Consider the following 136,610-nt stretch of genomic DNA (forward strand, 5'->3'; position numbering starts at 1 on the left):
GCATTTCAACATCCCCAACAGTAATTTTCTGGTCTGGGAAGTAAGTCCCTTCTTGCAACTACTCGAACAGCCCCGAGTTCCTAAAGATGCGAGCATCATGCACCTTTCATGGCCATCCCACATTGATGTCGGTGAAATGTCCCTTGTGATCCACCATTGAGAAGTACCCGTTGCAGTTTATGTACTGGGTGGCAAGGTGGTCCGGTACCAAGATAGGGATATGCGTTCCATCTGTTGCCCCACCACAGTTAGGGAACCCCCTTGCAGCAAAGCCATCCAGTATGATCTGCACATTTCCCAGAGTCACTACCTTTGATAACAGAACGTCAGTGACTGCATTGGCTACTTGGATCATAGCAGTCCCCGCAGTAGACTTGCCCACTCCAAATTGATTCCCGACTGACCGGTAGCAGTCAGCTGTTGCAAGCTTCCACAGGGCTATCGCCACTCGCTTCTCAACTGTCAGGGCAGCTCTCATCTTGCTATTCCTGCACTTCAGGGCGGGGGAAAGCAACTCACAAAGTTCAAGGAAAGTGGCCTTGCATATATGAAAGTTTCGCAGCCACTGTGAATCATCCCATACCTGCAACACTATGCGGTCCCACCAGTCTGTGCTTGTTTGCCAGGCCCAGAATCAGTGTTCCACCGTATCAGCCAGCCCCACTGCCGTCATGATGTCCCACTTGCAACAGCCCATGCTTTCAAGAACGTCTGTGTCCATGTCCTCATCACAATCATCCTCGTGCTGGCATTGCTTAACCCGGTTCTGCACATACTCCAGGATAATGCACGAGGTGTTTACAATGTTCACAACAGCAGCGGTGAGCTGAGCGGGCTCCATGCTTGCCATGGTATGGCGTCTGCATGGATAACCCAGGAAAAAAGGCATGAAACGATTGTCTGCCGTTGCTTTCACAGAGAGAGGGAGGGGCGACTGACTACATGTTCCCAAAGCCACCGGCAACAATGTTTTTGCTCCATCTGGCATTGGGAGCTTAACCCAGAATTCCAATGGGCAGCGGAGACTGCGGGAACTGTGGGATAGCTACCCACAGTGCACCGCTCCGTAAGTCAATGCTAGCCACAGTATTGAGGACGCACTCCCCCAACTTAATGCACTTAGTGGGGACATACACAATAGACTGTATAAAGTCAATTTCTAAAAATCAACTTCTATAAAATTGACCTGATTTCATAGTGTAGACATACCCTTAGAGAGACAAGGTGGGCGAGGTAATATCTTTTATTGGACCAACTGCTGTTGGTGGAAGAGACAAACTTTTGAGCTTCCACAGAGCTCTTGAATAAAAAATAGTCTCAAGGAACTCAATCTATTTTGTTTAACAAAGAGAAGGTTAAGGGGTGACTTGATCACAGTCTATAAGAACGTACATGGGGAACAAATTTTTAATGATGGACTCTTCAGTCTAGCAGAGAAAGATCTAAACACAATCCAATGGCTGGAAGTTGAAGCTAGAAAAATTCAGACTGGAAATTTAACAGTGAGGGTAATTAATCAATTGAACAATTTACCAAGGGTCATGGTGTTTTCTTCATCACTGACAAATTTTAAAGTAAGGCTGGATGTTTTTCTACAAGCTGCTCTCGGAATTATTTTGGGGAAGGTCTCTGGCCTGTGTTAGACAGGAGGTCAGACTAGATGATCACAAAAGTCCCTTCCAACCTTGGAATCTATGAATTTATGAAACGGCAAGATTTTTAGACAGAGCCTGAATATGTGGGGGTACTCTAGAGAGGCCAAGCCACAGATGCAGCCCAGACTATGGCCTGAGTGGGAGGATGGCGGTGCTGTGTCCACAGTGAAAGGAGGGGTTGACTTGGGGGGAAAGATCAAGAGCTCAGTTTGGGCCATGCTGATGACTGGATGTCCACGTGAAGATGTTGGAAAGATGGGCTGAGGTGCTGGATTGGACAAAGGGGGTGTGATAAATGAAGTGGGAGGGTAGCTCCCTTTTATGGACACCCAGCCAGCCAATTAGCTATAAAATTCCTCTTAGTAGCTGTTCTCTACTTGCTTTACCTTTGAAGGGTTAAAAGTCTCACTGCTATGCATAGGTAAAAGGAATTGAGTGGGCACCTGACCAAAAGAGCCAGTGGGAAGGCTTGAACTTTTTAAAATTGAGGAAAAAACTTCCCCTTTGTCTGTCTGTTGTTCTCCGGGGGAGAAGGGGACAGGACAGCAGTTATGTTGTAAGAAGTTTGGGCCAGGTATGAAAACCCATCAGTATCATACCTAGAAACTACTAATTTGAAACCCCAGATATGCAAGTAGATCAGGAAATGTCTAGGAAGATGCGATTAGGTTTATCTCTTATTTTTTTAATGACTTGTGGATTTCTCTGTGCTAAGCCCCAGGTGCTGTTGTTTTGCTAGTAACCTTTAAGCTGGACCTCAAGTAAGCTATTCTTGATGCTTAATTCTTGTAATTGGTTTTTTTAATCTGGCAAAAGCCTGAATTCCCAGATGTATTTTCTTTCTCTTTTCTTTTAATAAAATTTACCTTTAAGAACAGAATTGGATTTTTGTGTTTTAAGAGGCTTGTGCACACTTTTTTCATTAACTGGTGGCAACAGCTGGTTTCTTTTTTTCCCCTTTCTCAGCTCTTCACCGTGGGGGCAGGGGTGAAAGGGCTTGAGGGTATGGCACAGGAAGGAATTCCCAAGTTTGCCTTCCAGGTCTCTCAAAGGGGTTTTGCAGTTGGGTGGTGGCAGCATCTACCAGTCCAAGGTCAGAGAAAAGCTGGCACTTTGGGAGTTTAATTCAAGCCTGGAGTGTACAGTATTAATTTTTAGAATCCTTGCAGATTCTGCTGTCTGAACTTACAAGACAGCATGCTGACACACTCTCGACCGCCCAAAACACACTGTCTCTCCCCCCACATACACACAACACACTCCCTGTCATATTCCACCACTGCCCCCCCCTTTGAAAAGCACGTGGCAGCCACTTGCACACTGGGATAGCTACCACAATGCACTGCTCTTTGTGGCTTTGCAAGAGCTGCTAATGTGCCCACGCCAGTGTACTTGCAGCTAACAGTGTAAACACATGACAGCGTTTTCCCTGCTGCGGTCTCCAAAGGGTGGTTTAACTCCCAGCGCTCTACATCTGCAAGTGTAGCCAAGCCCTTAGTCTGACTCCAATTATTGATCCGTGGTTCTGCTCTCAAGTTTGCCTCCTGCCTCTGATCTCCTGGTAACCTGACCCTGCCTGCCTCCTGATGCTTGACTCTCAGTTTGCCCCCTGCTTTGACCACTAGGGCAGGCTGCCCACATCTTGGTCATGAAACTGCCATACTCAACTACACTGGAACCTGCCACCACCTGCCAGGGAATTTTCTGCGTCGCTCCTACTGTCACAGACCCTTCTGTGCCATTCCAACACGCCAGAACCTTCTGCATCACTCCTAGAATGGAGAGAGGTAAATAGTGGTGTCCCCCACGGGTCTGTTCTGGGACCAGTCCTATTCAACATATTCATAAATGATCTGGAAAAAGGGGTAAACAGTGGGGTGGCAAAATTTTCAGATGATACAAAATTACTAAAGATAGTTAAGACCCAGGCAGATTGCGAAGAGCTACAAAAGGATCTCTCAAAGCTGGGTGACTGGGCAACAAAATGGCAGATAAAATGTAATGGTGATAAATGCAAAGTAATGCACATTGGAAAGCATAATCCCAACTATACATATAAATTATTGGGGTCTAAATTAGCTGTTACCACTCAAGAGATATCAGAGTCATTGTGGATAGTTCTCTGAAAACATCCACTCAATGTATAGTGGCCGTCAAAAAAGCAAACAGAATGCTGGGAATAATTAAGAAAGGGATAGATAATAGGTTAGAAAATATCATGTTGCCTCTATATAAATCCATGGTATGCCCACATCTTGAATACTGTGTGCAGATGTGGTCGCCCCATCTCAGAAAAGATATATTGGAATTGGAAAAGGTTCAGAAAAGGGCAACAAAAATTATTAGGGGTATGGAACGGTTCCCGTATGAGAAGAGATTAATAAGACAGGGACTTTTCAGCTTGGAAAAGAGATGGCTAAGGGGAGATATGATTGAGGTCTATAAAATCATGACTGGTGTAGAGAAAGTAGATAAGGAAGTGTTTTTTACTACTTCTCATAACACAAGAACTAGGCGTCACCAAATGAAATTAATAGGCAGCAGGTTTAAAATAAATAAAAAGAAGTATTTCTTCACCCAACACACAGTCAACCTGTGGAACTCCTTGCCAGGGGATGTTGTGAAGGCCAAGACTATAACAGAGTTCAAAAAAGAACTAGATAAATTAATGGAGGATAGGTACATCAATGGTTATTAGCCAGGATGGGCAGGGATGGTGTCCCTATCCTCTGTTTGCCAGAAGCGGGGAATGGGCGACAGGGGATGGATCACTTGATGATGACCTGTTCTGTTCATTCCCTCTAGGGCACCTGGCACTGGCCCCTGTCGGAGGACAGGATACTGGGCTAGATGGACCTTTGGTCTGACCCAGTAGGGCCAGTCTTATGTTATGTTCCTACTGCCACATACCCTTCTGTGCCAATCCAACTGCCATCCTCAACCACACCAGAACCTTCTGCGTCACTCCAACTGTTGTCTCCCCCAAATGTTCTGGAGCCTTCCATATCACTCCAATTGCCACATAAACTTCCACATTGCTCTGGCTGCCATTTCCCCAACTGCTCCGGAACCTTCCATGTCACACCGTCTACTGTCCCCCCCAGCTGCTCCGGAACCTTCCATGTCACCCCAACTGCTGCGCTATCCCCAACCACTCCAGAACCTTTTGCATCACTCCAGCTGCTGCTTCCTCCCCCAGCTGCTCCAGAACTTTCCATGAAACTACAGCTGCCATGGAACCTTCCACGTCGCTCCAGCTGCTGCCCCCCCAACCACTCCAGAACCTTCTGTGTTGATCCAACGGACAGCTTCCCACTCCACTGCTCCAGAACCTTCCGCGTCACTCCAGCTGACACAGAACCTTCCACATCCCTCCACCTGCTGCCCCGCCCACTCCAGAACCTTTCAACGGTCACCACCCACCTCAGCTCTCTCCCTGCATTCCAGCTGTCGCCCCCAACTACAGCTGGGTGAATACGCTTTTTTTTTCCAGTTTGACGGCTGTTCTGAAAAACAAATAAATATAAAATTGGTTCATGTCGAACCAAATGCGAAAACTGCAAAAAGTGTCACCAAAATTTTAAAAAAAAAAATCCATTTTTTAGTCTAACGAAACATGTCATTCAACCCGGTCCACTTTGTTTTTGGCATTTGTAAAGGGTTTGAGTCACAAAACAGCTGGAGGAGGCGATGGTGGTGAACTGCCTTGTGAGTTTCAGCACAGTCAGAGCACTCACCTGGGACGTGGGAGACCCAGGTCCAGTCCCCCCATCTATTCAAGAGAGTGCCCCTAATCTCTGGGCTATGGGCACTCCCCGAGGGGCAGTGTATCAGACACTTCCCAAGGGCGGAGCTGAGATTTGGGGGATTGGACACATCTCTAGGCAGGATGTGACGGGACAGTGCTCTGGGTGCTCCTTGGGGTGGAGGGAGCTGAGGGCCGGGGCAACAGGCACTCCCCAAGTGTGTTGGGGAGGAGCTGAGGGTCGGGGTGTCAGGCACTTCCCAAGGGGGGTAGCCGGGGGTAGGCTGTTGGATCCTCTTGTGAGTCTGTGCCCCGTGCAGTGAGGGGCTGTGGAGAGCCCAGCTTGGCAAGCATTATCCTGCCCCATTGCTGATAGGGGCACATCCAAGGGGCTCTGCCAAGAGAGATGGGGAGGCAGACCGGGGGAAGCTGCAGCCTAGTGCCCATAGCCTGGCCTCCAGCCGTGGCAGTGGGGGAGCAAGCCCAGGGCAGCAGCGAGAGGGTGAGTGTGCAGAGAGGCAGCTTCCCTCCCCTCCGCAGCATCTGGCACTCACCTCTGTTGCTCTGCCCCCGCCATGCGGTTAACTCCAGGCAAGCCGCCTCCTCTGCCCCATCCCCACGTGTCCATGCCTCCACTTGGCCCACACTGTACCCACAGGGCCTGCCTCCCGGCTGGGGCTGCACTTGGGCCCAGTGGGTGTGGAAAGTTGCTTGTCTGGCCTATCGGGGGTCAGCCCGCCCTCTGAGCAGCCTGGGGGCACAGCTGCCCGGGCTGCAGGGCAGGGGGCCTTGGGCATGGGGGCTGTTTCATAGATACTAAGGTCAGAAGGGACCATTATGATCATCTAGTCTGACCTCCTGCACAACGCAGGCCACAGAATTTCACCACCCACCCCTGCAAAAAACCTCTCACCTATGTCTGAGCTATTTAAGTCCTCAAATCGTGGTTTAAAGACTTCAAGGAGCAGAGAATCCTCCAGCAAGTGACCCGTGCCTCATGCTACAGAGGGAGGTGAAAAATCTCCAGGGCCTCTTCCAATCTGCCCTGAAGAAAAATTCCTTCCCGATCCCAAATATGGCGATCAGATAAACCCTGAGCATATGGGCAAGATTCACCAGCCAGATACTACAGAAAATTCTTTCCTGGGTAACTCAGATCCCACCCCATCTAATATCCCATCACAGGCCATTGGGCCTATTTTACCAAAACCATGTTATCCCATCATACCATCTCCTCCATAAACTTATCAAGTTTAATCTTAAAGCCAGATAGATCTTTTGCCCCCACTGCTTCCCTTGGAAGGCTATTCCAAAACTTCACTCCTCTGATGGTTAGAAACTTTCGTCTAATTTCAAGTCTAAACTTCCTGGTGGCCAGTTTATATCCATTTGTTCTTGTGTCCACATTGGTACTGAGCTTAAATAATTCCTCTCCCTCACTGGTATTTTTCCCTCCGATATATTTATAGAGAGCAATCATATCTCCCCTCAACCTTCTTTTGGTTAGGCTAAGCAAGCCAAGCTCCTTGAGTCTCCTTTCATAAGGCAAGTTTTCCATTCCTTGGGTCATCCTAGTAGCCCTTCTCTGTACCTGTTCCAGTTTGAGTTCATCCTTCTTAAACATGGGAGACCAGAACTGCACACAGTATTCCAGGTGAGGTCTCACCAGTGCCTTGTATAACGGTACTAAAACCTCCTTATCCCTACTGGAAATACCTCGCCTGATGCATCCCAAGACCGCATTAGCTTTTTTCACAGCCATATCACATAGGATGACTATGAGCCGCCAATGATCAACCAATACTCCAAGGTCCTTTTCCTCCTCCATTACTTCTAATTGATGCATCCCCAGCTTATAACTAAAATTCTTGTTATTAATCCCTAAATGCATGACCTTACACTTCTCACTATTAAATTTCATCCTATTACTATTACTCCAGTTTACAAGGTCATCCAGATCCTCCTGTAGGATATCCCTGTCCTTCTCTAAATTGGCAATACCTCCCAGCTTTGTATCATCCGCAAACTTTATTAGCACACTCCCACTTTTTGTGCTGAGGTCAGTAATAAAAAGATTATAAGATTGGTCCCAAAACCGATCCTTGAGGAACTCCACTGGTAACCTCCCTCCAGCCTGACAGTTCACCTTTCAGTAGGACCCGTTGTAGTCTCCCCTTTAACAAATTCCTTATCCACCTTTCAATTTTCATATTGAACCCCATCTTTTCCAATTTAACTAATAATTCTCCATGTGGCATGGTATCAAATGCCTTACTGAAATCTAGGTAAATTAGATCCACTGCATTTCCTTTGTCTAAAAAAATCTGTTACTTTCCTCAAAGAAGATCAGGTTGGTTTGGCACGATCTACCCTTTGTAAAACCATGTTGTATTTTGTCCCATTTACCATTGACCTCAATGTCCTTAACTACCTTCTCCTTCAAAATTTTTTCCAAAACCTTGCATACTACAGACGTCAAACTAACAGGCCTATAGTTACCGGATCACTTTTTTCCCCTTTCTTAAAAATAGGAACTATGTTAGCAATTCTCCAATCATACGGTACAACCCCTGAGTTTACAGATTCATTAAAAATTCTTGCTAATAGGCTTGCAATTTCATGTGCCAATTCCTTTAATATTCTTGGATGAAGATTATCTGGGCCCCCCGATTTAGTCCCATTAAGCTGTTTGAGTTTCGCTTCTACCTCAGATATGGTAATATCTACCTCCATATCCTCATTCCCATTTGTCATACCATTATCCCTAAGATCCTCTTTAGCCTTATTAAAGACTGAGGCAAAGTATTTGTTTAGATATTGGGCCATGCCTAGGTTATCCTTGACCTCCACTCCATCCTGTGTTTAGCGGTCCCACTTCTTCTTTCTTTGTTTTCTTCTTATTTATATGGTTATAGAACCTTTTACTATTGGTTTTAATTCCCTTTGCAAGGTCCAACTCTACTTCACTTTCAGCCTGTCTCACTTTATCCCTCCCTGTTCTGACCTCAATAAGGTAGCTTTCCTTGCTGATCCCTCTCATCTTCCACTCCCTGTATGCTTTCTGCTTTTTCTTAATCACCTCTCTGAGATGCTTGCTCATCCAGCTTGGTCTACAACTCCTGCCTATGAATTTTTTCCCCTTTCTTGGGATGCAGGCTTCTGATAGCTTCTGCAGATTTGATTTAAAATAATCCCAATGACATTAGGGGGTGGCTGGGTCTGGAAAACCACCTAAAGCGTATTCTGTAATTGATGGGCAGCCCCATGGCTGGGGGAGGGCGCTCTGTTCCTGGCCTGCTGTTTTGGGCGCCTGTCTGGATGGCTGGAGCAGGGGCAGTTCCAGGTTGGCAAGAGGGATTGAAAATAGCTTATAGGGGCCAGTGACACCTAGCTCCTCCACGGTAGGTGCTGAACAGCTGCTCTGGGGAGCGCATGCTGTAGGAGCCACTCCCACAGCCCCGTGAGCACATGGCCCACCCACTCCATGCCAAGCCAGGTCCGTGGGCAGCGGCTGTCCCCCGAAGGCCCGGCCCTGCCACAGCACCTCCCCCCGCCATCATGATGCGTTTCACCCTCCTCTTGAGGAAGATCAGAGTTGAGTGCCCCCTTCTGCTGCCTCCTTCCCTTCACAGAGTGCCCCACTCCTCTCTGGGTTCCTCACTGAGATGCCAGGGAGCCAGCCTGGCAAGGCAAGTATGAGCCCCAGGTGGCAATAGCTGGTCTGGGCCAGGGTGCCAGAGTGCATGGGCATCTGGCCCGTGAATGACCTCCCCACCCAGAACACAACCCAGCAGCCCCCTCAGCCCAGATACACACAGTCCCGGCAGCTCAGAGAGAGGATCTTTATTGGGAAAGGGCCTTTACAAAGCACAGTAGGACACGGGAGGTGTGGGGGGCAGTGTCCAGTATCCAGAACTCAGCCTGCAGACATGGTATGCTCTGCTTCTTGCGGGGGCTGGTGGGGCAGGGACAGGGAAAAGCAGCTCGAGCAGCAGGAATCACAGCTCCTCTACTGCAGGACAGGGCTTTACAGCACCAGTGCCCAGGCTGGCCTGGCCTCATGGGCTTCCCCGCTCACACAGGTGCCAGGCCTCAGTAGGCTGCTGAGTATGGGGCTGGGCCCTCCCCTCCTGGAAGGGGGCGCTGGCAGAAAGCTCTCCATGCCCCTCCCTTGCTTTGCCAGGAAAAGGCAGCTGTGGGGGCTGGCATCGTCCCCTTATGTGGGCACCATGTGTGCTGGGAAAAACAACTGCTGCCCTTTTCAGATGGGCACAGCAGTGGTGCCCATGCACAAAGGGCAACGATCAGTGCCAGCCACTCCACGTTTGGAAGAGGGCAGATCCCAAGCCCGAGTATCAGGCATGGTAACACAGTACTACTCCACAATGCACCAGCCTCTCTACGCACTACCCAGGGCTGGGCTGGGCCCGGCCCATTACAGACAGCACCATGCACAGTCCAGAGCTGACACGAGCCGGTGCCTGCCCTGGGAGACCGGGCCTGATTCCCGACCAGCTCCAACAGCACCAAGGCCCCTGGAGACCCCAACCAGTGCAGGGGGCGCTCTGGGGGCAGCCCGGAGGGACGGATGCTAAACAGCCCCATAGCAAACCTGCTTTGTGAAGTGGACTGGGAGTCCCAGCGGAACAGGGCTCCAATGCCCTCTGGAATAGTCACCGGGTCACCTTGATGTGCGGGGTCCTCTCTCTGCCTCCAGGCCCCTCCCACCAGGCCTGGAAGAGGGTGGGAGATGCTGCCAGGCCCGGCTGGCACAGTTCGGTGGGGACAATCCAGCACCACAGCCAATGGGCAAGATGGGGGGAAAGCTGCAGTGAGTTGGTGATGGTGGCGGGCATGGGGGGCTCCCTAGCCCACGTTCTCCCCATCCTCCTCCCCCAGTGCTTGCTCGTAAGCACACTTCTGCTGGTGCCGCTGCCCACCGGGCCCTGCCTGCTCTTGCTGGGAGCTGTCACTGTCCTGCTCAGACTCCCCCTCCGAGCCCGTCTCGTCTGAGTTCTCGGCCTCCAGGTAGCGGTAGCCCCGCACCTTGTGCCGCGGCTTGGGGATCTTGGGCACGCGGTAGAGCACGTGCCGCCCCAGCTTGTGCTCCATCCACAGGTAGGAGAGCACCGAGGCCACCAGGGTCAGCAGCATGATGGACAGCTTGGCCTGGGGGAAGGGAGAGCGCAGGCTGAGCAGGGGTAGGGCTGGACTCTCCCCCACCCCTGCCCCCCACCAGCTGGGCCCAGGAGAGGGGACAGGCTAGGGTCACCCCTCCCGCCCAACCATCTGGGCCAGGCTGCCTACCTCACCCAGAGGGGGAAATGATGGGAGAGGCAGTTCCAGGAAGGGGCTTGTCCTGACTGAGGCCAGGGCCAGGCCCATGACTAAACAGTTTGATCTAGAACCAAAGGAAAGTCTCTCACGGCCCCGCTGGGGAGCAGGGCAATTGCCCCTACGGCTGGTGAAAATGGCTCCTGTCCCACATCAGTCCTGCGCCCTTTGGGGATCGTGGCCTTAGGCCTGCACCTCCCATGACCCAGCCCCCTGTGCCCTGCCCCACTGGAGAGCAGGCTGGGAGCAGCTCCCGCTTACCTTCATGGGCAGCCCCGACCATAGGTACACCACAAAGATGGCCAGCGCCTGCCACCAGTGGTAGATGGTGAAGACGAAGTCCTGGCGCTCCTTGTCTTGGTACAGCATCCCCAGGAGCGCTGCGGGGGGACGGACAGACAGACAGACAGACAGACAGACATACAGACAGCAGCTCCTCCCCCACACTGGACAAGGTCACAGCTCCCGGGTCCACTGGGGCCAGGGGAGGGGTGGGGGGACCTTCCAACTGCACAGACAGGCCCAAAGCCCCATTCCAGAGCCACTGGGCTGCCTCCCCCATGGGGGTGGAGGTATCACTGGGAGCGACGGGCAGGGTCCGGCTGATATTGGGCCCGGGGCTACACTCCACCCCACCACCCCTGACCCCACTACTCACTGCTGAGGCTGGTCTTGTTCAGGGCGCTACCCAGCCCCCAAAGCGCTGCCACCAGGTAGAGCAGGGGGGCCTGGTCCAGGACACGCGGGTGGGGTGCCCAGCAGAACAGGCCGATGAGCAAGATGGCATGGGCGGCAGCTCCAGCCAGCAGTGGGGCCTGGCGGGGCAGGCACAGCATGGACAGCGCCAGGCTGGAGCAAGCTGCAGCCGAGAAGCCATAGGCCATGATGATGTAGGCCAGCTTCTCCAGGCCAATGGCGCAGACGCCGTAATTCTGGGGGGGGGCAGATGCTGGTTAGCATGGCATGGCTGGCCCCCAACCAGAGTGCAGCCCCCCTTCCCACTCCTGCTCCCCCAGCAGAGGGCAGTCCCCCTGCTCCCCCAGCCCCTGGCAGAGGGCACCCGCATCCAAATCCCCACCCCTTCTGCTACACGCAGCCCCACCCCAATAGTGCAGACCCCCACCCCTTTGCCTGTGCCCAGCCCCCCACCAGAGCACTGTACTCCACTCCTTCTGCTGTGGCCTCCCCCACCCCCACGGAAATGGGCGCAGCTGTACCAGGGAGAAGCCGGTGCAGACGAAGAGCACCTCGAAGCCGCTGTAGATGAAGAAGGGGAAGAGGTGGCGCAGGCGATAGTCCCGCATGTGCTTGAAGGGCAGCTGGAAGATGTTGCCCCAGCCGATGCTGCGCAGGTCAATTTCCTCCGTGGGGCGATAAGCCGAGCCGCACAGGATCAGCACCTGGGGGCGGGGGGTGAGTATGGGAGACCCTGAAACCCAGAGGGGTAGGGACCCCACTCCAAGGGGGGGCACTGCCACCGCTTGCATAGGGTGAGCTAGGGAGTGATGGGAAGAGCTGGCCAAGGCTGTGGGTCAGGTTGGGTGTGGAAGCTGTAGACCCCTCTCCAGCAACTGCCCCATTCCACAGCTCCCACCATGGGCTCCTTGACCCCATCACACCCACCTTGGGGAGCTCTGCGTGATGAGCATGGAGGAGGGTGGCACAGCATGGAGAGGAAAGCCCTGCCCCCATTCCCGCCCACCAGTCCATACCATGAGCATGGAGAGAAAGGCCCCCCACTGCCCTACTGAGCAGGAGTTGGACTAGATGACCTCCTGAGGTCCCTTCCAACCCTGATATTCTATGATTCTATGCCCCACCCCACCAGTCCCTACCATGAGCATGGAGAGGAAGGCCCCCTACACACTCCCCTGCTGGCCCATGCCATGAGCATGGAGAGGAAGGCCCCCTACACACTCCCCTGCTGGCCCATGCCATGAGCATGGAGAGGAAGGCCCCCTACACACTCCCCTGCTGGCCCATGCCATGAGCATGGAGAGGAAGGCCCCCTACACACTCCCCTGCTGGCCCATGCCATGAGCATGGAGAGGAAGGCCCCCTACACACTCCCCTGCTGGTCCATGCCATGAGCATGGAGAGGAAGGCCCCCTACACACTCCCCTGCTGGTCCATGCCATGAGCATGGAGAGGAAGGCCCCCTACACACTCCCCTGCTGGTCCATGCCATGAGCATGGAGAGGAAGGCCCCCTACACACTCCCCTGCTGGTCCATGCCATGAGCATGGAGAGGAAGGCCCCCTACACACTCCCCTGCTGGTCCATACCATGAGCATGGAGAGGAAGGCTACGCCCATGAGCACACTCTCGACGATGATGAGGTTAATGCTGCGTGGCAGGCTCTGCAGCACGGTGGCGTTGAAGCCGGGGAGCATGCCTTTGCTCAGTGTGCCTGAGGAGCAAACATGGTGTCACAGCCCAACCGGCCTGCAGGGGGCGCCCAGAGCCCCACCTACAGGATGGCGTGGGACTCAGGGCAGGTGCTCCGACAGCGAGGAGGGGGCAGGGGCAGCAGGCAGGGGACGGGGCAGGGAGCAACAGGCGGGAGCACTGGGGTGAGGGGAGTGTAAGTGGCAAGGATAAGGATGGGGCAGGAGGAGCCAGTCTGCACTGGCTGGGTAACGCTGCCCCTCTGCCAGCAGGAAGCGCCCCCTCCGCAGATGCTCACCGCAGTTCTTCACATTGCAGAGCGTGTGGTTCAGGTCGTACAGGTACGAATTCAGGAAGAAAAGCATGGGCATCTGGGCGCAGACGAAGCTCAGCTGGAACCCAGGAATGGGGAGGAGGTGAGGCCGGGCCTGTCCCGTGCGTGTGTGGGGGGGGTCTCCTACCCCAGCCCGGCCACACTAGCACACTCCACTCCACCCGCAGCTCTGTCCTGGGACACGAGGCCCAGCACTGCCCAGGCCAGCCCCTGGGCCAGCACAGCCAGCTGCATTTCCTGGACTTGGCACATGAGAACCAAGCTGCAGCCAGAGTGCCCGCCGCGCCCAGCCCACCTCCCTGTTCCCCCCCCGCGTCTCCCGCCGCGCCCAGCCCACCTCCCTGTTCCCCCCCGCGTCTCCCGCCGCGCCCAGCCCACCTCCCTGTTCCCCCCCGCGTCTCCCGCCGCGCCCAGCCCACCTCCCTGTTCCCCCCAGTGTCCCCCGCCGCGCCCAGCCCACCTCCCTGTTCCCCCCGCCCCTCCCCCTGCGCCCAGCCCACCTCCCTGTTCCCCCCAGTGTCTCCCGCCGCGCCCAGCCCACCTCCCTGTTCCCCCCAGTGTCCCCCGCCGCGCCCAGCCCACCTCCCTGTTCCCCCCCGCGTCTCCCGCCGCGCCCAGCCCACCTCCCTGTTCCCCCCCGCGTCTCCCGCCGCGCCCAGCCCACCTCCCTGTTCCCCCCCGCGTCTCCCGCCGCGCCCAGCCCACCTCCCTGTTCCCCCCCGCGTCTCCCGCCGCGCCCAGCCCACCTCCCTGTTCCCCCGCGTCCCCCCCACGCCCAGCCTCCCCCAGTTCTCCTCCCGCGTCCAGCCTAGCTCCATGCCCCCCCAATACAGCCCCAGTGCCTAGTCCACAATGGGCCACCTCCCTGCCTCCTCCCCCAGTACCCCCAGCCCCCAAGGCCCAGCCCTCCTCCCTGGCCAGCCAACACCTAGCCCCTGCCCCCTCCCCCGTACCCCCAGGCCCTGCCTCACGTGGAAGCAGCCGTAGAAGAGGCTCTGGAAGGCGATGATGTAGGCGTTGTAGGCACCACGTGGGGCACGCTGCTGCTCCTGCACATGCTCCTCCTTGTAGTTCATGTATTCGTAGTACTTCTGCGCCATCCTGCAGGGGGCAACTGTGAGCACGAAATGGGGGAGGGAGGGAGGGTGTGGAGCAGCAGCCCCATGAGCCACACAGTGCCCACCAGGGGTCACAACCCCTCCTTCGCCAACACCTGAGCGCCCCCCCCCCAGCAGGCAGGGCCTTGCTCCATGGCAGCTCACCGGGTGACGTAGTTGCCCATGGAGGCCCAGAGGGGCACAATGGCCACGCCGATGGCCACGGCCGAGGGCACCAGCGTGTAGTAGCGCTCCCAGTAGTTGGTGGAGACGAAGAGGGCGTAGATCCCCACGGCCAGAAACATGGTCCACTTGGTGCCGAAGAACCTGGGCAGTCACATGGGGAGCTGGGTCAGCAGTAGGACCTCCATGTCCCCGTCCCTCCCCTCCCCCCCATGAGGAGACATGGGGCTCTGCCTGCCTCGGGGATAGGACGTGGGTCTGTTCACCACAGGGGGCGCTAGCTCAGTGGGCAGGGGCACCAGCTCTGATCAGCCCCAGGGCAGGGACTGGCTCAAGGGGGCAGGGAATGGGACATGGAGCCTTTCCCCTCTAAGGGGCACCAGAGCGGGGGCTGGCTCGGGAGGGAGGGATCTCTCGGGTTCCGGAGGGTGTGGTGGGCTGGCGGGCAGGGCAGGTACCTGATGAGGATGGGCGTGTAGAGCAGAGCCACAATGGGGGTGACATTGATGCCCATCAGCATCTTGCTGTCGATGTCCTGCAGCCCCATGTTGCTGTATTTCACCTCCCGGTACGTCTCGTCATAGTGCAGGATCAGCTGCATCTGCAGCAGGCCTGGCGGGGCCGGATGCACCAGCGTGAATCCTGCCCTGCACCCCATGAGCCCAGCCCAGCACATGGGGGAACTGAACCCAGAGGGACAGGGCCTCTTCCCCAGCCCCTGCAGGATGGGGCAGCTGGGAAAGGATGGGGGAAGTTACCAGGGCCGAGGTGCTGCCATGCAAGGGCCCTGGATGCTTGGAATCAGGCTGAGATCTGACCCACCTCCATTCCTCCCCGCACTCTCCTGGGATTGGAGGGGCAGCGACACAGGACCCAGGGAGTGAGTTGAGAGGCAGGGAGGGACAGCTCAGTGGTTTGAGCATTGGCCTGCTAAACCCAGGGTTGTGAGCTCAATCCTTGAGGGGGGCCATTTGGGATCTGGGGCAAAAATTGGGGATTGGTCCTGCTTTGAGCAGGAGGTTGGACTAGATGACCTCCTGAGGTCCCCACAGCAGCTATCTGCAAGGGAAGGGGGACAGAGGAAAAGTTGTGGGGGCACCAGGAAAAACCCTGCACACAGTTAGCAGGAGGGGGCCCCCAGAACAGTGGTCTGTAACATAGATAGATGCCGTATTCCAACATCACACCCAGGTAGGGGGCAGTGGGTCGGCCATACTTAGGGAGACACCCAGGCTGAGGGTGGGGGCGGCCAGGAGGCAGGGACACTGGTGGAGCATACCCCGGTAGATCCTGTAAGTCAACACCCCATCCAGGCTGCGGGCCAATGGGTGGGGCCAGGAGACAGAGGTGAGGCAGTGGGCGGGCCATACCTAGCTAGATGCCTGGGGGGGCAGTGGGTGGGCCATACCCAGCTAGACGCCTGGGGGGGCAGTGGGCGGGCCATACCCAGCTAGACACCTGGGGGGGCAGTGGGCGGGGCGGTGGGCGGGCCATACCCAGGTAGATGCCTGGGGGGCAGTGGGCGGGCCATACCCAGGTAGACGCCATAGGTCAGCATCCCGCCCAGGCTGGCTGCAAGCACATTTTTGACGATGGCGAGGCGCTTGCGGCGGAAGTACTTGCGCTCCTCCTCCTCCTCGTTATAGTCGGGGTTGGCGCCCACAAAGTCATCCAGCTGAGGAGAACCAGGGAGCCATGAGGGAGGCGGGGCCAGAATCGGAACCCTTTTTCCCAGGGGCCAGCCCCTCACTTTGCTACCCACACTGCTCCATGGAGGGGCCCTGCCGGGCACTTCTGGAACTGCCAGCATAGCGGCTGCCCTCCTTACCCACCAATCCCCATCCCCACTCCCACCAGACAGCGACACCCCTTGGGCTGGGAGCCATGTGACTGCTGGAAGCACTGAGGGGCCCGGCTGGCCCTCGCCCAGCCCAGCCCTGACCTTCCTCAGCCCACAGCCGCCAGGACACAGCGCACAGCCAGACAGGCTCAGCAGGGAATAGGGGGCTCACCCCCACATCCAGGCCAGGCACGTCACCAGCTCCCGCCACCAGTCTGTCAGCTGCCACCCCATTGCCCACGGCCTCCTGGTAGTGATTGGGGTCCTTCTCCATCGCTGGGTTCACAATGCCACCTGCAGGGACACAGACACAGGAAAGAGAGACAGGAATGGGGAAAAGTGCCACGACCTGGCCACAGCACCGCCAGCGCCCCTCACTCCCGACAGGCCCCTGCTATCCCAGCCCTGGGCTCCCCCTACAGCACTGCCAGCGCCCCTCGCTCCCGACAGCCCCCTAGTATCCCAGCCCTGGGCTCCCCCCACAGCACCGCAAACGCCCCTCACTCCCGACAGCCCCCTGCTATCCCAGCCCTGGATCCCCCACAGCACCGCCAGGGCCCCTCACTCCCAACAGCCCCCTGCTATCCCGCCCTGGGCTCCCCCTACAGCACCGCCAGGGCCCCTCACTCCCGACAGCCCCCTAGTATCCCAGCCCTGGGCTCCCCACACAGCACCGCCAGGGCCCCTCACTCCCGACAGCCCCCTGCTATCCCGCCCTGGGCTCCCCCCACAGCACCGCCAGGGCCCCTCACTCCCGACAGCCCCCTGCTATCCCGCCCTGGGCTCCCCCCACAGCACCGCCAGGGCCCCTCACTCCTGACAGCCCCCTGCTATCCCGCCCTGGGCTCCCCCCACAGCACCGCAAACGCCCCTCACTCCCGACAGCCCCCTGCTATCCCAGCCCTGGATCCCAACCACAGCACCGCCAGTGCCCCTCACTCCCGACAGCCCCCTAGTATCCCAGCCCTGGGCTCCCCCCACAGCACCGCAAACGCCCCTCACTCCCGACAGCCCCCTGCTATCCCAGCCCTGGATCCCCCACAGCACCGCCAGGGCCCCTCACTCCCGACAGCCCCCTGCTATCCCGCCCTGGGCTCCCCCTACAGCACCGCCGGGGCCCCTCACTCCCGACAGCCCCCTAGTATCCCAGCCCTGGGCTCCCCCCACAGCACCGCCAGGGCCCCTCACTCCCGACAGCCCCCTGCTATCCCGCCCTGGGCTCCCCCCACAGCACCGCCAGGGCCCCTCACTCCCGACAGCCCCCTGCTATCCCGCCCTGGGCTCCCCCCACAGCACCGCCAGGGCCCCTCACTCCCGACAGCCCCCTGCTATCCCGCCCTGGGCTCCCCCCACAGCACCGCCAGGGCCCCTCACTCCCGACAGCCCCCTGCTATCCCGCCCTGGGCTCCCCCCACAGCACCGCCAGGGCCCCTCACTCCTGACAGCCCCCTGCTATCCCGCCCTGGGCTCCCCCCACAGCACCGCAAACGCCCCTCACTCCCGACAGCCCCCTGCTATCCCAGCCCTGGATCCCAACCACAGCACCGCCAGTGCCCCTCACTCCCGACAGCCCCCTAGTATCCCAGCCCTGGGCTCCCCCCACAGCACCGCAAACGCCCCTCACTCCCGACAGCCCCCTGCTATCCCAGCCCTGGATCCCCCACAGCACCGCCAGGGCCCCTCACTCCCGACAGCCCCCTGCTATCCCGCCCTGGGCTCCCCCTACAGCACCGCCGGGGCCCCTCACTCCCGACAGCCCCCTAGTATCCCAGCCCTGGGCTCCCCCCACAGCACCGCCAGGGCCCCTCACTCCCGACAGCCCCCTGCTATCCCGCCCTGGGCTCCCCCCACAGCACCGCCAGGGCCCCTCACTCCCGACAGCCCCCTGCTATCCCGCCCTGGGCTCCCCCCACAGCACCGCCAGGGCCCCTCACTCCCGACAGCCCCCTGCTATCCCGCCCTGGGCTCCCCCCACAGCACCGCCAGGGCCCCTCACTCCCAACAGCCCCCTAGTATCCCAGCCCTGGATCCCCCACAGCACCGCCAGGGCCCCTCACTCCCGACAGCCCCCTGCTATCCCGCCCTGGGCTCCCCCCACAGCACCGCCAGGGCCCCTCACTCCCGACAGCCCCCTAGTATCCCAGCCCTGGATCCCCCACAGCACCGCCAGGGCCCCTCACTCCCGACAGCCCCCTGCTATCCCGCCCTGGGCTCCCCCCACAGCACCGCCAGGGCCCCTCACTCCCGACAGCCCCCTGCTATCCCGCCCTGGGCTCCCCCCACAGCACCGCCAGGGCCCCTCACTCCCGACAGCCCCCTGCTATCCCAGCCCTGGGCTCCCCCCACAGCACCGCCAGGGCCCCTCACTCCCGACAGCCCCCTGCTATCCCGCCCTGGGCTCCCCCCACAGCACCGCCAGGGCCCCTCACTCCTGACAGCCCCCTGCTATCCCGCCCTGGGCTCCCCCCACAGCACCGCCAGGGCCCCTCACTCCCGACAGCCCCCTGCTATCCCAGCCCTGGATCCCCCACAGCACCGCCAGGGCCCCTCACTCCCGACCCGCAGCCCCCTGGTTTGGGGACGGGGGACGGGGGGGGTTTCAGGAAGTTCCGTCTGACACAGAAAGACTCAAGAATGAGCAGATTCCTCCCCAACAAGAGGCACCGGGGCGGGGGAGGAGCACGCGGGGCAGGTGCAGGGGTTCTTGGGCTGGGAAGCGGGGAGGAGAATGGGGCGGGCAGGAGGGAGGGAAGGGGGGGCAGGAGGAAAGCAGGGCAGGGGTGCAGGCGGGACGGGGATCAAGCGCAGGAGCCGCCCCGGCCCCGGTACCTGACTCCATAGCGCTGGCGAATTCTGCAAGCTCCGGTCCGGGCTGGGCTGGGACCCGCGGCGGGGGAGGGAGCGGGCAGCACTTCCCCTTTCGGCCAGGGGGAAGGGTGGGGAGCATCTCTTAAAGTGGCAGGACCCGCCCGGCCAGCCTCGGCGCTCTTGCCTCCATCAAGGCTGTCCCTTGGGATGGAGATAGAGGGGTACGATCCCTTGCCCCTCCCACGTTCCCCTGTCCCCCAGGATCTGATTTTTGAGGGACGCCCAGTTACAGCCTCTACCCTGGAATATTGTGATGACACAAGGGCACTTGCTACTGTGCGGGGACTCAGCTCCAGCGCTGCCCCTCCATCACCTTAATTCTGCCTGCACCTCCTTAACTTTGCCCCCTGCAGGGGCAGCAGTGGAGACTCGCCCAGAAAATACCCCATGGCCCCCGAGGTGAGCACCCAGCAGGGCAGAGTTAAAGGGACATTATTGCCCCAGCAGGAAGTGGCACCCTCACTACGTGCTGCCGGTTCCCAAGGGTGTTGGGGTCAATTTGGGGTCAGTGCTAGGAGCAAATTGGCTCTGATTCCCTGGCAGCAAGATGGGGCTGACCCTCCCCCTGCACACACACATACTTGCTGGAGGGCCCGTATAAAGGGAGGGGACCAGTCCCAGTCACTAGCTGCAACAGGGGGCAAAGACGGGCTTAGATCTTGGCCTGTTGGTGCACCGGGATGGGAGGGGATCACACTGCCCCCACACCTCCCCAGGGTCACATGGCAGGGAGAGTCCTGGCCTTTGCCAGGCAGGAGGCCCTGATCTCCTTGGCGGTCTCTAGGCGCTGGGGAAATCTCAGAGGGAAAGAGCTAGAGCAGCCTGCATTTGGGGATGGGGCAGCATGGCCTCCTGCTCCCCTTTCTTGCAAGCACGGACGCAGCAAGTGCCAATCTTATTGCCAGCTCTTGATAATTGGAGCTTTTCGTCAAGGCCCAGCTCCTGGAGTTCCCAAAGGATCTCAACACAGCGCCCCCTAGTGCTGACCTGAGGCATTGAGCCAGCACTGACTGCCAGGGGAGAGTGCCCCGTATATACTTGCATCCCTATTGGCTGCAGTGCTGCTGTTCAGCCTGGCCCTGATCTCCAGCCAGCACCCATCAGAGGGATCCTTACTATATCCTGAAGAAGATGACCAGGCCAGACAGCACAAGAGCAAGTCCACAGGAGAGCAAGCCAAGCGGGGTCTCTGCAGTGAGCTCTGCCAGCTCAGCAGGCCCTGGGGCAATGGACTCAGAAATCCACAGCTGACAGAGTGCCCCAGGCCCTACACAGCTCCCCCAAACCCAGTCGCCTGGTGAGTGGTGGTGGGAGTCCCATCACCGGGGAAGGTGCCTGTCAGGACAGGCGTCTGATACAGGTTCCTTCTCTGCTTGGTACGTTCACCATCTGCCCTAGTGCGGCCATCTCTGCCCATCGGGCCCATGGTGGGTTACTAGTCCTAGCGCTGCCTCACTTATGTGCTGAATCTCCCCTTTTACTGGCTGCTCAATGTCTTTTCCCCCAATCTCCCACCCTCTCTGCCCATCCAGATACCCTAGCTCCTGCCTCTTCTGGATTTGCCCTCCCCTAGCCCGGCCCCAGGAGCAGCCTCTTCAAAGCTAAAACTAGGGGCAGGGCCTTAACGCCTCCCCAGAAAAAGCCCAGCTGCTCCAACCAGCCATGGGCTGCCCTTGTTGGCCACTTGAAGGGTCTGTGCTGCTTCACAGCATGCTAGGATGGGAGCAGCTCTAGAGGATTGTGGGAAATTCCTGCCATGCTGCCTCAAGCAGCAGCAGGTGTATTCAGCGGTGCCTGGATGCACTGTGCCACGGAGGGGTTTGCCCCAGGGGTGTCACATGCAGTGAACGTGAGCCCCTGCTCAGGAAGTGAGCTTGCAGTGCAAAGGCCAGCCGCTCGCAGCAGACGGGAGCAGCTCATCCAGCTGACACCACACAGCTTCGAGCAGGTTTCACTTGCCCCAACTTCCCTTTCTGCAGCGAGTCGCATGCTCACCAAATTCCCTTTCCGGGGCTGCATCTGGTGGAACAGCCACCAGCTTTCATTCTCAGTTCCCCATCGAGGGTAGGCTAGTCTGTCTGGAGCAGGGAAAGAGGCAAGGGCTGTGGACTGAAGGGATGTTGAACAGATTCACAGATGTTCAGGCCCGGAGGGACAATTAGATCAGCTAGGCAGACCTCCTGCATCACACAGGCCAGAGAACCCACCCAGTGGTCCATGCCTCCAGCCCACAATGCCCGGCTGAGCCTGCTTGTTATACCAGCAACCCTGTTCCCATCCGTCCTTGGCACTGAATGGAGGTGGGAGTCTGGGCAGTTAGGCTTGTGATCACAAACCAACATGGTGCAATTGTGCAAGGGGAAGGTGGCGCAGGCGGCTGGCCTGCGGCCATCTCCTAGCACCCGAGTGCAGTCCTTGGCCACCTCTGCCACATCCTGGTCCTGTGGAATTTCCTAAAAGAAAAACTCAGGTGAGAAATTCCACCAGGTGCAGCTGCACAAACCCCCCCACAGCTCCATAGCTGGACGTGAGCCCAGAGCCTGCAGCAACTCCCCTGCCCCCCTACTGCATGGCCCCGCAGCCAGCCGGGGGTGAGCCCAGCTCCTTCATCCTGCAGCACTGAACCCTGGCACCTGCAGTCAAGGAGGAGCTGCACTAATTGACTGCAGTAGTTGGTTGTTATCCTCTCTGACCCAGCCACTAGCAGGGAGCCATGCAACATACTGGAAGATTCATATATTCCAAGGCCAGGAAGGACCACTGTGATCATCTAGTCTGACTTCCTACAACACAGGCCAGAGACCTGCCCCAAAATAATTCCTAGAGCAGAGCTTTGAGAAAAACATCCAATCTTGATTTAAACATTGTCAGTGATGGAAAATTCACGGCAACCCTTGGTAAATTAGTCCAATGGTTAATTACTCTCACTGGTAAACATTTACACCTTATTTCCAGTCTGAATTTGTCTAGTTTCAGCTTCCAGCCATGGGATCATGTTAGGCCTTTCTCTGCTAGACTGATAAGACCATTATTACAAATTTGTTCCCCACGTAGGTACTTAGAGACTGTGATCAAGTCAACCCTTAACCTGCTCTTTGTTAAGCTAAATAAATTGAGCTCATGGAGTCTATCACTCCAAGGCAGGTTTTCCAATCCCTTAATCATTCTCTGACCGCTCTCCAATGTATCAACACCCTTCTGGAAGTAAAAAGAAAAGGAGTACTTGTGGCACCTTAGGGACTAACCAATTTATTTGAGCATGAGCTTTCATGAGCTACAGCTCACTTCACCGGATGCATTCCTATACAGACTAACATGGCTGCTACTCTGAAACCTTCTGGAAGTGTGTGCTCCAGATCTGGGCTCCAGATTCCAGCAGTGGGTGCGCGAGGGCCAACTACAGAGGGTGGGTTACACCTGCATTTCTGCCTCCACAGCTGAGCACATACTCCACACTGCCCCACTGTGGCCGGGGGAACCATGGGGCGCACACCGCTCCACTCTGGCTGACTGTTGCTCCGCAATGCTCTGTGCTCTCCGAGCTACCAGCGCGGGGCTCCCATTGACACTCACATACCAGCTCACAGAGGGGGATTTACTAGGGCAACCAGAAGCTGAGTGGTGCCAACTACCCGGGGCCCCAGGCACCCAGCAGCTCTGCAGTCCCATTGGGGCAGCTCAGTTCAAGGGGGCAGGGCCATCCCAGTGCAATGCCTTCCCCGCCCCCGCTCTGCAGGCCATTGCCCAGAATCTTCCTGCCTGCTGCCAGCCAGCTCCCTGCTCCTAGCAGCCCCAGTTGACAGGCTGCTGCCCGCAACCCTCTCCCCAGCCTGCTTCCCTTCCCCAACCTCCAGACATTGCGTTCTGGGGGCATGGAGCCCTCCACAATCTGGCTAACATGGCAGCCTCCAGGGCTGGATCCTTCCCCACCAGTGCAGGCGTGTATGTGGGGCAAGATGGCCCCCAAGAGTGGCCAGCCTTCAGCTCCTGGTCTCCTGAATCCCAGCCCAGTGCACTTTCCTCGAGGCCAAAGGGGAAAGCCAGAGGGGGAGCATCCGTTTGCTGCGGTTCAGTTATGTGTGGCTGCTTCTGGGTGACAAGGGCAGCTCAGCATGGCGGGGGGAATGCGCCCTGCATGGTGCCAGAGGTGAAGAGGCAGCACGCTCAGTGTGCCACTGGCAAGTGGGCGTGATGGGGGGGTGCTCTCAGTGTGCCCCTGACAAGTGGGCGTGACGGGGGGTGCTCTCAGTGTGCCCCTGGCAAGTGGGCATGACGGGGGGGGTGCTCTCAGTGTGCCACTGGCAAGTGGGCATGGCCAGGGGTTCTTGGTGTGGCGGTGAGAAGTGGGGATGGTTGGGGGCACTCTTGGTGTCAGGTGGGCATGGCTGGGGAGAACTCTCAGTGTGACACTGGCCAGTGGGCATGGCTGGGGAGCACTTTTGGTGTGACACCATGGGCGGGCATGGCTGGGGCGTGCACTTGGGGTGACACTAGCGGGTGGGTGTGGCGGGGGAGCACTAGAGGACAAGAATGGGGTCTGTTTAGATAACTTCAGTGTCAAGGGGCATTCAAAGTTGAAGCAGGAAATTCAGTGTTATTTTACATGGACCTCTGGAACTTCCTTCTACTAGATGGCACCGAGAACAGGAACTTAGCCAGGGTGGGGGCAACTGTCCCACAACTGCAGGCATCCTGGTGCTGTCCTGAAGCAGCTGGCTGGAGCTGGGACACCGGGCTAGACGGGCCCCGGGCTGACTCTGTGGGATAACCCCGGTGAGATTTGAGGGCCGCTTCCCACCCCCTGCCCTGGCACGGCCAATCAGCTCCTTGGATTTCGGGCAGCCATCCAAGCAGTAGCGAGGCTGGCAGGTGAAGCTGGAGGCTGGGTCCTGTGCCAGCTCAGCAAGGCCTTCCCTGTGGGCTCAGCGGTGAGGAGACAAGGGGCAGGGGGCGCTGAGGCAAGGGGACCTGCACTCCAGCACGGAGACTGGCATGGCGCGGGAGCTACTGGCGGAGTCGCCACTCCCCCGGGCAGGAGCTCGCTGCCAGGGATGGTGCCGAGGAGGAGGTGGGCGGATGCCACGATGGGGGGACCCGGCCAGAAAGACAGGGAGAGCCTTCGCAGGGGGGGCCTCAGCTGGGCCGGGTAGATTGGCTGGGGCAGTGCTAAGGTTGCAGTGCAGCCGGGTTGGGCATCGTGCCCAGGGAATGAGCGGCAGGGGGACACGTTGCCCAGAGGCCCCTTGGTAACTCGATCGCCCGCCTTTGTTCCTGCTTTCGGGGATGCACCTGCATCCTGCCAAGCAGCAGTACAGGTGGGCACTGGCTGGGCCCTTGCTCTGGAGGGGAGCTGCCTGGGGCCTTGCCCTGGCTTCCAAAGCCCAGGCCTGGGATGGCACTGTTGGTGTGGGCAGCCTGTGGGCAGAATGGCCAGCCAGCTGAGCAGAGGGGCGGGGGCATAGGGACTTGTGGCAGGGCCCTGCTACCCAGCCTGACAAGCCCTGGCTGGGGGGCTGGCTGGACAGCCCCAGACAGACAGTGAGAGTACATGGATTCCCTGGCTGTCTGGCTTCCCCCATGTAAGGGGGTGTGTGCAGCCAGCACCTTCCATCCTCTTAGAGAGCTACAAGGGGCAAGGTGCCCCTGGTATTGGGAGAACTTGTGCGCATGAGGGTGCAAGTGTGCCTGAGGGTGTGTGGGTGCAGGTGTCCCTAGGGATGTGTGCGTGTGGGTGCAAGTGTGCCTGAGGGTGTGTGCGTGTGGGTGCAGGTGTGGGGGGGTGTGCATTTGTAGACACAAGTGTGCACATGTCTGTGTGAACTCATCTGCCAGGTGCCTGGGGGAGCAACAAGCTCCAGGCTCAGTACATAAAAGAAATCAGAGCTCCCCCCTGCTGCCCTGCTCCTATTTCTGACATCGGGACATTAACGTGCCCCCTGCTGCCCCTTGGCCCTTTGTCCTCCCCCCTCGCAGGTGTTGAGCACCACAGGAAACACGGACCCCCAAGGATCCCTCTATTGCGGGAGATGGAAAAACCCAGAGCCCCTCTCTGTATATTTCCAAACAAGAAAACCAGCAACACCCAGCTCCGTGCTTCCGGAGCCTGCTCCCCACCCGTCCCCTTCCCCTGGATTCAGGGAGCCTCTGTCTGCCGTAGCCAAGTCCAGATCTCTTAGCCCTTCTGCAGACGTGCTGCACCAAGAGCTCTGCCTCTGCCCAGCCTGCAGAAGATCCCATAGGTCAGGGCGAACTCTGCTTTGTGCCATTGCTGCTCCAGCCAGGCTTCACGCTGAGGCCAGCTCAGCACCTCTACTGGGGCGTCCCCTGGCCAGGCTGCCGCAGCCACACCCCCTGGCGCAAAACGGGCCTGCTCCAGGACCCGCTCACCGCCTCCTGAGCATCAGTCTCTCTGCTGAGTTCGGAGCGTGTTTCTTGACCAAAGCTCGCTGCTTCTCCAGGCGGGGCAACCCTCCTGCAGGGCTTATCCTGTCAATCCCGCTGCCCTTTCGCAACGACGTCCGGTGACCCTTCACTGACCCTCGAAGGTGCCTGGCTCGCCCTGTTCATTGCACAGGGGGCTGAGGCGACTGAGTCAGCATCGTGAATCGCAGCTTGGCGTTCCTGGGATCTCCTAGTGCAGCGACACTTCATGGGTCCCCCTCGAAATCCAAGGATGGGCTTGAGCTCTCTGTTATTACCTGGGCCTGACCATGGGATCAGAGGGTCTGGACTCCCCCTTCTTGGGGTGCAAGGTGCCCCACCTACAGAAGTGCCAGTTGTGAGAACAGCTGCAATCATTGCTAGCTTCACTACCCGACCTGACACTCACAGGAGCCTTGCTTCACTTTGTGCTCCTCTGAGCGCACAATCAGCTCATCAGATTACACCCGTGCTTGTGGTAAATTCACCCCCGCACACCTGCTTTCTCCACAGGCTGTTGGAATAAGGTGGTGCTCCAGCTGTGCATCCTCAAATTGAGTCACAGTCAGCTGTGGGCTCTGCCCTGCTCCCATGGGTTCTCAGGCCTTGCTGCAAAGGACAACCCCTCATTCTACACAGAGGGCAAAACCCCTCTACTCTCTGCAATACAACTTTCCTCTCGCACGAGCTAGGATTTCCTTACCCAACCAAAGTCCACTAACAACAGGCTTGGAGTGACCCCTCTCCCCGGGCCCAGCGCAATGCCACTGTCCTGGTCCCAAGTACAGGGCACAATCCTTGAGACAATTGACACAGAAACCAATTCTGAGCAAACTCTGCAACACACGGAATTGGGGCTAAGCCAGCTTAAAGTGTGATGCAAACAAAGCTGACCAGAGCTGATTTCCCCTTCTCCCCGATAGCAGAGAGCCCCATCCCTAGAGAAGTGGTTCTCAAACTTTTTGTATTGGTAATGCTGACCCCTTTCACACAGCATGCCTCTGAGTGTGACCCCCCCTTTATAAATTAAACACATTTTTTATATTTCACACTATTTCAAACGTGAAATGTATAACCCTGTTGTTTAAAATGAATTGATGTTTTCTCACCGCTTTTAAATGAAGACTAAAACACATTTGTGTCAAAATTATTGTTATAAGCAGAAAAGTTATTTTTTAAAACTAGTTACTGTTTAATACACAGGGCGTCTGCAGAGGGGCGGCCTTCTGCCTCCCCCACCTCTGGGAGGGACAGAGGCTGCTGGATCCCAAGGCGCCCTGGCTGGAGGGGCCCTGTGTTGCAGATGCAGCATTGCGTGAGGAGGAAGCGCTGAGCCGGCCTTACAGCACCTGCACAATGCTGCCGATCCGTTTGGCTGGCGTCCTGTCCGGCCCTGCGCCTCCAGCCTTGGAGTCTAGGACCTGCCAGCCCTGCGCCTCCCATGCCTCTCCCCACAGCTCAGGCTGGGCCGGCAGCTGGCTCTACCCCCTGCCGAAGCAGTTGCCGGGGGGAGGGGGGGGGTTCCCCTCTCCATTCAGCGCTAGGTCAGCTCTGCCCTCCCCCCAGGGACCTGCTTTCCCTCTCGTTTCTGCACCCCCTCCCCACAAGCAGGGTCTGTCGGGCCCCCTGGCAGCAGGCAGGGGCCATTGGCAGGTCTCCCAAGGGCAGCCCCACAGGGGCCAATGGCCCGGGGCCATTTACAACCATTAAGAGCAAATGAAGGAAATTCCAAGGCAAAGAACTTGGGTCCAGCTCCTCAAAGGGACAGTGGAGTTTGATTTCAGCGGATGTTGGGAGCTGAAAGACCTTTGAAGAGCTGGGCACTTAGTCCTGGGGGGGCCAGGGGATTGGGGCCTTAGGGGGGAAGCAGAAACAGGACCCCATCCACACTGAAAAGGCAGAGGACTCAGGTTAAACTCAATCAACAACCAGTGGGAAAGGCTAGGAATGACCAGGCCAGGGTGCCTTAAGTGGACCCCCAGATTGGGCATGTAGTGTGCATCCTGGCCCACAGCAGGCTGCAGGAGATGTGCTGGGCAAGTCACACAGCCACGGACCCTGCAGAGCCCCCCACCTTTGCGGGCAGGGCTGGCAGCCTTGCCTTAGTGATGGCAGGGGGAGGATTCATAGGCAGCACAGAGTCTCCCCATGCAGAACACTGAGGTGGAGCAAGGTAAGGCCAACTGGGCCTCACCCCTGTGCGGGGCCTGGAGCTCTCTTTCCCTGACATTAGCTCCTGGAGGTGACTTTGGCCTGGCTGTTTCCTGTCTTGGTGCCTCAGTTTCCCTTCTGCAGCTGGGGCACTACTGCCACTACCCCTTGCTTACAGGAACGGTAATTAGCAGGGCAAGGAGCCGGCCGGCATGTGGATCCCTGCGGGAGGTGAGTTACTGCCGGGCATGCCAGTGGCAGGGGCAGATGTGCTGGCACAGGGGCCCAGCTGTGTCACCTCCCACACATGATTCTGTGGGATTATTAGGGTGTGGGGTTTTCAGAATCAGATCATGACTAATCCCAGCCAAGCTGATGGGTGGGAATCTGCCTGAGCCCCAGAGAGTCAACCTCTGGGGCAGGGTCCCATGGGGAGCAGTGTGGGGGAGGAGAGTTCCTGGGGGGGCAGTGTGAGGGGAGGGGGATTCCCAGGGCAGTGTCTGGGTGTGGGTGTGTGAGGGGAGGGGGGTTCCCAGGGCAGGGTCCGGGGGTCAGTGTGAGGGGAGGGGGGTTCACAGGGGGGCAGTGTGAGGGAACGGGGGTTCCTGGGGCAGGGTCCAGGGGGTCAGTATAAGGGGAGGGGGGTTCCTGGGGCAGGGTCCCAGGGGGGCAGTGTGAATGGAAGGGGGTTCCCAGGGGGTGGTGGTGTGAGGGGAGGAGGGCTCCCAGGGCAGGGTCCCAGGGGGGCAGTGTGAAGGGCAGGGGGTTCCCAGGGCAGGGTCCAGGGGGGCAGTTTGAGGGGAGGGGGGTTTGCAGGGTCCCAGGGCGGTGGTGTGAGCGTGGTTCCCAGGGCAAGGTCCAGGGGGTCAGTGTGAGGGGAGGGAGGTTTCCAGGGGGGCAGCGTGAGGGAAGGGGGGTACCGAGGGCAGGGTCCAGGGGGGCACTGTGAGTGGAGGGGGTTCCTAGGACAGGGTCCTGGGGGTGGGCAGTGTGAGGGGAGTGGGGTTCGCAGGGTCCCAGGGGTGGTGGTGTGAGGGTGGTTCCCAGGGAGTACTGGTCCCCAGGTTCCTGCGTGTCAGTGAGGCGGCATGGTCCAGCTGTGCCCAGCTCTCTGGGGTGCTCACAGTGCCCCCTGGCAATCACCCCCATCTCCGAGGCACTGCCCTGCTCTACACTTTGCACCCCGCTTTGTGTTTCCACAGAGGTGGGGAGCCGTCCCGCCCTCTCTGCTGTGCCCCAATTGGCTGCCACCCACCCACGAGCACTGCTGGAGTGAAGCACTGAGCAAACAACACTGCCAAGAGGGCTGAGTCGGAGGAAATCCCTGCGAGAAGCCAGCAAGGTGCTGAGCTCCCACCTCAACAGCACCCAACTCCGGAGTGCATGGGCAGTGCCTCAGGTACAGGTCCCTCGCTGAGCCACTCCAATGGGGTGTCCAGCCTGGAACAGGGCCTTTCCCTTCTAGGGGGTGCCTGCTCCAATCCAGTCCTAGGGAGGGCAGGCTTGCTCAGGTGTGTGTGGTGGGGATGGGACATGGGGTCTTTCCCCTCTAGGAGGTGCCAGCTCCTATTTGGTCCCAGGGTTGAGGGCAGGCTGGCTCAGGGGGTCAGAGAATAGGCAGGGGGCCTTTCCCCCCTAGGGAGTGCTGGCTCTGATCCAGGCCCAGGGCAGGAATGAGTTGGAGTCAGTGCTGTCCGATATCTCCTGGTGGCCCCGTGTGGACAGCGTTGGGGTCTGTAGGCTGGATCCAGCTCACTAGGTGGCTAATGCAGTAAGTGCAAATAGCACCTTGTGGGGAAGTGTCAGCATGGCTGGGCCCTGGGCAGCTTCCTGCCCCCTTGCCCCAGGAGGTTCCAGCCCTTCTGCTGTCTGGTGAGTGAGAGGAGCCTGGAGAGGCTTGTGGTAAGGCACTGGGCACTGTGCCCAGCCCTGGGCTGGCGGCCTGAGGACCAGCTAAAGCCCTGTACCTGGGCTGGGCTGTGCCTCTTCACCACGGCAGCAGGTACACATGTGGGCCAGGGCTATTATCCCTGATGTACTGATGGGAAGCAGTGCCCTGAGAGATCCAGGGCTGGCAGGGATCCCAGAAGGGAGCCCAGTTCTCCTGAGTCTCACCCCGTGCCTGAACAACAGGGCCAGCCCCTTCCTGGCTCTGTGCCTCAGTTTTGTCCATGGAAGGGGACAAAATTTCACTGCTCCTCCTACCAGGGTGGCAGAAAGGCTGGATCCACCAGGGATGCAAGGGCCAGAGCCCAGTGCAGGGATGCCCAAGGCACGGGGGGCAGAAATGGGCTCTGGGTGGGCCCTGTACAGACCCCTGGGGGACACCACTATTTACCTCTGTCCATTCTGAAAACTGACCATTTATTCCTACCCTTCGTTTCCAATCTTTTAACCAGTTACCAATCCATGAGAGGACCTTCCCTCTTATCCCATGACTGCTTGTTTTGCTTAAGAGCCTTTGATGAGGGACCTTGTCAAAGGCTTTCTGAAAGTCCAAGTACACTATATCCACTGGATCCCCCTTGTCCACCTGCTTGTTGACCCCCTCAGAGAATTCTAGTAGATTGGTGAGGCATGATTTCCATTTACTAAAACCATGTTGACTCTTCCCCAACACATCATGTTCATCCAGGAGTCTGATGATTCTGTTCTTCACTACAGTTTCAACCAATTTGCCTGGTACTGAAGTCAGGCTTACCTGCCTGTAATTGCCAGGATCACCTCTGAATCCCTTTTTAAAAATTGGCATCACATTAGCTATCCTCTGATCATCTGGTACAGCAGCTAAGTTAAACGATAGGTTACACACTGCAATTAGGTTACATATTGCAGGGTGGGGGAAGCTTACCCCACTGCAAATCCCCTCAGACTCAGGACTGGGTCCCATGAGGACCAGCCCTGGGACAGGGGAGAGGAGCTGGCAGTCAGATGGCTGAGTCCCATGGGTCCCAGCTGCTCTCCTTGGGCCTGTTCTTCCTGCTGCCCGAGCTGTATGCAGAGATCTGAGCCAGTTGCCCAGGGGCTCCTAGACCCACACGTCTCCTCTCACTGCTCAGACCTGCCTGGGGTGGGTCGCACCCATTCCTTGGAGAAGCTGTTGGGCTCATCCCTTCCCTGGGCTGCCCCCAGGCAGAGAGGCTGCCCCCAGGCAGAGAGGCTGCCTGGCGGCTCTGACAGGTTTGGCCAGTTACAAGTGCCTGGGAACGTGAGTGGGCGTGGGGCTGGGTGACAGACTCCTGCTCCCAGCCCTGGCATGTACCCAGGAAGGGGCTGGCGTTCACTGTGCATCCCAGACTAAGCTTTGGGGTCTCCACTCCCCTCTGCTGGCCACACCATGTTCACAGGCTTAGGGCTCTGCTCCTGCGCCCTCCAGCCAGGGGCGTCGGCCCTGGCACTTGGGTAGTGGTGCCTCCCACTTTCAGAGCCAGAGGCCATGGGTTCAAGCCTCTATTTACAATAGTTCCAATATGCTAATCCTGAGACCGAATCCCATCTCCCCGGGCTGCCACTGCCCTGTACCCCATAGGTACCCCTAAACACCCTACTGAACCTGGTGAGGGCCACAGGCCGAGCGGTGCTCTGTGCTCCTCCGTGCCCACCCCTGCCCTCTGCTGGGATAGGCTGCATCCCCCTTGGAGCTGGGCACTGCTGAGTGCTGTGCCAGTGACCTCCTTCCTCACTGGCTGCAGGACTTCCAAGGCCCCGTACACCGCGCCCCTGAAGCCTAAATAACCCCATACTCCTCATCGATGTTGGAGCGACTGACAGAGTCACTGCAGAAGCCAGGCGTCTGAAGGCAGCTGTTCTCCTGCTGGATGGCAAACACAGGAGAGAAGTTGTGGGGTACAGGGGGTGCCGGGTGGGGTGTGGCCTATCTTGGCTGCAGCCTGGGGCACCCTTCTCCCTGGGGTGGGATAGGAAGTGACCCCTTGAACAGCAGTTGGGGAAATCAGGATAGGCCTGACTCCCTGCAAAGCTTCTCGTAACCCAGTAGTCGCTCCAGGCTCCCAGGAGCCGGTGAGGCAGGGAAGCAGGGTTCCCAGCATTGGTAGGCCCACTCCAGGGCTGCGTCGTCACCCCTGAGCTGTGTACATGCAAGGAACCCATTTCTCCTCCTGGAGATAACCCCATTGCTCCAGCCCCTGGGACAGAGAGAGTCCCCACCTGTCCAGGTGGGCTGCATCAGGGTCTCTTGGTTAAGGGAACTCACAGCACGCATGGCCACCCTTAGCTCTGCCTGGTTGCTGTACCCATCGCGGGGGCTTTCCTCAGTCCATCCACAGTAAATCCTTCACATCCTCAGCTCCAGCAGGGCACCCACCCCGCCCCACCCCACACACACACACGCCAGGTGCAGCATTTGTGGGGCATTTCCCTTTGCAGCTGAAAACATTATCGTCCCTTTGGCCCCAGCTAGGGTAACCAGATAGCAACTGTGAAAAACTGGGACGGGGGGTGGGGGGTAATAGGCACCTATATAAAAAAAAGTCTCCAGAATGGGACTGTCCCTTTAAAAACGGGACATCTGGTCACCCTAGCCCCAGCGGTTCATTCAGGCCTTGCCAGGCTGTTTCCATTAGAAGCAGAAATGGGGGCTACGTGTCAGGGCTGTTCTTTGGTGCAATCCCATTTCTGCCCAAAGAATGCAGCCAGAGTCCGGTCCCCTGTGCCCAGCAAAGAAACAGGAGGCAGGTCCCTTGCTCAGAAATCCAAGGCTGCCCCTCCAGAGAGCTCCCTGCCCAAAGGCAGCCCAGTCTCTGCTTCCTCCAGGGCCCCACTCTCTGCTGCATCTCTTGCAGCCTGGCTGCTTTTTCACACACAACAAATCAGTATCCCCCCTTTGCCCACCCCCCACATTTGCAATCAATCCCAGGAAAGCTCCTTAGCTTGTGATTAGCTTTGCCATGAGGTTCATTGCCTTGGACAGTGGCTTCCTGGTGTTTCCAGCTACCACTACACAAAGGGACATTTAATGGCTCCATTCCTTTGGCCTGAATGACAGGTGCTTAGCACAGCCATTGACTTTAACCAGTTCTTTGACTTTCTATAGATCAAAGACACGTTTGTTGAAAGCCACCAACACCTTCCAGGGTCACAACATGGACACAAACAGAGACACCCCAGGGAAGGCGCCCACAGGCAAGACGGACTCCAAAGCTGCTGGGTGAGGGGCTGAGTGCCGAGAGACACCAAGCTCTGTGGGTCACCTCAGCTGTGGGGTGCAGAGCCCAGTGGGTGGGCTAGCAGGTTTAAGACTTGGGGCAGCCAGACCCCCCCACCACCACACAAAGGGGGCCCAGGCCAAGCCCTGCTGACTGAAGCAGGGTTAGGGCCTAGGAGGGCAGTGGCAGCGCTGGGCTCTTGCGCTAAGCCACCAGTCCCTGCCCCTCCGAGCATCTTACTGGGGAGAGCACCCAATAGCAGAGTCTCCTCCCAACCAAACCAACACCCAGCACAGGCCAGGCAAGCCCATCCTCACACTGACAGCAGGGAGCCACAGGCCAGTAGGGTCACACCTGTGCGGGACACTGATGGGAGGATAAATCTGTGCTCTGAACAACTGCAGGACAGAGCTGGGATAGAACCCAGGAGTCCTGGCTCTCAGCTGCCCCCAGCCTCTAACCACTAGACCCCACTGCCCTCCCCAAGCCAGGAAAGGACACCAGAGCCCTAGCCCCCAGTCCCTGTCACCAGTCTAACCACTAGACCCCACTCCCCAAGTGAGGCTACAACCCAGGAGTCCTGGCTCCCAGGCCCCCGCTCTAACCCAGCAGACCTGCCTATCCCCTGCTCTTACCCCCACCCCCCTCCCAGAGCAGGGATGGAACCCAGGAGTCCTGGCTCCCAGCCCCCCGCTCTAACCCAGCAGACCTGCCTGTCCCCTGCTCTGACCCCCACTCCCCTCCCAGAGCAGGGAAAGAACCCAGGAGTCCTGGCTCCCAGCCCCCCGCTCTAACCCAGCAGACCTGCCTGTCCCCTGCTCTTACCCCCACCCCCCTCCCAGAGCAGGGAAAGAACCCAGGAGTCCTGGCTCCCAGCCCCCGCCAGCGCTCACGGCTCTAGGTCTCTGCCCTGCCCCAGGAGGCGGGGGGCGGAGCCGTGGCCGCGTCAGCCGGCAGGAAATCACAGCGCGTGAAGGGCCACAAGATCCCACCCCTGGTTCAGCCCCGCCCCAGCCCAGCCAATCACCTTCCTCCGCCGGAGGGCCGGTGCCCAATCGTCATCAGCATGGCGGGAAGGGGGCGGGGCTGTGCCAATCCCAACAGCCGCGATAGGTACGTGGTACGGGGGGGATCCGGAACCGGGGGCGGGGCCTGTTGCAGGGGCGAGGTGAACAGGTGCTGGGGGCGGGGCCTGCTGCGGGGGTGAGATGAACAGGTGCTGGGGGCGGGGCCTGCTGCGGGGGCAGGGTGATCAGGCGGTGAGGCCGGGGCTTGCTTCATGGGGCGGTAGGGGGCAGAAGAGGGTTGTGGGATTGTGTCCAAGTTGTGGCTGCCACCCCCCACCCCCCGCGTCCCTGATTTCACTAAAATTCCCAGCCTTTGGGCCCCTCTGGGGCTGGACCACTCCACTCCCCATTTGCACCCCCCCGAAGGGGGCAGACCCCCCCCACTGCCTGTGCCCCCCCCCACAGGGGTCAGGGTTGGGGACTGTGGGGATGGGCATGGTCAGAGGCTCAGAGGCCGTGGGGATGGGCAGGGACTGCAGGGGGAGCGGGGCTAGGGGCTCAGAGGCTGTGGGGATGGACAGGGGATGCAGAGGGAGGGGGTTAGGGGCTCAGAGGCTGTGGGGATGCGCAGGGGCAGCGGGGGGAGAGGGGTTAGGGGATCAGAGGCCTTGGGGATGGACAGGGAGTGGGGATTAGGGGATCAGAGAGTATGGGGATATGTAGCGGGTGCAGAGGGAGGGGAGTTAGAGGCTCAGATGCCGTGGGAATGGGCAGAGGGAAGGATCAGTGGCCGTGAAGGTGGGTGGGGGTCAGCGGCTGTGTGGATGAGAGTTGGGGATGGGGGGGGGACTCTGGGTCTTCCCAGGACAGGCTGACCTACCCCCTCCCAACCAGCATGAACCCCTATGTGGGTTTGGTGAGCAGCCTGCGCGCTGCGTGGCTCACGGGGAAGACGCGCACCGCTGAGCACCGGGTCTCCCAGCTGGAGGCGCTGGGCCGCTTCCTGGATGACAAGAAGCAGCCTATCCTGGATGCCATGGCCTCGGACATGCGCAAGGTGAGCCGGGTGGGGCTAAGCCCAGCGCAGGGCAAGTGGGGGGCAGGTCTCCCTGTAGGGAAGGGTTGGAGGGGGAATGGGGATCTCCCTGGGGATCCCCCACAGCGCAGTTAGCAGGGGGTGCACTGGGGACTCATCTGCCCAGGTTTCTGGCCCACCCTCCTACCCGCAGGAGCCGAGGGCTGTGGGTTGTGCATTACGCGAGGTGACTGCAGCATGTGGTCCCCTCTCTTCTCCCCTGGGGGCAGGACTGTGTGTGTGCAGGTGGGGGTGTTTTGGTAGGGTCTAGTTAAATGTCCTTGCTGCTCTGGGTTCTGTCAGTGAAGGCCACTGGGAGCAGCACCTGGCCCTTGGAGGGGAAGGCTGGGATGAACCGTAGTTCCCAGGACAGTTCGTTCCCTGGGCTGTGACTGGCCCCGGAGGAGGCTCTGTCTCCTGCACAGACCAGCTTTGCCTGGTGGCAGAGAGTCCCCCTGGCCCAAGGAGTGGAGCTGTCAACGCCGGTCCCCCTCCCTGGGCTTTAGGCTCTGTTAGATACGCCGGGCCCAGGCCATGGAGTGCTGAGACGCGCCTGACCCAGCCCTGGTCTCTCTTGTCCATGGGGCGCCAGTGCAGGGCGAGATTATGGGGTGAGGGCTCCTGTGGTGCTGAGGAGATGTGCTACGGTGACTTGCCCCAGCTGGCATTTCCTGCGGGCGGGACGGCTCTGTGCCGAGGCCTGTCGCGTTGCTTGGGGCCAGCTGGGAGGTGACAAAGGCAAGAAGATCTGAGGCCAGGGATCGCCTACCGGCATGGGTCAGCATCTCCTGGCTGCCCGGAGCTGGCAGAAGGCCTCATGCGCCCAGGTGGCTGTGTGAGAGTCTGGTGTTGGCGCAGAGTCCAGGCACCACTGGCCCAGGGACCGCACTGACCCATGAGGGGTCCTTTTGCCAGGGGAGATGGCACTGCATCTGCCCCCAACCCCGTGAGCTTCCCCCAGCTGGTCCTATCCCTGCCCCACACCGCCCCCAGGGTCAGTAGTGGTGGATGGGCAGAGCTGTGTATCTGGTGGGGGGGTCCCTGATGGGTAGGGGTTGAAGATAACGCTGCTGTATGCCCCCAGCCCCGCTTGGAAGCGGAGCTCTCTGAGGTCATGCTGGTCAAGAACGAGGTCAACTACGCGCTCAACAACCTGTCCAGCTGGATGAAGGACGAGTTTGTGGTGAAGAATCTGGTAATGGGGAGATGCGCCCCCGGGGCTGAGCTGCGGGGATAGGGGAGGAAACACACCCACAGGTCGAGGCCTGCAGCGGGTGGGAACAAGCATCCAGGGCTGAACTGGGACGTGCCCCCATGACCGTGCTAGGACTCCTATCCCCATGGGCGAGTTCAGTCCCCCCCTGGACCTGGGACCTGTTCTGCCCAGGTCCTGATGCCGAGGCCTCCCCTGCAGGTTACTCAGCTCGACACGGCCTTCATCCGGAAGGAGCCCCACGGCGTGGTGCTGATCATCGGGCCCTGGAACTACCCCTTGCACCTCATCCTGGTGCCCCTGGTTGGGGCCATCGCTGCTGGTGAGTCAGGGACCTAAAACTCCAAAGCCTGGAACCTGCCCCAGGCAAAGAGGGCCCACCCCCAGCATGGTGCCCAAGTGCTCCAAGGCAGGGCTCCTGACCCAGAGCCTTGCCCCAGCACCAAATGAGGCTCCTGGTGTTTTCTTGGGGGGCATATCCTTGCAGTGCTCCCCAGTGGTGGGTCGGGGTGCTGCGGCAAGGCCCTGGGGAGGGGAGGTGTCTGTGCTGCTTAGTGACGTCCCCCCTGCCCCACCAGGGAACTGTGTCATCATCAAACCCTCCGAAATCAGCAGCAGCGCTGAGAAGCTCGTGGCTGAGGTGCTGCCCAGTTACCTGGACAAGGTAAGGAGCTGCCCCCTCCCCTGGCACCATGCCCATTTGTTCCCCAGGCGCTGAGCCACTTCTTCATGCCTAGCACCGTGCCCAGTCCCCTGCCCCAGCCTCCCACACCCAGCTATCCTCTGTGCTCCCCAATACCTCGACCACTGCATCCCCGCACCCACTGAGCTGCTCCCCAGTGCCCCCCTTCCCCCCCAATGCCCCATCAGTGCTGGTAGCCAGAGTGACGGGGACAGGGCCACAGGGAGCAGAGAGGGGAAACAGTACAGTAATGGGCAGGAGTGGGGCAGAGTAAAGGAGGCAGGATGAGGATCACCCCAAATACCCTCCCCTCTCCGATTGCAGGACTGCTTTGCTGTGGTGACTGGGGGCCCCGTGGAGACCACCCAGCTGCTGGAGAACAAGTTTGACTACATCTTCTTCACTGGTATGTCCTGAGTGGCCCAGCCCTTCCCATGGTTCCCTCCCCTTCCACACCAGAGGGCACTGTCCAGCCCCCCCTACACACGTCCTCTGCCTACCCTCTCCCAGGGAGCTCCCCCCAGAGCCCATTGCCAGGGCCCACACTTGGGGCCTGGCCAGTGGCTCTGGGCCCCTCGGGGTTCTCCTGACTGGGCCAAGAGGAGGCTCTCCAGGGCTGGGATCCCAGCTGAGTGACTCTGCGAGCCCTGAGGCCCCTGAAGACTGGGCCTGGGAGTGACTGGAGCTCCCAGCCAGATGCAGGGTCCTTCCTCCTCCTGGGAGAGGCCGAGGCTGCCTGCATCCTCGGGTGGAAGAGTGGCAGGTCTGTGCCCTGACGCGTCTCCCCAACCCCCACAGGCAACCCCCAAGTGGGCAAGATCGTGATGGCAGCTGCGGCCACGCACCTGACGCCGTTGACGCTGGAGCTGGGGGGCAAGAACCCCTGCTACGTGGCTGACGAGAGCGACATGCAGAATGTGGCCAACCGGCTGGTCTGGGGGCGCTGCTTCAACGCGGGGCAGACCTGCGTCGCGCCCGACTACGTGCTGTGCAGTGCGGAGACGCAGGAGAAGCTGCTGCCCGCCCTGCGCCACGCCATCACCCAGTTCTTCGGCCCCGACCCCCGGGAGTCGCCCGACTTCGCCCGCATCATCAGTGACAAGCAGTTCCAGCGCATCCGGGCCCTGCTGGGCAGCGGGCGCGTGGCCATCGGGGGGCAGACGGACGAGAAGGAGCGCTACATCGGTGAGGGCCCTGGCCAGGGTACGGGGCTCTGGGGGACCTATTGCCAGGGAGCTGGGTTCTGGCCTGCGGATCCAGGGGAGCCCTGATGGTGGAGAAATGAGTGCTGGGAGCTCTGGTGGCAGGGCAGGGCCTGTGGGGAGCTCCGGTGCCAGGGCAGGGCTGGATGAGGGCAGACCCATGGCAGATGAGGGCTGCCATGTGCCCCTGTGCAGTGAGTGATGCCCCCTCCCCACAGCCCCCACGGTGCTGGTGGACGTGCAGCCATCAGAGCCTGCCATGCAGGAGGAGATCTTCGGGCCTGTCCTGCCCATCGTCACTGTGCCCAACGTGGACGAAGCCATCGCCTTCATCAACAGCCGGGAGCGGCCGCTGGTCGTGTACGTCTTCGCCGCTGACAGCAAGGTGCGGGGCAGGGATCTAGGGTTAGTTCTGCCTGAGGACTCATGCTGGAACCGGCCTTTCACCCATTTACTGCTGGGCCAGTGCAACCCCCCGCCCCGACCCTGGGGCCAGTCTCCACAGGAAAATGGCTCTGCTTTGCACCCCAGGTCAGCCGCCCCCCATGTGGACACTCTTGGCTGGGTTCAGGAGCAGATGCACTGGACTTAGCTCCAGTAGATTGGGAATAGGCCAAAGCTGAATCGCTGTGAAGCGGAGTGAAAGCGTCCAGATGGGGGTGGTACTGTGAGACTGTACGACTGACATGAAACCAGCCCAGGTCTCTGTCAGCCGTGAGGACACAACTGGGGCCCTTCAGGGGTCCGCACAAGGCCCCAGCCGCAGAGTCACCCTCTGGGCATCATGAGCACAGTGCGTGGCACTGGCTGGTGGGTGGCAGAGGCTGCCCTGGTACCTGTAGCCCCCTTGCTTCTGTGTCGGACGGTCTGACTGTCCTGGGAGAACACGTGGGGCACCACCCTGGTGGGAGAAGTGGGGAGGAGTGTGGCTGTTACAAGGCGAGGGCTGAACTGCACCTGCCTGGGCAGTGATGTAACCGCATGGCGAGGGCAAGGGGGCAGGAGAGGACGGGCTGGAGAACATGGCTGGGCTGGGTAGGAATTGGAGAGACGGCCCCAGTGTCCCAGACCCTGCCCCGGGCCTGGTCGCCCTTCCCAGAGGGAAGCAGCTGTGTGGGAGGGGCTCCTGGCCAGCTGATGGGGTGGCACCCACCCCCAGCTGCCCCAGTATCAGGCAGGAATGGGGCTCCCTCACTCCCCATCTCTGCTTCCCCCCAGCTGGTGCACCGGGTGCTGGAGCGGACGAGCAGCGGTGGTTTTGGTGCCAACGACCCCATAATGCAAATGACGCTGCTCTCACTGCCCTTTGGTGGGATTGGTACGTCTGGGCCCCCAGCCTGCCCCTGTTCCCTGCCCCCCAGCCTGGGGCCGAGCCTCTGGGGGGCTGCTAGATGCACAGCCTGGGGAAGGGGCCTGTCTGCCATGGGGCTCCTGGAACAGGCTGTGGCACGTCGGGGCCTGGCTCTAATCAGCTCCAGCCATCACAGCCCGGAGCCGTGCAGCCTCCCACTGCTGACCCAGCTGCCTCCAGATATCCGGGCTGGGAGCAGGGCCCAGCGTCTCTGCCCAGGGCATGGTGCATACACTGGGCCTTGGCTGGGGCACTGGGACTGCACAGAGCGGCCCACGGACACGCTGCTTGGCTGCATCTCCTCCGATGTGACCAGGGCCTGCAGCTATGCCATGGCTGAGCTGCGCTGTATGGGCAGGGCCTTGTGGGCTGGGATCATACTGTGTGTGTGGTGGGGGCTCAGCCCCGTGACTGAGCCACGCTGTGTGGGCAGGGCTCCGTGGTCAGGGATCATACCGTGGGGGTGTGTGTGTGTGTGTGGCTGGGCCCCGTGACCGTACCGTGGGGGGGGGGATGTGTGTGGCTGGGCCCCATGACTGAGCCACGCTGCGTAGGCAGGGCCCAGTGGGCAGGGATCATACTGTGGGCAGGGCCCAGTGGGCTGGGATCGTACTGTGAGGGTGAGCGCGGCTGGGCCCTGGCATGTGCCCATGTCCGAGCTCTGCTCTATTTCTAGGGAACAGTGGGCTGGGCTCGTACCACGGCAAGTTCAGCTTTGACACCTTCTCTCACCACCGCGCCTGCCTCCTGCGCAGCATGGGCCTGGAGACCATGAACTCCCTGCGCTACCCACCCTACAGCGAGCGCAAAATGGGGCTGCTATCTTCTGCCTCCGAGATCAAGCGCAAGGGTACCTGCGCCCTGCTGTGACGGGAGTGTCGGGCCCACCCAGCCCAGCCGCCCAACACCGTACAACCCACAGGCTGCCTGACTGCCATGGGGGGAGAAGGCCTGGCTGACCTTAGGAGGGCCCCTCCAAAGGGGCTAAATAGTCTTCGTCTGACTCCTTCATCTTCCTGGGGAGAGGGGCACAGCTTCCTCCATCCCATCTCTGGGAGCTCCTGCCCCTCCTAGCCCAGCCTCTTGCTTCCCCATCTCCAGCTGCTTGGGTAGTAGGGAGAGAGCTTCCCCTGTGTCTCCGAGCTGCCCCTACCCCACTGCCCCCATGGAGACAGATGCTGGGAGGGGGGAAATGCCAAGGGGGCTGCCTAGGAATGACCCCTCCAGGCCAGGTGTCTGCCCCACCATGTAGGCCCTGTAATCCAAGTGGTGCCCTCCCACACTGGTGCCCCCCCAGGCTGCTGCTGTGTTGCCCAGGAAGGGCAGTGCCATCCTCTCAGTGCATGTTTGGGGAGGGTAGGTGTCCCGGAGCCGAAGGACCCTGCTCCAAGGGGGACGAGGGCCACAGGGGCAGCAAGGGCAGCTAGCAACCCAGCCTGCTCTCAGGGAATCACTCCTGCCTCAGACATGCCCGCTGTGCTGGCCTATCCTCGTTCTCCCATCATGCTCTGTGCTCTCTGCCCATCGCTGCCTTTGCCCCCTGCTCTGTGCTTCGCCCTGTGTAGATTTTGGTTTAGTAAAGACTCAGCGTTGAACTCGCCTGCCTGGTCCTGCAGGTCCTTCGCCCTCCCTGGCTCTGGCTTGGCGGGCAGCATAGGCGGGGCTGGGGTGAGGGCACCAGAGAGGGGACTAGGCACAGCAGCCAGCAGGGCCAGCGTCACCCCCTGGTCTTCTCCCTGCTGCCAAGGAGCAGCTTGTGGGAGAAAGAAAGACAGGGAGCAACAGCTAGCATGGGGGAGCGGGGGGAGCCTTGCGAGTTGGGATTGAGGGGCACTAGCAGGCAGGGCTGGTGCAGCAGAGGTCTGTGGGTCAGCATTGAGGGCACTGGCATAGCTGGGGGTAGGAGGAGCCTAGGGATGGGCCAGCAGGGAGCTGAGGGTCAGGATTGAGGGCTATTGGAAGAGCTGTAGGGGGAGCCCAAGGCTGGGATAAGAGGGGGCTATGGGTGGCCCCAGTGGGCTAAATTTAAAGTGTGCATTAATTTTCAAGTGGCCCAAGGCAGCTCTTCTGTTCTTCCCCATGGCCACAGCTCAGTGCCTCTGGGGCCAGGCACTCGAGGGCGAAGCCCCTGAGAGCTGGCTGTGGGCTCTCTGGGCAGTGGGAGTGTGAAATTCCTTAGCAGGGCCAGCTGCAAACCAAGGTTCCTCATGGCAGAGCTGGGAGTAGCCCCCGGGTGCCCAGGGGGACAGACTGGGTGGCTGAGCCCTGCAGCGCAGACTGACTGTGCCACATCGCTGTCTGCGTACGCGCAGACGTAGCCCCTCGGCCACACATACCTCCTTGGGCCCGAAACAAAACCCACGCCCATGAGCCCTGGCAAACAGCGAATCCCACGGGCCAAGGCTGGGTCCCCTCTGCTGTGGTTGACCCGCACAGCCTTTGTTCTCATAGCTGGGGCTGAGGGGCCCAGGTTCAAAGGCTGCTTAGGAGACCCCCTCCCGTTTTAGTGCACATGAAGGAGTTTGTGTTGTTCCAGTTTCCTTTTCAGCTCACCTGTGGAATTGGCCCAGCGAGAAGAAGAGGGACTGACCCGCCAGGAACTGCTCCTACAGCCGCTGGGCCAGGGTATTCCACTTCAGATGGGCACGTGTCCTCATGCACAGTGGTAGTGTCCAGTGGGGCCATGACCGTGCTCCATAGATGAGGACACAAAGTGCCTCACCCATCCCGCTGCCTAGCTAAAAAAAGCTCCCATCACCTCACCCATCCATAGGTGCCAATTCCTGCTCGCACCAGTGGGTGCTCGACGCCCCTCTGCCCCCAGCCCTGCCCTGCCGCCCCTGCCTCGACCCCATTCCAACCCCTTCCCCAAAATCCTCGCCCCCTCCCTGCCCCTATTCCGACTCCTTCCTGAAATCCCCGGCTCAGTCCCACCTCCTCCCCTGAGCATGCCACGTTCCTGCTCCTCTCTGCTCCCTCCCGGAGCTTGCTATGCTGCCAAACAACTGTTTGGTGGCAGCAAGCGCTGGGAAATAGGCGGAGGAGCAGGGATGCGGCACACTCGGAGGATGGGGGGGGGCGGGGAGGGGCTCTTGGCTGCCAGTGCCTGCAGAGCACCCACTAATTTTTCCCTGTGGGTGCTCCAGCCCTGGAGCACCCACAGAGTCCGTGCCTATGCACCCATCCCCCTCCACCCAGGCTGACAACCCCCATTGCCTCACCCATCCTGCCTTGTCTAGCCACAACCACATCCCAGTCCTTGTCCCCCCTTAAAAACCATTCTGAATGAGATTTAGGAATTGTTTAAAAACATTTCATTAGATATCCAAAGAAGTCACAATCCAGAAGAAAGACCACACTGGCAAAAAAAACCAACCTAACTTAGAGGGAAGTGAAGTCAGTAATAGAAAATATATATATAAGAAATGGAAGACAAGGCAGTTTGATAGTAATGGATAGAAATCAGAAGCTAGGAATAGTAGAAAAATGATAAGGGAAGCAAGAGGACTCAAGGAAAAATCCATTGCCAGCAGAGTTAAGGACAATACATTTTAAAAATGTACTAGAAAACAAAAGAATCATAACATGGTATCAGTCTATTGCTAGTTAGAAATAGAATTGTCAATAATAATGCCAGAAAAAACAAAAGTGTTATATAAATATTTCAGTTCTGTATTTGGGAAAAAGCTGTATGATGTAGTTGTATCATATGATGACTCTTTTCATTACACTAGTATCTCAGCAGGATTTTAAACAGCAGCTACCAAACTTAGACATTTTTAAATCAGCAGGCCTGGATAACTTCCATCCAAGAGTTTTACAAGAGCTGGCCAAGAGAACTGCTGGACCATTAATGATATTCAATACATCTCAGAAAATTGGGGATGTCCCAGAAGACTGGAAGAAAGTTAATGTTGTGCCAATAATTAAACTGGATAACCTGGGTAATTATAGGCCTGTCAGCCTTACATTAATCCTGGACAAGATAATGAAGCAGCTGATATAGTAACCCATTAATAAAGAATAAAAAGAGGACAATGTAATAACTGCCCATCAACATGGGATTATGGAAAATAGATCCTGTCAAACCGCCTCATATCTCTTATGGGATTACAAGTTTAGCTGATAAAGGTAATAGTATTGATGTAATAGACTTCTGTAAGGCATTTCACTTGGTATCACATTTTGATTAAAAACTAGCATAATACAAAATTAACTTGTCACACACTAAATGGATTAAAAACTGGCTAAATGCCATATCTCAAAATGTAATTATAAATGGGAAACTGTCATTGAACAAGTGTGTTTCGGGGGAGGGGGAGGGTGTCACCCAGGGTTCAGTTTTTGGCCCTATGCTATTTAACATTTTAATCAACAACCTGGAAGAAAACAAAATAATTGCTGATAAAGTTTGCAGATGATGCAAAGATTAGGGAAGTGGTAAATACTGGAGATTACAGGTCACTGATACAGGGTTCAAGCAAACCATATTCATTTGAATATGGCTAAACATAAATGTATACATCTAGGAACCAAGAATATTGGCCACACCTACAGGATGGGGAACTCTATCCTGGGAAGCAGTGACTCTGTGAAAGACTTGGGGGTTGTGATGGATAATCAGCTGAACATGAGCTCCCAGTGCAAGACTGCAGCCAAAAGGGCTAATGCGATCCTGGGATGCATAAACAGGGGAATCTGGAGTAGGGGAGAGGTGATTTTACCTGTATATTTGGCACTGGTGCAACTACTGCTGGAATGCTGTGTCCAGTTCTGCTGCCGTTATGGGGTTTGCCAGTCACCACTAGGGGCACCTCCTGCTGGCTGCTCTGGGGCTCAGCTCTTTCAGCCTGGTGCCCTCTTCTTGCTGTTCCTTGGCCTGCTGTCTTGCTCTGGGGCCCCTCTCTTGCTCCTCAGAAGCTGCAGCGCCTCGTCTCCATGGCTTAGCCCTCCAGCCAAGTCACAATGGTCCTCCTCTTCCGAGGTTCTACAAAGTCCTCCACAGCCTCCCAGGCATGCTGTAGCCAGACAGCCAGCCCCCCCCCTCAGACCAGCATTGCTGGAAACAAGGAGGAAGCAGGAACAGGGCACTTAACATATATTCCAGCACAGCCTTTGAAGCTGTGAAAGCACAGGTGTGCTGCTACAATGTGCCTCTGGGAACAGATACAACGATTAAGCTCACAGCAGGCAGAGGCCCTGTGACAGACATGGCTCTTAGCCCCAACTAAATAGCGTGATGCACACACACCAACATCCTAGGTGGGAAAATATTTACCCTGATAAAAGAAATGTCCAGTAGTCGAAACTTATTGTTTCTCTCCCTTGCAAGTGTAAACTTCTCTTGTGAAAGCTGGCGTCACCCCGACAGACCAGCCTCAATTTGGCATAAGAAAGGAGAAAGAGAATAAAGGAGTACAGAGGTATAAGTAGGGGACCTACAGCACCATGATTTTTGAGTGCTTTTCACTATCTATCTGCTGGTCAGATAAGTGACAGCCTCCCAAGGCTTCTGCAGCTAAGAGGGTCCCTACGCCTTGTCCCTTATTCGTCTTTCCACGGAATTAAGTGACCGATCCTGGCTTGGCACCGCTGGAATCGAGAGATGCAAGGAGGGTAAGAAGCACCCACACCTGATCTCCTATCTTTAGTGTACACATATTTTGAAATAGAGCTCTATACTTTGTTTTCTTTCTTTGGGATTGTGGCTTCAGTTTTGTAACTTGTTTGTGTGTGTAACATCTCTACATTTAAATAAGTAGGCACTAGCAATTTTGTAACCACATGATTAGAATCTAGCTTAATAAATTTTGGTAACCATTTATGCATAAGCCTGACTTGTTTTCTCTGGTTTACTGTAAAGCAGCCAACACAATTAAAGAACCTCAGCCGTTTTGGCTCTAAAGCCTGGCCATTAGGTGAGAGTACTAAGAGCCTAGCGTTGAGTTGTGCTGCCTCCACGGGGCAAACTCTTGGGGCACCTGTCAGTCAATCCTGGCTGCCCGCTGCGAAGGAGCTCTGAGCTCTAGCAGTTAAAGTCACGGGTGTGGAGAGGCTCTTAGTGCTGCCATTGGGGCACCTGTCAGTCAGTATTGACTGCCCGCTGCGAAGGAGCTCTGAGCTCTAGCAGTTAAAGTCACGGGTGGTTAGGACCTTGGGGCATCCGTCAGCCTAGCCCGGGCTGCCCGCTGCAAAGGGACAGTGCGTCCTAGCAGTTAAAGTCACGGATGGTATAAACGGGCATAGCTGGCACCTCACCAAACATCCTTGGCCGTCGGCTAACACATGCGCCCTCAGTGACTGGGATGAACAGTCCCAGACGGTCTTCACGATCACTGCCTGGATCGTGCCAGTCCTTCAGGGACTGTAGGGGAACCCAGGCCCACCCTCTATGCTGGGTTCTGGTCCAGGGGTCCTGTCTCCAGCAGCCAAGCTCTGTACTACCCCAAACCTTCCTGCCTCACCCCTAGAGTACTCCCTACCGTGCATGTCCCAGGCTTGCATTGTCCACCCTAGCTAGACCCCTATGTCCTCCTGGTCTACTAGCCAAACCTTCCTCTTGGGGCCAATACCCCTTTCTCTCCTTATCCCAGGGACAGCGACTGCAGTTCTCCTCCCTGCAGCCTCTTTCTGCCACCAGCCGCCTGGTTTTATAGACGCCTCTCCTGTTCCACCACAGGTGAGCTTCCCTTACTTAGGGCTCTCCTCTCAGCCTAAATGGTACGGTAAGGAGGGTCAGCTCCCAAGGCTCACACTCCCCCACTCTTCTCGCAGAGGTAATTGCTACCCCAAACACCCCTTTCGTGGAAAGACGAAGGAAAGAGCAGGCAGCCATTGGTTCCAAGCGTGGACCCCTCGACCCTGATAATAGTAGATTTAAATTCCAAGGAAGGATTGAATCCGCCACCTAGGGAGATAGTCTGTCCAGACCCTTTAAGTACCCAACGGACATGCAATTGGAGAATCCTGAGTGACCTGCACTTGGTGGCTGGAAAACAGAAATAGCTGCTAGTGAGCTCTGACAGAACTAACAGCCAGGCCGTGTTATTTCCAGCAGAACAAACAGTCCAGAACATGTTTTTATTCTGAGATCACGAGGAGAACTGCGTCCAATTTCACAGGTAAATTATCTAGGCAGAAGGCTTTCTGCTATTTAGGAGAATGTTTTGCATGTTCTCTGAACAGTCGGCCTCCTGCGGAGTCAACCATGGAGTGTCCATAGCGTGTGATGAAGAGCTGCTGGGTTGGGATGCAGCAGGCGACCATGCTCTTGTGAGGTCAGGTCTAGTTCTGGAGGCAGTGTCAAGGGAGGTCTGGCGGACAGGGTCAGCAGAGTAGAGAACTGAGGCCAAGCCAGTGCTATAAGGGATCATCCAAGCACGATCCTTCTTGATTTTTGAGCAGCACCATAGGATAAACATACATCTGTTTGTCCTTCCAGGGTAAGAGGAAGGTGTCTGTGAGAGATCCTTGTTACCTGCTCTTGAACAGAAATGAGTCTTACACAATCCAGCCTGAGAGATCCTTTTAAAGCAGCAGGTATGATATATTACTGGTCCAGATTTTATTCTGTTTGCACATCACAGATGTGATCAAGTCATGATCACTTACATCTAAGCCCCATTCATTTTCAGTTCTGTTATCAGTTCCTCTTTATCTGTCAGGACAAGAGCTAATAAAGAATTTCCCCCATGTTGGCAGCAATGCTTTCTGAGTGAGGAACTTGTCATCTATAACGTTTTGCAATTCAAGTGTGTTTCAGTGCTGATAGCAGGACACCTCCAGCATATGGCACTCAAATTAAAGTCCCGCATGAACACGCAGTGTTTTCCCAACACATTAAGATGTGTAAGGATCTGGTCACCCTACTCCCTAGTGCATGGGCAGTGCGTAATAGAGGCTAAGCCTCCTCAAACCTTGTGCAGCCGGGGCCACAGGGGGAGGGAGGGAGTTCTCTGGCTCCCCTCCAGCCCGGCTAGGCCATAGCGGGGCTGCAGCCTCAGCCAAAAGAGGCGGGGCAGGAGGGCTAGCCCTAGTGTGATTTGGTGGTTGTAGCAGACACCAACTAACACCCTGTGCTTTATCTGTTAGGACAGCAGGTCTCAAACATTAGCAACCTGAGGACCCCCATTTAGATTTAATTTTTTTTGCAGACTCCCAAGTCCCCTGCTCAGCCCTAGCCTCCACCCCCCACTACACCCCTTCCCCCAAGGCCCCACCTCTTCCCGCCCCTGCCCCTCATCTTCCCTGCCTCTTTCCACCCCCTCCCCCAAGTGCACCCCATCCCCACTCCTCCCTGCTCCCTCCCAGCATTTCCTGCACCCCACTAAACAGCTGTGTCACGGCAATGCTCTGGAACTACTCCCCATGAAGCCAATCAGGACTCTGGGGAAGTCTCCTTTCTGTGAGCAGCCTGTCTGCAGGACACACAGCTCACACAGCTTCCACCTTCCTGGGTCCAACCTCGGAGCATTTAGCATCCTCTGCCCCTCCGTGCGCTTCCCACAGCGAGTCCGCCCAGGCAGGCTCCTGGAGAAGTCAGAGGGTCCTGCACCCCAACTTCGCAGTCAGACATGACTCTCAGCTAGCCAGTAAAACAGAGGTTTATCAGACGACCGGAACATGGTGTAAAACAGAGCTTGTAGGTGCAGAGAACAGGACCCCTCAGCTGGGTCCATTTTGGGGGGCAGTGAGCCAGACAACCACTTCTGCACTTCACTCCATGTCCCACCAAGCCCCAAACTGAAACTCCCTCCAGCCCCCCCTCCTCTGGGCTTTGTTCCTTTCCCAGGCCAGGAGGTCACCTGATTCCTTTGTTCTCCAACCCTTTAGCTCTCACCTTGCAGGGGGGAAGGGCCAGGCCATCAGTTGCCAGGAAACAGGGTGTCGGCCATTGTCTGTGTCCAGACCCCTGCACACACCTGCCCTCTAGGGCTCTGCAATGATCATATACCCTTACCCCACCACCTAGATACTTAAGAACTGCATAGAGGAAACTGAGGCACCCCCACACTATTCAGAGGAAACATTAAGAACAGTCCCACTTCGTCACAAGCTGTTCCCCACTGTGCTGGAGGCACTGGGAGGGAGGGAGAGGAGTTGAGGGAGGAACAGGGAAGAGTTGATCAGCAGGGCCGGTGGACCCCCTGGGGTATCCTCACAGACCCCAGTTTGAAAAATGCTGTGTTAGGACATTGAGCCTTAAACATTCCAGATCATTTTCTTCCCTCGTCAGTAGGGGAAAGAGGAAGGCTGGAGAGTGTCTTTAACCCATGGAAGGTGGGGGTCAGATTTCCTAGGTCAGCTTGGGAGCTCAAGCCAGCTGCTCCTCCCCGGCATGGCAGTCAGGCAATACAGGAGTCATGTGGTGCTGGGTGGCTGGGCTGGGCCACCCATCACAGCAGGGTGCAGGTGCCCGTATGCTTGATCCTGAAGGTGGAGAGGACCAGCCCCCTTTTGCGCTCGCTGTAGGGTGGGTAGCGCAGGGAGTTCATGGTCTCCAGGCCCATGCTGCGCAGGAGGCAGGCGCGGTGGTGAGAGAAGGTGTCAAAGCTGAACTTGCCGTGGTACGAGCCCAGCCCACTGTTCCCTAGAAACAGAGCAGAGCTTGGATACGGGCACAGGCCAGGGCCCAGACGCATCCACCCCCACGGTATGATCCCTGCCCACACACGCACACACCCAACGGTACGATCCCTGCCCACCCCCACCCCCCCGCCCCACGGTACGAGCCCAGCCCACTGAGCTCTGCCCACACAGCGTGGCTCAGTTACGGGGCCCAGCCCCCCCCCACCCCCAGCGTACGATCCCTGCCCATAGAGCGCGGTTCAGTCACGGGGCCCAGCCCCAGGCTGGAGGGCAGGGAACAGGGGCAGGCTGGGGGCCCAGACGTACCAATCCCACCAAAGGGCAGCGAGATTAGCGTCATTTGCATCACGGAGTCATTGGCACCAAAACCTCCGCTGCTCGTCCGCTCCAGCACCCGGCGCACCAGCTAGGGGGAAGCAAAGATGGGAAGTGAGGAAGCCCTCATTTGTGACGGATACCCACCCACAGCTACCCCAGTGATGCCACATCAGATGGCCCGGAGCCCCTCCCACACAGCTGCTTCCCTCTGGGAGGAGTGACCAGGCCCGGGCGGAATGTGGGGAGCCAAGCAGAGCCATCCTCCTGTGGAGAGTGGCCCCCAAGGTGGTGGGGTCGTACTGCCCCAGCAGCGAATGGATGAAAGGCCAGTTCCAGCATGGAGCTGTGGGCCCAGACATGAGTCCTCAGCCAGAACTAGCCCTAGATCCCTGCCCCGCACCTTGCTGTTGGCGGCGAAGACGTACACGACCAGCGGCCGCTCCCGGCTGTTGATGAAGGCGATGGCTTCGTCCACGTTGGGCACGGTGACGATGGGCAGGACAGGCCCGAAGATCTCCTCCTGCATGGCAGGCTCCGACGGCTGCACGTCCACCAGCACCGTGGGGGCTGTGGGGAGGGGGCATCACTCACTGCACAGGGGCACATGGCAGCCCTCATCCGCCATGGGTCTGCCCTCATCCAGCCCTGCCCTGCCACCAGAGCTCCCAGCGCTCATTTCTCCACCATCAGGGCTCCCCTGGATCCGCAGGCCAGAACCCAGCTCCCTGGCCATGGGTCCCCCAGAGCCCCGTACCCTGGCCAGGGCCCTCACCGATGTAGCGCTCCTTCTCGTCCGTCTGCCCCCCGATGGCCACGCGCCCGCTGCCCAGCAGGGCCTGGATGCGCTGGAACTGCTTGTCACTGATGATGCGGGCGAAGTCGGGCGACTCCCGGGGGTCGGGGCCGAAGAACTGGGTGATGGCGTGGCGCAGGGCGGGCAGCAGCTTCTCCTGCGTCTCCGCACTGCACAGCACGTAGTCGGGTGCGACGCAGGTCTGCCCCGCGTTGAAGCAGCGCCCCCAGACAAGCCGGTTGGCCACATTCTGCATGTCGCTCTCGTCAGCCACGTAGCAGGGGTTCTTGCCCCCCAGCTCCAGCGTCAGCGGCGTCAGGTGCGTGGCCGCAGCTGCCATCACGATCTTGCCCACTTGGGGGTTGCCTGTGGGGGTTGGGGAGACGCGTCAGGGCACAGACCTGCCACTCTTCCACCCGAGGATGCAGGCAGCCTCGGCCTCGCCCAGGAGGGGGAAGGATCCTGCATCCGGCTGGGAGCTCCAGTCACTCCCAGGCCCAGTCTTCAGGGGCCTCAGGGCTCGCAGAGTCACTCAGCTGGGATCCCAGCCCTGGAGAGCCTCCTCTTGGCCCAGTCAGGACAACCGCGAGGGGCCCAGAGCCACTGGCCGGGCCCCAAGTGTGTGTCCTGGCAATGGACTCTGGGGGGAGCTCCCTGGGAGAGAGAAGGCAGAGGACATGTGGGGGGGGGGGGCTGGACGGTGCCCTCTGGTGTGGAAGGGCAGGGAACCATGGGGAGGACTGAGTCACTCGGGACATACCAGTGAAGAAGATGTAGTCAAACTTGTTCTCCAGCAGCTGGGTGGTCTCTGCGGGGCCCCCAGTCACCACAGCAAAGCAGTCCTGCAATCGGAGAGGGGAGGGTGTGTGGGGTCATCTTCATCTTGCCCCCTTTACTCTGCCCCACTCCTGCCCATTGCTGTACTGTTCCCCTCTCTGCTCCCTGTGGCCCTGTCCCCATCACTCTGACTACCGGCACTGACGGGGCATTGGGGGAAGGGGGCACTGGGGAGCAGCTCAGTGGGTGCGGGGATGCAGTGGTCAAGGTATTGGGGAGCACAGAGGATAGCAGGGTGTGGGAGGCTGGGGCATGGGGGCCAGCTTGGCATGGGGCAGGGGGCTGGGCATGGTGCTAGGTGTGCAGAAGTGGCTCAGCATCTGGGGAACAGGAGATGGGTGTGGAGCCAGGGGAGGGGGCAGCTCCTTACCTTGTCCAGGTAGCTGGGCAGCACCTCAGCCACGAGCTTCTCAGTGCTGCTGCTGATCTCGGAGGGTTTGATGATGACACAGTTTCCTGGTGGGGCAGGCGGGACGTCACTGAGCAGCACAGACACCTCCCCTCCCAAGGGCCTCGCCTCAGCACCCCGACCCGGCACCAGGGGCCACTGCAGGGAGGTGTCCCTAGGGAACACACCAGGAGCCTCATTTGCGGCTGGGGCAGGTTGTGGGTTAAGAGCTCTGGCCCAGAGGATGTGGGTGTGATACTTCACCCCGTATTCTTCACAGTGATATTATTATGATATGATTATGGCATAATTATGATGCACTTTATGCAAGACGGGTCATGTAAGGTGTCATTGGGAAGGTTATGATTTGCTGAATATCATTATCCTAGTTGTATGCATGTATCATTTTTGTATCTGAAGTTATAAATACGGACACTGTATCTATACTCAAATGTAGTTACACCTGGATAATGCCCACTAGACAAGATGCTTTTAGTGTAGATAGATGGCTGCGAAGAGCCTATTGAGGGCAATGGGCCATTAGGAAAAACAACAGGCCTTAGGAGAAGTTTATCCCCCACCTGGTGAGCCTTCCTGAGAACGCTACAAACAGCCTGTAGGTAATGGCTACTATTACTCCACAAGGACATGTGACCAGGCTACTCCATCTTGGGATGTCAGTATTTTCCCCACAAACTGGTTTGGGAAGCAACTGTGGAAACAAAGGCTTCCCGCCATATGCTAAAGCCATATAAGGCAGGGAGTGACATCATCTGGGGTTCTTCACTCCCCACACAAGAAGACTCCTGGAAACACCAGGAACAAAGACTGAACCGGGAGAAGTGCTGGACCTAGGCTAAAGGGATTTCTAGCCTGTGTATGAAAGACCTGGGGATTCCACGCTGTAAAGCAAGTGCAGCTTGCCCCTTAAGTATCTACAGCCTGCTTGCATCATTTCTCAGGGTGAGAATCTGCTAATTCATATCCAATCTATTTAGTATATTAAGCTTAGTTTGTGTTTTTTATTTACTAGGTAATCTGCTTTGATCTGTTTGCCATCACTTATAATCACATAAAATATATCTTTTGTAGTTAATAAACTTGTTTTTGTTTTAATCTAAACCCATGAACTTTGACTGGAGCGCTTGGGGAAAATCTCTACTTGGTTACCACAAGTATGCATTGCTCTCTTCATATTGAGGGTGAGGCGGACCTGGTATTAAACCCATATACTGGCGAGATTTGACCAGGGCAGGACAGTACTGCTCTGCAGTCCCAGGCTGGGAAGCTGGTGGTTAGAGAATCTGCGTGTAATTGCAGCTGGGTGTGTCCCTACCTGTGTGAATGCTGGTGAAAATGCAGGCTGGAGGGCTTTGTGGTTTGTCACAGCAGCACAGTGTGAGAGGGAGCCCAGGCTGGTGGGTCAGGGGACTCAGTGATATTCCAGTTCCAGGTGGCACCTCGGGGAGAACCCATCACAGTAGGGACCATGCTGGGGGTGGGAGCTCTGCCTGGAGCAGGTTTCAGGCTGGGGGGGTAGGGACCATGTGGAGGGGGAAAGTGTCCCTACTCCCTGACTCACCAGCAGCGATGGCCCCGACCAGGGGCACCAGAATGAGCTGCAAGGGGTAGTTCCAGGGCCCGATGATCAGCACCACCCCATAGGGCTCCTTCCGGATGAAGGCCGTGTCCAGCTGAGTCACCTGAAGGCAAAGCCTTGGCATCAGGATCTAGGGGAGCAGGTCCCAGGTCCTGAGGGGCGGGGGAGTGAACTGGGCCATGGGGACAGGAGCCCTGGCTCAGCCGTGGGGGCAGGTCCCGGTTCAGCCTTGGGTGCTTGTTCCCGGCCGCCACAGGCCTAGGCCTGGGAGTGTGTTTCTCCCCCAGGGCACGTCCCCTCTCTCTCCCCACTCAGCCCAGAGGATGCGTCTCCTCCTTACCAGGTTCTTGTCCACGCCCTCGTCCTTCATCCAGGTGGACAGGTTGTTGAGTGCGTAGTTGACCTCATTCTTGACCAGGATAATCTCAGAGAGCTCCACCTCAAAGGGGGGCTGGGGATACAGAACAGCGGTAGCCTCATCCCCCATCCTGGTCATGCCCATTCTGCCACTACTTCGAGCTGGATGCTGCGTGCCTCAGTACATCCTACTGCCAGGCACTGGAGGTGCCTGAATCCCATAGCCAGCTGGCTGGAGAGCAGAATTGCTCCGGTGAACTGAATGGAGCCTGCCCCTGGGAACGGAGGCCCCGGAGGAGATTACGGATGCCCAGCCAGTGGGCCCTTCACCCTGACTGGCAGGGAGGCCAATGCAGACTGGGCTCCTGAGGGTGACAGCAGGTCTAGAGCCAGGGAGGACAGTGTTAACAGACTGGGCTTGCGGCTGCTACTGGGAAACAGAAGCACAGATGAGGGGAGAGCGAGTGCAGCTGGAGCGCAGAGGATCAGCGCATGGCACAGGGGCTACAGGGTGAGGGGCTGGCTCTCTGGCTTCCACCAGTGTGAGCTCTGCCCTACACTCCACTCCCCGTTTATGCTTTGCTGCCTTGCCGACCCTGGATTCCAGGTGACACAGGCTACCTGGTTTGGAAAGGGCTGTCTGGCATGGCTGCAGATCCTGACAGACAGGCATTGATCCCCGAGGGGTAAAAGGCTCTGAGCAGGAGTCTGGCTCAGTGGGACATGCTGGGCAGAGCTCTCAGGGTAAAGCAGGAGGGCTGGAGCCCAGAGGCTCCGGAGGCAGTGAGGCTGCGTGACCGGCCCTGGAGGAGGAATGGGACCTCTTGGGGGCCTGGTGCACAGAAGGGCTCCTCCGAGCAACTGTTTAAAGACTGGGGCATAGACCAGACCCTGTGAATCCATGACACCACCAAGGCCTGGGACACAAAGCTCTGCCTATCCACCACTACAGACCCTGAGGGCGGCGTGGGGCAGGGGTGGGACCAGCTGGGGGAAGCTCACTGGGGTGGGGGCAGATGCATAGAATCATAGAATATCAGGGTTGGAAGGGACCCCTGAAGGTCATCTAGTCCAACCCCCTGCTCAAAGCAGGACCAATTCCCAGTTAAATCATCCCAGCCAGGGCTTTGTCAAGCCTGACCTTAAAAACCTCTAAGGAAGGAGATTCTACCACCTCCCTAGGTAACGCATTCCAGTGTTTCACCACCCTCTTAGTGAAAAAGTTTTTCCTAATATCCAATCTAAACCTCCCCCACTGCAACTTGAGACCATTACTCCTCGTTCTGTCATCTGCTACCATTGAGAACAGTCTAGAGCCATTCTCTTTGGAACCCCCTTTCAGGTAGTTGAAAGCAGCTATCAAATCCCCCCTCATTCTTCTCTTCTGCAGACTAAACAATCACAGTTCCCTCAGCCTCTCCTCATAAGTCATGTGTTCCAGTCCCCTAATCATTTTTGTTGCCCTTCGCTGGACTCTCTCCAATTTATCCACATCCTTCTTGTAGTGTGGGGCCCAGAACTGGACACAGTACTCCAGATGAGGCCTCACCAATGTCGAATAGAGGGGAACGATCACGTCCCTCGATCTGCTCGCTATGCCCCTACTTACACAACCCAAAATGCCATTGGCCTTCTTGGCAACAAGAAGTAGTGCCATCTCCCCTGGCAAACAGTCCCTCCATGGGTCTGTGCGGTCCCCGGGCCAGAGGCACTTGGACTCCTCACCAACACCAGACTCTCACACAGCCGCCTAGGTGCATGCCAGCTCTGGACGGCCGAGAGATCAGACCCATCACGTTGAGCGATCTCTGGCCTCGGATCTCCTCACCTTTCTCACCTCCCAGCTGGCCCCAAGCAACGCAACAGGCCTGGGCACAGAGCCGTCCCGCCCGTAGGAAATGCCAGCTGGGGCAAGTCACCGTAGCACATCTCCTCAGCACCACAGGAGCCCTCACCCCATAATCTCGCCCTGCACTGGCGCCCCATGGACGAGAGAGACCAGGGCTGGGTCGGGCGCGTCTCAGCGCTCCATGGCCCGGGCCCGGCGTATCTAACAGAGCCTAAAGCCCAGGGAGGGGGACCGGCGTTGACAGCTCCACTCCTTGGGCCAGGGGGACTCTCTGCCACCAGGCAAAGCTGGTCTGTGCAGGAGACAGAGCCTCCTCCGGGGCCGGTCACAGCCCAGGGAATGAACTGTCCTGGGAATTAAGGTTCGTCCCAGCCTTCCCCTCCAAGGGCCAGGTGCTGCTCCCAGTGGCCTTCACTGACAGAACCCAGAGCAACAAGGACATTTAACTAGACCCTACCAAAACACCCCCACCTGCACACACACAGTCCTGCCCCCAGGGGAGAAGAGAGGGGACCACATGCTGCAGTCACCTCGCGTAATGCACAACCCACAGCCCTCGGCTCCTGCGGGTAGGAGGGTGGGCCAGAAACTTGGGCAGATGAGACCCCAGTGCACCCCCTGCTCTCTGTGCTGTGGGGATCCCCAGGGAGACCCCCATTCCCCCTCCAACCCTTCCCTACAGGGAGACCTGCCCCCCACTTGCCCTGCGCTGGGCTTAGCCCCACCCGGCTCACCTTGCGCATGTCCGAGGCCATGGCATCCAGGATAGGCTGCTTCTTGTCATCCAGGAAGCGGCCCAGCGCCTCCAGCTGGGAGACCCGGTGCTCAGCGGTGCGCGTCTTCCCCGTGAGCCACGCAGCGCGCAGGCTGCTCACCAAACCCACATAGGGGTTCATGCTGGTTGGGAGGGGGTAGGTCAGCCTGTCCTGGGAGGACCCAGAGTCCCCCCCCCCATCCCCAACTCTCATCCACACAGCCGCTGACCCCCACCCACCTTCACGGCCACTGATCCTTCCCCCTGCCCATCCCCACAGCCTCTGAGCCCCTAGCCCCGCTCCCCCTGCAGTCCCTGCCCATCCCCACGGCCTCTGAGCCTCTGACCATGCCCATCCCCACAGTCCCCAACCCTGACCCCTGTCGGGGGGGCACAGGCAGTGGGGGGGGTCTGCCCCCTTGGAGGGGGTGCAGATGGGGAGTGGAGTGGTCCAGCCCCAGAGGGGCCCAAAGGCTGGGAATTTCAGTGAAATCAGGGATGTGGGGGCAGCCCCGACTTGGACACAATCCCACAACCCTCTTCTGCCCCCTACCGCCCCACGAAGCAAGCCCCGGCCTCACCGCCTGATCACCTCGCCCCCGCAACAGGCCCCGCCCCCAGCACCTGTTCATCTCGCCCCCGCAGCAGCCCCCCCGTTCCGGATCCCCCCCGTACCACGTACCTATCGCGGCTGTTGGGATTGGCACAGCCCCGCCCCCTTCCCGCCATGCTAATGACGATTGGGCACCGGCCCTCCGGCGGAGGAAGGTGATTGGCTGGGCTGGGGCGGGGCTGAACCAGGGGTGGGATCTTGTGGCCCTTCACGCGCTGTGATTTCCTGCCGGGTAACGCGGCCACGGCTCCGCCCCCCGCCTCCTGGGGCAGGGCAGAGACCTAGAGCCGTGAGCGCTGGCGGGGGCTGGGAGCCAGGACTCCTGGGTTCTATCCCTGCTCTGGGAGGGGAGTGGGGGTCAGAGCAGGGGACGGGCAGGTCTGCTGGGTTAGTGCGGGGGGCTGGGAGCCAGGACTCCTGGGTTCTTTCCCTGCTCTGGGAGGGGAGTGGGGGTCAGAGCAGGGGACCGGCAGGTCTGCTGGGTTAGTGCGGGGGGCTGGGAGCCAGGACTCCTGGGTTCTTTCCCTGCTCTGGGAGGGGAGTGGGGGTCAGAGCAGGGGACAGGCAGGTCTGCTGGGTTAGAGCGGGGGGCTGGGAGCCAGGACTCCTGGGTTCCATCCCTGCTCTGGGAGGGGGGTGGGGGTAAGAGCAGGGGATAGGCAGGTCTGCTGGGTTAGAGCGGGGGGCTGGGAGCCAGGACTCCTGGGTTGTAGCCTCACTTGGGGAGTGGGGTCTAGTGGTTAGACTGGTGACAGGGACTGGGGGCTAGGGCTCTGGTGTCCTTTCCTGGCTTGGGGAGGGCAGTGGGGTCTAGTGGTTAGCGGCTGGGGGCAGCTGAGAGCCAGGACTCCTGGGTTCTATCCCAGCTCTGTCCTGCAGTTGTTCAGAGCACAGATTTATCCTCCCATCAGTGTCCCGCACAGGTGTGACCCTACTGGCCTGTGGCCTGTGGCTCCCTGCTGTCAGTGTGAGGATGGGCTTGCCTGGCCTGTGCTGGGTGTTGGTTTGGTTGGGAGGAGACTCTGCTATTGGGTGCTCTCCCCAGTAAAATGCTCGGAGGGGCAGGGACTGGTGGCTTAGCGCAAGAGCCCAGCGCTGCCACTGCCCTCCTAGGCCCTAACCCTGCTTCAGTCAGCAGGGCTTGGCCTGGGCCCCCTTTGTGTGGTGGTGGTGGTGGTGGTGGTGGGGGGGGGGGGGGGGGGTCTGGCTGCCCCAAGTCTTAAACCTGCTAGCCCACCCACTGGGCTCTGCACCCCACAGCTGAGGTGACCCACAGAGCTTGGTGTCTCTCGGCACTCGGCCCCTCACCCAGCAGCTTTGGAGTCCGTCTTGCCTGTGTCGCTACCTGTGGGCGCCTTCCCTGGGGTGTCTCTGTTTGTGTCCATGTTGTTACCCTGGAAGGTGTTGGTGGCTTTCAACAAACGTGTCTTTGATCTATAGAAAGTCATAGAACTGGTTAAAGTCAATGGCTGTGCTAAGCACCTGTCATTCAGGCCAAGGGAATAGAGCAATTAAATGTCCCTTTGTGTAGTGGTAGCTGGAAACAGCAGGAAATCACTGTCCAAGGGAATGAACCTCACTGCATTGAACCCTTTGTGGGGTGATAAGCTGGAAACAATAGGAAGGCAATGAGGCTCACAGCAAAGCTAATCACAAGCCAAGGGGTTTCCATTGGATTGATTGCAAATGGTGGGGAGCAAGAGGAAGAATGGATTTGTGTGTGTGTGTGTGTGTGTGAGAGAGAGAGAGAGAGCGCAGCCAGGCTGCAAGAGATGCAGCAGAGAGTGGGGCCCTAGAGGAAGCAGAGACCGGGCTGCCTTTGGGCAGGGAGCTCACTGGAGGGGCAGACTTGGATTTCTGAGCAGGGACTTGCCTCCTGTTTGTCTCTGCTGGGCACAGGGGACCGGACACTGCCTGCGTTCTTTGGGCAGAAACAGGATTGCACCAAAGAACAGCCCTGATGCGTAGCCTCCATTTCTGCTTCTAATAGAAACAGCCTGGCAAGGCCTGAATGAACCGCTGGGGCCAAAGGGGGGACAGTGTTTTCAGCTATAAAGGGAAGAGGAAATACCCCACAAATGTTACACCTGGCATGGTGTGTGTGTGGGGGCACCCTGCTGGGGCTGAGGGGGTGAAGGGTTAATGCATCCTGTGAACCTTTCATTTTCTCCAGCCTGCTGGATTGGGCCTAGGAGTTCGGTCCCGTTCATTCAGAGCAGAGGTGCTGTCCCAACACCATGTCTGTACTGCAATAAAACACCCACAGCTGACTCAGGCTCACAGGGCTCAGGCTATGGAGTTAAAAATAGCAGGGCAGATACCCAGGCTGGGGATGGAGCCTGGGCTCCAGGACCACCCCCACCCCCATGCCCCAGCCCAAATGGCTACACCCCAATTGTACAGCCCCACGAACCTGAGTCAGCTGAGCAGGGTGGTGCTGGCTAATAGATGGGGTGGCACTGAGCAGGACCAGGCTTGCTGGGGGCCACTGAGCGGGGCTGGGCTGGCCAGGGGATGGGAGGACACTGAGCAAGGCCAGGCTGGTCAGAGGATGGGGAGGAGGGCACTGAGGGGGCCTGGCTGGCCAGCAGATGCGGAGGCACTGAGGGGACTGGGCTTGCCAAGGTAGGGGCACTGAGGGTCCAGGCTGGACAGAATTGGGGGGCACTGAGGGGGCTGGACTGACCAGAGGAGGGCGGGGGGGTACTGAGCAGGTACGGGCTGGCTGCAGGGGGCACTGAGCAGGGCTGGACTCGTCAGGGGATGTGGTGGAGGGGCACTGAGGGGGCCTGGGGTGCCCAGGGGACGGCACTGAGGGGGTCTGGGGTGGCCAGGACTTGAGAGATCCCACAGGGTTGCTCTGCTCCAGGTTCTCTGTCCATTCGAAGTCTTTCTCAGCAGAGGGCCTCTGCTACCCTGACTTGGACACCCCCAAGGGTGGGCTGGGCCCAGGGGCCTCACTTGAGTGTTGCAGGGGAAGGACTGGGCCCTAGGATAAATGACAGTGCCCCAGTGTCCCACCCCGGCTGGCCTCAACAGGAAACCTCAGAGAACAGGGACCAAGGCACCCGCTCTCCAGAGCTGCTGGGCACAGGGACGGGATGCCAGGGCCTGCCCAAGTGTCCCAGCACAGAGGCAAAGTCTGTTCTGGGCCTGCATTAGCAGGGGCAGTTGGTCAGTGCCAAGGTGTGCATGGGCCGGGCAGTCCCCTTGCCCTGCTGCCCTCCATGCACTGATGCCCCCATGTCTCTCTGTGGGTGCTCTCCTCAAGGATCTCCACAGTTGACAATGCCCCAACGGGGTTACCTTCCTCCACACTCACGCAGTGCTGACCCACCAGGCTCCTGAGTAAGAGGGGCACAGGAACCCCCAGCCTCACTGGCGTTACCTCTTCTCTGCACAGCACCCAGCCTGCTCCCTGCCGGGGGTTTGCAACAACTGCTGTGCTGACGGTGCCCAGCTGCCTGGCATTCCTGATGCATCACCCTGCCGTGATGAGCCTGATTCTGGTTCAAGGGTTAGTTTTATTTGTGTGGAGGTACCAAAGTCTACAGGGTTCAGCCCTGGCGCCTGGGGCAAGGTCCCCTGAGCTGGAATCCACGGGGATGGGAGAGGCCCCATCCAGTTCCTCTCCTGGGCCCAGAGCAGGACTCACCCACCGCCTATGCTGCCCCTAGCGGGAGCCTGGCATCCACACTGGCCAGCAGGCATGGTAAGCATCACTGCCCTGCCCGCCTGCCCGAGGATAACATGGCAGAGCCGGTACAGCTCTGTCCTGGGCAGCTCCATCCCACAGCTGCCTCCAGCCGCATGCCCTCTGCCAGCATGACTGCTCCCCAGCCAGCTAGGGAATCCCCTGCCCTGTGGCATGCTGCCCCCTGGCACTGGCTGTCCCAGATTGCTGTCCTATCCCACATTACCACAGCTTTTGTTACCTGCCCCCCCAGGGTGTGTGTGTATGTGTGTTCCCACGGCCGTGTGATGACCCCCCGGGTGTCAGCAGGTTCCCTCCTGCTCATTTTCTAGCCCCTGACTGTTGCTCTGTCCTCACAGCTCCTCCCAATTGAGTGCCCCCCCGACCCAGCAAGCAGTTAAATTGGATGGGCTCTCAGCCCACCCCATGTGGCACCCCCTGTGCCCCACCCCGCAGCTCCTCCCATGTTTGCCAACCAGTAGGGGAGCATTGACTACAGCTGTGTGGGACTGGCCTCAGGATGCCTGGGTTCTGCAGTGCCTCAGTCAGTCACTCCAGCATTGATCAGGAGTAGGGGGTTATCCAGGCTCGGGAGCCCTGCAATGGGTTGGGAAGGAGGCCACTGACAGGGGTCAGCAGAGCCTCATTTAAAGGGAAGCAGCGTTTGGGGGTGGCACAGAGCCTCCAGGAGGTTCAGGAAGCACCAATGCCCAGTGCCAGTGCCCGTGGTTGGAAGGCACAGGAGCAGAGCCCTAACCCTGTGACCCAGTGCAGCCAGCAGAGGGGGGCAGAGAGCTGCAGCAGGGGGTTTAGTGTGGGGCACACAGCAAACAGCCCCTTCCTGGAGAGGTCCAGGCATGGAGAGGTGGGTGCCCAGCCTGGGAGCATGGGCCATTCCCACTAGCAGTGAGTGCCTGTGTCCTGGTAATCACCAGGCTAGCAGCACCCCCATGTGGGGCCATCACGCAGCCACCTACCTGCCCACGTTCCCAGACACCTGGAGCTGGCCAAAGCTCTTTTGAGGCCAGAGTGACCCTAGAAATGTACACTGGCCTAGCAATGTGGGTTATGGGGGTCATTTCTTCACATTTCTATACCAGCTAGAGCCCTGGCGCACACCAGCTAGACCAGCAAAACCATCCAAATCCTTTTGCCACTATAGTTTATTTTGCTCATGAAACTGGCAAACAGAATTTCCCCTGGGGGTTGCCCACCTGGCTACAGTGGTGTTGTCATGATATTCCTATCAGGATAGCTATCCCAGCACATCCCTCCTAGTGTCTCTAGCACCCCTTAGGGACTCTAGCCGCTGCCTGCCAAGGACAGGGTACCCTGCTATCCCCTGGAGACAAGGGATGGCTCCTGGACTGCACAGGCCCCTGGGAAGGTATGAGCTCCTTCACCCAAAAGATTCCCCAAGGTTGAGGGGGTGCTACTCCCTCCAGAGGGCTCCCAAAGGGGTGTGAGCAGCAACAGGGCACATGAGGGCCAAAGAGAAGGCAGGAGCCTTAGGGAAACTGGCCCTGATCTTCCCATCTGGCTCCTCCTGGGGCAGGCTGGAGGAGATCATTTGGGATACACAGCCATGTGGCCACCAGCTCCCCTCCCTGTCCTGGGCATGTCCCCTGTCCCAGGGCCGGTCCTTAGGGACCCAACTCAAGTCAGAGGAGATTTGCACTGGGGTAAACAGCTGCACTTCCTATCTCAGGTCCTTATCCAGTCACTGCAGTATCTGGACACTTCACACTCCTTTGTGTGTTTATCCTCTCACCCCCAGTGCAGCAGGGCCAGGTTGTGACCCCACTGCAGCCCTGAATATTCACACACTTGCTCAGCCTCTCTCCTCTAGTGCAAGTCTCACCCAGGCCAGCAGCTCATGTCTAGCCAGGAGGGGGCCAGGTAAGCGCTGCCTTATGGCTTTCGGCCACAGTGTCAGAGGCGAGGCTGGCACAGAGGGAAAACTGTGCAGTCTGAACCCTGCCGACTGACTGTGGTGCGTGGCACTAGCTGCTCAGGCTGTGCTGAGCATGTCCTCTAGCCACAGCACAGAGCCCACACACCCTCCACTCCGGGCACTTGACTCACCTGCCATGCCCAGCGTGCAGCACACCAATCTGGGCCACAATTAACGAGTTAGAAACCCTGGCCATTGCTGTCATGCCCAGGGGGCCTGCATTAGCAGCCCTGCTTCCCTGGCTTTTATTCCTCCCAGCCACACGCAGCAAAGCATCGCCTGGGGCACCTCTCCCATGAACTGCTGCACAGCTGCGATGTACGGCAGTTTGCAGGCGCCCACAAAGAAATGATCCCAGTGCATTGGGGGACAGCCATGGGAGCACTGATTGTTCCACAAGAGCTAGATTGTGTAGGTGCTCACTGAGCCAAGGGCTCATTGTGTTAGGGCCTCAAAAAGTCCGCAAATTCAGGCAAGGCCAGGCCTTATTCAAGGGGTGTTGAGAACCTTCATCTCCCCCTAAAGCCTGGGGGTTGGCATGGACATTCCCAGGAACAGCCCCTCTGGAAGTCACACTTCAGAGGGCTGCAGATGGCTCCCAGAAAGCCAAGCACGCAAAGGGGGACGCGTGCGCAAGCACTATTCACGTTGCTAAAGCAACAGGAAGCAAACATGGCTCTAACGGACTCACTGGCCTGGACAAGGGCATGATCCCCAATACACTCATTGTCACGGTGAGTCCCACATCCAAAAGGAAAGGTCCCTCTGGCTGCAGGCTCATTATACCAATCACACAGGGCAGCCGCTGTTGCCACTGGGGGTCCAAGGGGTTCTCCCACCCTCAGCAAAAATCCCCCCTCTTTCCCCCCAGGATGGTGTCTCCCCCTCTTTCCATGGTGCCTCTTGCTTGCGGCACTGCCTGGGCCCCTGTTGTCCAACCACCCCACAGAGTGGTCACTTTATATAAGCTATTACCAACAGGAGAGGGTTGGGGCGGGGGGGTGGGGGGGAGCGAAAACCTGGATTTGTGCTGGAAATGGCCCAACTTGATTATCATACACATTGTAAGGAGAGTGGTTACTTTAGATAAGCTATTACCAGCAGAAGAGTGGGGTGGGGGGAGGTATTTTTTCATGCTTTGTGTGTATAAAAATATCTTCTACACTTTCCACGGTATGCATCCGGTGAAGTGAGCTGTAGCTCACGAAAGCTCATGCTCAAATAAATTGGTTAGTCTCTAAGGTGCCACAAGTCCTCCTTTTCTTTTTGCGAATACAGACTAACACGGCTGTTACTCTGACAGTCTCCAGTGCAGTACAGCCCTGTGGATCCCACCCCAGTGCTGCAGGTGGGGAACCAAGGCACAGGGGATGCAAGCCTTGTCTGCACAGAAAGATTAATCCGGATTAACTGCAGACGCACAATTAAACTGGATCAGCAAAAAGACAGGCCCCACAGATTCACCCTCCCGAGACGCTGCTAAACCAAAGTGAGACCGGGTAGGCCCGTCCACACGGGGCCCTACGACTCTGAATTAACACCACCCATCCCACCAGCTCCAGGCCGCCTCAAACCCCACGTTGCGTCCACGCGTGCGCTAAAAGCCCCGCCCCACCCCACTGCGTCATAGGGAGGGCCCTCCAGCAGCTCTCCACCAATCCGCGGATCTGTTATGTGTGTAAATCCGCCCCCATACCGCTCCGCCAATCCACCTGGCCGTTCTGGACGTGGCCACGCCTCCCTCCCCTCCACCAATTGGACTGGCCGTACAGAGATGACCCCGCCCCATACCTTTCACAATCACCAATCAACCGAGGCCGTCACTAGTTATCCCGCCCTAAATGCCATCCCTCCGCCAATCATTTAACTGCAGAGATTCTTCGTCATATCCGCACGGCGGAATCAGAACTCGTACCCCGCCTCCCGCCCGGCCCCGTAGCCAATGAGACACGAGCTGGACGCTGATTGGCCCCAGCGCTTGCCGGCCTAGGCTTGGGCCACTCGCAGCAGACTCGGAGCCGAGCGGAGTAGGGGTGCCCGGTGCTGTCCCCACGGGGGTGAGTGTCGCCCCCCGGCCCTGCCCCGGCCCATGCCCGGCAGCCTCCCCCCGGGGTCGGTCCTCCCGGTCTCGCTCGGGTCACTGGGACCTTCAGGGGCACAGGCGGCTGCGCATGCGCACGGCAGCTGAGCGGGGCAGGACGCCTGGGTTCCTTCAGCTCGCCGCTGTCTGCCAGACCCAGATGCCGCCAGGATGGGTCCTAGGTCACTCAGCCCCGTGAGGCGCCGTCCAGGATGCCTGGGTCCCTGTCCCGGAGCAGGGGAGTGTGGGAAAAGTGCCCTGCACTACGGCCCCCGGACGCCTGGGTCCCATCCCGGGAGAGGGGAGCTGCAGGACCCCTGTGGGAAAGTGCCCTGTACCGCCATCCCCTAGTCCCGTCTGCAGGGTTCAGGGGCTGGTGGGCAGGGCTGGCCCGTATTGGGTAGGTGCAACGCTGAGTGTGTGAGCTGACACTGCCTTCTCCTCCCTGTGCTGCAGGATTGCCCTGGGCTCAGCATGGCGGCACTGCGGATGATATGCCGAGCTTCCTGCACAGGTAAGGCCTGCAGCAGCAGGGGAGACCCACCAGCTCCCCCACGCTGTAGGGCTGTGGGCTGAGCCTTCTTTCCCTCTGCTGCCCCATGGCGCTGGGGCTGGAAGCATTCTCTAACCTTTCTCCTTGGTTCCCCAGGGACACCACCCTGCCTGAGTCTCACCCGGCTGCTCAGTGTTACAGCCTCAAGGAAGTCCTACAGTAAGTACTGCTTCCAGCCCTCCCCAAGGCTGCCCCTAGAGCTCTCCTTGGGGGCACAGCATCCAGAGCCCATTCTGGAGGACATGGATGAGCCTGGTTTTCCTGTCCCCCAGGGGACTGCACCCAGAGTCCCTTCCTCCAAGGGATGTACGATCCAAGTTAGGTCTCTTCCATTCCCCAAGCTGCCATAGAGTCCCTTTCAGGTGCTGTCGGGGCACCCTATCCAGAGGATAGGGTCCCAGCCCCTTCATGTTGGTCTGTGTAGGGGGGTGATGATTTATATTTCCCCTATAGAGTATGTGAATGTACAGGAGCTGAAATCGGACATGAAATCCATCACCGACCGGGCTGCTCAAACCCTCTTGTGGACAGAGCTCATCCGAGGTGAGCCCTGGGCTCTGTTGCGGTGGGCTGTGATGGCAGGACCTGGAGTGGGATGGCTGTCGGGATTGAGACTGGGGGGAGGTGGGCTGTGAGGGTCTGATAGGCATGGATGCCTCCCTGTGCCAGTGAGATGGCAGTGGGGGGGCCCCCACATGGAGATGGTGTAGGGGCTGAGTGATGCTTTGTGTCTTCGCTGTTCCTCAGCTGGATTCTAACCTCCCCTCGCTCTTCCTCTAGGCCTGGGTATAACCCTGAGTTACCTCTTCCGGGAACCTGCCACCATCAACTACCCCTTTGAGAAGGGTCCCTTGAGCCCGCGTTTCCGGGGGGAGCATGCGCTGCGCCGCTACCCGTCTGGAGAGGAGCGGTGCATTGCCTGCAAGCTCTGCGAGGCCATCTGCCCTGCCCAGGTGAGCCTCCCCTTCGCCCCAGGGGTTGCCCCTCCCAGCCCCAGTGCCCTTTCTGATGCTTGTCTCTGGCATGGTGCAGCCCAGGTAAGGCACTCTTGTGTGCTGAGGTCCCCCGGTCTCTGCTCCCCTCCCTAGGATCTCATCCCCAGGGGACCTTGATTTGGTTCCCTCTGCGAGCCTGTTGCCCAGCTTGGATGCCCTGTGTTTGGGGCTATGAGAGCTGCATTGACCCCAGGAGGGAGAGGTGCTGCACGGGTGCTGACACAGCTGGGTCCTGACTCTGTCCGGGCAGCGGCTCCAGCCCTTCCTCCAGTCCCATTGGCAAAAGCTCAGTGTGTGCTCCCCCCCCCCACCACCACTTGCCCCATTCCAGGGCAGAGAGTCTCCAGCTCCCTGTGGTGCATGGTGTTGCCCTCAGCCAAGTAGGCAGCACACCTGCTTTTCCCCAGTGTGTTTGGAGCGGGGGTGCTGGGGCAGGGAATGACCGTGTTCTCCCCTCCCCTGCCAGGCGATCACCATCGAGGCTGAGCCACGCGCTGATGGCAGCCGCCGAACCACCCGCTATGACATCGACATGACCAAGTGCATTTACTGCGGGTTCTGCCAGGAGGCCTGCCCTGTGGATGCCATTGTGGAGGTGAATGTGGCCGGCTGCGCGTGGGGCTGGTGTCTGGGGGAGCCAGGCATGCAGTCTCTCCCCAGACCTGCCCTCATACACCTTGGCCTCTGAGGGTCTCTGTAGGGAGGGAGGTCCGGGTGGGTCTCTGCACTGGGCAAGGGAGGAGTGGAGTCTGTCCGTCCATGAGTCTCTGTCTTGGGGGCGAGGCCCTGGTGGCAACTGTCTGCTCTCCTGGTCTCTGCAGGGCCCCAACTTCGAGTTCTCCACTGAGACACATGAGGAACTGCTGTACAACAAGGAGAAACTGCTCAACAATGGGGACAAGTGGGAGGCTGAGATCGCGGCCAATATCAAGGCTGACTACCTGTACCGGTGACAGCTTGGCCCCCCGAACTGCCCAGCCTGCTTCCTAGATCCACCCCTGCAATAAAGGGCCTACACCCACTGCCACAGCTCCTCTGCGCCTGCCTTGGGGGAGAATGGGGCTTCAGGGTGTGGGGTACAGGGGGGAGTGAGTGGGTGGTTAGGGGGCACCCAACCCAACCCAGGTTCTTAGACTCTCTCCCACCTAATAACCCCTCACTCAGGGGCTCTCATTCCTGTACGTTTGCATCGTGGTGGGTGGGTGGAACTGAGGCCCTGAGCAGGGGAGGGGACTCTGCTTAAGGAACTGGGATGTGGGGGACACATGACCCCTCCCTCCTGCTGTCCCAGTGCTACGCATCACAGTGGGTCTGTAACTGGCTGTGGCTCATTCCCAGCGCCCTTGAGAATGGTGGGTAACGCTGTCCACCCAGTGCTCAGGGGGGAAGAGCGGCTGTTGAGGGGAGCAATAGGATATTCACTCTAGTTAGCCCAGTGTTTGGTGGGCGAGGACACCCTTCCTCACAACTCCAGGGAAAGGAGCCAATGACAGAGCCAGGGTTGGCACCCAGTCCTGCTGTCCCAGTACTGCCCCTCCCTGCCCTGCTGTGTGAGAAATAGGCTTAGGCATGCTGGGGGAACTCTGCCAAACACTGAGCCAGGCAGTGGTCTGTCCCTGCCCCCTTTTGGCCCTGGTTCTGTCTTGTACTGCTATCATCCCTTGCCCTGGCAGGGGGCTGCTTGCCCTGAGCACCATGGAGCTAGAGCAGGGCCCCCACTGACTGAGCTGGACTTGGTAGCAGAGAGGGGCAGCTCCCCACAGACCTGCTGACTCCTGCACTTGGATGAGTGGTGGCCAGGAATATACTCCCCCTGGATGACTCTCGCTGCCCAGCAGAGATGAGGTCTAGTCTCCTCTGGTAGTGTCTGTCTTGCCTCATGAGTGCCCCCAGGAGCTTGGGATGTCAAGGTGTCCTGCAGAGGCTGAGCAGCATGAGTACCAACCTCAGGGCAGACTGTTACGAGGCAGGGCACAACCCCAAATGGGCTGGGAGTTCTGGATTTAGATTTCACCTATCAAGTGTGAACGTCTCAGGCATTGTAACAGCCTAGCAAGGGAGTCTCAGACCTTCCCCTTTGCTACACTGCTCTATCTTGCCACCTAGGTAAGGTTGCTTGTGTGATAGATGGTCCCTTACACCAAAGGTCACAACAATATTCAGCTTTCTTCCAGTCTGAAAGGATCAGTTACTTACTCCAGGGCAACTGCACCTTAGATCTTGCACCAAAGACAATGCTTGTATCCAACCCTTTTGAAAAAACGGTCTAAAGATTAACTAGGCAAAGGAAGTAGTTAAAGCAGGTAAACGTACACACAAATGAGTTACAGCTTTAAGTTTCAAAAAGTAATAGAAGCTTCTTATAATAAGCAAGCTCTCTATGTCCTTTAGGGCTAACCTAGGCCAAGCACTGGGGATCTTTGACTTACGCTTGGTAGTCTTTGCCATTCAGAAGCAAGTAGCATGAAACACAATTTCTCCTTGTTGAGGGCCTTTTATTCCTTCGCCCAACCCTTTCTGCTTCCAGCTGCAAATTCAGCTGGTGGGAGGAATTCAGCTGCAGTCTGCTTTTCATGGAGGGTGGGGGGAAGCAATTCACAAAGCCTTTTGTCTTCTGATGTTCTACAGTGGTTTGTCTGGTGTCTCTGGGCCTTCTTTTGTTGGGCCGGAGATAACACCTGTAGCAAACTAGAACCTTGCAGTTGGTAATGCTTTTCACCTGTCCGGTGCTGTCCAGTTACAGAGCCAACACTGAAATATCACCATGTGGGATACAGGTGTAAGTGAGATTACAGGATGCAGCAATCTACAAGCACTTTATACTCTCTAACGAAACACTTTTGTAACTCTAATACCTATTTTAACAGTACAACACACAGGTGAGCCAGAGTGGCTCCCTATGCCCCGTGGCTCTGTATTTGTCAGGGTTTAGCTGAGGCCTAGGGGTCTTGGCATGAGGTGGCACCTGGTCTGTCAGTATCAAGGGGAGGTCAGCCAAGTCAAAGCAGCACCCCCATCCCCCCACCAATCATACCGAACAGGGTCAGACCTGAACAGCCCCAGTGCCCACTTCAGCTTGGTGGGATTGCAAACATTTAGCCAAGGTACCAGCTGCAGCACACCCACCTGGGTCCCTCACTGCCATCCTGAGCCTGCCAGAACCAATGGGAAGGGCGGGGGAATCCTTCCTGCTGGAAAGTGCCAGTTACAGGGGCCCAAGGGGGTTCTCTGTCCCTGCTCAGGAGACACCCCTCCCTTGGGGGAAGGAGAGGGGACTGCAGACCAGTCCCTCTCCCCTTCTCTAATCCTCCTCATTGGTGCCTAGGGTGGGGGACCCATGGCCAGCGAGAGGCTTCATCAGCCTGCTCCAGGATGCGGGCCCTGTGCTGCTCCAGGCCTGGCCTCCTTGTGGGCACACTCCTCCCCAAGCGTATCCTGCTATCAGATTGTTTCCCCCCTCCAAACCTGGCCCAGTATGCTGCACAGGGCCCAGGTGAGTCCCCTGCCCCCAGGTCTCACCTCACCCGGCCCCTCAGACTTGCTCTGTCCCTGGGATTTGCAGCTGCCCCCCTTTTAGTGCGAGCTGGGAATGAGATGTCCCCGTGGGTTGTAGTTTCCTTCCCTGATGTGACGTTCCCCTCTGGTATTGTCTGGACCAGTGATCTGCTAGGCCACTCCAATCCTTGACTCTGGGAGCCAGCCTTACCCTGCTGTGCTGTGAGAACCCCCACTCCTGGGCACAGCCTCTGACATGTAAGCTGCTCCCCGCTACTTGCAAGGGAATGACGCTAGCCAATATCTCTGGTCCCAGAAACAACCCTAGGAACCTCTGTCTTGCAGTGTCCAGTTATGCCCACTGGACGCTACAAGCTTACATGAGTTCGTCAGTTTAACAAAGGAATTGATATGTACCAGGCTGTTCTCCCAAGGGGAGTCTCTGACACACTGTAAACCAAACACACTGCTTCAGGTAGGATAAACAGATTTATTAATTATAAAGATTGATTTTATGTGATTATAAGTCAAAACACAACAAGTCAGGTTTGGTCAAACGAAATAAAAGCAAAACGCATTCGAAGCTGATTTTAACACTTTCAATGTCCTTAAAGAGATGCTTCTCATCACACGCTGGCTTTTCAGTCAGGCTTTCCCCTTTGATCAGCGTTTCGATCGTTTCGTGGTGGTGGTATCTGTAGGTGGAGGTAGAAGAGAGCGAGCGTTGCAAAATGTCTCTCCCTTTTATCATGTCCTTTCTTTTCTCTTGGCTTTGTCCCCCACCCCTTCAGAGTCAGGTGAGCATTACCTCATCGCAGTCCCAAACTGCCCAAAGGAAGGACGTGACTCCCTCAAGGGTCTAACAGATTCTTTTGTTGCTGCCTAAGCCACTGTCCATTGTTCCTGTGATGCTGGGCTGGGTTTGTCCCATCCATGCCCTGAGGAGGTGTGAACTGCCTCTCTGTTCTTGGAGAGTTTTGCATGGGCTTGCTTTAAGCCATGAGGATACATTATAACCTATAACCTTACTCTAACATTACTGTTACAATTACTATAACATCACTATAACAACCATGCTCAGTGCACTATGATCCTTCCGAAGACACCGGACATGACAAACTTTGCATTGGATAATACCACACAATCATTTTATAAGGATGAACATGGGGGTGTAGGGTGTTCCCCCGAGGTACAGAGCGTCACGCCTGGGCCATGACCAAACCCTGCAGCTGCCCCAGTATGCTCATCATGCAGAGGTGCTGGGATGCTTGGTTCAAATGCAGTGTCCTGGCAGGCCTAAGTTGGCTGGAGGGGGGCCCTGGAGAAGTGCAGATGCTGTAGCCTCCTTGAGTTGGCTCTGAATCTCCTGCTGGCCCCCATCCCTGTGGGGCAGCATTCCCTGTACTCTGGGCAGCTACTTCAACTGCCAGCAGGGAGCATGCATTAATACAGCAACCTTTTCCAAGCACGGCTTTGCTGGTGCTTTCCCTCGCTGCAGGGTGGGTGCTGCCATCCTCCTGGGAGTGTAACGGGCCCTGTGTGGAGCTCTGTCCCCTGACCATGGGTTTGGCCCCACAGGAGAGGTTGTTGAGCCTGCTCCAGTGGCTTCCAAGCCCAGGCAGTAATGGCTACTGTGGTTAGACCCTGGAGTCCCAGGTTTGATCCCTGCCCAGGAATGGGATGGAACAGGTGTGTGTGTGGGGGGTGTTTCAGTAGCTGTGGTTTGTGCTGTGGAAAGGGGGAGGGGAGCTTGGTGCCAAGTGAGGCTCTATCTGCCCTCAAGAAAAGTCTGAAAAGCCAGCTTCCCCCCTTCTCCCACCCCATTCCCCAGCAGAGTCCGGATCCCATGAGCCCAGCATCCCCACCGAGCTCCAGCTCTCCTCCTTTGCTGGGAGGCCCCTCCATGCTCTCTGATGACCTCAGGCAAGAGCCCAGATCCAGCTTGTTTCCTGTCCAGAGGCAGGGCTGTAAAGCTCAGCGTTTCCCCTCTCTGGGTGCTGCCTGCAAGTCACTGCACCTGCCCAAGGCCCTCTTCCCCAAGGGACCCCAGAGGCTGAGGGAACTTGGATTGTTTCGTCTGCGGAAGAGAAGAATGAGGGGGGATTTGATAGCTGCTTTCAACTACCTGAAAGGGGGTTCCAAAGAGGATGGATCTAGACTGTTCTCAGTGGTAGCAGATGACAGAACAAGGAGTAATGGTCTCAAGTTGCAGTGGGCGAAGTTTAGGTTGGATATTAGGAAAAACTTTTTCACGAGGAGGGTGGTGAAGCACTGGAATGGGTTCCCTAGGGAGGTGATGGAATCTCCATCCTTAGAGGTTTTTAAGGCCCGGCTTGACAAAGCCCTGGCTGGGATGATTTAGTTGGGGATTGGTCCTGCTTTGAGCAGGGGGTTGGACTAGATGACCTCCTGAGGTCCCTTCCAACCCTGAGATTCTATGATTCCTCTAGGGCCCCCCGACACAGAATTAGGGGGTGGGGCTGCAGTGCTTACAACACAGGACGAGGACTAGGGCTGTAGCAGTACTATTTGCACCAAGAGAGAAGGGGCTTCTGGCCAAGCTGAGCAGTGGGTAGAGATGTCCGGGAAGCCACCACAACGGGGCATGGTGCCGTGCTATTACATCTGGGATCTCTGTCTGCATGGGCACTGCCCTGCATGAGCCTGGCACACCGGCTTAGGGTGGGGTGTTTTCTCTGGCCTGCCAGGAGAAATGGGGAGGGGGGATGGATGCCAAGGCCTCACAGACAGGCTGGGGACACAGGAGATTAGTAGTGGCACATTTCTCAAGGGGAAGGGCAGCAGGGGTCACCTTGCAGATAGAAAAAGCCCCAGAAATACCCACTGGAGCAAGCAGATGAGGCAGGGAAGAGAGGGCCCGAGTCAGGCAGGGCATGGAAACAGCGATGCCAGCCCCTTGGCTAGGATCATGGGATCTGGCTTCTGCCACTGCGAATGTTGACTAAGTGTCCTGGGGAAATCGGCCGTCACATGTTATGTCGAAGCAGCTATTTCCATACATACTATGGAAACACCGTCACATGGATCTAGCTGGAGTTCGAGGCAGTGGAGATGCCAACACCCTGGGGCAGGAATCCCACCATGCTGGGGGGGTGGTCACACAAACCTCAGGGCACAGACCCTGCTGGGAGTGTGAGTCCTGGCACTAGTGCCCTGGGCCTGGATCCTGCTTCGAGGGGGTGAGAGAGAGCTGGGAGTGAATCCAAGCTGAGCCCATGGGCAGTGAGATCCAGGAAGCCACCGCAACAGGGCCTGGTGCCCTGCTGTTACATCTGGGATCTCTGTCTGCATGGGCTCTGCCCTGTATGTAACTGGTGTGATGGCTCAGGGGCTCGGTGCAGGGGCCTTGGTGTGTGCGTGGGTGTCCAGTTGCACAGGGGCTTGTGCTCTAGGCCATGTATGTTGCCACACCAGGGTCAGCAGTGATTGAGAGGGGAGAGCACCCCCTATAGAGCACCCCCATCCCACTCCACAACATGGTGTGCAGGGTGTATGTTTTGGCCTGGAAGGCTGGTATCCAGGTGCAAAGGGTTCAGTGTTGGGGGTGGGGATTCAGCTGTGGGGTGATTTGGCTGCTGGGGAGGGGGGGATGCACGGTGGTTCTGATGGGACATGGGAGTGATCCAGGTTTAGAGGTGTGGCAGGGTTTGATGTGGAGGGATCCAGGTGTGGGGCAGGCAGGCTCAGCCTGGCAGGATCCAAGTGTGGAGGGGCTTGGTGTGGGACAATCTGGGCACAGGCAGAATGGGACCGGAGGGGAGGAGTGTCCAGGTGAAAGTGGTTGGGGCTCAGCAGAGGATCCACGTGGGGGGGGGGTATGGGGCTCAGTAGGGGGGTCTTGGTGCAGGGGGCTCACTGAGTGGGTGCAGGTGCTGAGGGAGTGGGGGTCTGAATGCGGGGGGCAGGGGCTCAGCTGGGTGGTCCAGGTGCAGCTGGTTGGGGCTCAGTGGGGTGGGGTTCACCGGGGTGGCCCAGGTGCAGGTGGATCAGTGCGTGATCTGGGTGCGAGGGGGTCCGAATGCAGGGGGAGGGGGCTTGGCTGGCAGGGTCTGGGTGGGGGTCCCGTGGGGCCGAGGCTCGGCGGGAGGGGGGTCTGGATGCAGGGGAGGGAGGGCTAGGCGGGGGGAGGAAGTCCAGGTGCAGAGGGGGTGAGGCTCGGCGGGTTGAGTGGGGGGCAGCTCCCCGTACAGTGCCCCCTGCCCCGCGGCTGGGGCGCGCTTGGGGCAGGCAGCGCGGGACGGGTGCGGAGCTTCCTGCAGCTGGCGGTGGGGGAGGTCCCGGGGGTGGGTCTGACCCGGCCCGGGAGCAGCCCGCCCAGGGAAGGAGGAAGTCCCGGCCTCCCGTCTCCCTCCAGCCCAGCCGGGACGAGCAGCTGGAGCCCAGCGCAGGTAGGAGCCGGGGCGCCCCCAGCTCTGCCCCTCTGCCGGCGGCGCTGGGACCCCGGCGGGTTCGGGGCCGGGTCCCACCGCGCGGGTGGAGGGTGTGATGGGACAGCCTGGCGGGGCCTGGCCCCGCGTGCTGCTGCCGCCACTTCCGGCTCCCCCTCACCCCGTCCCGGCTCGGGGGGGTCTCTTGTCCCTCCGCTGAGCCCCCTGGAGTGGGGTGACCCACTGCCCCCCCTTCCGAAGCTGCGGGGCTGGGGCACAGCTTGGCTCCAGGCAGGGGGTCCCCCCGCCCCCGGTGCTTGTGGGGTTCGCTGGGCATTGGGGTAGCAGAGCTTGGCTAAGGGGGGGAGATCGCCCTCCCCCCATCCCTAAAACCGAGGGGCTGGGAGTCAGCCCCCCCCCCCCCCAGGGCTTCTGCTAGAGCTGCCCTGGGTCAGAGACTCCGGAGCAATTTGTATAGTGGGGGTGCTGAGAGCCACTGAACCACGTTGTAACCCCTGTATATAATGGGAACCACTTCCAACCAGGGGATGCGGCAGCCCCCCTAGTTCCAGCACTTATGCCCTGGGCCCGTTCCAGCGGGAGCGGGGAGTCTGGCCTAACCTGGGGCCCTCGGTAGCCCCAGCTGGTGGTTGGTCAGAGCTGTGATGCCCCTGCCCCTCCTGGGGCGGCTGGGGCCCCTTGAGCTTGGGGCACTGGGGACAACACAAGGAGAACCTCTGCGGTGGGGCTCAGTGGGGTCAGGTCTCTGCGGTGGGGCTCAGTGGGGTCAGGTCTCTGCGGTGGGGCTCAGTGGGGTCAGGTCTCTGCGGTGGGGCTCGTGTCCCGCTCTGGACCAGGCTGTGTCTGAGCTGTGGGCAGCATGGTGCCGCAGCACCATGGGGCCTGCCTATGCCCCGTCCCTGTCACATCCGTGCATCCCGGGGGGATTAGTGCAGCAGGGCAGGGCTGGGACCCCTGTGACAAGGGGGCGCTGAGGCTCGGTAACTCAGGGCTTGTCTACATGGGGATGCCGATGGCAGGCGCTATTGCAGAGTAGTGGCTCCCACCCCAGCGGTGGTCTGTTCTGGAGCAAACGTCACTTGGTTCTGGGTATATTGCTGCGTTTCTAAAGCAGAGCCCGGTGGGGAGCCATTCCCCAATAGTTATTGCTGTCAGTTTCCTGTGTCAGAGCAGGGACTGGAACCTGTGGCCCGGGTGGGCACGCTACGCACTGGGGCGGCCTTCCTCTGCTGCTCCCTTGCTAGGTGGGCCCGTGTCCTCGCTCCGGGGTTACCGTGAGTGCAGTGCTACGCATGGCAAGCCGCGCTCTAGCATGGTTGGGGTGCTGCCTTCCTGTGCAGTCAATGAGGCAGGGCATGTTCCAGATGGGGGCTAATGCTTGAGTGGGGTGGCATGCGGGTGTGGTTGAAATGGGGCGATACAAGACTTGTGCCCAGGATAGCTGGCACCCGTGCGCTCTGGCCATGCCACAGGAGTCGCAGGGAACGTCTCCGCTGTCACAGATCAACAGCATCGGTGCTACGCCCCCAGTTTTGGAACAATCTCTGGAACGAACCCTTCAGTTTGCCCAGCCCCCAAGGGGTCTCAATCTTAGTGCATGGGGTAGGCCTCAATGCCTCCTTCCGGTGAATCTCTGGGGCTCCAGCACACATGTTTCACAGCATGAGCTTTGCCTGGTGAGTCTAGCTGAACTGAACTGCTGGGAGAGACTAGGCCACTCTTCAGGGACTAATGCACCTCAGCCAGTGTTTGCAGTGGCACTCAGGGTTGGCAAACCAGGTGGGTTTATTAGTCACCTGTTACATAGCATGGGGCGGCCTTAGGTCAGCAGAGAAAACTGAAGGTTAAAGCATCGATCGTTCTGGTCAGCCAGAGCCCAGCCAAGCTAGAGCAAAGGCTGGACACATGCACAACTAGGTTGATGCAAGGCAGCCTACTTCAACCTAACTTTGTAGCATAGACCAGGCCTTAGTCTCTTAGCCTGTCCTGAGAGCAAACAGTCCTTCCCCTGCCCTCTGGGTAACAACATGAAATATGGGGGAACTGAGGCACGCATGGGCTTAATTAAAAATATTACAGAAAATTCCCACTTTGTCCCATACCCTGCAGATGGAGGGGTGATTCCTAAGTTGGGTAGAGGTTCCTGCACTAGTGTGTACAGCTACTTATGAATTGCATCTCCAGTGGCAGTGTAGACAGGCCCCCAGAGAGCTCCGCTTATGGGCCGCTCTAATTGTATCCTTGGGGCTAGCACTAGGTTCTGTGGGTTCCCGAATCCAGCTGTGCCTGGTTCTGGAGGGGATGGACGTTGGCTTGGACACACTAACATCTCCCATGTACAGTGTTACCCCTGGGCTAGCATGCTGGGAGCGTGGGCTGTTCCATGGGGTAATGGTCCTCTTGCCAGCCTTGGGCCAGTGTCATTGGGAGGTGATGGAAGGAGGCAGCTTGGAAGGAACAGTCGGTGGTGCTGTCTACCTGTCTGTGAGGCTGGGGGAGCTGGCTGCGGCTGGGCTGGCTGCAGCGCTGGTGCCCCATAGAGGCAGAAGAAGAGAGGAGAGGGCGGCACGGACTAGCCCTGGGGCCGAGTCCTGCATGGCAGGGAGAGCCAGCCCAAACGCCTCCGCTTCAGAAACGTGGGCTTTTCTGCTCCCAGCGCAGCCACTGGAGTCCTGTTCACAGCGGGCAGTAGCCAGTGATGCCTCAAGGTGGGCTGGGTGTGGTTCAACGCCGGGGGCTGCTTGACCCCACTCCTGGCACAGCTGGGACCCTGTGCAGGCAGTGGGACTCCCTCCCCAAGGCCGCTTGTGTTTCCCTGCTTTCAGCTGGAGTGTTGGCATGGCCCTGTTGCAGTGAGCTGGGCCCAGCCTGAGGCCTGGATCCCCTCCTCCCCCTGCCCCAAGAGCTGCTGCTGGGCCCCGGCTGTCCTCCAATTGCAATGGGGCGTGGAGGGTGCTCTGGATCCCTTAGCGAGCCCATTTGACCCTCTTCTCCAGAAATTGCTTACCTGGCAGCAAGGGCCTCATGTGCCCTCCCCTGCCCCTTGTTGGGCCATGGGGGTCTGGCTGTGTCAGCCCCAAAGGTGAGCGGCACGGCCAGCCCTGACTCAGGCGCAGCTGAGGCTGAGCTGGTCTGGGATGGAGGGGGATGGTGCTACTGGAAACTATTTTGCAACCTCCGAGGTCAAAAAAGTCCAGGGTGACTCAGCCGAGCTGCTGCCGGGTGTCTCGTGGGCAGAGCTGCGGATCCTTGTTCCCTGGGTGGGTCCCTTACGCCGCGTGCCCCCCGCAGCTGCAAGGCCATCCCTGAGGTGAGTGACTGGCTGGGATGGCTGCTGAGGTGCCAGCGGGACAGATGGCTGGAGCTTGGTGTGACTGTCTGGGGGCCAGGCTGGGTTGTCGGGGAGCTGGAGTCTGAGCCACGATTGCCCCTCCCAGCTGGAGCGGGGGCTCCTAGCCATGCCCAGAGCTGCTGGGAGTGTTGTGGCCCTGCCGCCCATCTCTGCCAGCTCCAGCTCCTGCCGGTGGCACAGACTGCTTCCTCTCCTCCCTGCCAGGCGAGGAGTCCGTCCCCACGCCTGGGCTGCCTGCTACAGCATGGCTTCCGCTGCCCCTCGCACCAGTCCCCTTCCCCATGGCTGCAGGGGTCTCTTTCCTGCGGGGCTGGGTCTCTGTGCCCCTGCCCTCTCTGCCAGGTGCCTGACTCTCCCCTTCCCCCGGCAGCACCATGGGCTCCATGTTCCGCAGCGAGGAGGTCTGCCTGGCCCAGCTCTTCCTGCAGTCGGCCTCGGCCTACGCCTGCGTCAGCGAGCTGGGCGAGAGGGGGCTTGTGGAGTTCAGAGACGTATGTGCAGGGCGGGACATGGGGAGCAGAGGGGAGGGTCACTGGCTGGGGTGGGGTGGGGTGGGAGGAGGTGGCTGTCGGGGGGTGGTTGGGAGAAGTTGGGGTCCTGGAGCAGGGGAGGAAGGGGGCATGGGGAAGCCAGGATATCTGGTGCCTATGGGGGGCAGTGGGAATTGGGGTTTGTCACTGGGGCGCTGTTGAGGGGGGTAGGGGATGTTGGGGACCCTGACTGGGGAGGTGTCTGGGCAGCTGGTCCCAATGGGGCAGGAGTTGGGGTCCCTGACTGAGGGGTCAGGGCTGTTGGGGTGGTTGGTCCCTGCTAGCCACCCGGAGTCGGGGCCCTATGCAGGGTGGGCTGCAGCTGGGCTCTGATGTGCTGTCTCTGCTCCCCCAGCTCAACCCCAATGTCAACGCCTTCCAGCGGCGCTTCGTGGGTGAGGTGCGGCGTTGCGAGGACATGGAGAAAACCTTCAGTGAGTGCCCAGCCACCCTGGGGGAGGGGGCTCCTTCTGGGGGACAGGGAGACTTGGGGGAATATCTAGGACATTGGGGACACCATGGGGTGAGGGGAAGGGAGGTAGGCTCTGGGGTGGTGGAGAGCATGTGTGTGGAGGGAAGGGAGGGTAGGCTCTAGGCAGGTGGGAACCCTGTGGGGAGGAGGTCTCTCTGGGGTGGCAGGGGCTGCACGTGGGGATGGGAGCCTGGAGTGGTGGGATGGAGGGGGTCTGTGGTGGCAGATGCCCAGTGGTGTGGGGTTAAGTTAGTTAAGTCCAAAGCAGACTGTGGAGAGTTACAAAGGGATCTCACAAAACTGTGTGACTGGGCAACAAAATGGAAGATGAAATTCATTGTTGATAAATACAAAGTAATATACAGTGGAAAACATAATCCCAACTATACATATACAATGATGGGATGTAAATTAGCTGTTACCACCCAAGAAAGAGATCTTGGTATCATTGTGGATAGTTGTCTGAAAACATCTACTCAGAGTGTAGCAGCAGTCAAAAAGCAAACAGAATGTTGGGAATCATTAGGAAAGAGATAGATAATAAGACAGAAAAGATTATATTCCTTCTATATAAATCCATGGAAGCCCACATCTTGAATACTGCCTGCAGGTGTGGTCGCCCTATTTCAAAAAAGATATGTTGAATTGGAAAAGGTACAGAAAAGGACAACAAAAATGATTAGGGGTATGGAATGGCTTCTGTATGTGGTGAGATTAATAAGATGGGGACTTTTCAGCTTGGAAAAGAGACAACTAAGGGGGGATATAATAGAGGTCTATAAAATCGTGAATTGTGTGGAGAAGGTAAATAAGGAAGTGTTATTTGCTCCTTCACATCTCACAAGAACCAAGGGTCACCCAAGGAAATCAACAGGCAGAAGGTTTAAAACAAACAAAAGGAAGTATTTCTTCACCCAACGCATAGTCAACCTGTGGAACTCATTGCTGGTGGATGTTGTGAAGGCCAAAAATATAACTGGATTAAAAAAAAAACTAGATAAGTTCATGGAGGATAGGCCCATCAATGGCTATTAGCCCAAATGGTCAGGGACACAACCCCGTGCTCTGGGTGTCCCAAAGGCTGTAACTGCCAGAAACTGGGGCGAGGGGTGTCTCCAGATGGGTCCCCGTTGGGGGCAGGCTGTGCATGGGTAGTGTTGATGGGCGCTGTGTCCCTGCTGCTCAGCGTTCCTGCACCAGGAGCTGCGGAAGGCAGGGCTGGCACTGGGGCCCTGCCCTGAAAGCCCCCCGGCCCCTCTGCCCCGTGATGCCCTGCACATCCAGGAGCAGTCCGAGCAGCTGGCCCAGGAGCTACGCGAAGTGAGCCGCAACCGGGAGTCGCTGGGCCGGCGCCTGCGGGAGCTGCAGGAGTATGCGCATGTCCTGCGTGAGGGGCAGCGCTTCACCGGCCAGCTGGTGAGTCCTCGTGCGGGGCCAGAGCAGAGGCCTTGGGGGTGAGGAGGGGGCTGGAGGGCACAGAGGAGGAGCAGAGTAGAGAGGCCTGGGGGGCAGGGAGGGGATAGTTGGAGTAAGGGGTCTTGGGGTTGGGGGGCTGGGAGGGTGTGATGGTGTAACCTGGACTGGGGGGCTGCTGAGCCCTGTTCCACCAACCAGGGTTGCCTCTCACACGGTGGTGCTGATGTCAAACTACAAAACTTGGAGAGGCACTGCACTTACACAGACATCCACAGGCAGAGACACGCCCAGCTGAGTTACTTGAATGATCTCCCAGCCACTCATGAACCATCAATAGAGAGGTTCCAGCCAATTCCCCCCAGCTTCAGCCCTGCATCCCAGGACTGTACCCGTGTTACACTGTTCAAGGCCCCCTTGGGCAGTGCAAGTTCATTAAGTAGTTTTTCACTCCCTCTATGTGGAGTGGACACACACTAGTCTTTTTAAACTGAGCTGAGATTTCCCAAGCACTTCAACTAAAGCACACTGTTTTAGGTAAAATATAGAACAGATTTATTAAATACAGAAAGATCGATTTTAAGTGAATATAAGTAGCAGGCACAGAGATCAAAGTTGATTACTTAAGAAATAAAAATAAAATAAATTTGCAGTCTTAAGTTCTACAAACTAAACAGGATTTGAATCAAGCAGTGTCTCACCCAGACCGATGGTACAAGCAGGTTACAGATCCTCAGTGCACAGCCTGGGACTCTTTTCCAGCCTGGGACCCTTTTCCAGCCTGGGACCACCCTCCTCAGTTCAAAGTCTTTGTCCTCCAGATATTTCCCCTCCCAACTCAAGTCAATTCCTGGAAGAAAGAGGCCAAGTGATGATGTCACTGTCCCTCTCTTATAGCTTCTTCCAGCTTGCTTTGCTGTGACATGGGGATCAGGCAGTCTCCATTGGTCAAGCAGTCTCCACTGCATACATGCTCTCTCTGAGAAGTCTCTGGGATGGCCCTTGGGAGAGTGGATTCCCTTTAATGGACCATCAGCATGACTGGCTGGTCCTTTGTTGCAACTGAAAGGTTGGCTGGGGACATCTCACAACGTATTTCAGTAACACATGTAGCAATGCTTCATAACTTCACACACAATGGTAGCACATACAATCCAACGGTATTCATATTCAGCAGATCAAGATTATTAAAATGATACCTCACAAGACATACTATGTACAAAACTTATCATAATTATATGACAGTAGAGAATATGGTAGTTCCAGGGTGCTACTTTGAGGTATAGAGGGGCAGAATGGAAGGGAATCTGGGAGGCAGAGAGGGGATGGTTGGAGTGGGGGTGTCCTAGAGGTTGGCGATTAGGGAGGGGTGAAGTGGGTCACCCCCAGGGCTGGGCACTGGTGTGTGTGGGGAGGCCTTTGGTGGATTTCTGGGGGAGAACAGAGAGGTTGCCAGGCAAGGAGGGGGCACTGTGGTGCCGGCTCCCTGGGGGAGGGTGAAGGAGGGGGCCCCGTTGGGCTGGGCAGCTCCCCTGATGGTCTCTCTCCTGTCTGGCAGGCATCACTGGGCTCCCCTGCCCGGCCCCGCGCCCTCTCAGACCAGGAGCCCCTGCTCAACCCGTCCATGGCACCGCGTCTCGATGTCAAAATCAAGTGAGTCGGTTCCAGAGCGGGCGGGATGAGTTACAGATGGGGCAGCAGCTGTGGGGCAGGCCCCGTCTGGGACAACGTAGGGGTGGGGGGCAGAGCGGGGCTGTGCCTGGGACACGGCAGGTTCTGTGGTATTGTCATGGATGCTGTGGTGCCCTTGGGTGCTGTGGGGCTGTTCTGCCCTCGGATGCCAGCACCCCTCCTCCCCCTTGGCTCTCTCTTCTCTCCCCTCCCCCAGCTTTGTGGCGGGCGTGATCCACCCATGGCGGGTGACCTCCTTTGAGCGGCTGCTGTGGCGTGCCTGCCGCGGGTACCTCATCGCCAACTTTGTGGAGATGGCGGAGCCCATGGAGGACCCAGCCACAGTGAGTGTGGGGCGGGAAGTGGGGATGCAGCAAGGGTGGTCGGAGCAGGTCTGGGTGTCTGTGAGGGGGGCAGGCCTGGAGGGGACGTGGGTGGATCTGAGTGGGGTGGGGATGTGGGGGTTTCTCTGGAGCCTGGGAGCATGGGGGGGGTTGGTTTGTAGGTGACCCTGTGCTGTGCTGAGGCTCATGGGTAATGTGCTCCCCTCACAGGGTGAGAGCATCACCTGGGTTATCTTCCTCATTTCCTACTGGGGGGAGCAGATCGGACAGAAAATCCGCAAGATCTCGGACTGGTGAGTGCTGCCCCCCCGCCTGCCCCGTCACCCCCCAACCACTCCTGCCCCAAGCTCCGGCGCTCTATAAGCCTGCTGCTGCCGTGTGAGGGGTCCTGATGCCATATCGCAGCTGCTCTTGTTCCTGTCTGGAGAGCTAGGTGTCTGGGGGGGTGTCTTGGGGGCAGCCCCTCCCCTACCTCCTGGTGTGGCTGCTCCCTGGGGGGAGTGGGAGCAGAATGCTGGGGCTCCCTTCAGCCGGCTGGCATGACTCCACTTGGCCATAGGACACGCAGGATTGATGGCAGTTATTTGTGCCTCCAACTCAACCCAACCCAACCCAATCCCTCCCTTCCCTCCCGCCCCCCCCCCCGGCTGTCCCGTTTCTCCATCAGATAACTCAGCCCCCCTCTCCCCCAACATACCCCCCACTCACCTGTGTGTGTCTCTCCCAGCTTCCACTGCCACATGTATCCCTACGCCGACAGGGAGGCCGACCGGCTGGAGGTGCTGAGTGGGCTGCTCACCCAGATCAATGACCTCACCACGGTGAGATGGGGGGAACTGTAGGGCGGGGGGGGGTTCCAGGGACACTCCCCAATCAATGACCTCACCTCAGTGAGATGGGGGGCTCCGGGGATGCTCCCCGCTCAACAAGCTCACCGTGATGACATGGGGGAGCTGCGGGGGTGGGTGTGTGTCCTGAGGACGCTCCCTGCTCAACGACCTCACCGCGGTGAGATGGGCGGGCTTGCGGGAGGGCCCCGGGGACACTCTCCACTCAACGATCTCCAGCGTTAAGGGTCCCAGGCTGCAAGGGAGGTGGGCAGCAGTTGAGGACCCTACCAGGGTGGAGGGGAAATATTGGGGTGGGGGCCCCAGCTGTGTTGGGATAATGGGGGATTGGTGTCTGCCCCTGTGAACCTCCCTCCCCCCGGCAGGTGCTGGGGGAGACGGAGCAGTACCTGTCCCAGGTGCTGCAGAAGGTGGTGCTGATGCTGCCAGCCTGGCGCGTGAAGGTGCAGAAGATGAAGGCCATCTACCTCATCCTCAACCAGTGCAGCTTCAACGTCATCGAGAAGTGCCTCATCGCCGAGGTGTGGTGCCCCGTGCGTGACCTGCCACAGGTGCAGGAGGCCTTGTGCCACGGATCGGTACGTGCCTCCGCCTCCCCTTCCCCCGTGCCGTGGACTGGTCCGTATCCTCCCCCGCGCACCTTCCCACGGATTGGTACATGCCCCACCCCCCCCGGATCGGTATGTGCCTCCGCCCGCCCTCCCCCACGCCATGGACTGGTACATGCCCGTCCCATCCCCCCCTCCCTCCCCACAGAGTGGTATGTGCCTCTACCCGCACCCCCAAACCACGGATCGCTTCATGCCTCCGGCCCCCTGTGCCAGTCCATGTTCTCCCCCCGTGGATTGGTTGGTGTCTCTCCTGCCCACCCCTTCCACGTCGGTGTGTCCCTAGCCTCTCCCCACCCCCTCCTACTATGCTACACTTCCCTCCATGCCTTGACCTGTCCTGCCCTCCTCCGGCTGTGCCCTAGTCCCAGCCAGCCCCTGCCTGCTCCCCAGGGGGCAGTGGGGGGTGGGGGGGTGGGATTGGTGTTGCCTCGAGGCTCCCTGGTCTCAGGCCTGCCTTCCCTTGTAGCACAAGAGCGGCTCAGGGGTGGAGTCGTTCGTGCACCGGATCCCCAGTTCTGAGAGCCCTCCCACCCTCATCCGCACCAACAAGTTCACCACTGGCTTCCAGAGCATCGTTGACGCCTATGGGGTCGCCAGTTACCAGGAGGTGAACCCGGGTAAGGGACCCCCGGGGCCACCTCCCCATCCTCGGGTTGGATCGGAGCCAGTGCCCTCTATAGGGGAAAAGCCCCATGGCCCATCCCCAGCCCCCCTGAGTCAGCCAGTGCCCCACCCTGGGGCCAGATCGGAGCCAGCGCCCCCCAGAGGGGAAAGGTCCTGTGTCTGGGGTGTGGCAGGGTGGTCTGGGGAGGGGGAGTCCATGTGGGGTGGGAGGGCCTCTCTCTGATGTGCTCCCTGCACCCACAGCGCCCTACACCATCATCACATTCCCCTTCCTGTTTGCTGTCATGTTCGGGGACGTGGGCCACGGGCTGCTGATGTTCCTTTTTGCCCTCTGGATGGTGCTGGCTGAGAGCAGCCCCCGCCTGAGGGAGGCGCGCAACGAGGTGAGCAAGGAGGGGACTGCTAGGGTGGGAGAGGGCTGGGCTGTTATGGAGCTGTGCCTCCATCTGTCTGTCTGTCCCCAGATCTGGCGGACGTTCTTTGAGGGGCGCTACCTGATTCTGCTCATGGGGGCCTTCTCCGTCTACACCGGCTTCATCTACAATGAGTGCTTCAGCAAGGCAACCGCCATCTTCCCCTCCGCCTGGAGTGTGGCCACCATGGTCAAACACTCCAACTGGAGGTGGGCCCTGCTCTCTCCTCCCCCACCCTCCCCGGGACCCCCACTTGGTACCCTGTTCCCCCCCATGGGATCCCGGCTTGCACCCCTGCCTGGTACCCTGCTTCCCCCGCAGGACCCTCAGCTGGTACCTGGCCTGGTACCCTGCCGGACCCCCGCCTGGTACCCTGCTCCCCTCGCAGGATCTCTGCCTGCTCCCCCTGCAGGATCCCTGCCTGCTCCCACCCCATGGGATCACCACCTGGTACCCTGCTCCCATCAGCTATCCCCCACTGGGTCCCTCTTCTCACACCCCCTGCCTGCTCCCCCACCTGGTACCCTGTCGTCCCTGCGCCAGGACCCCTGCCTGCTCTCCTGCCTGGTACCCTGCTCACTACCCCCCATGGGACCCCTGCCTGCTTCCCCACCTGGCTGCTGCTCACCCCCCAGGACCCTGTCTGCTACCCCACGCCTCTTCTCACACCCCAGCCTGCTCCCCTGCCCCCATACCCGTTACCCACCTGTGGGATCCCCATCCCTTCCGTCCCATTCCTGGCTTCCCACACCTATGTGCCCCGTCCCTGCCACCTGCCCTGCATACTCCCCTGCATCAGCGCTGCCTCCCCACGTATTGCCCCACCTGCAGATCCGTATGTGCCCTCCACTCTCCCCAGCACTGACACCCCCCGTGTCCCCACAGCTCCGACTACTTAGCCAGCCACGCCTTCCTCACCCTGGACCCCAACGTCACTGGAGTCTTCAAGGGGCCCTACCCCTTCGGGATCGACCCGGTGAGTAGGGAGGGATGGGGGGGACGTGCTGGCCAACTGCCCCCCCTGCCCTGCTCCCCTCACTGGGAGCTGCGTGCCCACCCTGGCTCAGACGCCTCCTCTCACCTGGCTGCAGGTCTGGAGCCTGGCCAACAACCACCTGAACTTCCTGAACTCCTTCAAGATGAAGATGTCAGTGATTCTGGGCATCATCCACATGAGCTTTGGGGTGCTGCTCGGTGTCTTCAACCACCTGTGAGTCGCCGCTGCCCAGGGGGCTGCCAACACCCACCCATGCTGCCCACCTGTGCCCCCTCGCTTCGGCCCGGCAGGCCATGTGCCCTTGAGGAAAGGGCTACAGAGCCTGGTGCATCCCCCACTCTGGCCCCACCCTTTCCTTATGCTCGGGGATCTGCATCTGCAGGAAATCCTGGCCCTGCTTGGGGGGGAAGGATTGGCACCTGAGCCTGGGGCCCTGCCTGCTGGCAGCCATGCACTGGGACAGAGACCACTCCCCCTCAAGCCTTCCCTGCCCTGGGGCGTGGTCCCAACCCCAGTCCCTCGGGCAGATGGTGGCACTCCTCTGAGCTGGCCTTCCACCAGTGCCACTTGTCTCTCTGTGCAGGAGCAGCCCCCTGGGGCTGGCATTGGGGCTTGTGCCCAGTGCAGAGGGGGCTTGTTCTAGCCCCTTGGGGCTTTGTGAGGTATGAGCTGGCCGTGCTGCCAGGCTGGGGAGGAAGCCTGGCAGGGCAGCTCTGGGGCTCCTGCTGCCAGGAAGGGGTGTGTCCGCAACTCTGCTGCGCTATCTGACTCCCCTGCCCAGTCCCCCAGGGCACACCCTGAACCCCTGGCAGCTGGGATCCTGCCTGTCAGGATTGCTGCTCTCGGCTCCAACCAGGGCAGCGGTGCAGGGCACTGGGCCACCTCCCAAGGGTTGTTGCTCCCACCATGGGGGCAGGCAGCCTGACTATGCAGGGCCTGGGCCGACTCCCCTCTCGCTGGCACACAGGCACTTCAGGCAGCGGTACCAGGTGGCACTGGTCTTCCTGCCCGAGGCGCTCTTCCTGCTGGCGCTCTTTGGCTACCTCGTCTTCATGATCTTCTACAAGTGGATCATGTTCAGTGCTGTCAACTCCCTGCTGGCACCCAGCATCCTCATCCACTTCATCGACATGTTCCTGTTCACTGAGAACCCTGACAACCACCCGCTGTATCCGGGACAGGTAACCCCAACCACAGACGCTGTGCCCGGCACTGGTAACCCTCACAGGTAACCCCAACCACCCACTGCACCCAGAACAGGGAACCCTGCCAGCTGGCCCCCACTGCCCCTGGGATGGGTAAGCCGAACAACCACCTGCTGCGCCCGGGACAGGGAACCCCAACGGCCAGCCCCCACTGTGCCCAGAACGGGAACCCCTGATGGCTGCTCCCTGCTCTGACCAGGAGGGGGAACCCCCACACCAGGCCAGCATCTGCAGCTGCTTACCACTGCCCCCACCCAGTCCGGTTCCCACCTGCCCCCCAGATCAGACCAATAGGCCTATCACATCTGGCCAGACCCAAGGCTGGTGTGGTGGGACCCAACCTCCGGATCTCATGTGCTGCTCACCCCCTGGGGCTGGGCAGAGCGGGGTCACTGTCCTAGCTCTGGGTCTCTTGGTCCCACACCCAGGGCGACCCCACGTCTGCCACCCTTCCTGGGCACACAGGCAGTACAGCCCGGATGGCTGGGCCCTGGAACCAGCTCCTCAGTTAGCCCCTTTGGGGCAGGCTGGGGCTGAGCCATGTGCTGAACTGGCCATTTGACTCTGACCAAAGCAGGAGAGCTACAGAGCTTTGCAACACAGAAACCATCCTGCCTGCGGCCCCGGGTCTCATCTCCCCCCATGGGCCCTGGGGCTGGGCAGCCCCTCCACAGCCAGGGCTCACTGCCCGTGCTGGTGTCGGCCCCCAGCACTGAGCAGCAGCCACTGTAAAAGTCCGTCTTTTATACCCTCTCCCCACTGCAGGTGACGGTGCAGAATGTCCTGGTCGTCCTGGCTCTGGCCTCTGTGCCTGTCCTGCTCCTGGGCACGCCCTTGTACCTGTGGTGCGATCACCGCCGCAGGGGGCGCCCTCGTCTTGGGGTAAGGGGCTGGGCGGGGGCCCCTGGAGGGCTGGGCTGGTGGCAGGGTTGTGGGGCTCTGCAGGACCTCTCCAAAGGGAGCTGCAGGTGCTGTGGGGCGGGGCGGGGGCTGTGGTCAGTGGAGTGTGTCCCCCCACCCCCCATGTTTGATGTGTGGCTCTGGGCTCTGCACAGCAGGGCCCACCTGGGGACGCCGGGGAGCGTCAGCCGCTGCTGAGCTCGCAGGAGCCGGGGAACTCGGTGAACGTTACGGAGGCTGACGTGGAGCCTGGCGGGCATGGCCCTGAGCCTGAGGTGAGATCCCCGTGGCTCTGTGATGGCTGGGGAGGGGGATGGGTTTAACACCACTGGGTGCCGGGACAGTGAGTGTCCCTGCTGTCCTGCCAGTCCAACTCAGCATGGGGGAGCCCCACAGCTTCCGATCTGTGGGACTGAAATGTACCTGCACTGGGTGGGGGCAGGGCCATTCAGAGGGGGTGGGGCTTGACCAGCGGCTGCCCATCCCCCCAGCATGGCACAGAGTGGCCCCGGAGTGGAAGGACAGGGTCCTGGGGTGGGCAGGAGACCCTGAAGCTATGAGCATCAGGGACGGGATTAGTCCCCCCTCCCCATCCCAGTCTTCTCTCGCTGCACAGGGGGTGGAAAAGGGCACTGCTGATTGGCTGGGCTCCCATGTAGCCTGCGGGCTGTCCCCCCGACAGCCAGCTGAGTGAGCTCCAGATGGTATGTGTCTGCCCGAGCCCACGGCAAGGGGCACAGAGAGCTTATGGATGGGCCCGGGGTTAGCTCACTGTGCCAAAGCTGGAGGAGAGTGGTTGGACGTGGTGCCCCGCTCCCCCTGTGTGGTGCTGCCCTACGCCCTGCGGCTGGGCATGGTGCCATGGCTGGGTGCTGCCCTTCACCCTGTCCCACTGCTTTGGTGTCTCCCGCAGTTTGAATTCTCTGAAGTCTTCATGCACCAGGCCATCCACACCATCGAGTATTGCCTGGGCTGCATCTCCAACACGGCCTCCTACCTGCGCCTGTGGGCGCTCAGCCTGGCCCATGCACGTGAGTCGGGGGGGCGGGGTGTTCTCACAGCCTCCTGTCTGTGCTGAACTTGGCCCACAAATGCTTTGTGGTCCCTCATGCAGACCCCTGGAGGGAGGAGGTGGGAGGGAGGCCTGTGAGGGGCAGGGTGGGGGGGCTGCAGGGGAGGGAGGTGAGGTGGGGTGGCAGGTGTCGGTGAAGGGGGGCATGCCCAGCTCTGACCCCCCCAGTGCCCCTGCAGAGCTGTCGGAGGTGCTGTGGACCATGGTGATGCGGAACGGCTTCCTGATGCATGTCTACGTGGGCGGGGTGCTGCTTGTGCCCGTCTTCGCCTTCTTCGCCGTGCTGACGGTGGCCATCCTGCTGGTGATGGAGGGGCTGTCGGCTTTCCTGCACGCCCTGCGCCTGCACTGGTGAGCCCCCCATCCCCATACTCCCAGCGGGGGGAGGGGGGAGCGGCTTTGGACTCTGGGTTGTGGTGGACGGGCGGGTCTGTGGTGGGTCAGCCCCTGGGTATGCCCAGTGTTCATACCCAGCACCTCCCTTGGGATGGGGGAGGCCCGTGGTCAGTTGTGGGGGGTGATGTCTGCGCTGACTCCCCCACCCCCTCCTGTGTTGTTTGCAGGGTGGAATTCCAGAACAAGTTCTACGTGGGCACCGGGTACAAGCTGAGCCCCTTCGCCTTCCCCGCCGACAGCTGGGAGTAGGGCCAGCCCGGCCCTCGGCACCATGTGCCCCCCCGCCACCCCCACCTCAAAGGGATGGTGCCCCCTCCCACCCTGTCCCAGGGCAGGGGCCTCTCTTTGGGTTTGCATCTTCTACACTGGCCACTGCTCCCCTAAGCCTGGTGCTGTTTCCCCTCCCCCACCCTGCCCCTCCCCTCCCCTCTGGTCTGGTGCTGTCATCCGCTGTCTGCGGAGCCTGGTGCTCCCTGCCTTGGCACAGATTACTTTTGTCCTGTCTTTTGTACGATTAAAGAGTGAAACAGCCCCGTCCCTGTCAGTGTGTAACTGTAAACCACTGGGCCTCTGGTGGCGCTCACGGGGCCTGGCCAGCTGAGCTCCCGGCTCTGGAGCGTGAATCTGCCCTGCTCTCGGTCTGGGCAGCTCTCCCAGCAGATCTCACTCGAGCAGCACCTTGCACAGCCCTCGCTGCAGTTACCCTACACTGGCACCAGCTGCGCTGACTCCCCTCGCTAAACTGGTCCAGCACCCCTGGGTGTGAATCATGTCAGACCAGCTGGGGCCAAGGCTCTGTTGGTTGCCCCCTGGTCAGCACTGGCTGGGAGGGAGAGGAGGGGGGAGCTGAAGGCAGCTCCTGCCTGAGCGGGCGGGGGGCAGGATCTGACCAGCCATGTGCTATGTGCTCTGGGCACCGCCCTGCCTTGTGTCCTGGGCATGAGCTGTGGCTCCCGCTCCTGGGGCAGTGCTCAGGGCTCCCCCTGACACCAAAGGCTGGTGCAGGGATGTTTAATGGCCACAAGCTGGGGAGACTTGTGTGGCAGCTCATGGCCCAGGGGGCCAGCCCTGCAGCAGCGGAGAGGGAGGGGAGCCCCGCAGTGCTGCCTCGAGCAGCTGGCTAGGATATGGGGAGGCCAGCCTGGCTAGGAATACTGTGAGTGGGGAAGCAGGGGGGCTCCTAGCGAGGCTCTCAGGCTGGAGCCTGCCTGTGTCACGCTGCAGCTGGGTCTCACCATGGGGCAGCCATCTGAGTACTTGGGAGTGGGGGTGAGTCAGAGTGGGTCCTATGAGCCCCGCAACCTATCACTGCTGCCCGTAGTTGAGGGCAGGGGGGCTGGCACTGTAGACGTTGAATGGGTGGAGGCTGGCAGGCAGTGGGTAAGGTGCCACCCGTGGCTTGGCCCCGACGTACATGCTGTGGTAGGAGAGGGGCTTGTACAGGGGGGCCCCCAGCTCTGGTGGGAGAGGGCGCCGCATAGCTGAGCTGTCCTGGAAGCCACGGGCTCCGGTGAGTGGCACGAGTGAGGGGTTCTGGAGCTGGGTGGCCTCTCGCAGGAGGGTGGCAGGGAGCTGCCCCCTGACACGGCGCTGGCCCGGCAGCCCTGGGGAGAGAGTAGAGAACGAGGGCAGGTCACAGCCACTGCAGGGCTGCTGTGCCAAGATCCCCAAGCCCTGCCTCTGCCAAAGCCCCACCCTCTCCGTCAGCTCTGCCCCTGCCCCCTACCTCAGCCAGTGCTAGAAGCTGAGCCCAAGAGCCCCAGCACCCGTCTGTGGCTCCCTGAGCCCTGCCCTGCCCGCATGGCCTGCACAGCTGCACGTGGTGAAGAGGCCCTGTGTGCCCAGCCAGCTGTATGTAACAGCCCTGCCCCCGCATGCTCTCCAGCTGGGCTAGGGGTGGGGGGAGCACCCTGGTGTCAGAGCTGGTAGCCCTGTGGGTGGGGGTTACCTTTCTGCATGTCCTTAAGCTGGGAGGAGGGGCCCGTCCCCTGAGTGCGGGCCAAGGTTCCCAGCAGAGGTCCTGATGCCCCAGGCCTGCACATGAGAAGGGGGAGGGTGAGAAATGGGGAGGGGGCTCAGCTGGGGTCAGACATTTGGGTGGGGGGGGCAGGAGGATGGGCAGAGGTGCTCCTCCCCCACCAGAACACAGCTCCCCTGGGAGACTGCATGCAAACTATTTAATGAACTAATTTGCACATGTGCAAACCATCCTACACTGATTCAGGGGGTGGCTGGTGGGGGCTGGGTGGGAGTGGGCACTGGGATATGTAGTGGGGTGGGGGCAGCTGCTGGGGAGGTGACTGGGGCTGATTATAGACTCCTCCCTCTTGGGCTGCGGCCATCACTTGCCCCTCCTGCCTCCTCTTCTTTTGGGATGGGCTGCAGGGGTGGGCACTGCAGCTGGGTGTGTGACATGCTGCCAAGTGGATGAGCCCTGGGATGGGAGGGAGACTGCCCCCCGCCCCCAGCAGTTAGAACAGTGGGACCCTATGTGGGGAGGGGAGGCATCAGTGCTCCCATCTCCCGCTGGGTGGGGAGGGTGCTGGAGGGGCAGTTACCAGTCGTCTGGCTCGCAGTCCCGGAAACCCTTGGCAAAGGGGTTACTGGCGATTTTCAGCTGTGTGATCTGCAGAGAGAGAGGGGGCGGGGTGAGGGAAGCAGCCCTCCAAAACCAGTGCCAGAGACCCCACTACCCCAGGGGCTGGCAGCAGCTCAGGGACACCCACCCAGATCAGCAGCTCCCTAGGCACAGTGGGACAGGAATCCTGCAGAGAGATGCTGCACCCACTGCATGAAATCAGAAACAGCCATGTGGCCACCACCCAGCAGGGGGTGCTGTGACACCAGTGACGGGGAGGAGCCTGCACCACTCAGCCCCACCCTCCCCAGCAGGGGGCACTGTCTAGCCCTGCCCTCCCCAGCAGAGGGCACTGTGGCATGGAGATGGTGTTGGGGGACGGACTCCTGCATGCAGGGATCACAGGGAGGGGACTATAATGTCCAGCCCTGGGGCCCAGGGCGGGGTGGCTCAGTGCCCTGAAGGGTGGGGCCAGTTTCTGGGCTGCACACACACCCGATGGTTCTGGTAGGCCGTCACCGCCATGAACTGGGTCTCTGCGAAAGTGAAGGATTTGAAGTTCTCGTGGGCAAAGCGCTCGCTGTCCCGGCGTGGGTCCACGTACACCACATGGAAGCGGGGCTGGTACCGGTGCATGGAGTTCAGGATGATCTGTGTGTGCCAGAGAAGAGCCATGCTTGAGATGGGCACTGGGACAGCCATCGCCCATAGCAACATATCCCACCCCCTCCTTCACCCTACGGCATAGCTCTGCAACCCCTCACCCCACCCCCAGTCCAACAGCCCACCTTTCCCCGACCCTCACAGCCCATGGCATCCTGTCCCGCCCCCCCCATCCTCCACTCTGTAGGGCCGTGTCCCATGCATGGTATCTCAGCAGCCTCCTGCCCCTGCCAACGGTGCCATATCCCTGCCCCCCCTGAGCCAGGCAGCCCCACCACCCGCCCTGGGGCTGGATTGGATCCGGCAGCGGCGCCCCTAGAGGGGAATGGCCCTGTGCCGATTTCCCACCCCGTGAGCCAACCAGTCCCCTATCGTGGCCTTGGATCAGAGGCCGCGCCCGCTGCCCAGGTCTGGCACGGTGGCTCACGTGGCCGTTGTCGTCCAGCAGGTTGTTGGTGAGTTTGAGCTTGTCGAAGGAGACGATCTGCCTCATCCACTGGCCGCCCTTGGCGGGCGAGTCGGGGTGGAAGTGGACGCGGCCGGGCGCGGCCGGATCTGCTCTGCCAGCCACCAGCCACGAGGAGCTGTGGAAGGCGTATCTGCAGGGAGAGGCAGGGCCTGAGCACCGGGGTCCCCCCGCTCAGATGGAGGCCTCATTGCATGGAGGAGGGCAGTCTGGGCCCCAGAGCTTCCTCCCGCCCCCTACAGAGCCCTCTAGCCATGGGGAGCCAGTTCCTGTTCTGGGCTCCAGCACATTTCCGTGGGGGCTGGGATCCTGCCCTGTAGGGCCGGGAGAGACAGTGGTGAGTGGAGGCACTGTGACTGAGCAGTGGGGGGAGGCGGGGGGAGGCCGACGCAGGCCATGGCTGGGGCAGCCGGAGTGCAGGAGGCAGGTGGGGGGTGGGCAGAGCTGCCAGATCTACGGGCACCACACCCAGCACAGGGCTGCCCCCCGCCCCCCACGCAGGCTGCTCTGCTCCAGGCTCTGGTGGTGGTGGGCTGGGCAGGACCTGCCCCCCCCCCCAATCTGTATACCCCCCACCTGTATCGCTTGTCGTCCAGGGGCATAAAGTCCATGAGCAGCACGTAGTCGGCCAGCGGGTCCAGCCCTGAGAGCTTCACCTGGAAGGTGGGGAACATCCTCCTGTGGCAGAGGAGAGGGGAGGGCATGGGGCGCTGGGGTCGCCCTTGTTGTACGGGGGTGGAGCACTAGGGTCTCCCCATTGCACAGGGCCTGGTGTCATTGGTCACGGGGGAAAGGCTGGGGTTATAGGTCACAGAGTGAGGGGCGCTGGGGTCCCTGGTCACACAGAGGGTTGGGGGTCAACCTGTTGCAAGTGGGAGGGCTGGGGGTGTTGGTCACATGGGGCACTGGGGTTGCCCTGTCTCAGGCCTCTTCCCCACTCAAGGGGCCCAGCAGGGTGACACACAGGGGCTGGGAGAAAGGGGCCAGGCTGCCCAGCCCGGCGGATGTGTGCAGATCCCCACGGACTGGGGCGTGTAGGTGGGAGTGAACGTGAGTGTGGGGCAACATGAACCCAAGCATGAGCAGGAGAATGAGCGAGAGTGGGGGGGCTGAGGCAGGGCCAGTGGGGAGAGTCGGGGGGAAGTAGGAGGCGGTGGGAAGGTACTGGGGGGCAGGTGCATTTGAAGCACTCAATGGGAGGGGGCAGCACTGCTGGTGGGGGGCAGAGCTGCCCAGCAGCACCCCTGCCCCCGGGAACATCACGCTGCTGCAGCAGCTCATGTCCCCTGTAATATCAGACTGGAACGGAGAAGCTGGAGGACCAGGCGTGGGGTGGGGGCAGACTCCACCCCGACTGCCATCCTCGCAGCCCCCTCTCAATAGGCCCGGCACCTCCACAGCCCCAAGACACCCAGCCCCCATTGGCACCCACAGTCTGCCCCGGTGCCCCCCTCTGTGCCCAGCCTCCTAGTGCCCAGCCAAACCAGGCAGGGAGTGCTGGCTCCTGGCACCGTCCAGGCTCCTGGCAGTCCTTGTTCCACCCACCTCCCCCCATATTTCCAAGGATTGTGGGGCTGGACCCTGCAATGGGGCCCTGGGCAGCCGTGATGTGTGGCACCAGCCGCCAGCCCTTAGCACCGGGGGAGCGGCTTTTCTGGCAGGGAATGAGCCACATTGCCTGGTGCTACAAGGGGCCAGATCAGACCCCCAGGAGGGTGGGGATGGCACCGGATCCCCTTGCATGGAGCCAGGACGGGGTCTCACAGAACACCAGGCTGGGACATGGGGGCACAGCTCCTGCCATGGGGTAGTGTTGGTGGTGGCATGGCCCCTGCCAGGGGCTGTAAAGTAGCAGGGTACAAGGGGGTCCCTGCGCTGCCGTGCCTGGGCAATGCCCACCTACCTCCCCGCTTTGGTGACAATCATCTCGGTGCCCAGGCTGTTGAATTCCTCCCACAGGCTCCGCATCTCCAGCTGCACTGACACGTTGGACACATGCTGGTTCTTCCTGGCCGGTTGGATGCTGTCCCCGAGCCCCACGGCCCCCTCCCCAGCAGGGACACCGAACCTGCCACAGGCCGGCAGGGGCCCCAGCAGGCAGGGAGCCCCCATGGGACTGCTCCACTCGGGGCCAGAGGCGAAGGGGCTCCCGTCTGACGTCAGGACACTCAGACTGGCTGTGAGGAATGCTGCAAAGGAGGGGAGAGGATCAGTGCCAAGCCCCTGTGGCTATGGGCATCAGGGGGCTGGGACATGGACTCAGAAACCAGCTGAGGCATCTTCTGGTGAGCCCCAAAGCACCTGTGAACTGGGGAAATGGCAGTGCCCCTTGATACCCCCCATGCTGCCCCTCAATCCCGCCCCACAGCCCCCTGCTATCCTGGCCCTGAGCTCCCCCCAGTCCCAACCTGCAGTCCCCTGCTATCCCAGCCCTAAGCTCCCCCCACCCCCCGACCCGCAGCCCCCTGCTATCCCAGCCCTGGGCTCCCCTGAGTCCTGCCTGGCAGCCCCCTGCTATCCCAGCCCGAAGCTCCCCCCATCCCTGACCCACACCCCCCTGCTATTCCTTGGCTCCCCCTAATCCTGCCCCGCAGCCTCCTGCTATCCCGGCCCTGAGCTCCCCTCAGTCCCAACCCGCAGCCCCCTGCTATCCTGGTCCGGAGCTCCCCTCAGTCCCAACCCGCAGCCCCCTGCTATCCTGGCCCTGAGCTCCTCCTAGTCCCGCCCTGCAGCCCCCTGCTATCCCGGCCCTGGGCTTCCACCACCACCCCCGGCAGCTCTGCCAGTGCCCCTCAGTACAAATCTGCAGCCCTCCACAAGCCCAGCCCTGGGCTCCTTCCATAAAGCTCTGCTGATCCAAGGCCCCCATCCAGCTGGATTTGCAAAGTGCCTCATGCACAGGAGTGGGCCCCACTGCGCTCCCTGACCATCAGCATCATCTCCGGCATCATTGCTGGTCCAAGGGCTTGAGCACCTCTCATCACCCCGATTCCCCTTTCAGGGAGCCCCAGCCCCTGACCCTCCCACTCTCTCGCACCAAGCCCCTCTCTGTAGCAAAATTCCCTTTCCCAGGGATGCTTGCTCCTTCCTGAGACCCCATCCCCTTCTGCTCTCCCCAGGCAGTCAGTAACCGGCCACTGAGCTCCAGCTCCTGGAGCTGGGCGACCCCCGCTCTGCTGGTGTTTGGACTTTAACATCGCGGAGAGGCATTAGCCAGGGCTGCTCCCCGCAGGCTCCAAGCCAGGATGCTGGGATTCCGCCCCATCAGCCTGCTACCCTGGCAGCTTGGCCTCCTGCTCACACCCAGCTGGTATTTTAGCCAGCCCTATACACCGGCCCCAGCCAGGCCAGAGACTGCCAGTTCCCTTAGCCTGTTGGCCCCTTCATCAGGGGAATAGAACCCAGGAGTCCTGGCTCGCAGCCCCCCCTCCGTTCTCACCCACCAGTTCCCTCTGCTCCCCCCTCACACGAACATGCTTTGTACAGGTATGTAACATGTACCTGTGTTCAATACCCGCTGTTAGTAATTCTATGAGCTGTAACGATTCCCACGCGCTATCCGAGTGGTGGGAGGGACCCTGAACACCCAGCTGATCTGCTCCACACAGAAGCCACCTTGTCATAACCCTGGGTGCTTCCTACTGCACAGCGACCCCTAAACGCGGTACCTAGGCTCTAGGGGTTAGGAACGTGGGTCTCTTGTGATCAACAGGCTCTGGAGCTCAGCCAGTGATGGAGAGGGCAGGGCCTGAGCCCGCCTCCAGCCAGGCTCTGCAGATCGCTGCAGCCGGGGTCCTATGTGCACACTCCCCTCACTCCACTGCACACCCATCCCCCCTGCATCTCCCCCTGTCCACCCACCGTTTGTAGCCAAGTCCCTCGACACCCCGTAACTCACTGTAGGCTGGACAGGTGCAAAATGCCACAGCCTGGCGCAGGGAGCCAGGCGGAGTGGGGGATGGGGGCACGAGGCTGCCGGGGCTCGTCCCAGGGAAGAGCTAGATTGGAGTCGGGGAGGTAAATGGGCCAACGGGAAATGTCAGCGAGGGGTTCCCAGCGGAGGAGTCCCCAGCCGGATTTACCTGCCATCAGTGCAGCGGGCGTTGCTCCGGCTCCCCGGCCAGAGTCCGTCTCCCCGGCCCAGTGTGGCTGTAACTCGGTTTCTGAAGCCTCCGGGCTGGACCTGGCGATTTTATTCTCCTGCTCGGGGGGCGGAGATTCACCGAGTGTGGCGTGGTGCAGAGCTGAGCAGCTCCTTGGGGGGCACTGGCTGGCCCAGGGCGAGATGAGCCGAGAACCCCCCACCCCGGGCAGCAGCTCCACCATCAGCTATTGATGAGCATACCGCAAGCGGGGCACTGGGGGCAGCTGCCCTGGAGCATGGGCTGGACTCAGCCAATATCCCCCGAGCCGGAGGGGCGCTGACCTCCCTGCTGGGGGTAGGGCTTAGCTTTGCCACTCAGAACTGAATGAATTCTTCCTTGCACAGCCCCAGAGCACGGGACATGAACCCAGCCATGAGGGGACCGGCCGGCTCCCCGGCCTGAGGTGGGAGGGATGGTGAGGGGCTGCCTGTTCCCCCATCCCACGCGGCCAGAGGGCCCGGGGTAACCATGCCAGCAGCTGTGCTGACTGAGCCGGCATCACCGGGAGCAGGATCAGGCCCAGTGGAAGGGACAGAGTGCGTTAGACCCTCTGTGCAGTGACCCACTCCCCTGCTATCCAAGTCCTGGCCTCCCACCACACAACTCAGCCCTTGCCCCTCAGTTCTGACCCACTGCACCCTGTTACCCCAGATCTGGACTCCCTTCCCCCAAGCTATGCCGCCCCTCGATCCCAGCCTGCTGCCCCCTGCTGGCCTAGCTCTGGCCCTCCCCTTCCCACCTCAATCGCAATTGCAATCTCCCCAGCTCTTCCTGCTTCTCCTTTCCCGGCTCTGTTGATCCCCCTCTGATCTCCCATCAGCCAAGGAACTAATTAAATAACCCCCCTGGGACATTTGCCCACCATCCGCCAGACTTTTTCCTAAAAGCCGTTTTATAATCAGCCGTTATTTGGCAAGGTTGGTACTTCTGACACTTGTCACTATTCGATGGCACGTGGTGAGCCGCTCGTCTCGCAGCCCAAGAAGTTACATGGGCAGATCTCAATTCCTAAAGCCAATGAACTAACAGCAATCAAGCCAAGCGGAGTGGCTGGATCAGTACTGATCCCCAGGACTGCACAGTGCCGTGCATTACAAAGCAACGACACTCCAGTGCAAATGCTCCCTTGTGTAACAAGGCAGGTGAGTCAGTTACACCCACCAACCATTAAAATCCTGGGACGTCCCTCCTTATGTCACACACTGCAGCACTCAACCACCACCACAATCTTCAGCTGGCCCCGCTAATATCTACAGCTTCCATCACACTCAGAAACAAAACAACACCCAAGTATCCGGGGGACATCAGAGGACAGTGGCCTAGTGGCTGGAGAATTGGAACGGGCTCTGTTCCCAGCTCTGTTGCAGGCAGGCTGTAGTCACTTTCCCACTCCATGACTCGGTTTCTCCATCTGTAAAATGAGGAGAATGCTACGATCTGCTTTGTGAAGTGCTTTGAGCACTATTGCTAACAGCTGTTAAGCTTGTGGCACCTTAGAGACTAACCAATTTATTTGAGCATGAGCTTTCGTGAGCTACAGCTCACTTCATCGGATGCACAGTATCCCTCCCACCACCGGATGCATCCGATGAAGTGAGCTGTATGTAGCTCACGAAAGCTCATGCTCAGATAAATTGGTTAGTCTCTAAGGTGCCACAAGGACTCCTTTTCTCTTTGCGAATACAGACTAATGCGGCTGTTACTCTGAAACCAGCTGTTAAGCTTGAAGCTCACACTGGCCTGGTGCCACTTACGTACTTTATCCTGGAGCTTAGACGATTCCCTGTTTATGCTGAACACCAGCCTGGTCTCAAATGTCACCACATCAACACTGACAAATGGTGCCCCTCCAGCACTGTGCTTTATCTGGAGCTGGGAAATTTAAACTGAAAACTCATTTCATGCAAAAACCCTCCCTCTGCGCTGTGTGGGTTCTGCCCTCTGCTGGGACAACCAGGAGAAGCTGTGAATCTGAAATCAGATGCCCATCCCCACTTCTCTGCCTTCCCCAGGGCAGCAGCTGTTGAGCTGGGGGGAACGGGGATCTTTAAATTGTGCTCCCCCCATGCTCAGCAGGTACCAGGCGTCTCTGGCAGAAACCCCTAGCCCCACCACCCTGCAGGGCAGGAGTCCCGAGGTTCCCCCCCCTGCAGTTTGCTAGGCAGAGAATGCGGAGGGGGGGCTCAGCGAGCCACACTTTTACTGCTCACGAGCCATGGTTTGGCAAGTTTGTGTCACCATCTGGCTGTTAGACCTGGTCACAGGATCAGAGCCCTGGTGCTAAAGGTGGCGTTGGCTTGTCTAGCAGAGCCAGATGCTTATTAGACAGAGGAGCGTGAGACCGGCAATCAGGTAGGGAGGGACAAGGGAGAGGTGACCAAAGGACCTCACCAAGGCTCTCACCCCAGGGCTGGTGAGGGTTTAGCTGAAGCCAGTGGAGTTAGCGGTGCTGTCTGGGCCAGTCAGGGGGCCAGGAGGCAGGCCCAATGGCATCCCAGGGGATCCCAGCATCCCAGGAGACGCTCACTCCTTCCTGGCAACGCAGCCCTCGTCCCCACAGAGTGACCCCCGGAAACATCGGGGGGAAGTATCATCCCCAGTAACACTTGCCCATCGACCCGCCAGTCAATGATCTCAGCACAACCATCCTGCCCATTGCCAGGCTGTCAGCTCATCACCGTGCCAAGCCCCGACTGTACCAGGAGCCCGGCAGACCCCTTTGGCCGAGCCTATTTGGCTCCAGCTTTTCTGGGCTGAAGTGTCTGGCTGAGCACAGGTCCCTGGGGACCCTGCTAGACCCCCCTCCCACACACACAGCGGAGTGGACAACCCCCAGGCTCAGCCCCCAGCAGCAACAGTCTGGGGAGGCACAGGGCAGGACTTGGGGGCACAGGGCAGGACTTGGGGGCGACGAGGGGCCAGGAGCAGAGCTGGGGCGGCGGGTTGCTGCACTGGACGGGCACAGCGGGGGATTCTGCCCACGCATCGTCAGCAGTGACACTCGGTCACCCACGAGCTGGAGCATCCCATTCATCTTGCCCCCCGACTGGGACAAGTCCAGCCTGGCCGGGCTGTGGGGGATGCTGCCTCATGCAGGCCTGGCTGGACCCCCAGCCCCAGATGGCTACTGGCCATTGCAGAAGTGGCTGAGGGACCAGACCATGGCCAAACTGAGCCAGGATGTGTGTCAGCCTGATGCCCCGGCCCAGTAGGAGACTACCCTGGATCCCTGGGCTACTCCCCAGCCTGCCCTGGCCCCTCGTCGCTCCCAGAGCCCCCACGGGGTCTGTGCTGCTGACACTGGGGCTGCTGAAGGGGCTGGTTATCCTGGGGGTGGAGTCGGCTGCGCCCTGCTGTTCTCGGGCTGGGCAGCACCTCTACTGACTGTGCCCTGTGTGGCTGGTGGGCACTGCACACGCCCTGTGGGCACAGAGGGACAGCGAGCGGCCACTGCCCATGTGCTGGGGGGCCTAGAGGGGCCCAGTTATCACAACAGATGTCACTGCCGCCCCCGACCCTGCCCCACGGGCCGGTGTCACCAGGCCAGGCAGGTGGCCCAGCTATTGCACAGACAGACTCTGGTGCAGCCGGGAGCCCAGCTCAGGTGCTGGGCACCCACCCACCCCTGGATAAATTGCCAGGCCAGATCCCCCATTCCAGCTCCCTCCCCCTGCTCCTGAGGCCCAGCCAGGCCAACAGCCCCCCCTCCTCCGTGCCCAGTCTGAGCCCTGCTCCAGTGCTCACCCCCCACGCTCCCTGCTGTCCCACTAAGCAGCACCACCAACAGCCATCATTCCCCCTCCCCCACTCTGGCTGTGCACAGCCCCCAGGCTCAGGACCGCCACGGCCCTCATCCATCTTCCCCCTGCCAAGCTGCTGTCAGCACCGGTGCGCCTCTTCTCACACCTGCTCATCTCAGCGCTCGATACGCGCTGGCCCTGCCAGGGACTTATTGGAGCTGCCAGCGCCGGCGACAGAGGGAGATAAATGGGGCAGTGCCGGATGGCGCTGCAGGGGACAGGGAGGATGAGATGCGGCGGGAGGCAGGGCTGGAGAAACTCGTGCTGTGATGGGGGCTGGGGCGAGAACAGGCGAGCCCTGTCCCAGGGCAGAACGCAGCCAGGCTCCAAGAGGGGCGGAGAGCTGGGGGACCCGGCTTGGTGAGGGGGTTCTCCTGGTGCACCCCTCGCACTGCAGACGAGCTGGGGCCTGGAGCCACGGGGTGTCTCAGACTCCAGTGACCTGCTGGGGAAGGGGGGTTACAGCTGCGGCTCTGTGCTGCAGGGTTGTGGGGCTGCAAGAGCCCAGGGGACCTGGCCGTGTCTCAGTATCCGAGGTCGCTGGGGGATCCCATAGAGCAGGGCGTGCAGTTGTGGCTCTGGCCAGCGGGGAATGGGGACTGCATGGGAGCGGGAGAGGTACAGTCACATCTCAATTGCAGGGGATCTCGGGGCTGTGTGTAGCTCATACGGGTCTCAATGCTGGTCAGGCCTGGCAACAGGTACAGAGGCCTCACTCGTGTTTCAAGCCCGACACTCCAGGTGCTGTGCTCTAGCAGAGGGGGAATTGCTGTGTCTGGGTGCCAGGTGCCCCCGGGTGCTGTGTCCTAGCAGAGGGGGTCTGGCCCTGTCTGGATGACAGGGGGCCCCTGGATGCTGTGTTCTAGCAGAGGGGGCATGTCTGTGTCTGGGTGCCAGGCGCCCCCGAGTGCTGTGTTCTAGCAGAGGGGACGTGGCCATGTCTTGGTGCCAGGCGCCCCTGGGTGCTGTGTCCTAGCAGAGGGGGCGTGCCAAGCTATCCTGCGATGGCTGCAGAGTGAGTACCAACCTCCGAGCAGACTGTTAAGGGGCAGGTCAAAAACCTCAAATTGGCTGGGAGTTCGAGACTTTGATGTCACCAACCACGTGTCCTCAGGTATTATAACAGCCTAGCCAGGGAGTCACAGACAGGCTCCTTGGCTAAGCTGCTCTATCTATCCTGTCACCCAGGCAAGCTTGCCTGTGTGATAGATGGTCCCGTACACCAACGATCACAGCAATATTCAGGTTACTCGCAGTCCGAAAGGTAGGCCTGGGCTTAGGGAAAATGGCGCCCTGGGCAAACTTGTATTTTGGTGCTCCTGGCCCCCATGGGCACCCCCGTTCCCCTTGGGTGCCCTGAGATCCCCAGGATCCCCACCATTCCCCTGGCCCCCCTCCCAATGCTTAATTTGTATTGAAAGAGGTGCAGGGGCTCAGCCCCGCCACAAATTAACCGCTGGCAGGGCAGCCGGAGAGCAGTGGCTGCTGGCCGGGCCCCCAGCTCTGCCGGCAGCACCGCTCCCAGCAGCGGCGAAGTCAGGGTGGCCTGGTATCTGATGTATTGCCATCCTTAAGTCTGCCCTGCACTGCTGTCAGAGCTGGGTACCCGACCAGCAGCCGCCGCTCTCTGGCTGCCCACTTCCGAAGGCAAAAGACCAGAGAACTGCTAAGCTACAAGAGAGTTGTCACACGATAGCACATCACGTGATTTGGGCAAAAAATAAATTTCAACTTCAAAATGCTATACAGAACATTGTCAAAGATGCCACTTTCTAGAGTTTGTCTTTTATATCTGCTCTGTCTGGCGTGTTTAATATGCAATGAGAAAGGGTCATTCAGAGATGGGCTTTCCTTCTTGCTGGGCTGTTATTGCAAAGTTAATATTTTAAAATAAACAACCAGGCTAAAGACTTATTTTACCCATTTTGTTTTCGTATTTGTAATTAAAAACCCAGTAGGAGGTAAGTCACCTAAAACAGCAGCGCACCCGTTCACACCTTCCAGGAAAAGAGGGTGGGCCCTGCATCATCTACTACAGGATGTTCCACTGTCCAGAGCTGTGGAATTGGAGTCTCAAGAGATGAAGGCTTAAAAGAATATAGTCACAACAATCAGTGAAACAAACACACAGAGCGCTTCCTTCACCAGGCTTTCGTTGCTATAATTGTATAACTTAGCGACCACTTAGCAACTTCTATCTTAGCTATAGAATAAAAAGCAATAACCAAAATATGGAAACTAGTGCAAAAACCATGAACTTTGACATATTGTTTAATGGCAGACAGATTGTCTTTACAAAAATAATAATTTGATTAGGTTAATCAATATTGCACAAGTTGATTCCAGTGCTTATGATGAATAAATTATCATTATCAGGAATTAATTTGTAGGGAAATTCCTCCAATGCAGACCCATGCATTTTAGCTTTAATGTTATGCATCTGCAGTGTCTGTCTCAAATCAGCAAGGAAACATGCTTTCTCTCACAATAGGTGCTGTATACAGCCAAGAGGAGTCTGCCATTTGTGGTTTTACTTCGGGGTACAAAGACTGTGTGGTAGAACCTTGAATTGTTCTTTATTTCTCGGGGCAGCAGAAAAACATCAAAATGTTTGCAGACAAAATCAACACAAATGTAGAGCTGCTCCAAAAGGCTGAACGGCTGAGCTCCAGCAGGAGCTGGGGACAGATCCTGCAACCCCTGTGAGTTCAGTGGGATTGAGTGTGGGTGTAAGGACCCCTTGCAAAGTAAAGGTTTCAGGATCAACTCTGGCTCCCGCTGATAGGTTTCTGCATCCTCCGAAGAGCAAAGCAAGGGACCGAGCGAGAACCCAGACGGGCGGAGGGAAGATGGGCCCAGCTTGTGCAGAAAAGCTGCGAGGAGCAGTCATGGGGAGTACTGAGCCTCACTTCAGCCACCTGATTGGAGTCGTGTGCCTGAAATTATTGGTAACACACACCACCACCACAACGAATAACCCCTCCTGAGCCCCTTCTCCCTTAGGAGGGCAGTGCAGGGGCAGGAGGGGCTGGGGGAGAAGGAGCATAGGAGGGGGTGCAGGGGTTAAGGGAGAAGAGGGGCTGGGGGAGAAGGGACACAGGAGGGCAGTGCAGGGGTTGTGCCCCTTCTCCCCCAGCCCCTCTTCTCCCTTAACCCCTGCACCACCATCCTGTGCCCCTTCTCCCCCAGCTCCTCCTGCTCCCCTTCTCCCTTTCACCCCTAACCTCTCCTGTGTCCCTTTCACCCCAACCCCTCCTGTGCCCACATGGAGAAATTGACCTGAACGCAAGGAGCCCCTGGCTTTGCTGCTCATTTCCCACCCCTAGCCCCTTAGGGGGGCCCAGAGGAATATTTTGTGGGTGGGGGGGCAGGAGAGCAGCAACACCAGGTGCTCCATGCATCACTGCTCCCCCCCAATGTTCCTCCATGGGGAGGAAGCTGGGAAAAATCTGGGTGTCACCCCCCATGCCTCATCTGTGAGTTTGGGAGGTCAGTGCCCTGCAGGCTCCCCCAAACACCACCCATGCATGGTGCTCCCTGCTGTCACTGCTCCCCTCTGCCCTGCACATGGTGCCCCTCTGACCACTGTGCCCTCATCACCCCCACTAAGGCTGGCCCTGTGTCCCAGCCCAGGGCCCGCACCCTGAGAACTCCCTGGTCCCCTGTCACCAGCTTCCCCCTGGGTCCCACAGCTGAAGTGTCACCGATGGGCCAGGAAGGGCGTCTTGGAGAGAAACCTCAGTTTTACTTCTTCCCTGCTGACCACAGGCCCAGACTATTGGTATCAAGAGGGAACTAAAACATTCCAGCAGACGTGGGGGTGGGGGGAAGGGGGTTGGGGCAGCCATCTGAAACCAACACCGCTAGGTCATTCTCCGCACGAGCGGCTGTGATGCTGCTCCCTCCAGGAGCCAGGCCTGAGCAGGCGCTAACTGCTGAGCTACTCAGTCCCCAGGCAGCTGGGTTGCACCTGCAACCTCAGATCAGCCCCTCCAGGCTGTGGGGCAGAGAAGGGACACCAGGAGCCGCCCAGCAAGCGTTGGACTCATCAAGGAACCCAGGCTGCAAGTGGCCTGAGGGATAAAGGCAATGCAGGCAGTGGCCACCGGGTGGCAGCACAGGCCAGGGGTCCCTAGTTAGAGCAGGGACCATCAGCAGATCTCAAAGCACTTTCCAGAGCAGGTCAGCATCATTCTCCCTGTTCTACACATGAGGAAACTGAGGCACAAAGTGGTGCCGTGAGGTACACCAGGCCAGGAAGCCAAGAGCATAGAACCAGGTTTCTCCAGCCCCAGTCAAGTGCCCTATCCCCTCAGGCACAGTACCCCCTTGCATTTCACTAGGAAAGAGCCTCTGGGAATCAAGATGGCTGAGAAGAGGGGTGGGTACTAACATAGGCTCCCCCAGTGATATAAAATCAGCCCAGAAAGTTGCAGCATTGGCTTTTATGCTCTGGCAGCAGGGCTCAGCTGGTTCCACTGGGGCTTGAACCCAGGCCCTTCTGTACGTAAAAAGAGCTGCAACCAGGATTACACTACAGAGTCAAATACCACAAGAAAACTCCATTGATCTCCTAAGCAAAGGTCACAGCAGCTTCTAGGCCTATGGATGGATGATATTCTAAGGCCTAGATCTTCAAAGGTATTTTTAGGCACTTAACTCACATTAAAAACAATGGGAGTTGGGTACTGAAGTCTCTGTGAAAATGTGGGTCTAAGTCCCTACAGCTGCTAGAGCCTGTAGGTTCCTTGCAGTCCTTGGAGCCATTTCCCAGCCTGGTCTTGCATGTAAAGTGCATAGATCCATCTCCATGACTGGCCATGGGGAACTGCAGCAGCATCGACTGGAAGAGAGCGCTAGAGGACACAGGGGCTGGCAAGACAAAGGCAGCAGGAACCATGCCTTGGTTTTTAATCCCCATCCAGACATGAGGGCACGGACTAAACCCGCCTCACGAGCCCAGCTGCAGCTCCTTTCTTTGCTCTCCGGAAGTGAGAGACCAGTGCAGGGATGTGTCATTGGTCGCACAAAGCAGGATTATGCTAAATTAGTACAATAGCTCCTTCTAGCGGTGGTTGTGATCCATGGACTTCTAATTTATAAACAGAAAGAAAACAGCCACAACTAGTGCCAAACAAATTGGCTTCCACCTGGTGTGAATTCTGATTTTGTTACTGTTGTTTACCAGGACCCACACCCCATTTGGAACTCTATAAAGTGCATAGAGACATCTAATGTCCGAATACCGCCCTGCAGGTACAGATCATTACACTGGTAACAACACAGCTTTACTTAGGATTAGGGTTGACTTAAATCATGGAGAAAGCACACATTTCTTGCGGGTTGGTCATGTCCATAAAATTTGCTATTTATGCCGTGTTCATAGAGTATATACACAGTATCAGGGGGGTCGCCATGTTAGTCTGTATCCACAAAACCAACAAGGAGTCCAGTGGCACCTTAAAGACTAACAGATTTATTTGGGCATAAGCTTTTGTGGGTAAAAAAAATCCTCACTTCAGATGCATGGAGGGAAAATTACAGACACAGGCACAAATATATATCTTCATGTGCCAATATATATTTGTGCCTGTAATTTTCCCTCCATGCATCTGAAGAAGTGAGGATTTTTTTAGCAGCTGATCAGTCCCTGTGACAAGGGGTTCATTTAGAAGCCTGTATGTGCTGGAGACAGAGAAAGCCAGAAGCAGCAGATGTGAGCATGGCCCTGAGAGGAAGGACCTGCTGGGCTTCTTGGGCAGAGAGCCCGTTGGAGAGGCAGGTGTGGGGATTTCTGGCAATGAAGCTGCCTGCTGCTGTCAGGACTGTGTGTACATTCTTTGGAGATACACAAGATGCCACCAAAGAATAGACTTGACTCACATCATGGACTGACCCATGGTAACAGAAACAAGGCCCCAAACATCAGCTAATGGCTCCACGCTGGGGAGGAGCTCAAGTCCAGCCCCCCCATCTGCAGCTTGCACACCATCACTGCATCTGCCTTCAACCCCCCTCAGGAACCACAGTGCCCTCTTTGCGACTTGGCCCTCCAGCCATGTTGTCATCCGTGTTCCCCCTTCTGGGGGTTAGCATTCCCGCCTAACAGTCCAGTCACTTCCCCAGTGGCAGGGAGGGGAGACCCAGGCCGCCCACAACTCCTGGTCCCAGCCCAGGGACCCTATAGATGGCAGCCACATGCTGCACCCCAACCAACTGCTCAGCACATTTTCCAGGGGCCACTTCCACAGCACCTGCTTCACCCTTACTTCAGGGGCGCAGTGCATCCATCCTAGCAGCCAGCTGCAAGTTCCCTTGGTCCCCGCCAGCACTGCTCTGTCCATGGTGCCGCAGGGCTCTCCGTCTGCTAGAGACACACTTCTTCCTCCTCAAGCTCCCAGCAGCCACTGACCACCTCTAGCCCAGGGGCTTCTTTTATGTGAGCCTGCTGGGCCCTGATTGGTCACTCCCTGCAGCCCTTCCCAGATTGCCTGTGCCCAATGCAGCCTCTCTAGGCTGATTGGAGGACTCACATCCGCTGCTCGCATGCAGGACTAACCCCTTTTACAGTGTGTGAGGTAGACACCCCATCACAAACCATCCCCCTCAAGACTGCATCCCTCAAGGGGTTGGGTGTCTCCGACCCTGCAGCTTCCTAAGCTGCATCCATAGCTCACCCCTTTCTCTGTCTGCCTCCCTCAACAGGGGACACACGTCTTCCTGGTCCTGCACATCATCGCTAAACTTTCCCCTCTGGTATGCTAGGTCTCCCTCTGCCCTTTGCAATGGCTAGTTTATCTTTCACTTGCCCCACTGGGTCCCCCAGCACCTTTACATTCAGGGTCTGAGTCCCCCCACTCGCCACTGGGGAAGTGACTGAACAGCTGCCTGCCAGCCCCCGAGAAGGGGGGAGCACAGATCATGACTCAGAGGATACCCCGGTCCTTCTGCTGTGAGATGGACCCGAGAGCAGATGTGATGGTAGGGAAAGCACCGTTGGGAGAAGGTGCACCAACCTGCCAGCAAGAGGTGCCACTGTGGTGAGTCACACCTTGTCACAGGGGGCACAAATCACCCCCCACCGGCTTCCCAGAGACTGCTCCAGAGACAGCTCTGATTTTCGTGAGGTGCCCCTTGTGGGGCAGATGTTGGTTGAGTTGTCCCTTTGCTGGCTGACAGGGGCCTGGAGAAGAGCCATAGGAGACCAAGATCCAGCGCAGATCTACCTGGCGAGCCTATGTGTGCAGTGCCTTGCAGAGACTCATGGAATTTAAGGCCTGAAGGGATCGTTAGATCATCGAGTCTGAACTCCTGTATATCACAGGCCTCAAAGTTCACCCATTTCCCCCTGCCCTGCACCTAGTAACAAGTGTCTGGCTGAAGCATCTTCCCCCAAGGCCTCCCGACTGAGTTTGAAGGCCCCCCCTTCCCTTGGCAGGCTGTGCCACGGTTACTCACCCAGCCTGGCAAACATCCATGCCTTGTTTCTAATTCAGGTGTGTCTGGCTTTAAATCTTCCAGCTGTTGGTTCTTGTGCTGCCTTTCTCCACCAGGTTAGACACCCCGTCGGTACCTGGGCTGTTCTCCCCTGGGCAGAATGTAAAGGCTGCCATCAAGTCCATCAAGGCTGCTATAGACCACCGGACCAGGGGGATGAGGTGGATGAGGCTTTCTTCCGGCAGCTCACGGAAGCTACTAGATCGCATGCCCTGATTCTCATGGGTGACTTTAATTTTCCTGATGTCTGCTGGGAGAGCAATACAGCGGTGCATAGACAATCCAGGAAGTTTTTGGAAAGCGTAGGGGACAATTTCCTGGCGCAAGTGCTAGAGGAGCCAACTAGGGGGGGTGCTTTTCTTGACCTGCTGCTCACAAACCGGGTAGAATTAGTGGGGGAAGCAAAAGTGGATGGGAATCTGGGAGGCAGTGACCATGAGTTGGTTGAGTTCAGGATCCTGACGCAGGGAACAAAGGTAAGCAGCAGGATACGGACCCTGGACTTCAGGAAAGCAGACTTCGACTCCCTCAGGGAACGGATGGCCAGGATCCCCTGGGGGACTAACTTGAAGGGGAAAGGAGTCCAGGAGAGCTGGCTGTATTTCAAGGAATCCCTGTTGAGGTTACAGGGACAAACCATCCCGATGAGTCGAAAAAATAGTAAATATGGCAGGCGACCAGCTTGGCTTAATGGTGAAATCCTAGCTGATCTTAAACATAAAAAAGAAGCTTACAAGAAGTGGAAGGTTGGACATATGACCAGGGAAGAGTATAAAAATATTGCTCGGGCATGTAGGAATGTTATCAGGAGGGCCAAATCGCACCTGGAGCTGCAGCTAGCCAGAGATGTCAAGAGTAACAAGAAGGGTTTCTTCAGGTATGTTGGCAACAAGAAGAAAGCCAAGGAATGTGTGGGCCCCTTACTGAATGAGGGAGGCAACCTAGTGACAGAGGATGTGGAAAAAGCTAATGTACTCAATGCTTTTTTTGCCTCTGTTTTCACTAACAAGGTCAGCTCCCAGACTGCTGCGCTGGGCATCACAAAATGCGGAAGAGATGGCCAGCCCTCTGTGGAGATAGAGGCGGTTAGGGACTATTTAGAAAAGCTGGACGTGCACAAGTCCATGGGGCCGGACGAGTTGCATCCGAGAGTGCTGAAGGAATTGGCGGCTGTGATTGCAGAGCCACTGGCCATTATCTTTGAAAACTCGTGGCGAACCGGGGAAGTCCCGGATGACTGGAAAAAGGCTAATGTAGTGCCAATCTTTAAAAAAGGGAAGAAGGAAGATCCTGGGAACTACAGGCCAGTCAGCCTCACCTCAGTCCCTGGAAAAATCATGGAGCAGGTCCTCAAAGAATCAATCCTGAAGCACTTGCATGAGAGGAAAGTGATCAGGAACAGCCAGCATGGATTCACCAAGGGAAGGTCATGCCTGACTAATCTAATCGCCTTTTATGATGAGATTACTGGTTCTGTGGATGAAGGGAAAGCAGTGGATGTATTGTTTCTTGACTTTAGCAAAGCTTTTGACACGGTCTCCCATAGTATTCTTGTCAGCAAGTTAAGGAAGTATGGGCTGGATGAATGCACTATAAGGTGGGTAGAAAGCTGGCTAAATTGTCGGGCTCAACGGGTAGTGATCAATGGCTCCATGTCTAGTTGGCAGCCGGTATCAAGTGGAGTGCCCCAAGGGTCGGTCCTGGGGCCGGTTTTATTCAATATCTTCATAAATGATCTGGAGGATGGTGTGGATTGCACTCTCAGCAAATTTGCGGATGATACTAAACTGGGAGGAGTGGTAGATACGCTGGAGGGGAGGGATAGGATACAGAAGGACCTAGACCAATTGGAAGATTGGGCCAAAAGGAATCTGATGAGGTTCAATAAGGATAAGTGCAGGGTCCTGCACTTAGGACGGAAGAACCCAATGCACAGCTACAGACTAGGGACCGAATGGCTAGGCAGCAGTTCTGCAGAAAAGGACCTAGGGGTGACAGTGGACGAGAAGCTGGATATGAGTCAGCAGTGTGCCCTTGTTGCCAAGAAGGCCAATGGCATTTTGGGATGTATAAGTAGGGGCATAGCGAGCAGATGGAGGGACGTGATCGTTCCCCTCTATTCGACATTGGTGAGGCCTCATCTGGAGTACTGTGTCCAGTTTTGGGCCCCACACTTCAAGAAGGATGTGGATAAATTGGAGAGAGTCCAGCGAAGGGCAACAAAAATGATTAGGGGACTGGAACACATGAGTTATGAGGAGAGGCTGAGGGAGCTGGGATTGTTTAGCCTGCAGAAGAGAAGAATGAGGGGGGATTTGATAGCTGCTTTCAACTACCTGAAAGGGGGTTCCAAAGAGGATGGCTCTAGACTGTTCTCAATGGTAGCAGATGACAGAACGAGGAGTAATGGTCTCAAGTTGCAGTGGGGGAGGTTTAGATTGGATATTAGGAAAAATTTTTTCACTAAGAGGGTGGTGAAACACTGGAATGCGTTACCTAGGGAGGTGGTAGAATCTCCTTCCTTAGAGGTTTTTAAGGTCAGGCTTGACAAAGCCCTGGCTGGGATGATTTAACTGGGAATTGGTCCTGCTTTGAGCAGGGGGTTGGACTAGATGACCTTCTGGGGTCCCTTCCAACCCTGATATTCTATGATTCTATGATTCTAAGTCAGCCTCAGTCTTCCAACGGCCTGATGCAGGTGGGGATCCAGGTGGGCTGAGGGGGATGAACCCCTCATTTTTCCGCCCTGGAGTAAACGCTGCCTCCCCGCAGAAGAAGAGTCTCCATACGGGGCACCTTGTAACATGAGGCTGTAAGGTTGGGCCTTCAGATTTCACACATCCCTTAGCCAGGCAAATGCCCCAGTGTCACCGGCTGGATAAGGGCCCTGGGGTTCAGTCCATTGTGGTTATGGTCAAGAGTGGACACAGCCCAATGCTTGCCAGAGCAATTCCACCTCGGGGATTCAGCAGAGCCCCGTTGGGTCTTGTTGGTGACTTGAGATGGGAAATTCAGCTGCGGGAGAGGGTAGAAATCACCCTGTCCCTTGAAATCTCAGAGAGTCAAGAGGAAATCTGGAAGCCTGGCTTATTCCCAAGCAACGCGGCGAGTGAGTGTTCCACCTGGCAAAGCTGCCGTGGTTTTATAAACCTTTCCCCACAGGTCGCTGCCCTTTCCTCCCCTCACCCCACCTCGCTTTGAAGGTTAAAAACATCAACCATTCAGGAGCAGAACTGAGCCTTACAGCCTCCACATTGTCACAGGCATTATTATTTATTAGGTGTATTATGGTAGCACCCGAGCACCCCAGTCATGGACCAGGACCGCATTGTGCCAGGCACAGCTACCGGTCAGTTGGTAATCAATTTGGAGTGGGCAAATCTACTGTGGGGGTTGCTGTGATGCAAGTAGCCAACGCAGTCATTGAGCTGCTGCTATCAAAGGTAGTGACTCTGGGAAATGTGCAGGTCATACTAGATGGCTTTGCTGCAATGGGATTCCCTAACTGGTGGGGCTATAGATGGAAAGCATATCCCTATCTTGGGACCGGACCACCAGGGCAGCCAGTACATAAACCACAAGGGGTACTTTTCAGTGATGCTGCAAGCACTGGTGGATCACAAGGGATGTTTCACCAACATCAGTGTGGGATGGCCGGGAAAGGTTCATGACACTCATGTCTTCAGGAACTCTGGTCTGTTTAAATGGCTGCAGGAAGGGATTTACTTCCCAGACCAGAAAACAACTGTTGGGGATGTTGAAATGCCAATAGTTATCCTTGGGGACCCAGCCTACCCCTTAATGCCCTGGCTCATGAAGCCATACACCGGCAGCCTGGACAGTAGTAAGGAGCTGTTTAACTATAGGCTGAGCAAGTGCAGAATGGTGGTAGAGTGTGCATTTGGACATTTAAAGGGTCACTGGCGCAGTTTACTGACTTGCTCAGACCTCAATGAAACCAGTATTCCCATTGTTATTGCTGCTTGTTGTGTGCTCCACAATCTCTGAGAGTAAGGGGGAGACATTTATGGTGGGGTGGGAGGCTGATGCAAATTGCCTGGCCGCTGAATATGTGCAGCCAGACACCAGGGCGGTTAGAAGAGCACAGTAGGAAGCGCTGTGCATCAGAGAAGCTTTGAAAACCAGTTTCATGACTGGCCAGGGTACTGTGTGACACTTCTGTTTGTTTCTCCTTGATGAAAACCCGCCCCCTTGGTTGCCTCTAAATTCCCTGTAAGCCACCCACCCTCTCTGCTTCGATCACCGCTTGCTTGCAAAGGAAATAAAGTCACTGTCATTTAAAAAACATGTTTTTTTTTTAATTGATTATAAAAATAGGGAGATAACTCACAAGGTAGTCCAGGTGGGGTGTGGGAGGAGGGGAGGAGGGAAGGAAAAGGCCACTTTAAACTTGTTGAATGCCAGCCTTCTGTTGCTTGGGCTGTCCACTGGGGTGGAGTGGTTGGGTGCCCGGAGCCTCCCCCACGGATTCTTGGGCATCTGGGTGAGGAGGCTATGGAATTTGGGGAGGAGGGAGGGCAGTTAAACAGGGGCTGCAGTGGCAGTCTGTGATCCTACTGCCATTCATGAACCTCCACCAGACGCCGGAGCATGTCTGTTTGATCCCGCAGTAGCCACAGTGTTTCCTCATGCCTCCTCTGATCTTCCTGCCACGACCTCTCCTCACGTTCATCGGCCACTGTCCTGTACTCTGCTATTGTGTCCCTCCACACGTTCTGCTGAGCTCTGTCAGTGCCGAATGACTGCATGAGCTCAGAGAACATTTCATCGCACATGCGTTTTTTTTGCTGCCTTATCTGAGACAGCCTTTGAGATGGAGGAGGGAGGCTTGAAACATTTGCAGCTTCTGGAGGGAAAAAAGGGAGTGAAGATACATTTTACAGAACAATGGCTATACTCTTTCACGGTGAACAACACTATTCACATTACATAGCACATGTGATTTGGTACAAGGTCGCATTTTGCATCTTATATTGAGTGCCCATGGCTTTGGTGTTAGAGATCAAACACGCAGTGCCGGGCAACAGAATTTGGCTTGCAGGCGGCCATGGTAAGTCATAGTCTTTCGGCTTCTGCAACCTTCATAACAGCAGCGCCCTCCTCTCCCATACTAAGCAAAGCACGCTGAGTTGGCCATTTAGTGCTGAGGTTTTCCTGTTAACGTGCAGCAGAAACCAAACTAACCACTGTTGGGGACTTATTCCTTCACGCACTTACTTTCCTGGTCCTTCTCACATGAACAGAGAGCAACAATACCCAAAGTCCAAAGGTGCAAAGAATTCAATGTTTATTGGGGTGAACTTCCAGCAAGCATGATCCAAGTTTCCTTCCTTAGTGTCCCCCTTCCCAGCTCTGATACCACAGAGCCTTACCTGTGTCCCCGTTCCTATTCCCTGCCTTAGCAAAATATGATTCCAATTTCTCCATCCCCTATTCCCATTCCCCACCCCCCTCTTCCTGATTGACTGCAGACTATATAGTAAAACTTGAGTTCTGTTTAGCTATACCTTAACCAATCATTTTCCTGAAATGTAACTAACCAATCCTAACATATTGTAACATGATTATTTAACCAATTATATCCAACCACCTTAATTAGTTTACACCCAGCAAAATTAATTATACAGAAGACAGAAACAATCACAGAACCAGACAGAGATTATACAGACAAACAATAGGGAAATGAGGACTACAATGATAGTCTGATAGCATCCTGTCTGGCAAGAACTCACTTATCAATAGCTGGGATGGGATGTAAAATTCTCATTTCTGTGTTTGTTCTAAGTTTCCTTTTACATCTTCTAGGCACTTCCCTTTCTCTGGAGGCGATAGGCATTATCAGGACAGGATTGTATTCCCAACAGCCCAATAGCACCTTATTTCAGTGTGACTATTTTGGAATGTAAAGATATGACCATACGCTTCCCAGCTTATGGCTGCCTCTGCGGCTTAGCCAATGGCCTTAGCCTAAGAACAGGGCCTCAGATTGTCACAGTAAGAGAAGGCTCTTACACTGGCAGACAGTGATTTTGATTCTTTCTTTTATACCTCTATAACTAGCTAAGTGATAAGAATACACATAAATTCTTAGAGTATAGGCCTTTACAGACAGGCTTGAATATCTACATCCTAACAACCACCCCCACATCCAATTCTCTGGGATGATCACTTTACCCCTCCCCGCACCGCATGGCTGGTATCAGGGAAGATCCCTGCTAGCCAAACCTGAACATCTCAGCGCCTTTGAGTTCCTGCTGTGTCCCTTCTGGTTCCAGCAGCCTGGTTTAAGCCTTTCTCCATGCCCTGCAGCAGCTCACTTTATTGTGCTTGGACAAATGTACTAGTTGTCTTCAGGCAGGGAACTGGCCAACATGGGGGAGAGAATGCATAAGAAAATCTCCCTGGGACCTGAGGAATAGCCACCCCACACCCTGTAATTCCTTTCTTTGCCACTAGTGGAGGGCAGAGTGGCTGCACAGGTGGGAAGGAGTTAAAGCAGAAGCCCGGCAGTGGAAAATTCAACTCTTAAAGGGAAGTGTGCAAATGGATCATGCCCACTGGGATGAGTTTCCCCCCAGCCTACTTGTAACTTGGGAGAGCAATTTGGACAGGGAGGACAGAAATTGGGTAGACACACTGGTTAAAAAACAACACACAATAGCATCTTCAGGTAAATGTGTTACCTTTTGACCTTAAAATTGTCCACGTTATTTGCAGAGAGCTAATTTGGGATTGGTAAAATCCTGGAGACTGGAGCCATGGCGGGTGTGGGTGGCGAAGCGGAGATTGTTTGGAAGAGAAGCAGTGACATTTGTCTTCCTTCTGTCCCCAAGCAGGTAAAGGAATCCTTTGAAGGGCCAAAGAAAGGCCATTTCTGTTGCAACCACATTCAACTGTCCAGGGAAAGGCCATCAAGGTGCTGTACATAATATCCACACCAAAATAAAATCAAGGAGGGGATTGTGGTTTACAATCACACTGGTGAGTCACTGCAGAGTGAGTGGAAGAATAACTGTGCTGCTAACTCTCCTTCCTGTGCCTGTGACCCTGAGACTGCCTGAAAAGCTCAGAGAAGTATCACTTAGTCAAATTTAACTGCCCCTCACAACACACAGAGATCCAAATCCCAACCTCTGCCCCCAACACAGAGCTTTGCTACCATTGTCCTTCCACTCAGTATATTGTAAAGAGCAGGTGAAGAACAGGCCACTGTTCTACATAGGCATCTAGAAACTTAAAAGAAGAGGGCAGAATTTGTCTGTGCAGCTATCTATGTGTGGGAACTCAAGAAGCCACCAACAGCTTCTGATGCTCCTAAATTATCAGAAAGATTAAAGGGCCTTCTATGTTCTCTCCTCAAGAAGTCACATGTGTTTGATGCATTTGCCCACTCTATTAATTTCAATACATTTCTAATACTTATTCCACATAAGATTGGGGTTTTTAAAAATTCTTCTTTCAGAAAGGCAGTGTTGCCCAGTGGCTAAGGCACTAGACTGAAATTCAGGAAACCTGGGTTAGGAATATAGGAGCACAGGAATTGCCGGACTGGCTCAGTCTCCTGTCAACAGCAGTGGCCAGTATCAGATGCTGAAGAAGAAGCTGTAAGAACCTCTCAGGAGGAGATGTGGGGTAATATTAGGTCTCTTTCTGGTCTCTAGTAATTAGAGATTGCCTTAAGCCCTGAAGCAGGAGGATTAATATCTCTGCCACAATTTTTGTTGTTAATTATAATTCTGAATATTCTTGTTATCTGCTGAAACAGCTAGTCACCTTTTCAATCTTGCTATCTTCTTGGTCTCAACAATATCCTGTGGGAGTGAGTTCCACAGGTTAATCCTGAATTGTGCAAAAAAAGTATTTCCTGTTATGAGTTTTGAATTTCCCACCTCCCAGTTTCACTGACTGATCCCTTTCCCTTCCTAGGAGACAGGGAGAACAGCAGCCACTGACCTCCCTTCTGTAGACCACTCAGTATTTTATAAGCTTCCACCCTGTCCCTTCCTTCCCATCCCCCTCTCTAAGGTAACAATCCCCCATCTTTTAAAACTCTCTTCATAGGAGATTTTTTTCCAACCTCTGGATTTTTCTCATTGCCCTTCTCTGCTGCACATGGTATCCAGATGAGGCCACACCACGGACTGGTAGGAAGGCATTATCATAGTCCTTGGAGTATTCTTTATCCCATTTCTTATGCATTCCAACATTTTTTTTGCCTGTTTGAGTGCAGCTGCGTGCTGAGCAGGGGTTTCACTGTGCTGTCTGCATTGACGCCCAGGTCCCTTTCCTGAGCTGACACAGCTAATTTATACCCCAGTACGGTGCAGGAGTGGTTTAACTTTCCCCCTCCAGCATGCATTGCTTTGCATTTGTCAACAGCATCTGTAGTGACCTCTTTTGCGGGACTTTGTCAAAGGCCTTTGTGAAGTCTGAAGTTTGGATTCCATTTCTGGCTCAGCTACTGACCTGCTTGGGAGTTGGGCAAGTCAAGTCACATCCCACCTGCCCTTTGATAGTTGTTTGTTTAGGCAGGTTTTCCAAACCTCGAATCATTCTTGTAGCTCTTCTCCACCCTTCTCACCATCCCTTCTGATCTTTAAATATTCATGGTAAATAGGCCTGTGATGGGATGGCCTAATGGCCTGTGATGGGATATTAGATGGGGTGGGATCTGAATTACCCAGGAAAGAATTTTCTTTAGTATCTGGCTGGTGAATCTTGCCCATATGCTCAGGGTTTAGCTGATCGCCATATTTGGGGTCGGGAAAGAATTTTCCTCTAGGGCAGATTGGAAGAGGCCCTGGAGGTTTTTTGCCTTCCTCTGCAGCATGGGGCACAGGTCACTTGCTGGAGGATTCTCTGCTCCTTGAAGTATTTAAACCATGATTTGAGGATTTCGATAGTTCAGACATAGGTGAGGTTTTTCAGGAGTGGGTGGGTGAGATTCTGTGGTCTGCATTGTGCAGGAGGTCGGACTAGACGATCATAATGGTCCCTTCTGACCTTAGTATCTATGAATCTATGTGTGGACAGCGGACTCCAACAGCTGTACAGAAAGAGCAGGTTAGCCATGAGCCAAGAGCGAGGGACAGTTTTTCTCTCAGCTTCAGTGTTTCAACTATGGTGTCAGTTTTGGATTTGCTGCAAGGTGGTGACCCACCATAAGTTTTCTTTCACGAGCTCTACTCTATATATAAGAAGTACATGCCTGCCCAACAAGCATGACTGGACCCTAGACTTTTCTGCAAGGCACTATTTAAAAAGCCTAGCTTTTGAGTGAAAATTATTACAAATTGAGGTTCACCGAGGTGTTTTTTAGACCTGGCATGTTTGCAGAGTCTGAGCAGATAATGAAGTCTGATCCAGACCATCTGGCAGTACTAGTTAAACAAGTCACTCACGGAAGTAGCTGCAGTAGCTGGAAAAGTTCAGCCGTGTTCTCTCTCTGGGATTAAGTTGAAAAACAAAATAAATGTCTCTCAAAGGGTATCCTGAAACACTGAAGGGAAACATTGATTTAAAAGGTTTCATAGTAGCAGCCGTGTAGTCTGCATCCGATGAAGTGAGCTGTAGCTCACAAAAGCTTATGCTCAAATAAATTTGTTAGTCTCTAAGGTGCCACAAGTCCTCCTTTTCTTTTTATTGATTTAAAACTAGCTGCAGGCCCGTGCAGTCACATGGATTTGATTTGTAAAGAAGTGAGTAAAAAAAGCTGAAAATGTCTGAGAAATTAAACACTGGATAACAGCTGCAAATCCCAGTGATTATTGAACTTATAAACAAAAGGAGAACTCACAACCATGTTTGTAGCTCTTTCCATTGCTTCACATGCATTCCGGCAGTCTAGGCTTCCAAGTGACACGCAGACTGAATGACGATCCTGGGATCTTATTATAGAGATGTCCCTTTGGGCCAAAGTGCTTGTCTGTGTTTAGTGGAGTCATGGACTAGAAAGTAACTAAACGTAACAGTGTGTCAGTGTCAGGTTCAGGATATTCAGGGCAGGTCTATGCTTAAAATGCTGCATCGGCGCAGCTGCACTGCTTTAGCACGTAAGTGAAGGTACTTCTATGCCCGAAAGGCAGTAGCTATGTTGACGGGAGAAGCTCTCCTGCCGCCACGGGGCTGTCTACACGGGCGATTGGTTCGGCATAACTGCATCACCCAGGAGAGGGAAATCAGGGGTGTGAGTGACGTAGTTATGCCACTATAGGTCTGTAGTGTAGACCTGGCCTCAGTTAACCCTTTATCGATCTGTACAAAAAGAAAGCTAAGAAGAGAGACATGGAGAAGGTGGTGAGACACTCAAAAGCAAGAAAGTGGATTGAGGGGAAACCAGCTGAGGCCTTGCTATTCTGTGAAACACAGACCTGCAATAATGCGATGGGTCGGGTTAAAACCTCATTGAAACTGATGGGTGTGAATGCACCGTTATTTAAGACAGCTATAGGAGACAGTTACGGAGCCCCACCTAAAACAAGGCACAGCGGAGTCCACCCAGTAACTAGCCCTGTGTGGGCAGGGCGTTCCACGGGCTGTTGTTTGATCGTGTGTTTGTGTATGTGTGTGTGAGGGTGAGACAAGCTGAGGTGTCTTCGGCATAAGACAGTCCCCAGGTGTGAGTGCGACGGGGGAGGAGTTGGTGGGAAAAATCACCAAAGTGGCATCCCAAAGTCCTTAAACACTAAAAAAACTATCGCTAATGCTAAACTACCACAAAACCAGGTATATGCTAACTAGGAGCAAGAATATGTTTGGAAAGTGCGTCACAAGGGACGAGAGAACGGCAGAAGCTCCGACTCGGACCATGTGGCAGTGAGAAGGAACTGAAGGCGCGGCCAGTTGGCCCCATCCCTTGGTTGAAACCATGAAGCAGTACAAGGGCGCATGCGCAGACCAACGGACACGACTACTTTGAACAGCTCCGGCTCTGGGCACGTGGCTCATACCCCTCCAGTGGACTACAATAGGGACCATCACTCGAAGAAGAAGCGGAGAAAGGAAGCGAAGCAGCAGCAGTAAGAACGGGGTGGCCCTGTGTCAGAGACCAGGACATGGGCGGATGTGCCTAGTGGTTGGAACAGGAGTCAATGGGCAGGAAGAGGAACCCAAGGTCAGAACTGGAGCCAGAGGCCAGATGTCAGAGTGAAGTCAGAAATTGGAGCCGACGGTCAGGACCAGGTTACCCGCAAAGCAGAGCTGGGTGTGAGGCAAGGGCGGGGCTGGGAACAAACAGGCACAGGAGACAGCACCAGCACTGGGCAATCGCTAGTGTGAGCAGCTGCTGGGTTCAAGAGCACAGCCTGCTAGCTTCCTCCGCCACTCAGATGGGGCCCGCTGTCAGGCGGTCTAGCGGATGCAGCTCATTAGGCTGTCAGGAGACTGAGCCACCCCAGCTGCAGGGCCTTAGTCCTGACATCCTGGGAGGAGCCTAGAAAGAAGTCCTGGCTCAGGGTTGCTGGCTGAAAGCAGCTTGGGCCTGTGAACAAGAACCCTGTCTTCAGTTACTTTGGTTCCTTCTGTGGGCAGGGTCTGTGGCTTGTAAATTAACCCGTTTGCTGGCTATTCAGGTCACAAGGGGTCACACCCAAATGTGCTCCTGAAAGGGCTCCGACAGGGTGAAAATGTGGGCGCAGCAGCGTGTCCGGCTAGCAGAAGTCGGGCAGCCTGTGGGCCAGGTCTACACGGACAAGCTTACAGCCAGAGGTGATGTGTAGGGGGAGGAATAGGGGGTCAAGTGCCCCCCAGATTGGCACAGTGGAGGGGCCTGCTGGGGGCAGGGAGGGAGAAGGGTTCTGTCCTTCTCTCCCTGTGCCTTTCTGGGACACGTTCTCCGCTCTCCCTGGCAGCTGGCCGGGCCGTGGGCCAGAACCACTTCTGCCTGAGAGAGCCTGGCTGGGAGGCAGTGGGGCCTGCTTCCTGCCTGGGCTCAGCTGCCAGGGACAGGGGCCAAGCGAGCTGTAAATATGCCGGGAGAGAGGGGGCTCCAGCCTGCTCGGGCCTGACCCCAGCAGCTGAGCCCGGGCAGGGAGTGAGCTGCTGCTGCCTCCCATCCAGGCTCTCTCAGGCAGAAGCTGCTCCCTCCTGCTCTCGCTCTACTGCCAGGATAGTGGCCAAATGGGGGGGGGGGGGCGCGGGGAGGTGCAGGGAGAGAAGGACAGAGCCTCCCTCCCTTCCCCCCGCAGGTAACATTGGGTGGGGGGAACGCTGTGGCCCTGGGCTGGGTGCAGGACAGGAGGGGCCACTGGGCAGGGGAGACACTTGGGCAGTTCTGTGTCCTCCCCTTTAGCTTGTGCCCTCCCAGTATGGGGAGGCACCAGTCGTTTGTCGGAGCGGCACAGCTATACCATTGCCCCTGCGCTGCTGTAAGCTCGCTCGTGGAGCCGCTCCACGCCAACGGCAGAGAACGCTTCTGTCAACAGCATCAAACCGGCTGGATGCGCGGCAGCGGCATTCTCGGCACCCTTTTCACACCCGTGAGCAACATCACATAAGTGCTGGTGTAGACATGGCCCTAGAGAAGAAGATTCATTTCATCGTGGGGGTAGGCGTGAAACCCCAGTTCCACCCTGAGATTGGGGTGTGGATCTCTCCAGTGCCCCAGTAAAGGGTCTGTGGTAGAGCTGTGAGGCTGGGCTCTCTTCACATGAGGGGCCATTCTTGTCTAAGCCAGCCAAGGGAGGGTCATGTTTTTGGGGAAGCCCATGTTAACGTTGTGGCAGCATTTCTTGGGATCCAATGTTGGGTCACATTCACAGGGCTCACCAGCACAGCGTTGGCTGCTTTGAATGTCTGTTTTCACATGGCCTAATGCAAGGTCAGGCATCTAGGCATAAATCGGACGGAGACAACGGCGGGACTGGCTCATGGAAAGCAGCAGCACTGAAAAGGGCTTCAGGCTCATGGCAGATAATCAGTTGAACATGAGCTGCCAGGGCAATGCTGTAGGCAAGAAGGCAAACGCAAACCTTGGCTGTGTAAGCTGGAATATCAACTTGGAGTCGGCAGATGGTGTTACCTTTGTGCATTAGCGAGACCATGACTGGCTACTGCGTCCACTTCTGGCGTCCCCAAGAAGGATGATGAAAAATTGGAAAGGGTTCAGAAAAGAGCTACAAAAGTGATCTGAGGTCTGTAAAATCTTATAGGGTATGTCTGCACAGCCAGGATCCAGGAGCCTCCGAGCCCAGCTCAACAGACTTGGGCTCGCACAACGGTGCTAAAAAAAGCTGTGTAGACAGTGGTGTTCAGTTGCGGCTTGGGCTCTGAAGCCCACCCCAATCCCTAAGCTTCTGAGCCCACAAAGTGACAACATCTGCACAGCTGTTTTTAGTGCCCTAGCAAGAGCCCTGCGAACCCAAGTCTGCCAACTCGGAGGCTCGCTGTCATGGGCTGCGTAGATATGCAAGTAGTGCAATCTATCTTGTTTATCCCCGAGAAGGTTAAGAGGTCACTTGATCATGGTCTATAGGTACCTACATGGGAAGATGATTACTTTTATGTGATTATTTTTTAAAAAATTTGCATAAAGAAACAAACCCCAAGAAATACAGAAAGGTAAATGACAGGTTTCAGAGTAGCAGTGTTATACCAATAAAATAAAAACCAGCAGGATCTTATTAAAAGAGAAAAGGCAAAATGCCACATTTATTGTGAATACAGAAAGAATCATAGTAAGCAGTTAATTATAGCTATAACATTCCATTCAATTTCATATTTATTCACACATTCATTCATTCATTCATTCATACACACACACACAGGTTCGCAAGGTTGTTATCATAGTTACCAGCCTTAGAGTTGCTCATGCCAAGCCACTGGCCAGGTGGTCTGGACACGAGAAGGGAGCAGGGCCTTGTCAGATGCTCATCTGATGTTCCTGGAAGTTGGTTTGCAGAATCAGACCCCAAAGTTCTTACTTTCTAGAGTCCAATTTTATAAATTTCTTCCTATGCCAGTCTATGGGAATTGCTTCATCATGCTATTGCTGAATCAATCAGCAGATGGCACATTCCTGACGGCTCCGTGCTGCCAGATGTTATCTTGTTCTTTGGTTCTCCCGTTCTTGAGGCTGTTGGGTGGATTCCAGTCTGCCCTCTGGGGGGTCCTCTGGTTATTTCCACTTGACGCCTTCTTTCAGCTGATGGACACTGGATTCTTAGGCTGGTACCTCCCTGATCATTCAGTTATTATCCACACCAAGCATCCAACCACATACATCCTCTCTCTCTATTTTAATCACAATTGTTAACAAAGCGAGATGAATACAACAGAAAGGCGGGGAGTCTCTGGGTGCTGTTTCTGTTGTTACAGAGTATTGCTTTGAGTCTCTCTCTGTGTGAGTAGTTGTTGTTACAAAGAATTGCTTTGAGAACAGACTCTGTCTTAGAATGTACTAACACAATTAGCAGCTTGCAAGTTTCACACATAGAGGGAGAGAAACAGTACCAAAAACCAAGAGACCTCTTAATTAGTAATACCCTGGAATTTAAACTATGGGGAATCAAACTCATTTGTGATTTTAATACAGAACTTCTTTAATATGATCCAACAGCAGCCGTGTTAGTCTGTATCCGCAAAAAGAAAAGGTGGACTTGTGGCATCTTAGAGACTAACAAATTTATTTGAGCATAAGCTTTCGTGAGCTACAGCTCACTTCATCGGATGCATGCAGTGGAAAATACAGTGGGGAGATTTATATACACAGAGAACATGAAACAATCGGTGTTACCATACACACTGTAACAAGAGTAATCAGGTAAGGTGAGCTATTACCAGCAGGAGAGCGGGGGGTGGGGTGGGGGGAAAACCTTTTGTAGTGATAATCAAGGTGGGCCATTTCTAGCAGTTGACAAGAACGTCTGAGGAACAGTGGGGGGTGGTAGGGGAATAAACATGGAGAAATAGTTTTACTTTGTGTAATGACCCATCCACTCCCAGTCTTTATTCAAGCCTAAGTTAATTGTATCTAGTTTGCAAATTAATTCCAATTCAGCAGTCTCTCGTTGGAGTCTGTTTTTGAAGTTTTTTTGTTCTAATATTGCGACCTTTAGGTCTGAAATCGAGTGACCAGAGAGACTGAAGTTTTCTCCGACTGGTTTATGAATGTTATAATTCTTGACATCTGATTTGTGTCCATTTATTCTTTTACGTAGAGACTGTCCAGTTTGACCAATGTACATGGCAGAGGGGCATTGCTGGCACATGATGGCATATATCACATTGCAGGTGAACGAGCCTCTGATAGTGTGGCTGATGTGATTAGGCCCTATGATGGTGTCCCCTGAATAGATCTGTGGACACAGTTGGCAACGGGCTTTGTTGCAAGGATAGGTTCCTGGGTTTGTGGTTCTGTTGTGTGGTGCGTGGTTGCTGGTGAGTATTTGCTTCAGGTTGGGGGGCTGTCTGTAGGCAAGGACTGGCCTGTCTCCCAAGATTTGTGAGAGTAATGGGTCATCTTTCAGGATAGGTTGTAGATCCTTGATGATGCGTTGGAGAGGTTTTAGTTGGGGGCTGAAGGTGATGGCTAGTGGCGTTCTGTTATTATCTTTGTTGGGCCTATCCTGTAGTAGGTGACTTCTGGGTACTTTTCTGGTTTCTTCACTTCAGCAGGTGGCTATTGTAGTTGTAAGAATGCTTGATAGAGATCTTGTAGGTGTTTGTCTCTGTCTGAGGGGTTGAAGCAAATGTGGCTGTATCGTAGAGCTTGGCTGTAGACAATGGACTGTGTGGTGTGGTCTGGATGAAAGCTGGAGACATGTAGGTAGGAATAGCGGTCAGTAGGTTTCCGGTATAGGGTGGTGTTTATGTGACCATCGCTTATTAGCACCGTAGTGTCCAGGAAGTGGATCTCTTGTGTGGACTGGTCCAGGCTGAGGTAGATGGTGGGATGGAAATTGTTGAAATCATGGTGGAATTCCTCAAGGGCTTCTTTTCCATGATGATGAAGATGTCATCAATGTAGCGCAAGTGGAGTAGGGGTATTAGGGGACAAGAGCTGAGGAAGCATTGTTCTAAGTCAGCCATAAAAATGTTGGCATACTGTGGGGCCATGTGGGTACCCATAACAGTGCCGCTGACTTGAATGTATACATTGTCCCCAAATGTGAAATAGTTATGGGTGAGGACAAAGTCACATAGTTCAGCCACCAGGTTTGCCGTGACATTATCGGGGATACTGTTCCTGACAGCTTGTAGTCCATAGGCTTGTAGGCTGAGGGAGCTGGGATTGTTTAGCCTGCAGAAGAGAAGAATGAGGGGGGATTTGATAGCTACTTTCAACTACCTGAAAGGGGGTTCCAAAGAGGATGGTTCTAGACTGTTCTCAGTGGTAGCAGATGACAGAACGAGGAGTAATGGTCTCAAGTTGCAGTGGGGGAGGTTTAGATTGGATATTAGGAAAAACTTTTTCACTAAGAGGGTGGTGAAACACTGGAATGCATTACCTAGGGAGGTGGTAGAATCTCCTTCCTTAGAGGTTTTTAAGATCAGGCTTGACAAAGCCCTGGCTGGGATGATTTAACTGGGAATTGGTCCTGCTTCGAGCAGGGGGTTGGACTAGATGACCTTCTGGGGTCCCTTCCAACCCTGATATTCTATGATTCTATGATTCTATGATCTTTGTGGGGAACGTTGGTGTAGAGGGCTTCTACATCCATAGTGGCTCGGATGGTGTTTTCAGGAAGATCACCGATGGATTGTAGTTTCCTCAGGAAGTCAGTGGTGTCTCGAAGATACCTGGAAGTGCTGGTGGCATAGGGCCTGAGGAGGGAGTCTACATAGCCAGACAATCCTGCTGTCAGGGTGCCAGCTCACATATGCTATCAAATACCCAACATTTCATAGGATAACCAATCAACATTATGCAATTACTCAGTTTTACAGCTTGTTGAAACTGCAAGACCAGACAATGCAAACATCAATGATATTACATATCAGCTTGGAGCAAAAGAGATATGTTGAATCAGTAAGTTAGTCCCAGTAACTGATTAAGTTTGTAAGTGCATATAGGGCAGATATAATGATGGGGAAGTAAGCTTGACATAAAACGTGACAGAGAAGGTACTCCGTTACTTCTGCTTCTTGTGAGTTTTGGAACAGATGTGCTTTCTCATCAACTTCGACATGCAACTGAGCTCGAAACCTTATAAAACATTTGAGCAGCCCCAAAAGCAGTTCTTCCCCGCCCCCCGTGACCTAGTTGCATTATTTTTTCATTTATAGTGGAGCCCTAAGGAAGAGAGACATGTCAGGCTTGAATGGAGACTAGGGGTCTCACAGGATATGTGACCATGTCACATGATACTGGAATCCATCTTAAATCTGGTATTTTTCCATTTAGAAGGAGGGATGGGGACTCAGAGAGACAAACGATTCCCGTCTTGTGCCAAAGCTATAAAAGGGGGTGGAACAGGACAAAGAAGGTCAGTCATGAGAACACCCCTGCTTTCCATCTAAGCTGTCAGCCGGAACTAACAAGGACTATATTGGGGGAAAGGATTGAGCCCAGACTAGGAAGGAGTCTAGTCTGTGAAATAAGCTTATTGGAACATCTGAGGGTGAGATTTACCTGTAATCAGTTTCTTAATTTATTAGGCTTAGACTTGTGTGTTTTTTCTTTATTTTGCTTGGTGACTTACTTTGTTCTATCTCTTATTACTTGAAACCACTTAAATCCTACTTTTTATCCTTTATAAAATCAGTTTTGTTTATTAATTAACCCAGAGTAAGTGATTAATACCTGCGGGAAGCAAACAGCTGTGCATATCTCTCTATAAGTGTTATAGAGGATGGACAATTTATGAGTTTGCTCTGTATAAGCTTTATACGGAGTAAAAAGGATTTATTTGAGGTTTGGATCCCATTGGGAGGTGGGTCTCTGGGTGCTGGAGAGGTAACTTGCTGAGCTGTTTTCAGTTAAGTCTGCAGCTTTGGGGGTGTGGACTAGACCCTGGGTCTGGGTTGCAGCAGGCTTGCATGTCTGGCTCAACAATGCTGTCCACTGGGAGTGGGAGAGGTGGGGCATGCTGGGCCCAGGTCCCTGGTCACCACAGGGCCCAGGCCCCTAGACCCTGCAGGGCACAGCCCTGAGAGTGCAGGGAGAAGGACCATGCAGGCACCCAGCACTCTCCCCGCATCCCCGCCCACCCATGGAAAGCCCCCGCCACATCTTGGGCAGCCGGGCTCAGCCATGTCCCAATGCCGTCTTTCCTGGCTGCAGCCTCACCAACCTGCCTGCAGCCAGGGCTTTCCATGGGAAGCAGGGCCGCTGGGGGCCACAGAGCTGAAAGACAAAAAAAAAAATAAAAAAAAAAATTGTTCCCTAGCAGCCTGCCAGTTCTAACATCTGACTCCCATTAACATTGAAGTTAATGGGACGGGACCGGTTCCCACAATGTTGCTAAATGCTAATAACCAAAAGTTGTCAATAGCAGGATTGCTAAGAGGTAGTATCCACAGAACACCCCACACCCCCGCATCCGTCCCCTTTAGAAACCTAACCCAGGCAAGAGGAAAGAAACCTAATTGTCCTGCAAGAGGAAGTGATGGGTTGGGAAAGAGGAAGTAACATGGACAGGTCAGGAAAGATTTATTCCTGTTTACACACACTCTGGAGCAGCGAGATTCAGCGTTAACCTTTTGTGGGCCAGATAAGGGCACGTGTGCCGCTCTGCATACCCAGGGCCTCCTGTCACTATAGGTGGGGATTGGGGGAGCCCTAAGGAAGAGAGACATGTCAGGCTTGGGTACTTCAAAGCCCCCCCCCCCACTTAAGGCAGCACCTGAGCACTTCAGAGTCTCTGCTGCATATACCCTCACACTCCCGGTGAGGCAGGCCAGTGCTGTTATCCCCATGGTACAGCTGGGAACAGAGAGACTTGGGGATCTGCTGCAGGTCTGTGGCAGCGTGGGGAACTGAACCCTGGGTCACTGGGGGTGCCACCTTCAGTTAGACCCACTGGGTGGCTAATTCCACACGTTATTACACGTGTGTATTTCCCATGGTAACATGCCTGCTGCCCCCTCTGCCCTGGCATCGTGACTCTAATCTCAGCCCAGGGCAGAGGGAAGGCCCTGAGTGGGGCGGGGCTGGAGAGAAAGCCTGCCCTGCCCTCACCTGGTCCCATGGGGTTGGGCCTGGGGCCTCACTCTGGGCATTGCAACCTAGTGTATGGGGTTGCAGTGCTGTAAAGTAGTGGTTCTTAATCTGGAGAATGCATACCCCTGAGAATACGCAAAAGCTTTCCATGGCTACATCAACTCATCTAGATATTGGCTTAGTTTTACAACAGGCTACATAAAAAGCAGTAGCAAAGTCAGTACAAACTACAATTTCATACAGAAAATGACTTGTTCATACTGCTCTATATTCTATACAGTGACGTGTAAGTACAGTGTTTATATTCCAATTGATTCATAATTATATGGTAAAAATGAGAAAGTCAGCAATTTTTCAGTAATAGCGTGCTGTGATACTTTTGTATTTTTGTCTGATTTTGTAAGCAGTAGTTTTTAAGTGAGGTGAAACTTGGGGGTACACAAGACAAATCAGACTCCTGAAAGTGGTGCAGTAGTCTGGAAAGGTTGAGAACCACTGGTCTAGAGTCACAAAATGGCCGGAGAAGTAAGCATTGGTGCCACCTTCTGTCAAGGTTCCTTCCCCACTCTGAACTCTAGGGTACAGATGTGGGGACCTGCATGAAAACCTCCTAAGCTTACTTTTACCAGCTTAGGTTAAAACTTCCCCAAGGTACAAACTATTTTACCTTTTGCCCTTGGACTTTCGCTGCCACCACCAAACATCTAACCGGTATTTATTATTGGGAAAGAGTCCGTTTGGAAACGTCTTTCCCCCCAAAATCCTCACCAAAACCTTACACCCCCATTCCTGGGGAAGGCGTGATAAAAATCTTCACCAATCTGCATAGGTGACCACAGACCCAAACCCTTGGATCTTAAGAACAATGAAAAAACAATCAGTTTCTTAAAAGAAGAATTTTAATAGAAGAAAAAGTAAAAAGAATCACCTCTGTAAAATCAGGATGGTAAATACCTTACAGGGTAATTAGATTCAAAACATAGAGAATCCCTGTAGGCAAAATCTTAAGTTACAAAAAGACACAAAAACAGGAATCTACATTCCATTCAGCACAGCTTATTTTCTCAGCCATTTAAACAAACAGAATCTAACGCATATCTAGCTAGATTACTTACTAAGTTCTAAGACTCCATTCCTGTTCTGTCCTCGGCAAAAGCATCACACAGACAGACCCAGACCCTTTGTTTCTCCCCCCTCCAGCTTTGAAAGTATCTTGTCTCCTCATTGGTCATTGTGGTCAGGTGCCAGCGAGGTTATCCTAGCTTCTTAACCCTTTACAAGTGACAGGGTTTTTCCTCTGGCCAGGAGGGATTTTAAAGGGGTTTACCCTTCCCTTTATATTTATGACACCTTCCTTAAAAGCTTTTCAGGGGTTAGGACACTCCCCTGGATTGTGGGAGACATGGATTCAATCCCCCCGCGGTTGTGATATGAAGAAGAGATTTGAAGTTGGGTCTCTCACATTGCAGAAGAGTGTCCTATGAACACTGGGACAGGTCTCTCTCAGTTTTTCTTTCTGAAAACAATTCACACAGATGACCATTGGTAATTGGAAGAAGATGTGTTCAATATATTTTAGGGAAGGCTGACGTTTTTCTGATGAAAAATGGCTTTTCAAACCAAACACAAATTTTTGTTTCATTTAAAATTTTCTGGGGAATCAAAAATTTTTTGCTTCATTTTGATTTTTGTTTTTGGGTTTTGTCCCCAGTGAGAAAAGGAAGGGAAGGGTGTGAGGAAGAAACATGAAACTCAGAACAAAACTTTTTGGTTTTAAATTAAATGGGGGAGAAAAGGAAATTGTTTAGTCAAAAAAACCTGAAAAAATTCCATAAACGTTTTGGAGAGAAACAAAGAACATTTCATTCTCAATCATTTTATGGGGGTGGAAAATCCATTTTTTGGTCATTCGTATTATTTCCCAGTCAGGGTGTGGGCTGGGGGATTCTGTGTGGTTCAGTATGCAGGAGGTGATATCAGTCTGACAACAGTGAAAGCAGAGGTGGCGGAGCTCTCCTGATCTGATTTCTTTGTCTCCTTTCTTCCTTCCTTGCTCTTGTTCTCAGGATGGGAGCTTGCAGTGCCCAACCTGCAAAACCATATATAGGGTGAAGACTGGGACTCAGCCCCCCGGGAAGATGGAATATCACCTCATCCCTCACTCGCTGCCTGGGCACCCTGACTGTAAAACCATTCGGATCATCTACAACATTGCGCCAGGGGTCCAGGTGAGACCCCAGGTCTACAGGAGGGAGGGGGCATGTGTGACACTTCCCGGAGTTATCTGGGGTTGGGAGGCACTTCCCTACCACCTGCCCTTAGCGTGAGGAAACCTTGTCTGTGCCTACAGGGGACCTGCTCCCTGCCTCCACAGGCATCAGACGCAATCCCCTCTAGGCCTCGCCAGCCCCCCATCACTCAATGGCGTAGCGATAGGCACACTTCAACCCTCAAACCCTCTGAGCGTCTCCCTGGAGCATCCAGCCCCCGCTCCACTGGACACTCACAAAATTCACAGATTGGCTGCTCCCAGAGAAGCAGTATGCCCCAGCTTACCATTTTCATCTCCAGTCACAACTCCGTGAAATACACAGCACTGAGACAAGTGTGTCGTGAAAACAAGCCAAAGTTTATTTAACCAGGGACGGAGATTCAAATGAAAGCAAGTAGAAATTTTGGAAACAAAAGGTTACATCTAAAGTAAAATCATAACTTGCGTTCGAAAACCTCGACTGAGTCAGCTAAAGCTCCCACCAAAGCCCTGCCAGTGTTTTTCAGCCAGGCCTGGCCGTGATCCTTTTCCCATAAGGCAAGTCACGCTTGTGTCCTCAGTAAAGAATGCCGGGGGTACCTTTGCCTCCCCGGATATACCCCGACAATTTGTCATCGGTACTTGTAAACAGGATCCCTTGTGTATTTCCTCACTTGATTAGCATCTTGGCTATGTATGCAAATAGATCTGTATTTTGAAGCAGTCAACAGACAATGCTCAGACAGGGAGGTAAGCTCAGCCTGGAATGGCCTGAGGCATGTCACCTCCTGTTTACCTGCCTTACTCACATACCTTGAGAACATAATTTTCAGTATAGATGCATAACTCCTTAAATATTATCTGTAAATACATGACATGTCAATCGTGATAACCAATGAGCTGCTGGTGCTCTGTAGAGACCTCGTGTGCCACCCTTTGATCCGACCCAATGCACCTCCTGTGCCCCCCACCCATTGGCCCGGGATCACAGCGGAGGGGTGTGGAGGGTGCCTCTCGTGAGAGCAGTTGCTGTGTTGACATGTACAGCTGCCCTGGTGCAGCCATGGAGAGATCTCTGCGATAATTCCATACCCCCAAGGGCTGTCTCTGGTTGTGACCCGGTTTCTGGAGGGAACGATCGTGCTGGTACAGCAGCTGTCTTGTGCTTGGTGATGGCGCGTACATTAGAAGCAGCCTTGTTTGGAAGTGCTGCCGGACAGGCAGGCTGAGTGGGAAGCTCGGGGTAATGTCTCTTTGCAGGGCCCCGGACCCCTTGCTGGGCACCCTCCTCTCCCGGTGGGGGGCTTGTAGCAGATCCAGCAGTGGGTGATGGGGACACTGGAGGGCCCTGCAGTTGTGTAGCCCTGCAGCTAGGGGTGCTGCGATGACTCAAGATTAGGCAGAGTTTAAGCACCTTCTCAAGATCCCAAAGGACATAGGCACAGACTCCAGGGGTGCTCCGGGGCTGGAGCACCCACAGGAAAAAATTGTGGATACTCTGCACTCACCACTAGCCAAGCTCCCCGCCCCCCCCCGCCCCGCCCCACCTCACCTTCTCCTCTGCCTCCTCCCCTGAGTGCGCTGCATCCCTGCTCCTCCACCTCCCTCCCAGTGCTTGCTGCTGCCAAGCAAGCTCCAGGAGGGAGCGGGGAGGAGCGGGAACGTGGCACATTCAGGGGAGGAGGCAGGGAAGAGGCGAGGCTGGGGCGGGGATTTGGGGAAAGAATCAGAATAGGGGCAGGGAGGGGGCGGAGTTGGTGAGGGGACTTTGGGGAAGGGGTTGGAATGGGGATGGGAGGGGTGGAGTTGGGACGGGGCACACACCGGCGCTAGTAGAAGTAGGCGCCTATGCCAAAGAATGCCATTTCTCTCTCTCCCTCTGCAAAGAGACCCCTGGCTTGTGTCTCCAAAACCCAGGACATTCGGGCTGGGGGGGGACTCTGCCTCAGTCGATGGTTCATTAGGGTGGGGTGGGGTGGGTTTTACCCAAGGGAGCAGCTGGTTTGGGGTGGGACAATAGCCAAAGGAAGAACCACACACCCCTAACATCCCAGATGGAAAGTGTTCTCCAGACCCTGAGAGGGGACAGAGCATCCCTGCAGAGTGGGGTTATTATCCTGTGGAGCTGAGATAAGGGGCTGTCATAGGACAGACTGCCCCCTCCTCACTGGAGAGCCGATGAGGGAGGGAAATCTGTAGGAGATATAGGGTTGCCAGACTAGCCCAGGGGTTTTTGGATGATGATGAGGCTTCATACAGGATTAAGGTTGCCAACTTTCTAATTGCACAAAACCGAACACCCTTGCTCCGCCCCTTCCCCGTCCCTTCCCCGAGGCCCTGCCCCAGCCCTGCCCCTTTTCTAAGGCCCTGCCCCCTCTCTCCTGGTGGGGGTGAGTTGAGTTATGTTGGGAGGGGAGGTCCAATTTCCCCACCCCATCATAAGATGGGTTCTTTGAACAGTTTGTATGAGGGAGTCCCCCTAGATTGGGGTGGGCAAACTTTTTGGCCTAAGGGCCACAGCTGGGTGGGAAAATTGTGTGCAGGGCCATGAATGTAGGGCTGGTGCAGGGGCTTGGGTTGCAGGCTGTGGGAGGGGGTGCGGTGTGCAGGAAGGGGCTCAGAGTAAGGGGTTGGGGTGCGGGAGGGATGCGGGGTGCCAGAGAGGGCTGAAGGTAGGGGTTTGGGGTGTGGGATGCAGGAAGGGTGCGGGGTGTGGGCTCCGGCCTGGTGCTGCTTACCTCAAGCAGCTCCGGGGTGGCAACAGCATGCAGCGGGGCTAGGGCAGGCTCCCTGCCTGCCCTGGCCCCGCGCCGCTCCCAGAAGTGGCCAGCATGTCTGGCAGTGGCTCCTGGGGGTGGGGTGGGGTGGGGCAGGGCAGACGGCTCTGTCGCACGCTGCCTTCACCTGCGAGTACCATCCCCGAAGCTCCCATTGGCCATGGTTCCCCGTTTCTGGCCAATGGGAGCTGCGGGGGGTGGGGTGGGGTGGGGAAGCGCATGGAGCCCTCTGTCCCCCCCCTCCAGGGGCCACAGGGATGTGGTGCCAGCCACTTCCAGGAGCGGCGCGGGGCCTGGGCAGCAGTATCGCAACCCCCATTACAATAACCTTGCTCCCACCCCAACACCTTTTTTGGTCAGGATTCCTACAGTTACAACACTGTGAAATTTCAGATTTAAATATCTGAAATTTATGATGTTTAAAATCCTATCACCGTGAAATTGACAAAAATGGACCATGAATTTGGTAGGGCCCTAATTATAAGTGATAGCAAACAGATCACAGCAGATTACCTAGCAATAAACAAAATAAACACAAACTAAGCTTAATATACTAAATGATGATGATGATGATGGGTGATCACTCATTACTGACTATGATCATCTTCCATGGGAGTTATGGGTTCTCAGGTGGCTAATAAGGCCAATCCTTGAACCACAAGTTCTATTACAATGAGGACAGCTGTTTTCAGGTTCAGCAGGAGGCTGCTGACCATTGCTGGGAGCCAGTCTCTCCTTCTTCCTGCACCTCTTGTCCTCTTCAGCTTGTTGGCGAACAAGTTCAAAATGCAGGGGACCATCATGTAGGACTTCACTCCATTTTAAGCGATCCTGGGCAATGTCTCCCAAGTGTCAATGTCAATATTACACTTTTTTAGGTTGTCCTTCAGCAAGGCCTTATAATGCTTCCATTGTCCACCCATGTTACGGTACCCTTCTTTCAGCTGAGAGAACAGGACCTGTTCTGGGAGGCGATGGTCTGGCATCTGGACAACGTGACCAGTCCAGCAGAATTGCTGACGGATTATCATTGCCTCGATACTGGTGGTTTTTGCCTCTTCCAGAACACTAATATTGGTGTGCCTGTCTTCCCATTTGATCTTCAGAATCTTGCGAAGGCAGCATTGATGCTGCCTCTCAAGGGCTTTCAAGTGGTGTCTATAGGTTGTCCAAGTTTCAGACCCATACCACAGTGTTGGGTGAATAACGGCTTGATAAACAAGAAGCTTAGTGTCTGTTCGAATGATGTGATCTTCAATAACCCTGTGCCGCAAACGAGAAAAACCTACACTGGCACAGCTCAGGTGATGTTGAATTTCTGTACCAATATCTGCCTTGGATGAAAGATGACTTCCAAGGTAGAGGAAGTGATCGACATTCTCCAGTGCCACTCCATTGACTTTGATAGATGGGGCATGTAAGACCTCATTTGGAGAGGGCTGATAGAGCACTTTAGTCATCTTGATATTAAGATATTAAGATATTAAGAGTGAGACCAAGACATGCATAAGCATCGGCAAACTCATTCAAGATAGTTTGAAGATTTTTCTCAGAGTGGGCAAAGATTGCGTTGTCATCAGCATACTGAAGTTCCACAATAGATGTGGAAATCTTACTCTTGGCTTTCAGCCTGCTATGCCTGAAAATCTTTCCATCCATTATGTAAATGATTTCAACACCAGCTGTAAACTTCCCAGCAATTAGGTAAAGAATGACGGCAATAAAAACCGCAAACATGGTTGGAGCGATGATAAGGCCCTGTTTGACTCCTGATTGTACTTTGAAAGGTTCACTCTGGGAGCCAATGCTGCTCAGAACAGTCGCTATCATGTTATTATGAAGCAATTTTAGGACATTGATGTATTTATCAGGACATCCAATCCAAAGTACAGTCCAGAGTGCACAGCGAAGATCATATCCGCAGTCCCACAACATGGTCGGAAACCACTCTGTGATTCCAGTAAAATTTATTCTGAAAGGGGCAGAAGGCGGTTTGCAAGGATCTGCGCCAGAACTTTGCCTGCAATGGCTAGGAGGGAGATACCACGATAATTTCCACAATCCACTTTATCCCCTTTCTTGAAGAGGGTAACAATCAGGGCAACCCTCATTTCACTGGGTATCTCCTCCTTTATCCTTTATTAAAAAAATATACTAAATAGATTGGATATGAATAATAGATTCTCACCCTAAGAGATGATACAAGCAGGCTGCAGATTTTTAAGGGGCAAGCTACGCTTGCTTTACAGCTTGGAATCCCCAGATGTTTCATTCACACACTAGAAATCCCTTTAGCCTGGGGCTAGCACCTCTCCCAGTTCAGTCTTTTTCCTCAGGTGTTTCCAGGAGTTTTCTTGTGTGGGGGATGAAGAACCCTAGATGATGTTACTCTCCTGCCTTAAATAGTTTTTGCATATGGTGGGAACCCTTTGTTCCCAAAGCTTGGTTCCCAGACCAATCTGTGGAAAAGTACTGACATTCCCAAGATGGAGTCCAGAGACATATGTTCTCATCACATGTCCTTGTAGAGTCATAGCAGCCATTACTTAGATGCCGTCTGTAGTGTTCTCAGGAAGACTCCCCAGGTGGGGAATAAGCTTCTCCTAAGGCCTATTGTTTCTTCCTAATGACTCATTGCCCTGAATAGGCCCTTCCGCACCCACTATCTAGACTGAAAGCATCTTGTCTAGTGGGCGTTACCCAGATGTAACTACATTTGAAATATAGATACATAGTCAGTATTTATAACTTCAGATACAAAAATGATACGTGCATACACCTAGGATAATCATATTCAGCAAATCATAACCTTCCCAATGACACCTCACACAACCCGTCTTGCATAAAGTGCATCATAATTATGCCATAATCATATATTAATAAAATCACTGCTAAGACTATGGGGTGCAGTGTTACAGTGTCGATTTAATAAACGGAGAGCTCTCCCACCAGGCCAGGGGGTCGTTTGCTCCCTGCGTCGCCTGGGCCTGTCCGTGTGCCTTTTGTTACCCATATGTGGCAGATGGATACCTGAGAGCCCCTTCTTTCCAGAGGGATGGTTGACTCAGGGGTGAGAGGGAGTTACAGAGTCTGATTCTCCTTCACCAGCAGAAGTTGGTCCCATAAGAGAGATTCCCTCGCCCACCTGCTCTCGCTGACAATCTGGGACCAGCATGGCTGCCACAACGCTGCCAACAATCTTTACATATCAGCGAGTTGAGTTGAAACAGTTCTCTGCATTGGTCTGTCCAAGCAGGCACTGCCCCCCCTGCCCACCTGCCAGAGACGATGTCCCCTCTGTGCTGTGAATGTTTAATTCTCTCTACCCCAAGGGTGCTCAGATTTTCTCCCCTCCCTCATCTGCCTCAAGGCCCATTTAGCCCCCTGACAGCTGTTTAAATGCAGGGCCGAGCTCAGCAAGTGGTAGAACAAGGTGGGTTATACTAGGAGTCACCCCTAACCTGGGACTGTTTCCCTAGGGAAGAGCAGGGCCAATCTATGAAAAAACCCTCTTGATCTAGGAATCTGTCCACCCCCTCCCCACAAACACATGCTGGACTTCATAGACTACGACACAGTATATACATATATATTTTTTTACAATTTTTTTAATGCATTGTCCCCTGTGCAATTAACTGCTGGCTGAAATAAGAGAAAAGCTGCATCTTTCTAATCTATTGTGGTAACCTGCCAGAGGTTACAGAGAGAAGGTAGTGGCTGACTCAGGATACTGGGTTCTTTTTCTATATCCCATTCCTAGGGGCCTGTCTGTCCTTAACGGCATGTGAGCTGACCGTGAGCGCTCAGAAAAGGGTAAAGGGGGGAAGGAATGGGGGTGAGAGAGGGGGTATTTTCAATAGAACACAACCTAGAACCATTTTAGTTCTTGCTTTTATGGATGCCCCCTGGGAGCATGCTGGAAAAACTTCCTATGGATGGACAAAGGCCACGCCGCTCGTTGTGTCTCATGACTGTTGCCCAAAGCAGGGTCTTTGGCTTTCAATGGGGTTTGCTCTGCATCCCTGGGTGCTAAGGAGGTCTGTCCATCTGCTAGCACCTTCTCCTCCCCCTTCCCCCCGGCACAGGGTGAACATCATCCTGGCTTTCCAGCTGGAGAATGTAACGTGGGGCAGTGGCAGGGCCGCGGAGCTGTGAACAGAGCTCTGTGCTCTGCCGATCTGCTGCTGTAGCCCAGCTGGGCACCATGGCAGAAATCTCCATGCACAGGAGGGCTAAGGGAGGTCTGGGGCCTGTAGCATGAGAGAAAGGGGAAGGGGGAGGAGAGCTGGTGTGCGGGAGCAGGAGGGAGGTTCCCCTTGTTCAAGGATGACTCTAAAGACACCCCAAACTACACAGCACCCCGAGTGGGGGTCATGTAGGCATAGGTAGGTGAGGGCCATTAAACTGGTGTGGCTGGGCAGGGGGTGCCAGGGGTTAGAGAGAGGCAGGCTGCAGACTGAGGGTTCCTGGGTGGGGAT

At 56.8% G+C, this 136,610-nt stretch overlaps 6 protein-coding genes across 18 annotated transcripts; 3 read left to right on the forward strand and 3 right to left on the reverse strand.

The window, feature by feature from the left end:
- Positions 1 to 9,228: 9,228 nt before the first annotated feature.
- UNC93B1 (unc-93 homolog B1, TLR signaling regulator) lies at positions 9,229 to 19,493 on the reverse strand. Of its 2 annotated transcripts, XM_073346714.1 has the most exons (12): positions 19,406 to 19,493; positions 16,749 to 16,870; positions 16,270 to 16,411; positions 15,195 to 15,348; positions 14,719 to 14,880; positions 14,428 to 14,557; positions 13,421 to 13,514; positions 13,020 to 13,144; positions 11,952 to 12,134; positions 11,393 to 11,666; positions 10,996 to 11,114; positions 9,229 to 10,569 (listed from the first exon to the last, which is right to left on the reverse strand). In XM_073346714.1, exons 1-12 carry the CDS (start codon positions 19,413 to 19,415, stop codon positions 10,267 to 10,269), a joined length of 1,818 nt encoding a protein of 605 aa, XP_073202815.1. In that variant the 5' UTR covers positions 19,416 to 19,493; the 3' UTR covers positions 9,229 to 10,266. The 2 variants fall into 2 exon arrangements, with proteins under 2 accessions (XP_073202815.1, XP_073202816.1); XM_073346715.1 differs by lacking the exons at positions 16,749 to 16,870; positions 19,406 to 19,493 and having other exon boundaries at positions 16,233 to 16,376.
- Positions 19,494 to 33,147: 13,654 nt separating this feature from the next.
- ALDH3B1 (aldehyde dehydrogenase 3 family member B1) lies at positions 33,148 to 45,504 on the forward strand. Of its 4 annotated transcripts, none has more exons than XM_073346718.1 (10): positions 33,148 to 33,182; positions 35,082 to 35,244; positions 36,347 to 36,457; positions 36,677 to 36,797; positions 37,054 to 37,139; positions 37,482 to 37,563; positions 37,956 to 38,342; positions 38,578 to 38,744; positions 39,578 to 39,677; positions 40,387 to 45,504. In XM_073346718.1, the coding sequence occupies exons 2-10, from the start codon at positions 35,083 to 35,085 to the stop codon at positions 40,578 to 40,580; spliced, it is 1,410 nt and encodes a 469-aa protein (XP_073202819.1). In that variant the 5' UTR covers positions 33,148 to 33,182; position 35,082; the 3' UTR covers positions 40,581 to 45,504. The 4 variants fall into 4 exon arrangements, with proteins under 4 accessions (XP_073202819.1, XP_073202817.1, XP_073202818.1 ...); XM_073346716.1 differs by lacking the exon at positions 33,148 to 33,182 and adding an exon at positions 34,247 to 34,293; XM_073346717.1 differs by lacking the exon at positions 33,148 to 33,182 and adding an exon at positions 34,415 to 34,439.
- Positions 45,505 to 48,010: 2,506 nt separating this feature from the next.
- Positions 48,011 to 60,286, reverse strand: LOC140912402 (aldehyde dehydrogenase family 3 member B1-like). Of its 4 annotated transcripts, XM_073346721.1 has the most exons (11): positions 60,196 to 60,286; positions 58,116 to 58,241; positions 56,175 to 56,337; positions 53,575 to 53,685; positions 53,217 to 53,337; positions 51,617 to 51,702; positions 51,170 to 51,251; positions 50,389 to 50,775; positions 50,017 to 50,183; positions 49,605 to 49,704; positions 48,011 to 49,299 (listed from the first exon to the last, which is right to left on the reverse strand). In XM_073346721.1, the coding sequence occupies exons 1-11, from the start codon at positions 60,276 to 60,278 to the stop codon at positions 49,106 to 49,108; spliced, it is 1,620 nt and encodes a 539-aa protein (XP_073202822.1). In that variant the 5' UTR covers positions 60,279 to 60,286; the 3' UTR covers positions 48,011 to 49,105. The 4 variants fall into 4 exon arrangements, with proteins under 4 accessions (XP_073202822.1, XP_073202823.1, XP_073202824.1 ...); XM_073346722.1 differs by lacking the exons at positions 58,116 to 58,241; positions 60,196 to 60,286 and adding an exon at positions 56,877 to 56,923; XM_073346723.1 differs by lacking the exons at positions 58,116 to 58,241; positions 60,196 to 60,286 and adding an exon at positions 56,776 to 56,800.
- A 4,111-nt stretch (positions 60,287 to 64,397) lies between these two features.
- On the forward strand, positions 64,398 to 67,105 carry NDUFS8 (NADH:ubiquinone oxidoreductase core subunit S8). The gene is made up of 7 exons (XM_073346725.1): positions 64,398 to 64,512; positions 64,992 to 65,049; positions 65,185 to 65,247; positions 65,542 to 65,631; positions 65,869 to 66,041; positions 66,550 to 66,678; positions 66,905 to 67,105. Exons 2-7 carry the CDS (start codon positions 65,010 to 65,012, stop codon positions 67,034 to 67,036), a joined length of 627 nt encoding a protein of 208 aa, XP_073202826.1. The 5' UTR covers positions 64,398 to 64,512; positions 64,992 to 65,009; the 3' UTR covers positions 67,037 to 67,105.
- A 6,686-nt stretch (positions 67,106 to 73,791) lies between these two features.
- TCIRG1 (T cell immune regulator 1, ATPase H+ transporting V0 subunit a3) lies at positions 73,792 to 89,366 on the forward strand. 6 transcript variants are annotated; one of them, XM_073346730.1, is made up of 20 exons: positions 73,792 to 73,987; positions 77,710 to 77,830; positions 78,225 to 78,303; positions 79,528 to 79,757; positions 81,313 to 81,407; positions 81,643 to 81,769; positions 81,980 to 82,062; positions 82,497 to 82,590; positions 82,983 to 83,195; positions 83,695 to 83,845; positions 84,096 to 84,235; positions 84,317 to 84,474; positions 85,151 to 85,241; positions 85,357 to 85,475; positions 86,230 to 86,443; positions 87,233 to 87,349; positions 87,523 to 87,642; positions 88,281 to 88,398; positions 88,619 to 88,790; positions 89,003 to 89,366. In XM_073346730.1, exons 2-20 carry the CDS (start codon positions 77,714 to 77,716, stop codon positions 89,082 to 89,084), a joined length of 2,520 nt encoding a protein of 839 aa, XP_073202831.1. In that variant the 5' UTR covers positions 73,792 to 73,987; positions 77,710 to 77,713; the 3' UTR covers positions 89,085 to 89,366. The 6 variants fall into 6 exon arrangements, with proteins under 6 accessions (XP_073202831.1, XP_073202827.1, XP_073202828.1 ...); XM_073346726.1 differs by lacking the exon at positions 73,792 to 73,987 and adding an exon at positions 73,994 to 77,297; XM_073346727.1 differs by lacking the exon at positions 73,792 to 73,987 and adding an exon at positions 73,994 to 77,297 and having other exon boundaries at positions 87,526 to 87,642.
- Positions 89,367 to 91,389: 2,023 nt separating this feature from the next.
- TBX10 (T-box transcription factor 10) lies at positions 91,390 to 96,868 on the reverse strand. Its single transcript, XM_073348869.1, has 6 exons — positions 96,625 to 96,868; positions 94,446 to 94,731; positions 93,119 to 93,220; positions 92,504 to 92,675; positions 91,909 to 92,064; positions 91,390 to 91,461 (listed from the first exon to the last, which is right to left on the reverse strand). Exons 1-6 carry the CDS (start codon positions 96,866 to 96,868, stop codon positions 91,390 to 91,392), a joined length of 1,032 nt encoding a protein of 343 aa, XP_073204970.1.
- Positions 96,869 to 136,610: the final 39,742 nt, after the last annotated feature.

The sequence above is a fragment of the Lepidochelys kempii genome, chromosome 6 (genome assembly GCF_965140265.1).
Source record: "Lepidochelys kempii isolate rLepKem1 chromosome 6, rLepKem1.hap2, whole genome shotgun sequence".
Classification (NCBI taxonomy): Eukaryota; Metazoa; Chordata; order Testudines; family Cheloniidae; genus Lepidochelys; species Lepidochelys kempii.

Coding starts and splice junctions, on each gene's coding strand:
- UNC93B1 (XM_073346714.1), bottom strand. Junction 14,881..15,194: donor TACACGCCCATCCTCATCAG/GTACCTGCCCTG, acceptor GTGACTGCCCAG/GTTCTTCGGCACCAAGTGGA. Junction 13,515..14,427: donor TCTTCTACGGCTGCTTCCAC/GTGAGGCAGGGC, acceptor CCTGGGTTCCAG/CTGAGCTTCGTCTGCGCCCA.
- ALDH3B1 (XM_073346716.1), top strand. CDS start 34,247: ATGGCGGGAAGGGGGCGGGGCTGTGCCAATCCCAACAGCCGCGATAG. Junction 36,458..36,676: donor AGTTTGTGGTGAAGAATCTG/GTAATGGGGAGA, acceptor CCTCCCCTGCAG/GTTACTCAGCTCGACACGGC. Junction 39,678..40,386: donor ACTGCCCTTTGGTGGGATTG/GTACGTCTGGGC, acceptor CTCTATTTCTAG/GGAACAGTGGGCTGGGCTCG.
- LOC140912402 (XM_073346721.1), bottom strand. CDS start 60,278: ATGCCAGGCAGCTGGGCACCGTCAGCACAGCAGTTGTTGCAAACCCCC. Junction 51,703..53,216: donor GGTCGGGGCCATCGCTGCTG/GTGAGTCAGGGA, acceptor CTGCCCCACCAG/GAAACTGTGTCATCATCAAA. Junction 49,300..49,604: donor GCTGCCCTTTGGTGGGATTG/GTACGTCTGGGC, acceptor CTCTGTTTCTAG/GGAACAGTGGGCTGGGCTCG.
- NDUFS8 (XM_073346725.1), top strand. CDS start 65,010: ATGGCGGCACTGCGGATGATATGCCGAGCTTCCTGCACAG. Junction 65,050..65,184: donor ATGCCGAGCTTCCTGCACAG/GTAAGGCCTGCA, acceptor TTGGTTCCCCAG/GGACACCACCCTGCCTGAGT. Junction 65,248..65,541: donor AGCCTCAAGGAAGTCCTACA/GTAAGTACTGCT, acceptor TTTCCCCTATAG/AGTATGTGAATGTACAGGAG.
- TCIRG1 (XM_073346726.1), top strand. CDS start 77,125: ATGGAGGGGGATGGTGCTACTGGAAACTATTTTGCAACCTCCGAGGTC. Junction 85,242..85,356: donor ACCCCTTCGGGATCGACCCG/GTGAGTAGGGAG, acceptor ACCTGGCTGCAG/GTCTGGAGCCTGGCCAACAA. Junction 87,350..87,522: donor GGGGGCGCCCTCGTCTTGGG/GTAAGGGGCTGG, acceptor GGCTCTGCACAG/CAGGGCCCACCTGGGGACGC.
- TBX10 (XM_073348869.1), bottom strand. CDS start 96,868: ATGGTGGAGCTGCTGCCCGGGGTGGGGGGTTCTCGGCTCATCTCGCCC. Junction 93,221..94,445: donor ATTGTCACCAAAGCGGGGAG/GTAGGTGGGCAT, acceptor CCTCTGCCACAG/GAGGATGTTCCCCACCTTCC. Junction 92,065..92,503: donor TGCTGGACGACAACGGCCAC/GTGAGCCACCGT, acceptor TGGCACACACAG/ATCATCCTGAACTCCATGCA.